General features: G+C 35.0%; 12 protein-coding genes across 20 annotated transcripts in view; 9 read left to right on the top strand and 3 right to left on the bottom strand.

Moving 5' to 3' along the window:
* Positions 1-3,498: 3,498 nt before the first annotated feature.
* On the top strand, positions 3,499-8,571 carry LOC144552834 (protein kinase STUNTED-like). The gene is made up of 11 exons (XM_078300839.1): positions 3,499-3,825; positions 4,279-4,361; positions 4,443-4,558; positions 5,004-5,128; positions 5,530-6,111; positions 6,421-6,669; positions 6,853-7,019; positions 7,105-7,184; positions 7,279-7,426; positions 7,508-7,657; positions 7,860-8,571. Exons 1-11 carry the CDS (start codon positions 3,561-3,563, stop codon positions 8,127-8,129), a joined length of 2,235 nt encoding a protein of 744 aa, XP_078156965.1. The 5' UTR covers positions 3,499-3,560; the 3' UTR covers positions 8,130-8,571.
* Positions 8,572-8,790: 219 nt separating this feature from the next.
* On the bottom strand, positions 8,791-10,883 carry LOC144552842 (DNA-directed RNA polymerase subunit 10-like protein). The gene is made up of 4 exons (XM_078300851.1): positions 10,727-10,883; positions 10,014-10,072; positions 9,174-9,268; positions 8,791-9,088 (listed from the first exon to the last, which is right to left on the bottom strand). The coding sequence occupies exons 1-4, from the start codon at positions 10,760-10,762 to the stop codon at positions 9,054-9,056; spliced, it is 225 nt and encodes a 74-aa protein (XP_078156977.1). The 5' UTR covers positions 10,763-10,883; the 3' UTR covers positions 8,791-9,053.
* Positions 10,884-18,044: 7,161 nt separating this feature from the next.
* On the top strand, positions 18,045-26,877 carry LOC144552811 (uncharacterized). 2 transcript variants are annotated; one of them, XM_078300807.1, is made up of 19 exons: positions 18,045-18,383; positions 18,539-18,581; positions 18,744-18,865; positions 19,001-19,108; positions 19,364-19,508; positions 19,604-19,695; positions 20,107-20,200; positions 20,404-20,854; positions 21,577-21,719; positions 21,841-22,088; positions 22,413-22,586; positions 23,162-23,452; positions 23,917-24,070; positions 24,988-25,172; positions 25,253-25,297; positions 25,744-25,814; positions 26,001-26,079; positions 26,458-26,649; positions 26,746-26,877. In XM_078300807.1, the coding sequence occupies exons 1-18, from the start codon at positions 18,189-18,191 to the stop codon at positions 26,542-26,544; spliced, it is 2,727 nt and encodes a 908-aa protein (XP_078156933.1). In that variant the 5' UTR covers positions 18,045-18,188; the 3' UTR covers positions 26,545-26,649; positions 26,746-26,877. The 2 variants fall into 2 exon arrangements, with proteins under 2 accessions (XP_078156933.1, XP_078156942.1); XM_078300816.1 differs by having other exon boundaries at positions 26,458-26,603.
* Positions 26,878-32,182: 5,305 nt separating this feature from the next.
* Positions 32,183-47,064, top strand: SETH5 (transducin family protein / WD-40 repeat family protein). Of its 2 annotated transcripts, none has more exons than XM_078300794.1 (19): positions 32,183-33,716; positions 34,427-34,741; positions 35,473-35,703; positions 35,904-36,024; positions 36,355-36,497; positions 36,612-36,872; positions 37,893-38,226; positions 38,312-38,376; positions 38,477-38,578; positions 39,334-39,532; positions 39,997-40,580; positions 40,911-41,107; positions 42,430-42,703; positions 43,568-43,831; positions 43,958-44,067; positions 44,535-44,760; positions 45,468-45,860; positions 46,497-46,719; positions 46,871-47,064. In XM_078300794.1, the coding sequence occupies exons 1-19, from the start codon at positions 32,223-32,225 to the stop codon at positions 46,891-46,893; spliced, it is 5,559 nt and encodes a 1,852-aa protein (XP_078156920.1). In that variant the 5' UTR covers positions 32,183-32,222; the 3' UTR covers positions 46,894-47,064. The 2 variants fall into 2 exon arrangements, 1 of the variants encoding a protein (XP_078156920.1); XR_013511243.1 differs by lacking the exon at positions 46,871-47,064 and adding an exon at positions 45,998-46,160 and having other exon boundaries at positions 32,184-33,716; positions 46,497-46,636.
* A 1,655-nt stretch (positions 47,065-48,719) lies between these two features.
* On the top strand, positions 48,720-54,910 carry NADK2 (NAD kinase 2). Its single transcript, XM_078300828.1, has 8 exons — positions 48,720-49,168; positions 49,464-51,257; positions 51,357-51,478; positions 51,732-51,873; positions 52,719-52,943; positions 53,490-53,564; positions 53,799-53,900; positions 54,526-54,910. Exons 1-8 carry the CDS (start codon positions 48,977-48,979, stop codon positions 54,727-54,729), a joined length of 2,856 nt encoding a protein of 951 aa, XP_078156954.1. The 5' UTR covers positions 48,720-48,976; the 3' UTR covers positions 54,730-54,910.
* Positions 54,911-74,195: 19,285 nt separating this feature from the next.
* LOC144552876 (2-oxoglutarate (2OG) and Fe(II)-dependent oxygenase superfamily protein) lies at positions 74,196-77,192 on the top strand. Its single transcript, XM_078300904.1, has 3 exons — positions 74,196-74,375; positions 74,590-74,825; positions 76,348-77,192. Exons 1-3 carry the CDS (start codon positions 74,274-74,276, stop codon positions 76,949-76,951), a joined length of 942 nt encoding a protein of 313 aa, XP_078157030.1. The 5' UTR covers positions 74,196-74,273; the 3' UTR covers positions 76,952-77,192.
* Positions 77,193-80,589: 3,397 nt separating this feature from the next.
* Positions 80,590-84,557, top strand: SRT2 (sirtuin 2). Of its 5 annotated transcripts, none has more exons than XM_078300863.1 (11): positions 80,590-80,725; positions 80,861-80,903; positions 80,979-81,180; positions 81,308-81,373; positions 81,472-81,517; positions 81,601-81,761; positions 82,038-82,167; positions 82,736-82,897; positions 83,763-83,890; positions 84,011-84,110; positions 84,206-84,557. In XM_078300863.1, exons 1-11 carry the CDS (start codon positions 80,687-80,689, stop codon positions 84,257-84,259), a joined length of 1,131 nt encoding a protein of 376 aa, XP_078156989.1. In that variant the 5' UTR covers positions 80,590-80,686; the 3' UTR covers positions 84,260-84,557. The 5 variants fall into 5 exon arrangements, with proteins under 5 accessions (XP_078156989.1, XP_078156995.1, XP_078157011.1 ...); XM_078300869.1 differs by having other exon boundaries at positions 80,598-80,725; positions 80,855-80,903; XM_078300885.1 differs by having other exon boundaries at positions 80,606-80,725; positions 81,331-81,373.
* A 5,191-nt stretch (positions 84,558-89,748) lies between these two features.
* On the top strand, positions 89,749-94,788 carry ARC5 (P-loop containing nucleoside triphosphate hydrolases superfamily protein). Its single transcript, XM_078300926.1, has 16 exons — positions 89,749-90,208; positions 90,497-90,661; positions 90,799-90,921; positions 91,297-91,518; positions 91,605-91,738; positions 91,829-91,985; positions 92,075-92,123; positions 92,237-92,319; positions 92,410-92,567; positions 92,676-92,736; positions 92,843-92,905; positions 93,137-93,237; positions 93,353-93,410; positions 93,501-93,806; positions 94,222-94,386; positions 94,491-94,788. The coding sequence occupies exons 1-16, from the start codon at positions 89,840-89,842 to the stop codon at positions 94,587-94,589; spliced, it is 2,313 nt and encodes a 770-aa protein (XP_078157052.1). The 5' UTR covers positions 89,749-89,839; the 3' UTR covers positions 94,590-94,788.
* Positions 94,789-97,560: 2,772 nt separating this feature from the next.
* Positions 97,561-111,100, top strand: LOC144552903 (DNA polymerase delta subunit 1). Its single transcript, XM_078300935.1, has 30 exons — positions 97,561-97,968; positions 98,041-98,151; positions 98,663-98,769; positions 98,858-99,017; positions 99,574-99,769; positions 100,153-100,288; positions 100,381-100,518; positions 100,595-100,672; positions 100,769-100,860; positions 101,149-101,215; positions 101,295-101,366; positions 106,235-106,321; positions 106,443-106,562; positions 106,638-106,736; positions 106,925-107,032; positions 107,121-107,216; positions 107,303-107,368; positions 107,461-107,517; positions 107,592-107,679; positions 107,765-107,844; positions 107,913-108,026; positions 108,308-108,422; positions 108,827-108,999; positions 109,081-109,152; positions 109,430-109,504; positions 109,609-109,698; positions 109,780-109,940; positions 110,037-110,110; positions 110,237-110,324; positions 110,761-111,100. Exons 1-30 carry the CDS (start codon positions 97,677-97,679, stop codon positions 110,846-110,848), a joined length of 3,300 nt encoding a protein of 1,099 aa, XP_078157061.1. The 5' UTR covers positions 97,561-97,676; the 3' UTR covers positions 110,849-111,100.
* A 2,469-nt stretch (positions 111,101-113,569) lies between these two features.
* Positions 113,570-115,863, bottom strand: LOC144552913 (gibberellin 20 oxidase 2-like). Its single transcript, XM_078300948.1, has 3 exons — positions 115,309-115,863; positions 114,131-114,455; positions 113,570-114,042 (listed from the first exon to the last, which is right to left on the bottom strand). The coding sequence occupies exons 1-3, from the start codon at positions 115,827-115,829 to the stop codon at positions 113,764-113,766; spliced, it is 1,125 nt and encodes a 374-aa protein (XP_078157074.1). The 5' UTR covers positions 115,830-115,863; the 3' UTR covers positions 113,570-113,763.
* A 1,714-nt stretch (positions 115,864-117,577) lies between these two features.
* Positions 117,578-118,137, top strand: LOC144552886 (histone H4). Its single transcript, XM_078300915.1, has one exon. It carries the CDS (start codon positions 117,672-117,674, stop codon positions 117,981-117,983), a length of 312 nt encoding a protein of 103 aa, XP_078157041.1. The 5' UTR covers positions 117,578-117,671; the 3' UTR covers positions 117,984-118,137.
* Positions 118,138-137,114: 18,977 nt separating this feature from the next.
* LOC144552920 (putative methyltransferase PMT24) overlaps positions 137,115-142,594 on the bottom strand; it is a 6,932-nt gene continuing 1,452 nt past the window's right edge. For all 3 annotated transcript variants that reach the window (XM_078300959.1, XM_078300967.1, XM_078300975.1), the window contains exons 2-9: positions 141,811-142,594; positions 141,327-141,476; positions 140,602-140,872; positions 139,767-139,877; positions 139,502-139,676; positions 138,886-139,158; positions 138,200-138,394; positions 137,115-137,603 (exon numbers count right to left, since the gene is read on the bottom strand). The exon at positions 141,811-142,594 is cut by the window's right edge and continues 440 nt beyond it. In XM_078300959.1, the coding sequence (XP_078157085.1) occupies positions 137,375-137,603; positions 138,200-138,394; positions 138,886-139,158; positions 139,502-139,676; positions 139,767-139,877; positions 140,602-140,872; positions 141,327-141,476; positions 141,811-142,594 (2,188 nt within the window). In that variant the 3' untranslated portion in view covers positions 137,115-137,374. The remainder of the gene's footprint in view (positions 137,604-138,199; positions 138,395-138,885; positions 139,159-139,501; positions 139,677-139,766; positions 139,878-140,601; positions 140,873-141,326; positions 141,477-141,810) is intronic.

A 142,594-nucleotide genomic window follows, 5' to 3' on the forward strand; every position in this document is an offset into this window, starting at 1 on the left:
CAAAATTGATGTTGTATTTTCTAACTGTGTTTAGTTTATTTTTCCTAAGCTTTAGGTTTAATTTATGTTCATATTAAATTGCCACAAGGTTGTGGTTGCATAGTGTTAAGGTTTAGTTTATCTTGGATATCTCATTATTATGTTCATGCTAAATTTCTTAAGGATGTGTTTGAATGAGGCAAAGAATAGTGCTAATCCGAGTTAGCTACTATTATGAACTACTATTTTATGTTTAGATGTGTTTGGGTTAACAAAAATGGACTATTCTTTGTTTGTCTTTTGTGGATTAGCATGTTATTATACTAACTCAACTAAAAATTAGATTAGCTCACTATTCTCACTAATCCAAGTCTTCATCCAAGAGTTTAGTTTGTATTGTTTAATTAACCGTTCAGGCTACTTTGTCTTGAGATTCACTGAAGTTTTTCTTACATTTTAAGTTATTATGTCCAGGTTAAATTATCGTAGGGTTGGAATTATTTTTAACTTATGGTTCAATTATCATGTCCAGGCTAAATTGTTTTAACATTCAGAATTGTGTAGTGTTTAATTAGTTTTGTTTGTCATTAGATATCATTTCATGTTTAATTAAATTTAGGGTTAAGATTATATATTTTGCATTATCGGGGATACTTTAGTAATAGAGCATCTTCGATCGAAAGTTCTTCGGAGTTTTGTAAAATCACAACTCGAAATCTTTTCGTAAAACACCACCAGAAGTTCGTCGGAGCTTTTCAGTAGAACTTCCACCACACAGATTGCAAAAAAATAAATTAGTAAGTTGTTCAAAATGTGAATAAATCAGAGAAAATTATTGCCTAATTATTTTTTAACAGTAATAAATAAATAAATACTACATGTCCAGTTGAAAAAGATGCAAGTGGTCTTCTTAAAAAAAAAAGAACTGTTATTTAATTATGGCCCTAGCTACTTTATGTCTATTCATGTTAATAAAAGCCAAAATAAAGGTAAAACCTATGAGAATGCTATAATAGTTGGAGCATCGTAATTTATTTAATTTTTTCAGTGCTTGAAGCGGCATGTTCGTTATAATATCATTATCGCTATTATTGTTGCTATATTACATCGTACTCTTAATAAAATGAAACTTAAAAGGTCAATTACATCGGTTGTCAATTTGTTATTAATTGAATTCTTCGTTTCTTATTTTTTATGACAACTCTTAATTACTCTTAAGTTACATCATAAAGCGTCCTTTCAATGGTTTACAAGGCTGAGTATGGAAATTTGACTATTGCTAAACTTATTATTTCTTCTTCTAGAAAGAGCCATTTAAAAGGTAAAATATTTTGCTCCATTGAACGAGTACTTGCAATCGACGGGCAGCAGAAATTATATATATTGGAGCTCTTCCACGCAATAATATTTTTTTTAAGAGTGAAGTTACGGTACTATACATAGCGCATATTAGTCTGTTTTATGAATTTATATTTTTATTTTCAAAATTTAAATAGTCGATCCGAACGGTTTAAAATTTTATTACTATTTTTTAGATAACTACTTTCAAATGGTTTAGAATTTGTAGATAATGTTATTTTTTATCTATCTAAAAAATATAAACAAAATAAAAAAAAAATGTAAATTTTTACATTCAAGTATGTTTTCATACAAATATCATATTAAGCGGATTAGATCAATTGTTTAAACTTTAAAAATAAAGATATAAATTTATAGTACGGACTAATGTGTGTTATGTATAGCACCGTGCCTTACTTTTTAAACTTATTTCAAGAGACTAATATTAAATCCCAATTGAGAAAAAAACTTAATCTGAAAAACGTGGGAGTAAGCATGTGTACATATGGACTTGTACTCGAAAAGATTATGTTAATTTTTTTTTAATTTCTATGCCTAATAAGTAATGACTAAGGAATTAGTTGTTAACTTGTGTACTGTGAAAATGGATTTACTCGTGAGCAATAAGTGACAAGCAATTTTTTAAAACGTGCAACTAAATTTACGATTTAACTGATTAAGCTGTTTCTTTAGACAGTGACGTTAAAATTTTCTAAAAACACCACGTTTTCAAATAGTTATTAAAGAACCATTAAATTGTTAAATAACACTCCACCATTACATGTTGCTAAATATTTATCAGAAACGTAGCCACAAGTTACAGGTTCGGATTTTCTGTGTCGCTTTCTCTGAATTTCTCCGTATACACTGAGTCATACCACATTACCACTTAATATGCAATCTTATTTTATATAAGGGGTTTTGTGTGGGCATAAATGATTCGTCAGGAATATGCATTCAAGAACGATTACAAATAAAAATGGCACAAAGGATTTGAAATTTTAGTCATGGGACTCGATAGATTGTCCAAATTTCCAATAGATGGTTTATTTGAAAAAGAGAGAGAGAGAGAGAGAGAAAAGGGAAAGGAAGAAAGCTGACTCACAACTAAAAGCACTTCGGTTCTTTTATTTGTTTTAGCATAAGACATCTATTAACCAACTATTACGGCGAAGCCATATTATCCTCTACAATAGTAAATTGCAGAATCGTGCAATTGGACGTTTGGCTCTCAAAAATGGTGGAAATAGATAAATATTTAACTCTATTGTATCATTTAATGATAAAGCGCCTAAAATTAGATTTATCAATATTTAGAACTTATTATTATTATTTTATACTAAATGAAATGAATAAATATTTCAATTAATTGACATGAAAAAAATGTAGTATTAAGCCAATCTTCGGACTATTGTACTATACTAATTTGAATATTTTTACTATGAAAATGCACATGGAAAATGTTTTTGCCCCACTAGATAAATTCAATATTATTGTATATGCTATTTGAACTACATGTATTGGCTAAAAGTTCAATTATGTTTTAATCTAATAAGATGGTATAAATTATAAAATTATATTGATTGATATATCAATTTTCTGTTGTACAATTTTGATTATAAATTTTATACGTACTTGAATTAAAAATGATATATATTACAAAGTTCAAGTTAAAAAAAATTTACCACGTGAAACAAAATTTGCTTACTCACAACATTTCTTAAATATTGAACATCTTATAGCAATTAAATAAAGTTACTATGGATTGAAATAATGATGTAAAAAAAGAAATAAGAATTAAGTGAAATATTAGTATATTGAAAAAATAAATATTATTATACAAGAGTATACAAAACACAGTCTCAATCAGCATAGTACCCTTAATATCGACATTAGTTTAGATATTTAATAATGTTTACTGTTTATTGATTGATATAAATTTTTTAATGTTTAAAGATTAATGTGTCATGTGTAATATGTAACATTTAATGTTTATCTTTATATTTAAAGTTTAATGTGTAATGCTTAATGTGTGATGTGTAATGTTTAATTTTTAATTGGATCAATAATTTCACTGGCGTGCAATTTTTCTGAAAAAAAACGGATGCTGATTCCCTCTACCCATGTGACCCACCTCCACCCTTTAATATAAAATTCCATCGCTTCCATGTGAACCTCTGTTCAATGCTCCGCTCCAAGATCCGAAGCCAAGAAACCAAAGCAAACAATTAATTCTGAAAACAATGAAGCTTAGCAAGCAAGAAGGCGGGAATAGCCAAAAAACGATGAGGAGGAATAAGCACAAGTGTAGCGCCGTTGCCGCCACCGCCACTTCTTCCTCTGACGACGAAGGAATAAGCCGACAAGGTGCATGTGAGAGGAATAACAGTCGGAATACGGTGGTAGTGGGGATAAAGCTTGATGCGCAGAGCAAGGAGCTTCTCACTTGGGCTCTTGTAAAGGTCGCGGGTCCTGGCGATCGTGTTTACGCCATCCATGTCGTACCTGGTATTGTTATTCCATAGCTATTCCACTGCTTGATCTTGTTTTGGTTTGTTTTCAAAAGTCTGGTGCTTGGATCTATAAAACTAATTAGTATTCATTCGAAACAAAGACTGAACTTTTTAGACTTGAGGTTGCAAATGCTGGTTCTTTTTTCCGAATAATTGATAGGCACTATGTTCCTGACTTTCTTTTGTAAAATTGTGCTCTTTTTGAGCCTACAACAATTTAAATTGTTTATGCACTAACATGAAGTAGAAGTTTCTGCTCTAAAATTATTGCAAGATGTTCTTCATGTTTTTTTTTCTTGGGTGCTTGTTTATGGTCGTTTATTTCTTCATGTATTTTGGATGTTTCATGACGTTGACGGTTGACCCCACTAATATTGAACACAGTTCATTTTTATTCCAAAATTTTGAAATATTTCCAATTTCTAATTGTTTGTGTTGATTCTTATAGATCCTTCAAACTTCAGTAAAAGACTGGAGGAATCCTTGGTCTCTATACTCTCTGTCTACGATGGGTTCTGTAACCTAAAGCAGGTACAATACTATCCTAATTGTCAATTGTTAATTAAAGTCACTGTTATTGAACAAACTCCTCTGATACTCTGATCTGTATAGGTTGATTTAAAGCTCAAAATTTGTCGAGGCCGTTCTGTACGTAAAGCCTTGGAACTGGAAGCAATTTCACATGGTGCAACAAACTTAATTGTAGGAGTCACCAAGAGTACTTTTGGGTATGTAATTATTAAGTTTTTCTTTTCATGGAACTACTTAATGCATTGTCCCAGTAAGGCAATAAAATACCGTGCATTCTGTTGGAAAAAGATTATATCTTATATGCCTCTTTAAAGCATTCTAAGATGGCACCTACCCCTCCTGTAATACCCAAATTACTCCTATTTGATTCATCATCAGTAGTATTCACGAATGGTTCGTCTGACATCATTTGTACTAAATCGAGTAACTGCGACATAATTAACATAGAGTAGTTCTGTATTTTGAAAATTTGATGAATAGAATAGGGGCGATTCTTTTGTATTTTTGTAGCTTCAGATATTCACAGATGTACTTTTGTAAAATTTAATATGTTTTGTAGGGTATAGATGAGATTTTGACATTATCTGAGGGTATAGATAATGGTGTGCTTTCACTAACAGTTGCCATTTGATTTTGACATAGTTCACCATCTACTTCTATGGCCAAGCATTGTGCAAAGAGATTGCCACCTACTTGCTCTGTTCTTGCAGTGAGCAATGGCAAAATTATTTTCAGGAGAGAAACAGTACCACAGACCAAATCCAAAGGTAATATATTATTCTCAATTGGAGTTAGTTTTATCCTTTGAAATGCTTTATCACAAGAATTTTAGTGTTGGTGTTCCCAAAATTGAGAATCCGCACTTCTTGACCCTTCTCTTTTTCTCTTTTTTTTTTTTCGTTTTTGTCGGATTGCAGCTTGCTTGTGGTTATTGCAAAATTGACAAACTATCAATTCTTACTTGTTTTGATTTTTGATATATATACTGGAAAAAAGGAAAAGTTAGGTTTATGAAAGTTACTTAGTACTAATTTGCAGTCTTTAGAATATTCTAGCTTGATTACTTTTATTTTAGACTACAATATCTTCTTAAGGCCATTATGAGTTCATTACAACTTGACTAAATCCTAATTGCCATAGCATATTTCTCTATTTCTTAAATTTTCAGATGATTATACAAGCAACCCTTATTGTGAGCCCTATTATGAAGCCAAAGTGGCACCCAGAAAGAGTTACTCCATTTCGACCGGTTCAAAAACCAAGGCAGCACCAGCACGCACAATTTCTTTACCATCTAGGTCTCCTACCTTACAGAAAGAACGGAATATTATACCTCCTTGTACCCCCAACAAATATGATTCATTATCTACAGAGGAATCCAATTCGAGTTTGGACCCTACATCAATTGGGGTCTCACCCGATGTCACTCCTGGTTGGCCCTTCTTAAGAAAAAAACCCATGCTAGAGAGGAAATTTGCTTCATTAGAAAAGTCGAATCTGTCAGTTGTTCAATGGGCTATGCGTCTCCCTAGCCGGTACACGGCTGTGTCTCCATCTCGCCAGAATTTTAATTTTGAGCATAAAATGGGCATGTTTGGGACCACTGTAACTGGTTTTTGTTCTGAATTGGACAAAAGTGAAGTAAAGAAATTGCCGGCGGAGTTGGTTTCGTTACAAGAGAAGTATAAATCGATATTTACATTCTTCAGTTATAGTGAACTTCAACAGATTACATCGAATTTCGCACCTTGTATGTTCTCCCTCTCTATCTCTCTTTTAACACAGACAGACACAATAAAATTGGTTATACCTTGGAAATGCAGCACATATTCGTCGCATGTAAAGACCAGTATTGTCATATTCCAATCTATACTGAGTGGAACAAGTTGAGCTCTAAACAGAATATGTTTGTCGTGATTGTTCTTAATTGATATATTTGGAATTCTTCTCTAATTTTGGTACCGATCAATCAACTAATTTGGCAAGAAACTAATTGTTTGATATGTGAATCATGTCATTTCAGAATGCAAGGTATAATTGAAAATTTTCTTTTTTGCAGGGAGAATAATAGGTAAAGGAGGCAGTAGTTGTGTATATAGAGGTTGTTCATCGGACAATCTAGAGTTGGCAGTGAAGATTTTGAAACTTTCTGAAGAGAATATGAAAGAATTTATTTCAGAAATTGAGATATTAGGCGAATTACAAAATGACAACATTATATCATTGGTGGGTCTCTGTTTTGAAAATGACAGTCTGATTTTGGTCTATGAGTACTTGCCAAGAGGTAGTCTGGAAGAAATTCTGCATGGTGAGTTTTAAATTTTGATTGATACCTCTTTCAATATATTATAATTTATAATATATGTCTTGAAACATGTAGCTATCTTTTTATGGGAAGGAATTTTTTTTATGTTGGCAGCTCCCTTTAAATAACATTTCAGCCTTTCTGGCAAGTGATTTTTATTTACTTGCTGTACTTATTGTTTGTCAGGCGGGAAAAAACATAAGGATACATTTGGTTGGAATGAGAGATATAAGGTCGCGCTAGGTGTAGCCAATGCATTGAATTATTTGCATGGTCATGGCAATCACCGCCCTGTCATCCATAGGGATGTTAAATCTTCAAATATCCTTCTCTGTATGGATTTTGAACCAAAGGTAAATCCCAACATTGATTCTATTTTGCATCCTGTTTTCTTATGATATTGTACCGGATCTTTAATTTATCTTTGATTTTGCTTAGCTGTCTGATTTCGGGCTAGCATTGTGGGCATCAGATTTGACATCGCGCACAACATGCAATGATGTTTTAGGGACCTTTGGGTTAGCTTCCTTTTTCACTCCTAATTTATTTATTTTGTAAACTTACTTTTTCTTAGCACGGGCATCAATTTTTTTACTTCAAATTTTATGACAGATATTTGGCCCCAGAATATTTCATGTATGGCAAGGTTAATGAGAAAATTGATGTATATGCTTTTGGAGTAGTGCTTCTTGAGCTTATTTCTGGAAGAAAACCTGTTAGCACCGGTTGCCCGAAAGGCCAAGAGAGCCTTGTTATGTGGGTAAGTGAACTATATTGACAAAATATCATCAAATTATGTACTCCATCCCAAAAATAATTCAACTATTCATTATGATGGTAGGCACATTTGACACTGCAAGAAGGAAAAGTGGGGCAACTTTTGGATCCTTCCCTACCAACTGAATCTTGTTCTGACCAAATTGAGAGACTAATTCTGGCTGCTTCTCTCTGCATCAGGCGGGCCCCACAATCACGTCCTCACATAACAATGGTAAAAAAAAAATTCTGTAAAGGATATTATAACATGAATAATGATGTGTGAGTGTACCAGCCGGTTTCTGATGGTATGAATCATTGTTTTGTGGAATGCTTTGGCTTCCATTCCTATTATGTGTTTAATTCAAATTATTGGAACTTCTAGGTGAATATGAAGTATGACAATATCATCTGATGCACTCTTGGTTGTTATTCAGGTTTTGAAGCTACTACAAGGAGATAAGGACATGCTCAAGTGGGCCCGGTCACAGATCAGTGGTGTGTCGACAGAGTGTGGGGTAGAAGACAATGAAGTCACTGGGATACGAGATAACAAAATCCAGTCATACATTAACCTTGCGTTCCTTGACCTAGACGATGACTCAGCCTCTGTGAGCAGCATCGAAACTCCCAACTTTATCACAGCAAATACTTCCTTGGAAGAGTACTTGAAGGGGAGGTGGAGTCGGTCGTCAAGCTTCCAGTGATTTAGCTTCTTAATTTTGTGTAAATTTTCTGTTGTTGGTCTATGAAGAGAGGTGGAATGGCATGATTATGTCCTCCTCTAAACCTCTTCGTTTGAGAAAAATTATTTGTTGTTCCAGGAGCCATGTTTTGTTTCTGTTCCGGTATTGGTTTTCCTGGAACAATCAATAATTCTCCTGGTTTCATTTTCAGCTGAGTTAAGGAATGAGTTCTCAATCAAAGGTTGAGAAGCAGTGGAGGTATAGAGAGAGCAGAGTTGCTTCTAATTTAAGATCTTCTGGAACGGAAGAACATCTGGTGTAAATATGTGATGGTGGGAAAATTAATCTTTCGTGAGGAAGCTGTCGGGCTCTTGATCTTTCGTGATTTCTGTAATATGAATGCTCAATTTTGAACTGTAAAATCGCTGCTTTGTTGCTTAATTTAGGTAGTGTACCTTCCACTATGTACATATATATCAGCACGTACTACGGTACGTGTCATTTAAATTTACAACATCTTTTTAGAAGCTATACATTACATAAACAAAATGTGCCTTTCAAACATAATTTTTGTGACCTGATAAACATAAATTTTGTGTAATTCAGCACGTCCAAATAAAAAAAATTTAAATGTCTAATGCAAGAAAAATAAAAGTTTAAAAAGCAGTAAAAGGATGAGACATCAGAATACACAACATTGTTCACGACATCAAACTTCATATCTTGTAACCGATTTAGACAATCATAATCTCACAAAACCTACAACAGTGCAGCAATCAAAACATGACTGTGTATCTCAAACTAGACAAGACACAATATCATAGCAAGAGTTACAAGACACTAGAACAGGCATCCATACTCATAGACAAAAAAATAATTGCCCCAAACCCATACCCCACATACATTAGAAAGCAAAGAGGGCTGAGTTGCACGGCTGCCCACATATCACTGCCCCAAAGCAGGGTCAGTCTTCTCAAGTGCTGTTAAAAAGTTGAAGTCCTTGGTTAGCAAAACATCAGAGGATTAACTGTAGAAAAACAAAAATAAAGAAACAAAGAAGCTTACTGTTATAGTTAAGTAACTTCTCAATGAGGTCAACATGAGTCATGAGCATGCGCCGACAACAATAGCGTACCAAGCCCAATGCATCAAGAGCATCACTGGACGCAGCAAAGGAATTATTAACAAAAGAAGTTACAAAATCAATACAAGAGAGGCAAAATACTGGGGAAATGAAATTACTAATGAATAACAAATATATGAGAGCAGTAAATTTAAATTATTGATATTAAGGATCTTGAGAGTGTTAGCATATATGAAGGATGGTATTGGAATAAGGGTCATGACCCATTGACAATGCATTAACTTTGACAAAACTAGACAACAGTCAAAAATAACTTTGAATAATATTATCCAACATTTGGTATGGGATTTACCGCTCATGAAATTTGCAATTATCTATTTCGTGATCTTCGATGAAATGTCAAAATAACTCAAAAGTTGCATGAAATGCAATGCACAAACCAACCTATAAGGCCAACAACATGTCTAAACTTTTTTTCTACTTTGAAATTTTTGTTGGCCTGATTTGAAACTAATTGTCATGTCAAATTCAAAAATTGTCAACAGATCATCCTCAAAAATAAAGGCGGCAAACATACTCAATGTAAACCAAAATAAAATATTCCAATTAGCCTATCTGCGGAAATAATTCTAATAATGTCTAATTTGGTGTATCAAAATTCTCATTGTTTTATTTCAAAGAAAAAATGAAAATGAATGAGAGAGAAGTAGAGCTTCAATAACAAGTCTAATTTGGTGTCTCAAAACTTGACCAAGATTCTCAGTGTGCAACTTCAAAAATAAAATAAATAAAATGAATGAGGGAGAGAGAGAGAGATTTACCCCTCAGTATAATCAGCCTGTAGAAGGTCGAGATATGTATCCCATTTGTTTCCAATCACCTATAGATTAGAAGAATCTTAACCATTACTCAGCAAATAAAAAAACAATTAAAAAATATAGAAAAGATAACAGATTCAAAGGTGAACAAACAACAAGGCCACTCTCACATACTGTACAAATTTAAGGGTTAAAATTCAGGACAGACTGTTTAGGCGTTCATAACTACAGTCTACGTGATCAGAAAGCCTAAATTTATATCGAGCTCTCTACAGAGTGAGGCATCGCATATGGATTATACTGTTGCCAGATATATCAGAACAAATAGAACTTCTATACAACACATTTGTAATTGAAACCTAGATAAAGGAGAAACTAATGATATGTTTCTTCACTTAACATGACAGGGAATATCATATCCTCACAAAATGTCAGGAACAAAACCCTAGTCGAATATAGAGCATTTGGAGCAAGGAAGCCAAAACAATAGCCTATTTCAGAGAAAATGAAATTAACCAGACACCTAGACGAGTTGGAAACCTTAAACCCGACAAAAAGGTAAAACTGAACAAAACGCCACGAATTAATATTAAGCGAAACCCCTTGACAGATCAATTGAATATTCGAGAAAAAAGAAAAAATTGAATTCCTCAGCAAATAAACCCTAAAAATAAGCCTTAAACGCCTTTAAAAGGGGGGCACATGTAGACGAGAACCTTTCCGCAGGTGAAACATCTAACGGGAATGATCATCTTCTATGGAACTGTCTGAGAAAAATCGCCGAGAGAACTGGAGACGAAACTCTGCACGCGCTAAACCCTGCGGCCGTCCTCGCAAGCAAGAGAGGAGCAAGTGGTGGAGACGGGAGAAGTCGTTTGCTTGCTTCTTTTGTTGCGAATGGTGTTGCGGCGCTCGTTATTGGGCTTGGGCCTAGGGGATGTAATTTGAGACCGGAAAGCCCGAAAGTTGTTTACTCTGAACCCGGTTTTATTTCAATTTGCTGGTCCATCTAATTTTACACTCTGATCCGAAATAATAGAGCATCAGAAATGAGTTCATTTCGTTAGAAAGCAGATGAATAAAAATAATTTTGATTTGAAATTTTCTGATTAGATGTCATTTACAAGTTAGAAGAATTTAGTTTCAAGAGGAGAAAAACCACCCATTATATTTATTGAATTTATAGAATTACCATTGTTAGGGTTGTATAGAAGAAGGAAAAATGAATGCTAAATTTAAAAAACTATATATATACTAAAGAATAATAGAAGTTTGGAAAAAGAAACTCAATATCTCGTTGAAGCTTCTAGTGTGAAGAAAAGAGATCAATTTTACCCCTGTACAGTTGACGAAGGGAGAGAGAAACGAAGAGGGTAGATATGTCTTCTCACCGGCAAACAATCAATTCTCACAAAATACCTTAGTTTTGGGTGGAATCTCCAGATGCAATTTGGAGGTCCAAAAGTCGCGTGGATTGAACTCTTCTTTCGCTTCCAATCAACCGTGCGACATGGAATTTTGATTCGATTTCTCATTTGACGCTCTCTTCACTCTTTCTGATAAGAGTTAACCATTAAGGGTGTGTTTGGATGCTCAGAGAATAGAGCTATTCTCAGAGCAGAGCCATCCAAACGTGAACTAAAATTAAGAATAGTGTAGGAATAGCTCTATTCCGCTATTCCGTGAAAACGTTGGGTTAGCGATTTAGCATCCATTAGGGTTAGCGATTTAGCACCTGCTGACCTTTGCTATTCCTAACATACAATCCAAACAACATTTCTACTAATCCGGAATAGCCAAAGTTAGTGCTATTCTTGAATCTCTTGGGTTAGCACTATTCTCAATCACTAACCCAAAAATCGCTATTCTTACACTAATCCTTGCACGATCCAAACGCTAGGTACAAGGGTAATTTTGAAATACGAACTAGTGTAGGTTATTACCGAATCCATTCTCTTCCTTAACGATGTGCTCCATAATGTTGTTCGTACAATAATCTTTTACGTCTATTTGACTAATTTGCAAAAACATACAATTATTGAATTTTACGATTTCTTCTATGTTGAGATTATGTAGGTCCAAGAAGAGTAAGAACTGCAGTATGATATGCTTGAACTGAAGAAATCACGAAGACTTTTATCAAGAATACAAATTGTAAAATCAGAAACTTGGTAAAGTATGTGTGAGGTTGACCAAACTGGGATAAAACGTTGGTAACGTTTTCAAAACGTTGTAACGTTTTATATTGGTCAGAAACAACAAACTGATCAAAAGAAGAAACAAGTTACAACGTTATAACGTTATACAAACGTTGTGATATTTTACAAACGTCATAACGTTATACAAACGTTGTAACATTTAATAGCTACAGAACTACTGAAGCACAGCTGTACAGTACCAACATGAAACGTTGTAACGTTTTATGGATGTCAGAATTTTAAGTACAGCTGTACCAAAGATTGAAAATTCAAATTTAAACGTTGCAACGTTTATAAAACGTTGTAACGTTTTAAGTAAACTTAAGCTTCAAAGAACTTCTATTTTGATCAAGTTTTTACAGGTTAAAACGTTACACAATGTTTTGCAAACGTTATAACGTTTTGCTGAGCTGTCAGAAAATTAAAACCCTAAAATCGCATTTGAACTTAAAACGTTGTAACGTTTGATAAAACGTTGTAACGTTTGATAAAACGTTGGTAACGTTTGATAAAACGTTGGTAACGTTTTATGTCAAATAGCTCATTTTTGAGCTGACACTATAAATAGTTGATTGAGATCTCTTTCCAAAACACCTGAGCCAACCCTAATCATTTCAAAAGCGATTTTCTGAGAGCTTAGCCTACTCCATTGTTGTGAGAGCTTAAAACTTCAAAATCCCTCAAGCAACCTCAAACCTACTTCACTAATCTTGATATAGATTAGGTTAGAGTGATCTATTGAGTGTTTATCTTGTGTTTCTAGACAATCGAGACCTTGTTCTCATCTCTTTGAGTTGGCCGTTTGACTTCCCGCTTGGTGTGTAAGGGCTCAACGGTTCACAAGTTGTAATCCTTTCGTATTGGGTAATAGAAAGGCGCACCACACAAGGTTGCGAAGCCCCGGAGAAGTAAGCCTTTGTTTTGCCGAACTCCGTTATCATCCCGCGTGTCAAATTTCTCTAAACTCATCTATTTACTTTCAATTGCAATTTAATTTCAGTTTTTGAGCAATTAGATGTGCCCATAATTGTAACACATAAACCTTCACGTAGAGGAAGAAATGGAAGAGAAAGGGAGGGATCGGCGCTTTTGTATAGCGAACTCAACTTCTCTCCCCTCTGCTCTCTTCGATTTTCCTCTTATGGAGCAAGGGAATGACTCGATCAGACCTGAGCTGCTGGGATTCCACCTCTGCTCTCTTCCCTTTTCTTTAATGAACGATATTTCACCTCCTTTGAAGCATAGCCTAAAGCTCCTCAGATGTCCCTCCTTGATGCAAATTCTTAAGGCAATCTTTCTCCCTCCTCAAGAAACAGACTCCTTTACGTCTCCTTAGAGTAAAAAATTACACATTTTTAGACAAATTTAACGGGCTCCTTTGCGTCTATCTAAAATTAATTCGGACAAATTTATCCTAAAAAAGGTACGAGAATGAACTCCGCTTCCAACAAACGAGAATGAGAATTCTCTTTCTCATTGATGATCGTCAAAAGCTACGGGAATGGACTCTGCTTCCAACAAATGAGAATAAGAATTATCTTTCTCGTTGATTTGATGATTGGAATGGAAAGATGAATGAGAAACGAGATGACTTGATGGGATTTCAAGAGCCTTAAATCCCGTTGAGATTTGGCGAAAACCTGATTTGTCAGGGTGAAAAGTCGATTGCATCCTTGCCTTCTCTGATAAAGGAAAGTGAGGAGTCCGAGATAAAGACGTTTGACGAGTTAGCATAATGCGATGAGGGAACGATGTGAGAGTCTTTCTCTTCATCACTAGATTTTCTGCCGAACGATTCCCACCACGCAACCAGAAGTCTGGGCTCTCTTGCCATAATATTTTATTGAATTTTTATTCACAACATCCTCACTTCGCATATTCAGGATGAGGATGAGATATGAGGGGGTCATTTTGACATCTTCATAAGAAACTTAATGCAGAGAATTGGAGAAAGATATTATATAACAAAATTCGTAGTTAATTTTGAGGATTTACAGAGATTACAATGTTTAATTTTTTTTTATTCAACTTATTTCAAGAATCAAATTATTCAAACAAAAACAAGTTAGATCTGACATCAATATACTCGTACTAGCATGCAATAAAAAAGAACCGTATGAGCTCCAAAAGTGCACTGTAATTAAAAAATAAAAATAAAATAATTTTCAATTTTTATATAGCTCTTGCAAGTATTAAGTTATATTTCAATTATCAATGATAAATAAATTGATGATGACAAGAATTTTACAATGGCATGCACAGTAAATAAGGTGAAAATTATAATCTTTTTCAATATATCTTCTAATCAATTCTTCTTTAAAATTTAACCATTTCGACCATCAAAATTTAATTTCAAATCATTTCTTTTCAACCCTATCATATTGAAATGAATTAAACTCTTGTTATGCTTTCATTTCGATCAGAGCCTAAGGACCTTCGTTCTTTTTCTTTTTTTTATTCTTCTTCTCTCTTGTGGGGGAGCATTTCCCAAGACAAGGGAAATAAAATAAAAACTTTTGATCGATAAAGATCGGTGATGTAGTGAGCGGCAGTGTGATCCGACAACTCTATGACGTTCGCATCGAGACACTCTCTTCATTGACATCCTATTTGTCCTTGCCCACTTCTTCTCAAGTGTTTAGAGCTTAATTTCATGTTTCTCAGTTGAAATTGGAAAATGAGGAGGTTCACGAAGGTGATGAGGCACATGGTCAACACTCTTGTCACCTTCTTCAGAGCTGGTTGACTCCTCATCGAAAAGCTTCGAATAGTTATTTAAACAACTCCCTTTGATATTTTTTTGTGTGCTGTTTGAGGTGATGAACTCATTTTTCCATGTGCTATGATTGAATGTTGTGAATCTCTTCTTTGATTGATTTGTTTTTTTACGATGGATTGATATGTGAAGCGATTTAATTGTGAAAGAGGCATATCTTAGTCCTCTAATATGGTCATGTTGTACCAGCCAATTTTATCAGGGGTAATTGATCTCACTATTTTTTGTCCATATAAAAAAATCTGCGATTGAAGAAAAATCTCAATTTATAGTTGAAATTTTCTGGTACACGTTTTTTCTTCTTGAAATGTAGATGCAAAAATTTTTTCTTCTTGAAATGTGTTGGTACAACTCATTGTCAATCTAATTAATCCATGGTAAAAAAAAACTTGGTACTGTCATTATCCGCAGATGCCTAAGGTTTCTGTTTTATGCAATTTGAATAGTTTTCCGATCTTTCAATTGCTTTTGGGCTAGCAATTCATAATGTTATAAGTATGCAATTGTCTTACTTGCACCAACACAATTGATCATATCCTATCCTACCCTAAATTAATATTCCAAAGACCCTACTTATTTATAAGTAATTCCTAATATAAATTGAATATACGATTTATGATATCCTACCAAGGGAGTTCAATAGGTTCTAACCCTAGTCTTTGAACTGTTGTCAAGCCTCGTTAGCCGAAGTGTTAGAAGTTATTATATATAATCCTACTCACACCAAGATACAAAGACTTTATACCTATTGGTATGTGGAGAAATTTAGAATATAGTAGACATAACTATGTATGCAAGGATATGATATAAAGCAATTCAAAGTATAACAAAATCTCAAATCAACATAAACAAAATATAAATTATATTAAGACATAATGAAGAATTCAATTACACCTTAGCCATAGAGATGAGAATATTAGCTTCTCAAAGCCATGGAAAAATAAAAGAAATAAAATAAGAAAGACATTAACCACAACCCTTGAAGATTGTAGAACTCTTGCTTCTTTAAATGATGCATTCTTCTCCCGTTTTTTTTTGCTCAAATTGCTGCACTCCCCTTCTCTAGATTCTACTCTCTAATCTAGGCTAATTTATGAACTTAACATCATTGAACACGTACATTAAATTCTATTACAAGAGGGGTATTGATAGTATTCATAAAGGGGTATAGATATGGTGGAGATCATGGGGGCATGGGGCCCACCCATGATGTGTAGATTCTGCCAAAAATAGCTTGCTAAACTCGGAGGTAAAGTAAGTGTGTTCTTATAGAATGATTCTACTCGAAATTCTCGTCAACAACTGAGATTTAATCCAATCAAAATAGTCCACGGATAGAATCCGTGAACTCGTGCGGCCTCTTCGCATAGCCGTATGTGGTATTGGTTTAGGCCACACGACTCCTAACTTAGCGGATTTTCTATGTTTTTCACCATTTCGCATGTTGTGCACTTCGTGTGAGGTGTTGCATGCTCCATGTGATGCTCTATTTTGACACCACCTTCAGATATAGCCTAAATATGACATTTTTGCTCTGTTTTCGGCCTAAATACACAACTTTCTCCAAAACCTACCAAAATAGCCTAAAAACACATTCGCGGTAAATAATTAGGAAAAATGGCTACTTTGTATACACTTTTTAACTATTTTTCGTATTCAAAAGTAGTGATTTTCACTATATTATTTGGCATTATCAGTGTCCTGACTAGTCTTCTAATTAAATAATTCCTAAATTTGCATTATGTTTTAATTTCTTGCAGGTTCAGTAATTCCAAAATTTGAGGATCTTATTTGAAGAACCTCTGCAATGACCCCTGTCTTCCTTTATAGACCTCCAATGAAAAAACCTAATATATTATACTTTATAAAAGTATAAGGTTAAGAACATGCTCATTCTATCAAATTAAAGAGGTTTCAAAAAATCACCAAACATATAACTAAATCAAATTCTAAATTCACCAAAACATACCAGTACGTCACTCTTTTTATAGGACCTATACACAATAGATAGAGAAATTGATTAAGCAAAAATTTATACGGGAATTGATTTGAGAAAATACTATTGAAATTATCAAGATAATCCCTTTATAAATTTCTACGGGGAATTGATTTGAGAAAATACTATGAAGAACCTCCATCAGTTAGAACTGAAATTGGTGAAAATTTGTACCTTCTCCTGTCATAGTCGAAGCAATATCGGTGCTAGCAGCTCTTCTGCTTGAGTTTTCTGTACATCGGCTTCTTTCTCCCGCCCCCACTCAACTGTCCTGCGCAACTATTCATTCTCCTGCTAAAATAGACTTTGGAAAAGTGATTGACACGCGCATGAGAGAGAGAGTGTATAAGCAACGCGCACGATTTGAGAAAATGAAAATTCAATCGGGCCAAATAATTTTTTTCCCACTATTTTTAACTTAGACGGAAAAATTTTGGAGAAAAAAAATATTTTGAGGAAAAAAGGATCAGCTGAACGGTTCAAGGAAATGTGTAGCAAACCCATTTGTTTTTCCGTAGAAATTTTTCAGCTGAACAAGGCTTTTGAGAGCATCATCTCTAATATTACGAGAGTTTCTAATCTTATGTGACAGTTTTTAATCTAGTTTTAGAGATGTGAGAGAGTTTCTTGTTTAGAAACTATGTAAGAGAGTTTCTTATTAAGAACTGTTTATAAAATCGATGCTTGCTAAATGATTGACTGAATTTTTTTTTTAATTTATTATTTATATGATTTATTAGAAACTTTAAAATTAATTTTAAAAATATTAAATTTAAAAAATTTAGAGATGCTGTTAGTGTGGCCATATAAAGTGAAACGGAGCGTGGCCATCCCGCACTACACTCTTTTCTTCGCTTCGGCAGTGAACAAAAATCGGCAGAAAAAGGTATCGATAGAAGAGAAGCCGAGGGTATCGGTGCAATGAAAATCTAAGCGGCAACCTTTTCAAATCAAACTCTCGTCAAATCCGACCGGTTTTGACGAGAATTCGCTACAGCAAAAATCTCTCCCCAAGTCTCCTCAAACGAAATCAACTCCTATTTCTTGTTTTAACGGTGAAAGATTGCTTCCGATCAGACTCAATGGTCGCTGGCTGCTTGTAATGTGTTCTCTTCCTGCCCCTTTCTCTTCCAAACCTTTCAAACCCCATAGACCACTCCAATCCAACCACAGCGAAATCGTCCGACAACGAGGTAGAGAGGAGAACTATGGCGACTAATGGACGGAAGAAACGAGGCACCTTCCAGGGGACGACAGTGTACCTGTCGCGCAACCTGGTGGCACCGGAGATATACAGTACTTTGTATGATGCTCTTCGGCTCAATGGCGCTGACATCAGATCATGTTGTGACCCCTCCAAGAACTCACCCCTCGACTTCCACGTCATCTCCTCTCCTGATCATGTAGGCCAGCCTTTATACTCCACATTTGGTTGGTCAGGGGTTTAATGAGTTGGGGAAAAAGGGGGAAATGGGTTAGCCTGAGCTTGATTTAGCAATCTCAGTTAGTTTTCAAGCTGAAATTAATGGAATCTAATGCTATGAAATTTTAATTTTAGGAGAAGTTTGCTGATCTTAGAGCAAAGGGTTGCAACCTTCTTGGTAAGTTTCCACACTGCAACTAAGAGAAAAAAATGAGTTAAACTTAGATTTTAGGCATATGTATGTTTTATTGCTCTTAAGTTACAGAGAAATGACTTTGGCTTTAGAGTTGCTTGTAGTTTTTCTTGGTCATAATTTCTAGCCTTTGCTACTATTTCACAGGCCCACAATGTGTTCTCTCTTGTGCTAAAGAACACAGAGTTTTACCCAAACAAGGTTACACATGTTGTCTAGCAATGGACGGTGTCAAAGTAATAGCATTAGGTTTTGGAAATGACGAAAAGGTACATTTTGCTGACTGAAGTACTTATTCTTGTCTAATTTTTCAGCTTACATATTAGTAAGCTTGTCCTATTTTTCAAACCAATATATTGCTCTTTAACATGATACTACCACATTGTCTCTCTTATCATCTTCAGGCCAGGATTCAGGAACGGGTTAGTGCAATGGGTGGGCTATCACTGGATAAACTTTCTCTGGACATAGATTTTGCAATTGTGAAAAATGTTTTAGCTTCTAAATACAAAGTAAGAACTGTACCGAATATCCAGTAAATCTCATCATAATTGCAAATAACACCTAAACTCCGTAGTGCACAATAATTTATGTGTAGCAGATTACTTTGTTAATCAAGGATCGTTGTTATTTGTGAATAACCCAAAAATTTTGGGTACTTCTAGTACTTGCTAATAGGTGCTATTTGCAAAATTGAAACTGCTGTACATGGTTTTTGAAATTCTTTAATCATCCCTTAACATAGTTTCTCTATTTTTATGATGCAGTGGGCATTGAATAATCTCAAGAAACCTATAATAAGTATAACCTGGCTGGACCAGTGCTGGATGGAGCACCGGATTGTACCCCATGAGCCGTACCGGGTTCTCCCTTTCACTGGACTTACTATTTGTGTAACCAAAATTCCTATTGGTAAAAATATTAAATTTCTTCAAGTAAAAAATATCATTATCAGATGATTTGAGGTTAGGATAGGGCAAACTAAAAATTTGTGTGCTTCATGTCAGATGAAAGGAGACAGATGGGGAAGATGATTGTGGAGAATGGTGGCCAATACTCTGCCGATTTAACTAAGAAGTGTACTCATTTGGTTTCAGATATATCCTTTTGAAAGATGCGTTAAAACAGCTTTATTGATAGTTTAGCGATTCCTTTTATTCTATTAGCGATTTTTTTTATTAGAATTTTTTAGAATTGGCAAAGATTTTGTTGCTACGCATTCTGTTCACATAACTATTTTTTTTGGCCTTAGAACCATTGCAAATCTTCTTGGTTGAATATATATCTGGAGGATACTTTTGTGGTCTATCATACCTAAAATTATATATACTTTTAAATGGGTTTTACTTTTATCTTCTACTGGTTGTTAGTACTCCGTAAAGAATTAAGCTGAGAACATTACTGTTGGGTTGCTGAAAAGTTGATCCACTTCTAATTGAATTGTTTTGATGCCCAATGTTGTAAGCATTAAACAAACTATTTTATTAATTGCATCCTTGACATTTTCTACGGTGTTGGAGGGGATAAGTACACAGTTGCAAAGAAATGGGGTAACATACACATTGTCAATCGAAGGTGGATTGACATGTGTATTGCTAGAAGAGGTAGCAATTCTTTTTAAACATTTTAGTTGGCTAAACCTGCTTTCTTTTATCTCTGTATTAACTTCTCTGGCTTGCAATTTATTTTGGGCTATCAGTGGGCAAATTTGGTTTACTACTAAAATTTGGGAAGACTATCAGATCACATAAGAATTAGTAAATTAAACTAACTTATCTATATTCTTTTGTTTTCTTCTTTAATATAGCTTGTCTGGATGAAGCTGCATACCCTGTTACTAACAACCCCCCTTCTCGTACCAGCAGTGCAAATTGTTCCCAAAAGGATAAACTATGCCAACATCAAGAATACAAGACGGACACAATTGCACAGCATGTCCAGACAGCTACCAAAACAGTTGAACTTTCAGAATCTGGTCCCTCACAGAACGACTGTTCTTCCGTCCCCTGCACGGTTTTTGATGAGCTTGACAAGGAGAAGAAAGCAACTGATGACATAGCTGCACATGATTTGCGGGTGGCTGAGGATTCCGAGGATGACAACGATCAGTATCTGTCAAAGTGTAGGATTTCTTTGGTTGGTTTCACTGAGAAGGAGATGGCAAGTCTGGTGGCTCTTGTTAGGAAGGGTGGTGGAACCCGCCATAAAATGTTGAGTCATAGGCTGACTCATATCATTGTTGGTGCACCTTCTGAGGTGTAAGTTAATCCTGACATCCATTTATATGTTAATTTTGGTCTTAAGTAGATAATTTTGGTTTTTTTTTTTTGCAAATCATACAGCACTTACCTTCATCGCACAGAACTACCATGATTTATGTTTCTCTGAAAGCACTAATTTTGGTGGAATGTTATAACTCTGCCATATTGTTGGCCAAAGTCATCCTATCTGTCTTTGCAGGATGTGATTTGTCTATTTCAGTTTCTTTCTCATCTTTACACAAGTAGTTAATAATCAGGATTTTGGGCCCTCAGATAAATTAAGACAGAAAAATAAAGAAACGAAGGTAATAGGTGGGCATTGATCTAGGGAAGAAATCATTTGGTGTCCCAACAGAACCACATAGGTTAAACTTATCTGTGGAGTTCGGACGTATGTATCAAGGGAAAGGTGGTCAATTTTCAATTTCTTGTTCTACTCCAAAATATGTGTGCATTTTAATTGTTGATATATTTAGCAAATGTCCAAAAATTTCTGTGTTCTTTGCCCCAGTGATAAATAATGGGGTTTTCATATGTGCAAATTCTATCAATATTGTGCTGAATAATTCATGAGCTCGTTACAATGTTGGCCTAACAAGCATGGCAAGTCTATTAGTGAAAACTAGTAATTTTAGTATTACCTAGATTATTGATTTGTGATTTGTTTCTAGTAATGTGTGTAATATTACTTATGTACTTTATTATATTTGACAAAACAGTGAAAAGAAGGAGGTAAGGCGCTTAGGTTCTTTTGGTGTTACAAAAATTGTAAGGGCAGCTTGGCTGGAAGAATGTCACAGAACAAGAAGAGAAGTTGACATTTTGCCCTTTCATGTTGCTTCTGATCTCATTGTTGCAAAAGGTTCTTTTTTTACTGTACTAGTACGAGGGATTTTTGCAGCCATGACCTAGATATCCATGTTTTTAAGTAAATAATTTCCAAATTCACGAGCTTTTTGGATACTCTTTACGTGTGATTTCAGATACAACAAATGTAATAAGCACCATGTCCGAGATTTCAACTGGGCAAACTAATAGCTCAGAAATGGAGAGCTTGATTACCAGAAAAAGAACAAGGCAGAGTGTTGTAGATTTCGGCTCTAAACCTGAAAAATCAGATCGAGTTCGCGGTGCTGAGAGTTGCAGTAGCAAGGAAGGATCTAATAGAAAGTTTTCATATATATTCAATGGAAAAAGATTTTGTTTCTCTGCTTCATTTCCTCGTGATCGGGTATGGATGAATCATAATTGTTGTTTGAATAACTAATTAAATAGAGAGGTCTCCCAAAACTGAAAAATGTCATGTAGACCCTTCAAAGTAAAGATCATTGAACACATCTTTAGAAAGTCAGGAAACATCATGAAAAAAAGAAAAGATTTTTAACTGTTATCTGAGTTAGTACAAAAGAGAGGCAGTTTGGTAACTTTTTGACGGAAATTGAGGGAAGGGACATATGTGAAAATGGCTTGTTTCAGTACATATATCAGAATTATTTTTCATTTTGTCCCAGTTTCAATTTTACTTGGAATTTCTTTTTTTTTCTAAAACAATCAGAGAGGTGAGGTGATAGACTGGGTCGAAGGAGGCGGTGGTATTATGATAGAGGACCCAAAACGAACAACTGTCAATTTTCTTGTAGAGTGCCATGGTCTTAGTACCTGCACAGCCAGTACAAGCTCTCCTCCATGTACTGTTGTAACAACTCAATGGATTCGATCCTGTCTAGATGTAAGCAATAGGTTCAAATCATGTTTATTTCTCATACAATTCCGTGCATACTGGCAGTATTATATCTAATTAGGAGTGGTATTACTGTGGTGACAATAAACCTTACTTTATACCTCTTGTAGTACCTGTAATACCTCCACTGTACTTAATCAGGGCTCAAGAGTTCTACGGTGTTGTATAGGCAAGTACCCTTCTGTGTGTACCTATTAAACCCGTGATGCTCATTTTCTATTTTTTATGCTGTGCTGTTTTTTTTTGGGCTTCTAATTTGAATTGACCTGCACACATAGTTTTGTTTTGTTCTCCCTGGATTTTCACAAAACATTGTTTCTTTTTTTGAAAAAATTTGATAACAGTAGCATTTCTTCGGCTATAATACTTCACATTATCGTTATAAAATTTGCCAAGCGTAGTATACTGATTAAAATAGAAGCCCAACTGAACTGGTAAAAAGGACATGCTAGAATTGGTTGTAAAAGTATATCTCATCAGTGGAGTATAGTATACTAGGTGAGAAAGAAGTTAAACTGTGCTTTCTATTTTTAGTTCTTACTGTTTATTTATTTATCTAAAAGGGAGGATCTTTGCAAGATGTTGGAAGCCACATACTCTTCTCCCCTTTAAAGTGTCACGTCCCACTGCCAGGTTTTGAAAAGCTTAAGTTTTGTTTTTCTCTTTATGAGGAGAAAGAGAAGGATTTGTTGAAGAACCTGTGCTTCACTTTGGGTGCCAAGTATTCTAACAAGATTACCAAGAACACGACCCATTTGGTGTGCAAGTTTGCAAGTGGGCTGAAGTATGAGTTCTCCATCAAGCATGGCATACAGGCTGTTACCGCTGAGTGGATTTTTGAGTGTGTTGCAAAGGTCCGTATTTTTTTTTTTGAAAAATTGGCAAAAGACCTATTTAACTGTGGTGTTGCAGAAAGCCCCCTGCTATTTACTATTGTGAAGAAAGGATTGGTTACACTAATAAGAGTATTTGATGCAGGTACATAAAAAGTCTGAATTAGCTTAGAATGAGCATATTTGTATTTGATGCAAATATGCTAAGGTTAAAAAACTGATGATTTTTGAAGGTCAATTTTGTCATGTCCACAAGTTAATCAAATTGTTGAGTCAGAAAAATAAGGCATCAAAGACTTGATTACTTTTTTTGGCAATGAGATGGGGATTTTTCTAAAATAAAGGGTGGAGTTCCATACAATGAGGACATGAGGTACGGACATTTGTAGTTAAAGGCTTCAGCACCAATACTAAAAGGTGAGAAAGTTAATATAATATTAAATTGGCTTATTGTTCTCTTATATTTTATTACTTTTGTTCCCTAGGATGGTATTGTACCTTTGGATAAATTTCGCCTTAGAGCAATTACATCTCAGGAAAGAGAAGAAGGTTTATGCCCTGTGACACAATATCCTTCTCAGGGTGCTAAAGAGGTAGCTAGCCAAACCCAATTAACTAGTTGCTCGAAAGATAAATTAGGTAAGTTTTTGTTACTGTTCTTTTGAAATGTTTTTGTTACTGTTAACTCTTATCCTTTGGTGTTGGTCTTGTGCTTTTTAGTGTGAGTTGATAATGGTCTTATCCTTTTCCTTATGGCCCCAGTAGCTTCTTGGAATGTTCTAAGCCAATTGCTGTTGTTTTCTATTTCCTGGAAAGTTTTTATTTTTATTTCCTCCAAAGTGCTTTTATTGATTAACGTTTTGACAAAAACATTTGGAACTTAAAATGTATTTTCCAATAGTTACAATAGCAAACATATCCTTAGCATAATTACTTTTTAACTCAGCAATAGGCTTTTCTTTTTCTGATAAAAGATACGACTTGAATGAATCCAAGAATCCTCTGGTTGTTTGAGACTAGTGCGTGACCCATGGAGATGACTGTTTCTTCAATTTTGTGCTGTTTCGGAGAAAATTCTTCTTGTTTTGCATAAGTAATAAAATCAAAGCAAAGTAGCTCAGTAACTTGTTCTTGGAATTAAACTAAATAGAATGCACCAAAATTGAGAAAAGGCCGGTTTGAAGGTCAACTATTGGTCAAACATAATGTCAATTTACCACTTATCATGTCATAGGTGCCAATACAGGATGTCAACAATCAGGTATGCCCTGCAAAGTGAGAATGGCATTAGGGGGGTGGGGGGTGTTGATGTTGTCTATGATCTTCACTCGATATTTTATATTGATTAAAGATCCCCTTTCCATTGCTTCCTAGTTCGAAGTAGATAAATAATAAGGGGAGATCGAAATCCCCTTATTTGAGAATTTTGCCGTGGCATATTGAATTGAAGTTCATTCATGTTGTTAACAAAAGAAGTGCAAGTGAAGTAATATCTATTTTACCTTTATATGTAAGAGAAATGGAACTAATGTCCATTTTATTTTTACTTTTTTTAGCGAGAAATTTAGATGAAGGTATCTGTGAAGAGACAGAAAGCCTGAGCACCTCTAAAAAGGGGAAGTTAAGTGGTCAAAATGTTGCATGTGAAGAACCTGAAGTACCACCAAAAATACAAGGTAGTTCAGCTGCTGATCCTGATGTGGCAAAGGCCATAGAGGATCTCTTGGCGCAGTCTGCTATGGTACAGTAACAAACACCCACCTAACAAGTCACCTTTAAAATAAGTGGTTTTCACTTCCACTAATTGAATTTCTTTTGTAGATTCGGGACATGGAACCACCAGAGCAGCCTGGCTGTGAGAGAGATGTATCCTTTATTTCAACTTATTTGGATATATTTTTATGGGTTGAAATTAATTGACAACGGATTATCTTCATACCTTGACAACGCTTCCTAACTCGAGTCAAAATTTTAAAAAAATAATGAAGAAATTGTAGACAGGTTTTTGGCCTTATAAATTTGTATTGTGTCAATTTGAGTTGATATTCCATCAAAGATTGTTACACAAGGACCATTGCAAATATTAAGTTATTTATGAATAGCAGTAAATCTTGCATTAAGTTTCATCATTTTTCATGCTTAATAAATAAAGCATAGATGATTATGTTCTAACTGTCCGATTCTACAATTATAAGTTATTTTTTACAGTTGTCAAATTCAAGTTAATCTGCTTTCAATGGATTTTGACCCATTATTTATGCATATTTCTAATTGTCTTTTTGCATGTAAAAGCCTCAACTCTGCAATTGCAGACATTCACAACAGATAGCTTGGTTTCGGGCCAAGATCGTGAGAATACCTGCCCCATTGTTATTTCGATGAAGTATGCTTCTTTCTCACCACATTTAAACAGGAAATTTTTTGCTATTCCTTAAAAACTAGCAAATAGATGATTTTTGTGTCTAGAACACAGCCAACTGTAAATTGATGGAACACATATCTCAATTCTCATCCAATTGGTTTGATTTTCTTAACATTTTTGGCAACTGACCTTCTGTTTTTTCTCCAGGGCCCAGAAAGAATTTATAACAAGTGAAGCTAGAAACCCTGCCTATGATGCATTTAGCGAAACACAGACAGAATCCCAGGTATGTTTAAGCACCAATAATTTAAACATACAAAATAAATAAAACAAAAGAATTACATGACTGACCAGTAATTCAGTATTGGTCTGATAATGCTCTCTGGAGATGTGAAAGTGTTTGCCAGCATGAGTGTTCTTTAGCAGCGAGATGTATGACTTGTGATTACAATTTTTTGTGTAATTAGTTTGAATGTTTGTTGTAACTGTCTTTAAGTACGTCGAGTTGTCGACTAAGAGCAACGCTCTCATATAAATACTGTACTTGTAAACTAATTGAGTGGGTGAATATAAAATCATTTTCAAACACAAACAAATGCACCTGACTAGCATGGATCTCTCTTATACCCTTTATGCTGATCATCAATGTTCACTTTTATTTCAGGTTGTTGGATATGAAGAGGATTTGTCGGGCAGACAAAAGATAATAGACAGATTGCGGTTGCAAAGTTCAACCCCATTAGCTAAATGATGTGAAAAGGTCAAGTCAGAGATTATTTTAGAAGGCTAACAGTAACACCCCCAAAAAAGGTGTCCTACTTCACCAAAAATTTGACATTGACTGTATGGTAGCTTGGTAATTCTTTATTATACCCAATACTGTTAATCTTTGTTATACTCCCTATAGTTAATAAGATCGTGCTTGAAAGGACCGTACATTTCTTGTTTGCAGATTGAATGTGTTTCACGAGTGGAGCTGCGCTGTAGTTTCCAACTTTCCATGGATACAACATCTTTTGACTAACCTAAACTTTGTACTAAATGGGACGGGAAATTTTTATAAAATGTCCTGTTTCTTGAAAAACATCAAACAAAATATCATCCCTTTAAATTTATTGACAAAATACCCTTGTAGGACCCACATCTACTCTCTTTTCCTTTCCCTCCTTGAATATGCACCGTGACTACAATGAGAGGTTACAATTTTTAATAATACAATCTTTATAATTAGTCATTTATGTAATAAAAATATTAATTATTCATTTCTTATATTTCCTAATTTGTCTTTTTTATTTTTCATGCATATTAAATTCCGAAAAGCTTTATTTCTCCACCTTGGTCATTTATGTAATAAAAATATTAATTATTCATTTCTCATATTTCCTAATTTGTCTTTTTATTTTTATTTTTCATGTATATTAAATTCCGAAGTTAATACTTAATTATAAAACTAAGAATTAAAAAATTATAAGTTCAAATTATAAAATATTAAGTTTTTGTAATTTATCATTTAATTTCATTGTTTCACCTTTTAACTTATGCATATTTATAATTAAAATATTAAAGTAGACATCATTGTTGTGGGACCCACATTAGGACGAATGCTTGTATGTATTTATTTATCTTCAACCCATTATCACGTTAGGTGTTTAATTTCGACGTTATGCGGTAAACATGTAAAATTAATCGAATTTATCATTTTACTTACAAATTCCAGTTAATTCTTTAGGAGAATGTTTCTGTCTTTCTTTTCAACTCGAATAGTCTCTTCTAAATCTAATACAACGGATATTTAGCGAGGTATTTTTACCAAATACATCAAGAACGTTTTATTAATGAGTAGAACTAGGGTGTTCTTAAGCTCCCCAGAGTGTTTGGTACATGTAAAGTTTTTAGAATTTCGAATTAATTTTGTATAAAGTCAAGCGGTCAAAAAGTGTTAAAAAATAAACATATTAAAATTAATTTATAAAACATCTAATTTTGACCACTTGACTTTATATTAAAATAATTCAAAAACTTAAAATCTTTGCATAAAAATTTATCACTAGTGAAGTAGATGAATTTTAACGGCTTAGATTTTTCGTTTGAAACTGATATAATATATTTTGAAGTTAAGATTACTAAACACCTTGGTGAACTTAAGAACACCCTAGTTTTACTCTTATCAATATATCTGCTGATGCGAACGAACTTTTGGATTTCTCTTAATCAGTAGGAGGAGACTTAATTTTATATTCTCTATATAATGTAATTTTTAGTTATGATTGTCTACTGTCTGACTGGTCTAAAGGAAGACCATAGTTTTTCCTCCAATTTGCATATTTCGTGTTTTGCGAGAGTATTTTTGCTAAAATTTAAATATCTGTAACCTGTGATATGTAGGTGAATTATAGTACATTTAAATCTAAATTGGTTGTGAGTTAAATCGGTTCTTGTGATATGTGAACCTCGACTGTTCTGTACTTTATAGGTGCCTTTGCAGTTTGTAATCACCTTGAAATTTAATTCGAATATTTTTTTTTTGAAAGTCAGATTATTAAACATGAGAACTGAATAATTATAATTTTGTATTAAATAAATGAATAAGGATTGCCATTATTATAAAGAAAAATGTAACCTCCTCGATCTATTGTAGTCATGGTGCATATTCAAGGAAGGCAATGAAAAAGAGAGTAAAAGAGAGAGTGGATGTGGATCCCACAGGGGTTTTGACAATAAATTCGGAGGGAGGGTATTTTGTTTGATGTTTTCAAAAAGTAGAGTTTTTATAAAGGATGCTGATAACTGTCCTTGCACTCTCGTCTCCGCACTGTTCCTGCACATAACTTTCATAACTAACTTGGGGGGATCGTCCTTGCACAATTTCCTTATATAATCCGTATTGTTCCAGCACAATTTCTAAAGTATTAATACCTATGAATGAAAATATTTATATCTATGCATGAAAATTTTTATACCTATGCACAAAAATATTTATATCTATGCATGAAGTTTTTATACTTATGCATGAAAGTATTTTAATGTAAATAATTGTGTCCCATCCAAATTTCTCAAACTGTCCTTGCACTATAAATACATGTGGGGAATCACTCAAACTGGGGGGGGGGGGGGACCATACATGTTTCTAAAAAATATAAATATTGCCATAAGACCACAATACTTCATATTTTTTTTTACATATGACGTTGGATGACGTCTGAAAGTATTAATATCAAGTATTTAAAATATTTATACCTATGCATTGAAGTATTTATATGTAGAGGAGGGATAAAGTTACAACAAGCATTTTCTACATTTTCAAAGTTCAAAATCGTCGATCCAAACCGTTAGATGTGATCTCTACAATAAAATGTGCTTGGAGACCAAATTTTATATTTTTTAGAATTGTTTTACTATTTATTAAGATGGGTACAAAAACTAGTCAAATTCAGTCCATTGAATTTTGTACCCATCGTAATAAATAGTAAAAAAATTCCAAAAAATATAAAATTTGGTCTCCAAACACATTTTATTGTAGAAATCACATCTAACGGTTTGGATCGATGATTTGGACTTTGAAAATGTAGAAAATACTTGTTGTAACTCAAAAATTGTTGTAACTTGATCCCTCCTCTTATATGTATATATATTATACAAAGTTTAATATTCAGATGTTTGATCACATCAAGTTACACATCAAAGTATTAATATTTTATTTTAAAAGTATTGATAACTATGTACTGAAAAGTTTGTAGTTTGTTTTGTCATTAAGCCGGCAAAAAATATTAATTTTACTTTTACACAAAAAAAAATTCAAAACACAACTATACCAAACAAATGAAATTCAATAAAATCATAATTAATAGAGAGATCAAGTGAAACAATAAGCGGATGACTATGAAAATTAGAAGTTATTATTTATTCTTTTATTCTGAGATTGACTAATATGCTTTTGGTAACACTTCGCCCGAAGGGCTACCGATCAAAATTAAAAAAAAAATCAAATTCGAAACTTCGAACTAAGTAGGTCAGTAAATTGGTTATATATTGAATTGTAGAATACCAATTTTACTATTTTTGAAAATTTTTTTACTATTTTTTATGATTTATGAAATATGACAAAAAATGGCCTAAAATTATTTTAAGGTCATTTTTTGTCATCATTCATAAATCATAAAAAATAATAATTTTTTTTTTAAAATAATAAAAATTGGTATTTTACAAGTTCAATATATAACTATTTTATTGAGCTACTTGATTCAAAGTTTTGAATTTGATTTTTTGAAATTTGGATTGGTAGCATTTCTACCGAAGTGGTACCGAAAGTATATTAATCAATCTCCTTTTATTCTATCCCATCAATAATTTTATTTTAATTATGAAATTAAAAAATTAATGGAATAAATAAATAAAATTGCGGATGCACTATTTATACATAATCGTGTTAAGTTTTAAATTGAATGCTCACGTTACCTGTCCCTCTATTTAGATCCTGAATTTGAGAAATGTCAGCATCTATTCTATTTTCATAAATAGTGCATCCTATTTCGATAAATCTTAGGTCATATTTGGTTGTGGAGTAAAGTTAATGAGAATTAACTTGCTTACTCCATCTTACTTCACATATTTTACATTTCGTTTAGTAATTTAATTCAAGACTTAAATTAATTCATCTAGAAAAATAAAGTGTTGGAAAATGAGCCTTTGTCTATGACAATAGACTCTACAGGTAAAGTAAGTGTAGAGCAAGTTCATCCATCTAAAGAGATGGAGTAACTTAATCCGAATTAACTCACTTCTATTCTACCTTACTCTTCTTTTTTTACTTCTTATTTGACTACTTAAGTGTGGAGTAAAGAGTTTACTCCACCTCTTACTCCACAATCAAACATGACCTTAAGAATTCCGAGATTTTTATTTTTATCCAAAAAATATATATTTTATTATAAATAACCACGGTTTAGCAAAATTTAAAATTCCGAACCGTATAGAATATTTGCGGTCCGGTTTTTTTTTGGATTTAAAATTCCAAACCGCATATATTATATGTGGTCCGGATTTTTTTTTTTTTTTGCTTTTTTCAAATGGCCGAGCCAATTTTTGAGTGATGATATATCACGATATGTTTAGAGATTTTGTATGAAACTTTACAGTCTTGTTCCACGATGTCAAGAATACATGTCGGTCAATTTTCATAATTTTTGAAGATGTTTTCCTATGTTAACCAGAGATGCAAAGTTGGACTCAGAAGCACTCCTTCAGCAGTTCGGGCAATTTTTGAGTGATGACATCATAGAACAAGACTGTGAAGTTTCATACAAAATCTCCAAACAGATCGTGAGATATCATCACTCAAAAATTACCCGAACTACTGAAGAAGTGCTTCTGAGTCCAACTTTGCATCTTTGGTTAACATAGGAAAGCATCTTCAAAAATCATGAAAATTGACTAACATGTAGTCTTGACATCGTAGAACAAGACTGTGAAGTTTTATTTAAAATCACGACAAAATTTTATTTCTACCCAAACCGTAAATATTATTTACGGTTCTAATAATGAAATAGCACAAGAACAAGAACAAAAGGTTGAAAGAAGGTTAGGTGCTTTTGTCGGCCAGTAAGAATATAGCTTTTGTCGGCCAGGGAAGTAAATAATTTACGGTTTGAATTCAACTGGCAGTGAGAATATAGCTTTTGTCGGCAATATAGGGGACAAGTTGGCCGATATTTTATTATTTCAATGCCACATGGTTGAAAGAAGTACTACTATCTCAATCCTATAGATCCACAAAACCAATAAAATTAGAACCGTAAATAATATTTACGGTTTGAATTCTTAATTCGAATCGTAAATATTATTTACGGTCTGAATTGTGAATTCGAACCGTAAATTTTATTTACGGTCTGAATTGTTAATTAGAACCGTAAATATTATTTACGGTTTGGGTAGAAATAACATTTTGTCGTGATTTTGGTTATTTATAATAAAATAATTTATTTTTTGGGTAAAATTAAAAATATCGGCATATAATATATGCTGTTTGAAATTTTAAATCAAAAAAAAAATCGGACCGCAAATATTCTATACGGTCCGGAATTTTAAATCCGGACCGCAAATATTCTGTGGGATTTAGACATTTTTATAAATTTTGCTAAACCGTGGTTATTTATAATAAAATATATATTTTTTTGGGTAAAAATAAAAATCTCGGTGAAGAATTAATATTGTATTTGGAACTTAAAAAGTTAGAAGAACCACCAACGTATTATTATATTCTATTAAGATGTAATTGTTTTTTATTATAAGTAACTTATCCGGAAATAGTTTAAGATGTAAGTAACCAATTTTACAGGGTCATATGTTGAAAACAGCACTTGCCAGTGCTTTTATCAAACTCAAAAAGTATAATCGGAGTCGGTCTTTAATTGATCTCCGTCTGTCTGCTCCATGGCGGTAGAGCTCGACCTCGACGCCTTTATCTCCGACGACTCCGACGATGACGTCAACCCACGCGTTGGTGACGCCACCTTCCCTCTCCGCACCGTCGATGAGATTCTCAATTCTCCCTCCTCTTCCGATTCCGATTCCGAACCCGAACTCGAACCCAAAACCGAACTTAAAAACCAAATCGCTCCCCAATCCTCCCTACCAGCTCCTGAAAAACGCGAAACCCGACAAATGACTGTTACCGCACCCGTTATTAGATCGACTTCATTGGATCTTCCTTCTTCTTCGGCTTCTTCTGACACTCTCAGTTCTCTGGTGCTTCGAGGTTTATCTGATAGACCGCTCCCACCTTTGTTTCATGGGGTGCGGGTTGCAAACCCGAGACCTGGTGCTGCATTGGCTGCAGCCGCTGCCGCCTCAAGGTCAGTGGCAACGCCTCATGCAGCTGCGATTAAGCTAAGACGGGTCGACCCGGTTTCTAGAAGCTTACAGAAGGAAAGCTCAGGAGATGTAGACGAAGACTTGAAGAAAGTTGAGGCTGAAAGAGAATCCAGTGCTTTTAGTATCACAGGTAATTTAGAAGATCTTAATGTTTCCGAGAATACAAATGAGAATCTAAATAAGAAAGAGAGTAAAGGAGATGAGTTGGAGTTGATAGTTGAGCCAAAGAGTGTAGAGCCAATTTTTAGAAGCTATGAGAGCGTTCTCAAAGGTGAGAATGTGCAAAACTTGAATGAGAATGTGATGTTGGATTATGTACAGTTGAATGCAAATTTAGGATTCCAGGAAATGAATGGAGAAAAAGGAGAAGAATTAGCGAATAATCCAGAGTCAGTGAAGAATGTACAGTTGAATGCAAATTCAGGATTCCAGGAAATGAACGAAGAGCAAGGAGAAGAGTTAGTGGCCGAATTGGGTAACGACCGTGATGAGCAAAATTTGACGGAAATTTGGAGCAAGCCACTTGAAATTGGCCACATTTCAGAAAATTTGGACAAACTCAGTCCAAATGATGACAAATCTGAAACTCCCATGTCTCCAACACTCGAGATTGCTGAAAATTCAAATGAAGTTGACAATTTGCCTGAAGACAAAACTATAGGAACTCAAGTAGACGATCTGATTGTGGAGGCAGTTGAAATTGCAAAAAAGGCTGAGAAAAAGCTGAAATCCTCAATGAAGCCCTTAGAATATTATGAAGAGATAGAGAAGAGGCAAGCTTCCTATGGCTTACACTATGAAGAGGGGGCGGTGGCACAACCGATGAGGCTGGAGGGTATAAGGCGGGGCCCGCCTGCAGTGGGATATTTGCAAATTGATTTAGACAATGCGGCCACTCGGTTGGTCTCTTCTCAAGGATTTAAAAGAGAGCATGGCTCGCCACAGGTGGTGGCTGTTCATAGAGCTTATATAGCTTTTGGGATGAGTGGAGGGAGCGTTTTTGTTGTTCCTAGCAAGTATTCCATTCATTCCTCTGATAACATGGACTCTAAGGTATGTATAAGAGTGGTAATGAACTGTAACATACTAACATATGAAGACAGTTTATTGGTACTCGTATAGTACTGAATAACTGTTACATTAAACATGAGCTTAGAGGTTATAACTAGCTTAGCTGGTACTGGTATGGAGACCATAAGTAGAAACAAGGTTTTTTTGCTTATCATTTGATGTTGCTAATGTAGCTTGAGTTTAGCACTTTTGATTAGATTTTGGCTAACTTGAGTTAGTTTGCTTTCGAGTTTTGATAGTGCATGGGTTGACTCACTTGAGCTTGGCTTGCTCAATATGTTTATGTTATTCAATCTGAAGTATCTAACCACTAAAATAACATGCATGCTCACTTTTATAGATTTACAGATTCATTTTTTTTTTTGCATGATTTGTTATTTGAGTCTGTATAGAGTTCAAATCAGTTCAAGCTTAAGAACCCAAAGTAATTCCAGCTCGAGTTTGACTCGGCTAAACTAATAGACATATCACACTAGGGCTGGGTCCGCTGACAAGAATTCAACTCATCTGCAGCACTAGGATGCAGCCGGCATATTACTAGTAAAGCTGTATATGGAGGTCTTGCTGGTTCTCTGTCAGTACCTCTCAGCAGCGGGTATCCTTGTATGCATGGGATTCACCTTATCTATACCCGCTCATGTCTTTGTGTGACACGTACAAATCATGATGCTTTTGTAAATTTGACTCTGTAGATGTTGGTATTTACAAACCAAGGTGAGAAATCTCCAGCACCAGTCACCTCCATGTGCTTCAACCAACAAGGCGATTTCCTATTGGTTGGTTATGGTGACGGCCATCTGACAATTTGGGATATGGCAAAATCATCAGCACCAGCAAAGGTGATATATGGCGAGCATACAGCACCAGTGGTACATTCGTTGTTTCTAGGTCAAGAATCCTCCTCATCTCGACAATACAAGGCCATAACTGGTGACTCTAAGGGATTTGTGTTGTTACACACTTTCTCAGTTTTACCATTGCTTAATCGCTTCACTATCAAGAGCCAGGTGCCTCTTTTACTTATTTTAAGAGTCTAATTTTTGCCTTTACAAAATGTGAACTACCTGTTATATTCATAAAAAAATATTATCTACCAGTTATATCCATCCTTTCTTTATATGTTATTTAACAAATAAATAAATTACCCTCCTTCCTTCTGCATCTATAGAGATATATTTGTGAAGTAAAGCTAGTGTGAGCTTAAGCTCATCAAGGTGGTGGTGAGCTTAACCCTAAAATTTATTGGACTGGCTTCGAATGATGAATCTAAACTTTTCAAACCAATCAACATCAAGAGTGATGTGTTTTTATATATATTCATTTTTTGGACCACTTGACTTTATACTGCAGAAACTCAAATGTTGCAAATTTGGGATGTACACTCCTGGCTTGTAAAGTAGATCAGTTTCAATGGTTTATATTTTTCTTTTTAAGCCAATTCAGTATATTTTGGGATTAAGCTCACAAACAACATTGAGCTTGCTTAAGCTCATGCTAGATTTACTCTATATTTATGTATTTGGATGAGTAGTAGTTTTTGCATCTTCTCTGACAAATTCTGAAAGGGGAATGGTGCGAAGGATTCTTTTCATATTTCGTAGTTGTACACATGATATATGCATTCTTGGAGGATTAGAAATGAAGACCTTCACTTTTAATTTTCTATTCAAATCCATGTATGGAATGTTATGAGATATGAAGACGCCTCTTATTTATTATTATTTTTTTTTCTTGATAGCGTCTGTTGGAAGGGCAGAAAAACGGGGTGGTATTATCGGCCTCCCCTTTAGTAGTAGACGAATTGTATGGGTTGATTGCTGGCTCCTCTGCACAGGGGGCATATGCATCAGCCTCAGCTGGTGGTCTAAGTAGCATGATGGGAGGCGTTCTCTTTAATGAAGGTGGTGGTAGTTCTGGCCCGGCAGAAGAGGGGGTAGTGATCTTTGTCACCCACCAAAATGCCCTTGTGGTAAGCATTGCAGCATCTTGTTTTATGTAAATGTAAGTGTTGCGGTCATGAAATGGGAAAAACACATTTTTCAAACTGTCCAAGTTTTCATAGGAGGATGTATGTAGCAAACAAAACGCTCTTCTGGTCTTACAAATTTGGCGAATGTACTAGAAATGATATACAATTCTCTCATAATTACTTCTTAATATACTTTTTAGGTAAAACTTGGTGCAAGTGTGGAGGTTTATGAGAAGTTCTCAAGACCTGAAGGAGTGCGTGAAGGATCATTGCCATACACTGCATGGAAGTGCGTTCTGGTTTCTCCTGATGCATCCTCGGGTGAGATTTAGCAATTATTGGTATGAATTGCTGCATATTTTCTCTTGAAGCTAGGCCGGGCAAAACTTCAAAAGCTTAAAATAACATCTTTTTAATAAAGGACATTGTACTAAACCCTAAACCCTAATAGAGTCCTGAATTATTTAAGAGGAATCAATTAACCCTGAGCCATGCAATTGGGCTTTAACTAAAATTCAATTGTCGAATACTAGATCTTACCCGGGTAATACCGAATTTCAAGATTACCTTAAGGCAGGCTGGAGTAGCTAACTCAGGCCTCTCACCTTGTTTCTCATGCTTTTATCTTTTGTTTATCAATGATAATTTCAGAGGAACCAGAGAGGGTTTCCTGGTTAGCCATAGCATGGGATCGCAAAGTACAAGTGTACAAGCTAGTCAAATCTGAGATGAAAAAGCACAGTGAATGGAGCATTGACTCTGCAGCTATTGGTGTGGCATGGTTGGATGATCAGGTACAACTTAAAAATCAATTTTTGTTACCAACTCAATTTGTATTTATTTACGTATCCTTTAGTGCAATTATCTTTATTATCTTTAATGATACGAGTGCATGCTTGTTTCCTTAGATGCTGGTGCTGCTAAACACAAGAGGTCAGCTATGCCTATTCACCAAAGATGCATCTGAGCTTCACCGTACCAGTATTAACCCACATGACGGATCTAGTGTAGATGACATCATCACATACCATACACATTTCTTGAATGTTTATGGGAACCCTGAGAAATCATACCATAACTCAGTATCAGTGAGAGGTGCTACAGTGTACATTTTGGGTCCCATGCATTTAATGGTATCAAGACTTCTGCCTTGGAAAGAGAGAATTCAGGTGATGTAAATAAATGCAAAGAACAAATATATTAGTCAGCAGCAATATGGTGACTGGTACCTCTCTAGTAAGGTACTGTCATGCCATATATCTATCAACTGATACATTTGGCAACAAATTGACCTTATTCTGTCCCAAAGCGCTTAGTAAAAAAAAGGCAACAGAAATGAAAGCAGTGATGAGGCTAATGATGTTCTTCCTGTTGATTTTTGTTATTGCTTTATACTTGGTCATTATATTAATATTAATGCTATGCATTGCACTATATTTAATTTAATGGAAGAGAAGAGAGTGAAACTAGTAGGAGGGTATACTGCTGCTCTCCATTAATGTTTGGCAGCATGGTAGTTGAGGGGAACTAATTATATTCATTGACAGATGTATTTTTTTATCACAATGAAGCAGAGATGTTAATATTTTAAAAAAAAGCCGAAAACTTTTGCTTGAAAAGAAAGTGAACAACTGAACAATTGTACTTAAATTATTTATCATGAATTTTGTACAACAGCTGTCAAATGCGGGTGAAAATAAACAGAACTTAAAAGAAAAAAGAAAAAAAAAAGAGGTATGCTATTAACAAAAATCCACAGTATCAAAGATAGAATATTTTTGTGGAAGGAAAGCTTAACCTCTTTCTATGTTTATATTGTTCTTAAGCCAAGCAAGACGATTTATGTTCGGCAATTTTTCTATTTCTTAAAGAGTTGGTATGCAGAAAGGTGTGGGCTTTTCAAGGGGCAAGATAGTAACAAAATAACTAAAATTATTCTTTTATTACCTTCCTCTTTTCTTGCGTACCAATGTTGTACAGACTGTCCAACTGTAGAGGCTTTCTTTTATTGCTCGAAGATGGAGAGGTTATTTACAATGTTAAGATAATATTGGCCTTTATAGGGCAAAATCACTTTACATTCCTGGTAAGGCAAGAAGAAATCTCGCTTGAAACTTCACAATGTAGGTTTTGGTATTCTATCAAAAATTTATGTGAGACTGAATTGATTCCTATATATAAAAATTTAGGTGTTACAAAGAGCAGGAGATTGGATGGGAGCACTGGACATGGCAATGCGGCTATATGACGGCCACACACAAGGTGTTGTGGATCTGCCACGTAAGATTGGGGACATACGTGATGCCATAATGCCATTCTTGGTTGAGCTCCTCCTGTCTTATGTGGATGAGGTCTTTTCATACATATTAGTGGCTTTCAGGGGCCAAAATGGAAAAGAATCTGAAATAGAGGAACAATATGTCCGTGTAGGAGGTGTTGCAGTAGAATATTGTGTGCACATTTCGCGTATCGATATCCTATTTGAGACAGTCTTCTCTAGATTCCATGCTGTTCACCAGGGAGGTAATTGACCTTTCCTCTGTTTTTTGTCGCTTTGCAAGTCAAGTTAATCAGTTTTTTCTCACATACTATTACATGGAAATAACAGGATCCTTTTTGGAGATACTGGAGCCGTATATCTTGAAAGATATGCTTGGTTGCCTCCCTCCTGAGGTATCACCTAATTGTGCTTTCTTTTTTCTTCTGTTTTGTTATTTTTGCCTTTCTTTTCATTTTAAATTGTCCTGATAATTATATTTATTGACATCTGTAGATAATGCAAGCTTTAGTAGAGTATTACAGCGAAAAAGGATGGTTACAACGGGTCGAGCAATGTATCCTCCATATGGATATCTCGTCCTTGGATTTTAATCAGGTAATCAGTATGCTTGATTTTTATGTTTATTGTTTTCTTATCTTCCAAGAAGAGGATTCTGGTGCCACGAAATGTCACACCCTGTTGCATTTGTATTTTAAACTTCAAAATCTAGACGTCGAATCCTAGCTGTTGATCTTGTTCCTTTTTATGAGGAATGCGTCCACGTAATAAGTTTTGGAGTTCAATTTATACTTGATCAAGAGGTCGAATAATAAACTTACTAAAATTTGTCTATCACAGTTAGCTAAATTCAATCATTTTGTGGACTCTTGATCTTGTTTGAAACAAATTCAAAATATTATTAAATTTTACGTCAACACTTCCCTCGTGAAAAAGAACAAGATCAATGGTTTGCATTTTTAACTTTTTAAATTTAAATGCAAAAGAGATGTCATGGTGGTACCGAAACTTAGCACTAGAATGCTCCTCCTTTAAGAAAGTCCCTATGGTTTTATAGAGTCATAACCAAGGATTAATTAACTGTGTATTGTTTTATAATTGATCATTTTTTTCCACTCCTAGCCTTTTCTCATATTTTCTTCGCTATATCTGGTGCTTGTATATTAACAGCAAATAAGAAAATTTTGTTTAGGAATAATAGCATTTAATTGAGTTTTACCCAGGGCATGCATTATGTTGAGGTTCAATTGCAAAATTGTTTGAACATTTGGGGTACTGGTAGCATGATACTGAGGCTCATTTTTGTATGGCTGAAAGATGATTTGACAATATTATGTTTTATTTTTCTTAAGGTGGTGAGATTGTGCCGGGAGCATGGACTGTATGGTGCGCTAATATATCTTTTTAACCAAGGCCTAAATGATTATAGAGCTCCATTAGAGGAGCTTTTGTTGGTGGTGCAAAACAGCCCTAGAAAGGAAGCTTCCAGAACTTGCTACCGAATGCTTGTTTATCTCAAGTATTGCTTCCAAGGCCTTGCTTTCCCTCCAGGTTTTAACATTACATGGTTTTCTTATGCTGTCACACCTTGTTGTCTGTCTTTTTTTTCTTTCCTTTTTTGTGTTTCTCAAGTATTGCTTCTTATGCGGTCACACATTTTTTGTGTTTCAAACCTCTTTTTTGGTCTGGTTGGATACAATCATATATTTGCTTTTGTCATGATACTGGCATGTTTGAAGATTGTATCAATGCTATCTTTTAATGTAACTTTGGTTTTTCATGATTATTTTGGGTTTTGTGTGCAGTATGTATATTTCAAATTGAGCAAGTATTGAGGCAGAATTGCAAATTTTGGTGTTAACCTAGGAAAAATTAATCTCAGGAGTCTTAGTTGCATAATTGAGGCTGCCTCGGGCTAGATTGTGCCCATTCAGTGTTCTTGAACTGCTTACCCGAGATTTTATTGCACCAATTGGAGTATTTTAGTGTGTTAAATTGGTTTTCTTTTGTGGCAGGTCATGGAAGAATCCCAATTGACCGTGTACAATCGGTCAGAAATGAACTGTTACAATTCTTACTAGAGGAATCCAGGTCTCAAAATTCCCAAATCTCTCAGATTTTCAGGGCTTCATGCAATATTTGCCCCAACTTATGTCACATGCTTGTAATCGATGCTGCTGCAACTTTAGAAGTTATCAGATTAGCCCTCACTAAACCTGAATACCCCGGCCTCGAAGAAGGCCTGGACCAGAAGACACTAAATGCCACAGTGCAAGATTTGACGAATGTTCTTGTACAACTTCTAGGTCTAGAAAATGAAAGCCTAAGGGAATTAGGATTGGATGATGAACCAAGAGTCTGGCCTTCACAGAAGGATCTGGGGCATTTATTGGAGTTCGTTTCTTATGTGGCTTCCCAACATGGTACAAGTTTGTCAGCACAAAGTTTAAAGCATGTGCTTGTGTACTTGACCTCGCCAGAGAAAGGCTTGGCTTTTGAGAATGAGAAGGTGGTCTTGAGGCTTTTCAGGGTGCTAGATGTCTGGTCTTGGTGCTCTGATGATGTGTTAGAACTTTGCTCCAAAGCTGGATTTCATCAAGTATGGCTTCCTTCTGTTTATCTATTTCTCTAATACTGTACATTTAGATTTTTGCATATACATTGGCCTAGGTTGGACAATTCTAAATGTGCAATTTCCCCACACAAAATTGTGGAGTATTTTACTTTTCTTTGGCTAAGTCAAAAATAACATTGCTTGTCAAAACAAATTCTCCATTCTAATTGTGGCCTCTGTATGAAAATACACCCATTCATATGTGATTGCAAATATAGAAGTTGAAAACTGGTGTTGAATTGGAACTACATGATCCACGCAGGTACTTAGATCCTCTTATTTATACACGTAAGTTCCATCACTGAAACCTTGCAGGCATGTGGGCTGATTCACGCTACAAGAGATAATAATGTTGCGGCAATGGACTGCTTTATGAAGGATACAGAAGACCCTTTCCATGCTTTTGCATTCATAGACAGCATGCTGTCTCGACTTGGGTCAAGTGATGATGGTATCGTGTCCTTCCATTCAGCTGTGATGTCACGTGTTCCTGATCTTGTCCAACTGAACAGGTTATTTTTCTTTTGTAGTGCTTCTACACAAATGCCAACCATTACAAATTGGTCTTGCATCATGCTAACATTGTAGCCTAATTAGACCCCATCTCTTCTTGCAATACTTGTATCATTTCCTTGTTATAATTTTATCAGCTTAAAACTCCAATTCAAGCTTCATTTAATTCTAAATAGAACTGTCAAATGTCAATAGGCAAGGACAATAAAATGAAAATAAAAGTTGCGTTTTTCTTTGGCTATATTTGAAGTTGGATTTATACTTCGTTTTTGCTAGATGAAAGGCTCATTTTTTTCATGTTGCTTCAACTCAACAGTCTTTTTTATGGTTGGGGAGGGGGAGAACGATGATCTGCCTTCTGTGCTTTTATAGATCTAATTTATTTTAGAGAGTGCTCTGCGTATAAAAAAAGCAACTTTCTTTTCTCTCTTTCCTGAGGGCAGCTTTTATATGAGTTTAGATAGAAGAGAGGTGATAGAGAGAGTAGTTGAAAGGGTGGTGCTGGAGATGATGGGTGGTCCATATTAGATTGAAACCTGATTAAATCTGCACCATCCATTTAGGGCCATTATGGCATTTTAAAAGTATTAGGACAGAGGATATTTTGACGATTTGATAAGGTAGTAGTGAGCTATTGGTGCTTTTGAATTTTAATGACACAAATTCAACTTATAATAAAAATTCAAGAGAAGAGGGTATGTTGAATTTATATGCGATGTATCTAATATATATGTACTGTGTATCTGTTAAATTTTATGATTTTCTTATGGATTTTTAATTAGGTTTGTATAGTATTTATAATCTGTCAAGAATTAGCCCATTTAGAAATGAAAATGTTTTGACTAGAAATGGCAAATGGACAAAAAACAAAACTTAAGTTTTATAGTGTCTGGTTCTGTTGGGAGATTCAAAGTCATCTTTGATCTGTGAGAGCAGAGAGCTAACTTGTGGTACTGGCAGGTTTTTTTTTGCAGCATGATCTCTTGTGGTGGCTACTATTGTACATCCAGAGTAAATTCACATAGAGCTACTATAAGCCCTTGAGGATAAATACTTGCAACAATATAATAAATATAACTTAAATTCTTAATAGTTGTTCTAAACTGTTATGATTAATTGACTACCATATTCCTGTGCATGACAGGATTGAGATTCTATCAAAAATCAGTTATGTCAATTACTTCTATGAAGAAGTGCAGATCATGTGTTACATTTGTATCCATTCTTCCTTTTATGATTGCACTGTGGTGCATATATCAATTCATGCATTTACATATTATGCTATTTTTATCTTTATATGTATGACATTTAATTTTATCAGGGAATGCACCTTTTTGCTGGTCTTGGATCATTTTGGTGGAGAGAGCCAAGAAATTTTGTCTAGGCTTAATGATCACCCGCAAAGCCTTTTTCTCTTTCTGAAAACAGCAATAGATGTGCATCTCTCAGGGAACTTAAGCATAGATGAATTCCGCATTCTGAAAGATGACATGGCAGTTAATGATTATTTGGAGAGGTTGACAAATAATCAAAAGGTTGGGATAGAGAGGAATTGTATTCAGGTTACTGATGAAATCATTGAGATATATCTTGAGGTATGTTATTCCTTTGTTTCATATCCTGTTTTGTTAACTGCCAGTAGGTACAGGTTTTTGTTTGGCATTAGGTTACTTCTATTCACCAACATTGGTATGGTCCAATATTCTATCGTGTATATGGCCATATCTTGATGTAACACACTCAAATTGTGCAACTGGTCCTTGGGGCAATTGTAATTTCGGCTCTAGTTTGAGTCGAAACTTTTTTGAGACATAAAATGTTTTGAAGGATTTTGCCACTCGTTTAGCTTTGGGTCGGTTCAGGTTTGGGCTGTTTCGGGTATCCAGTCCTTTTGGTTTGGGTTCAGGTTGTTTTCAATCTCAGAATGTTTTCAGGTCTTGGGTCTCAAGTTGTCAGTTCAAGCTTTGTGGCATGTAGATTGGGGCTGTCTTGATTCTGGGGCCATTTTGGGTTGCAGGTCATTCGGGTTTTGAGTCGAGCAAGCCAATCTGGTTTGAGGCTCTTCTTGGTTTGGGCTGCCACCCTGATTATTTTTTTGAAGTAGTGGTTGAGTTTTTCTTGGGTCAAACTGGTCAATTTATCACGTTGATTTGGGTTGAGGCCTGCCAGGTCTAGTTGGGCATGGATCAGATTGGGTGTGGGCCAATTTGGGTTTAGGTCTAATCAGGCGGGTCCTTTGGGTAAGGTCAAATTTTGTGATCTCTAATAATTTAAAAAAATAAGAGGATAAGACTGTCAAAGTATTGAAACAAAGTATGAATTTTCAGAATGTACTTGGTGTAAGAGCTGGTTAAATTAGCATGGGAATCATATACTGTCATCCTTGAGTTGACATCCTTTGTGTATCTTTTTCCTCAACTAAGCTAACCATCTTTCTGTATCCTTAATTCTTTTTTAAGCTATTATGTCGGTATGAGCAAGATTCAGTGCTTAAATTCTTGCAAACATTCGACAACTACCGTCTTGAGCAATGTCTGCGCTTATGCTTGGACCATGGTGCAACTGATGCTGCTGCATTTCTTCTAGAAAGAGTTGGCGATGTCAGCGGAGCACTGGTCCTAGTTATGACAGGCCTAGAAGAAAAGTTTGAGTCACTTATTTCAACCTTAGAGCATAATTTTAAAGATTCCAGTGACCTTGGCACAATATTAAAAACTAAGGAGGTATGTTTTTTAAAATTCCTTGGTCATTAGCAATCTGGTTTGTTTTTGTTATTATTTCTATTACTAATTTATTGGCATTACTGCTGTTGTTATTAACATGATATAGTTTTCTTAAATTTGATGTAGGCTATGAGTGTGCTGGATGTACTGCATTGTGCTGTCGATTTATGCCAAAGAAACATGCACCGTATAGATCAAAAGGAATCTGAATCTCTCTGGTTCAACCTTTTTGATGTGTAAGTGATAATCTTACTGTAATATGTGATTACATAGTGGATAACTATTTTTTCTAAGAGAATCTACTCTCTTTTTCTGGATTTGGGAGAAGTACAAATTGCCCCAAGGATTTAAAAAAACCCCTTGATTTAAAACTTTAACATATAACATCCCCCCCCCCCCCCCCCCCACACACACACACACGCGCGCGCACGCCACCCGACCCCCAATCCACATGCACGCGTGCATAAATAAATAATTATAGATACATAGTGTTTTTTTTTATATTACCCTTAAATATTTGAATTGTGCTTTTGGTGAAAAGTTGTCTTTGTAGTTATTAGGAGGCATATATTCTGAAGAAACTTTATGATAAAAACTAAAACCACTTCATAATGAAAGCAAGCTAGAAAAGAATGTTATTCGGCACTTGACAAGATATAAAGTTTGAAATTGATATCCTTCTTTTCTTCTTTTTGAAATCCAGATTTTCTCAGCCCTTACAGAGATTTTCTGGAGGGAAAGGAATACCTATTTTAAGGCGAGTATTTTCGCAATTTGTTGGGGAAATAATAGAGGGGATGGCAGGATGTATACCCCTTCCAGCAATAATGGCCAAGCTTCTTTCTGACAGCGGAAATCAAGAATTTGGTGATTTCAAGCTCATAATACTTAAAATGCTAAGCACCTACGGCTACGAGAAAAGAATTCTGGTAAGTTTGTTTTGCTTTTAAAGTATATAAGTCAGGTAACAAACCTGTATTAGAAAGCATTACCTGTCTTCATTGTTCTTTAGGAACTACTTCAAACAGGGAACTCTTCTAGGTTTGGTTATACTGGGAATTCTTCTAGGTTTAGCTGTAGGCAATATCGGGTAAAATCAAGGGTGAATTGTCTAAGATAGTTAGAGGGGATAAAATGAGACCTAATTGGCTATCTTTTTGGAGTAGAACTAGGGTGTTCTTAAGTTCACTAAGCCCTTTGGTGAACTCAAGTCTAAAACCCGTCAAATTGGCTATAAATGACGAATCCGAACTGTTGAAATCCGCCTACCTTACGAGTGATGCGTCTACATATGAAAATTTTAAACATTCTATTTTTGAATGCATTAAAATTAAGCTGTCAAAAAGTTCAAAAAATGAATGCATTAAAATTAATTTATTAACCTTCTATTTTTGACCGATTGACTTTATACTAAATTAATTCGAATGTTTAAAATTTTCACATGTAGATGCATCACTTGTAAGGTAGGCGGGTTGCAACGGTTCAGATTTGTCATTTAAAGTCGATTTGATGGGTTTTAGACTTGAGTTCACCAAGGAGCTTGGTGAACTTAAGAACACCCTAGTTCTACTCATCTTTTTGAAGGAATCAGGAGGGAAAGTTTGTAATGCTTTTTTTTTCTCTTCCTTTTCACTAGGACACAGCTAAATCAGTTATAGAAGATGATACCTTCTACACCTTGAGCCTCCTAAAAAGGGGGGTCTCGCATGCTTTTGCACCTCAGAGCCTCACTTGTTGCATATGCAACTCCTCCCTTCACAAAATTGATTCTAACCCGAAGATCAGGCTATACAGTTGTGGCCATGCAACTCATCTTACATGTGAAACTGAGGACCAACATTCCCAAAAGCTTAGCCAAGAGCATGTGTGCCCCGTCTGCCTCCCTAAGAAGAGTACACTACCCCATGAGGAGAATGGATTGATTGGGTTCTATGCATCAAACAGCAAACATAAAATTGGAGCAGTCGGAGTGCAGCGTGTTCATGAGGCGGATACTTTAGAGAGATCTCGCACATCTCAAGTCTCACGGGTAATATATATCTGTATAGTTATTATTATTATTATTATTATTGTTGTTGTTATTATTTTTAATTTTAAATGAGGGCCCAATAAACCTTAGAATCCTTTGGTTCCTCTTGTTTGAATTGATCCTGCATCTGTCAGTAGAGAGGTGAGGCTCATTACCATCCATGCAGGGCCTGCAGCTTCATAACTACCGAGTAATATATTATTGTGAAACTGCTTATTAGTGAAAGGCTGCTGTTTCTTATTTCTGGTACCAATTGAGATTGCATTTGTTTCTTCTGAGAAATGATTTTTGGTGGCTCAGGTTGGGATTAATCTAGAATACAATTCTTTTTTCTAATTCTTAAATCTCTGCTTAACTTAGTGTGCGTTTTCTTGTTAGAAAATATCTGACCTGATATGCGAAAACAAATTAGCTGCCTGACCTGACAAGAAGTCAAATGAGCTTGATTGTCCTGGCCTGAAATAAACTTGTTTAACCAATAACCCGACATACACTTTTTATGCAATGCAATCTGAAACCCAAACTGAGCTTGCTTGGAAATGATAACCTAAAATTGAATCATACCCGGATAACTCAAAACCCATAGCTGGATTTGAAATGAGTATTTATTTTGCTTCTTTACCCTTTCAAATACAGTTTGAAATATTGAGTCACCTTCAGAAATCAAAGAAGCCATTCCAAATGGACTCGTTGCCTCAGCTAAGACTTTCTCCACCTGTTATCTATCATGAAACTGTAAATAGGAGTGCTAATATAAGAGGACAATCAAGCAAAAATAATACGGTAAAAGGTGAGAGATCAAAACGGCTTTGGCAAATTAAAGATCTGAAATCCAAGGGCTTCAGGACCAACTTGTTTGGTGAGTTTATTTTCAAACATAGATAGTTTCATAGTATTGCTTTGCAGTATATGATGATCTGTTCTGAATAAATATGATCTTCTTTGATCAGGATAAAATCCAGAAATTGCACAATTCGCATGTATTTCACTGTTGACTTTTGTTTATGCAGGTTCTGAGAAGAGTAAAACATGATGGGTTGATATATGACTTTTTACCTTTTAACTTAATATTGTTTAATGTTGTTCTACTGATGTACGATAGGTTTTTTGTATTATCAGATAGTAATATTCCCAAGTGAAAAATGTCTATATGTAAATATACATTAGGAAATTTTGATAAATAAGCGGCTGTTTATTTTATTTAGAGAGAGAAGCATAATTTAAAATGGGAGATGCTTACATTAACATCTGACACCTAGCAGATGTGTATTAATGTGGACTTATTATTTTTGTTTTATTATGTCATTTCACATTGAAAGACAATGAACTAGGTTGTGGAGTTGCCTTCAGTACAGTTTACCACACCAAAGAGATAGGAGTACAACTGAGGTGAACTGAGGTGGTACCACACTTGATCCAATGAGCTGAGATTTGTGCCACAATTAAAGAAAGTTCTGGATTTAATAATTGGATGTGCGATACCAGGGGTGATCCGAATTTGTGGAATGATCACTTGCACAACCCATTTATAAGAATGTTGTAGGTCACGACATTAGGCTCATGCCCTTTGACAATCATGACATCTACAAAATCTATTGCCTTATCAGTTTCACCATTATTGCAAAACACTCCAGCGGTTCCACATTTGAGGTCATTGAATAAATGTAATCCAGTGCTTCACTTTTTCCCGAATTCCATGAAGGACACCTGCATATGGCGGGTGGTCATATCTTTTGTATGCCAAATTGAACAAATAACAATTAGTAGGGTTGGTATCACCGTATCATTTGGGCTAATGTTGGGTCTATTTCTAAGAGGTTATTGCATTCGGGTCTGATAAAACTAATGTTTTGTATGTGCCAAATTTTTTATAAGAGTCCAGCCCAAGAAGTAAATTATACAAGTCCTCCAATACCAAAAGGCAGCCTAGGAAAGAAAAAATCGACCATCTTTTTACTTGTAGTTTACAAAACTGCTGGTTTCTGAATGTCTAGAGATACACATGGACTCGGCCTATCAACCATTTTGTAAGTTTACGCGGATTGCGTCGGCCCATAAATGTATGTCCTAGTTACGACGGTTTCACTTCTTTTGTTGAAAGCTGGAACTTTTTGTTAAAGTAAAGATAAAGATGAAGGTTAAGTTTTTTAATTTAATCGAGAACTGAGATATGAAAGCTGGATTCTAGTTGGACTAAGGGTAAATACTCAATTAATTTTGTCATAGTAAAATAATATCAAGTATATCAGTTGAAAGTATTGTTCCGGACTTGAAAGTTTGATTCAGATCCTCTCTCCTTGTACGGACATTATTGCAAGGTCCCAAACATTATCGGGCAACCGGTTTTGCATTTTTGTTTCGGCTGGAAACTGCCTGATTTCATTCCGATTTCAAGGCATGCGCGCAATAGATTGGATATGATATGACCCTGCTGATCTTGAAATATCGGTCTGGATCAGTCCGGCACTCTCCAACGGTTTCCACAGAAATGGATGTGATCACAATATATTTTAACATAAAGTTACTATATTAAATTTTAAACCTTTGATATTTTTTTTTTCACTTATTAAAATTTTACGTATAAATAATTTAATTGTTTTATTATTTATTCAATGCTAATTCATATGTATTAAAATATTTTGTATTTTATTTGATTATTTGATTACTTCATAACTGTATCTAATTTGTTGGTTTAGAATTTAGTTCACTTGCCTTTGGAAATGTGAAGCGTTGTGTGCCTCTTTTTAGTGCTAAACCGCCTAAACTACTGCTAATAAATGATTTACGAGTCACCCAAGCTTGGAATTTTCCTTTCAGGCCCCACAGGTGGATATATATCGTGTGCCAACCGAAGGTGAAAACACAATTTTTGTGGCCACGGGTTTTCATGTCCTCCCGCCTAGCATAATTTCTTCAAAAAGAAAATTTACTTAAGAGACCATGCCCCAAATTATCCACTTCCCTGTTTAAGTGTTCTCTCTCTCTCTGAATCAGTAGATCATTACAGTTTAGAAGCAAGCGCCTCGTTATCCACGAGTCGTGGATCACGACTGATCTTTCCATTAACAGATTCCATCGATCAGGAATTATTCATTTCCGATCGGAAATCAGATGCCATGCTGGCGACCTGTGGATGCCAGGGCCCCAGCAGGCTGTCGTTGCTTCACTCGTGTGGCACTGGTGGAAGCTATGGTGGGTGGCACTTGTGGAAGGAGAAATGGAGGCGTTCTAGGCCCGTAGTACTGGCGCTCGCCAAGGCGGATCGACTCTCCAGTTTCTTTTCATCTCCTATCGGCTTAGATTCTCAGGTCACTTTACGTAGCTTCTTTTATAGTTATTTTTGGTGAATCTTTGGATCAAATGTGCAATAGGGTCGTTTTTCGTTTTAACTGGGACCTTGATTGAAGTTTTGTTAAACCTAATTTCCTCATTATCCAATTAAAAAAAAAAAAAAATGTGATCCAGGGTCAAGAATGGGTATATTTGAGCCATGTTAGTAGCTAACTGGTATGATCTTACATTACTGTAATTGTTACTGTTACAGTACAAGACCTGTTGGCTCATCTTAGTAGCCATAATTGTAACCATTTAATATCTCAACAGACATTTCAATCCCGCGAATCATCCCAGCTTCTATGGGTAGGCCCCATACCAGGGGACATTGCTGAAATCGAGGCATACTGTCGCATATTTCGCTCAGCTGAACAACTCCACACATCCATCATGGAAACACTATGCAATCCTGAAACTGGTGTATGCACAATCTCCTATGATACTCCGTCAGAAGAATTACCTATTCTTGAAGAAAAAGTTGTGACTGTACTTGGCTACATGCTCACTTTGGTAACCCATGCCAGAATGGAAGTTGTTTCAGGCAGGTCCACTTCTAGCAACTCCACTTTCAGTAATTCTGCTTCCTTTGAAGCAAACTTTCCGCAAGGAAATCTCCCTCCTCTTGCTGTCTTTCGAGGGGAGATGAAGAAATGCTGCGAGAGCCTTGAAGTAGCTCTCTTAAGGTACTTGTTGCCATACCAGGATGGAAATACTGATATATGGAGGCGGTTGCAGAGGCTGAGGAATGTGTGTTACGATGCCGGTTTCTCTCGGGTTGATGGGTCACCGTGCCCAACCTTGTTTGCAAACTGGTACCCAGTTTATGCGAATCCCGAGGATACTGAACCAGCATTTTGGAGAGGTGGTCAGGTGACTGAAGACGGTTTGAATTGGTTATTGGAAAAGGGGTTTAAAACCATAGTGGATTTGAGAGAAGAAGAAGAAGGGGCAAGGGATGGGTACTATAATTCAGCCCTAAAAGAGGCAATATCAGGTGGAAAAATCAAGGTTGTGAACTTACCCGTTGAGATTGGAACTGCACCTACTGTGGACCAGGTCCATGAGTTTGCGTTGATTGTTTCTGATGTTACTAAGAGGCCAATTTATTTGCATAGTCAAGAGGGGGTTAATAGAACTTCAGCCATGGTGTCAAGATGGAAGCAGCATGCTGCACGTGCCTCAAAGCAGAATACTTTGAACACTAAATTTCTTAAAAATGGTTTTAATGGTGGTGTTGGTCAAAATGAGAGCGTGATCTTGGAAAGTAAAAATGGCACACTATTTGAGCCTGGTAAAAGCACCTGTGAAGATGGTGAAATGGATCCGCGAAATGGGAATGGGCCCCACCTACCAGACCCAGAGATGACTGGTGATTTGAAACATGGAGATGGCAAATTTGAAGAAGCAGGTTTGGTGAATTTTCCTATGAATAGCAATCCCTTCAAGGCACAGATTCCAAAATGTGATCTTTTCTCAAGACGAGAAATGCGCAATTTTTTCAAAGAAAGAGAGATTTATCCAAAGAATTATCTTACTTCTATGAAGTATTTAAACAAATCCCCTGCTCAGAAGGAAATGCAAGATGCAAGTCCATCAAAAGAGGAAACTTGGGTTCCAGGAAGTTCTGATGAGGCTAATTTGAAGAGTGATAATCTCTTATTGAATGATGATCCTAATAATGGAAAACCTAAATCTCTTGAATTGAATATAAATGGCATCCAAGTTCAACAAGACAACACTGACAACAAAACAATAGCTGTTGAAACTACAAATTTTAATGGAAATTCAAATAACAAAAGTACACCCAGCAGAAGTTTGGATTTAGTGGAAACAAATATGTGTGCATCTGCTACTGGTGTGGTACGTCTCCAGTCGAGAAAGAAAGCTGAGATGTATCTCGTACGTACAGATGGTTTTTCATGCACCAGAGAAAAAGTTACTGAATCATCCCTGGCCTTCTCACACCCCAGCACACAACAACAAATGCTTATGTGGAAATCTCCTCCTAAAACAGTTTTGCTGCTTAAGAAATTGGGTGATGAACTCATGGAAGAAGCTAAAGAGGTACACTTGTAAAATTATAGTCAGTATCTTATATAACTTTTCAGTCTTAGAAGTCTGAAAGTTTGTTCTTTTATTTATTTATTTATTTTTTTTTTGCAGGTTTCTAAGTTCTTGTACTATCAAGAGAAAATGAATGTGCTTGTGGAACCCGACGTGCATGATATATTTGCAAGGATGCCTGGTTATGGCTTTGTACAGACATTTTACACTCAAGATACCAGGTAATAAAAGTAATAATTTTGTACATGACCAAATTACCAAAATATCAGTACACTCTTGACAAGATCTATGCATCTCTAAGTACCCCCTGGAACATGGAAACTATCGCAAACGTTTTTCTCTCTATAGGGGTTATGTGTGATTAGCTGGCATTTTGTCTGTACATATATATAAACAAGAATACCCTTACAAATAAACTGATTACATCTTTATGCATGTTCTTTTGTTGATCATGTTTATACGACTTAAACATAGCGATCTTCACGAGAGAGTTGATTTTGTGGCATGCTTGGGGGGTGATGGTGTAATTTTACATGCATCAAATCTGTTCAGAAGCGCGGTCCCACCTGTCGTCTCCTTCAATCTTGGATCTCTCGGCTTCCTTACATCACACACTGTAAGTAATCTACACATTTTTGGGGGTTAGTTGGCATATTTATATTTATGAAGTAAAATCAGCTCCAACCAGACCGGATTATACATGGTGACATTTCAGATCAGGTCAGCATGCAGAATTGTGAAGTATGGAGCTTGATTTGATTACATGTTAGTTTATGATCTATCTCTATGTTGCATTTGGCAGAAAATAGTTGGGCCAATTGAACCTTGGCCTAAGTTAAAGGAAGAATCAGAAACTAAGAATATATGAAATTTCTTTTTTGCATGTCCCTTTTTCAAATGTTTAACATCAATATCCCTATTTTCAAGTGTTTGGCAAGACTATGCCTACTTTCAGATTACATACACTCAAAAGTCATAATGGACTCATGCATTCGACCAGCTGAGAAAACACTGAAAAATAACTTTCCAAGTACAAGAATTCAGTCTGTTTCATTTTGTCCTGTAGTTGGAGCTTTTTTTTAGCATTTTCTCAATAGTCTAAACATATTAATTCATTCACTTGCCACATGCATTCAGAAACTTATCAAACCTTTAAAAACTGGGATAATCATGCCAAACATTTGAAAAAATCGGATAGATAAAAAATTGTCGACTAAATGTGTATGGTCAAGTCTTCAATATCTGCCAAATCTGACCTCAATTTACTTGTTAGTCAAGGAATCCTGACCAATAAGTTAAATTGGTCAGTCTAAAATGGGTCCGGTCTGATTGACCTGTGAAATACAGGTCAATGCTGAACCTATATAGACAAAACATCTTCCTTTATGCTGAAGTTTTATGTTAATAAGTAATGAAAGCCATCAATTATGAATTTAAAAGTAAGTTTACTATTTGTCACAGTTTGATGGTTTTAAGCAAGACTTGAGAGCAGTAATTCATGGGAACAACACATTGGATGGGGTGTACATAACTCTTAGAATGCGCCTCAGGTGCGAGATTTTCCGTAATGGAAAAGCAATTCCAGGAAAAGTATTTGATGTTTTGAATGAAGTTGTGGTTGATAGGGGTTCCAACCCATATCTTTCCAAAATTGAGTGTTACGAGCATAATCGCCTTATTACCAAAGTAAGTTGCTAAATTTTGTTCATTTTCTGCTTGGTTCCTTTGGGCTTTGCAAATTCATATTCTGAGGATATCTACAATAATACTCAACAGTCATGTTTGCTACCGGCATCTACCACGAGTTACTTTAGTACAGTATGCAACCTGTAACAACCAGCTTTCATAAGCAAAACATGGTTATTACTTTTTTTCTTTCTGTATTGTATCAACAATTGTGCTTTCTGATTGGTTCATGGAAACGCAGAAAAGAACATCCACGTGGATCCATTATTGTTTCAGTTTGTTCCTGGAAAAAAAAAATGCTTCATACATATTTTTTTGTATGCTCTGATATGAGAATTAGGTGTAAATGCAACTATCCAAAGAATGTTGGATTTTGATAAATGGGAGGCTTATGGGTTAATGTTTGCTAGTAGTACAAAAGATTTTGGGATTTTGCAAACAGGAGGTTTATGGATCCATTATTGATCATATATTTTTTTCTTGTATGTTACGTAAAATATGCTCAGACTTCTGTTGTTTTAATGTATCTGGCATATAAAATTATAGGTTCAAGGGGATGGAGTTATAGTTGCTACTCCTACTGGCAGCACTGCTTATTCCACAGCTGCAGGAGGCTCAATGGTAACTATTTTTTTTTTTTTTTTGCTATTTGCACTTAATACATCAATCCATTATTGGTTGAGTGGTCACAAGAGTTTGTTTGATAATTTCACCCTGCTTTGTTCTTCTTGGTTTCAACAATTGCTTAATTTATTTCTCCAAAGCTGGATAACAGTTATCAGGGCTTGAGCTGTAGTATCTTATTCAACTTTATAATTTGCTCTAATTCAACATCTAATGGTTAATTTGTATCAGGTTCATCCAAATGTGCCATGCATGTTGTTTACACCAATTTGCCCACACTCTCTCTCATTTAGGCCAGTAATACTTCCCGACTCTTCCCAGCTTGAGTTGAAGGTGATCTTTTGTTCCCACATTTGTAAGCAAGGTCAAGTTGACCTTGAGTTGCCAAGTTATAGTGATATTGTCCTTCATTCTCTTTGCAAATTGCCCCTGTAGTATTACCACCATTTGCATCTAGCACCTGACTTTTGGAACAGGTTTGCTGAAACTAAGGTTAAAGCAAAGATGAAAATGACCAAATTGCACTTGAGTTTCCCTGAAAATTGTACTTACCTCTACCATCTTATGCAAACTTGATGCACAGCATGCAAATATGTCTGGTTTGCTTATATTTAAATTTGCGAAGATAAAATACTAGATTTGAGATAAAGATTGGTGATATACAAATTGTCTTTCGCAACATAAATAAGGGAGATAAAAGAGAGAGAAAGAATATGCCTTAATATTGCAGCAATTACAATTTAAATGGCGGTGCTATCTGCAGCAAGAAAAATAAAATGAGAAACTTTTGGGAGACATGCAAAATGGAGTGCAAATTACACAAATGGTCCCTGAACAATAGGTGTTACCAATTTCCAATTTGGACCCCAAAAATGTTTCAATTTTAGTTTTAAAAAGACCAATTTGGGCAATTTTGGCTCTTACAGATCTGTAAATAAACATATATTATCTTTACCAGATACCAGGGGATACAAGAAGTAATGCATGGGTGTCTTTCGATGGAAAGAGAAGGCAACAACTCTCAAGAGGTGACTCTGTTCGAATTTGCATGAGTCAGCACCCGCTCCCGACTGTTAATAAATCTGATCAAACTGGCGATTGGTTTCGCAGCCTTATCCGGTGTTTGAACTGGAATGAACGGCTTGACCAGAAGGCACTATAGCGGCTATAGTAGAGCCTTTAGATTTTGCATTTTATTAATAATTTATTTTCTTTTGGAGCCTGTATATAGATGTAAATAATAAATCCACATCAACCAATACATGAACTCGTTAGAAGGTTCATTGTTCATATTAATGACATTTTTTTGGAGTAAAATAAAAAGCGTACAGTGCAGTTGTTTATGTCGTTATTATTCTTTAATGTTTTAATCCCTTAAGTATTGTGATGTGCATATAATATACCTCTGCTATCGTTCTCATCATCGATTCTCTCATCACCCAAATACAGGTGTCTCATGATCTCATCTACCGCATCATCTACAGTTATAATCTAACATTAAAAATAAGTTCATCTTGGTTGTCTTTGGAGGTTGGAACTTATTATACTTCAATTCCTTCTGACTTTTACACATTAAAGTTTGTGATGTGGAATTCGTTTAGTTGTTTCTTTAAAATAGTCCAACAATCCCGGAGTGTGACCACCAGAAAAGTATATTTTGCAATAGGTCTTTGAGCGTAATGCGATGGGTCAGAGAGAGATAATATAAAATTATAAATCATATCCAATCTGACCCTGGCTTAGTAAAATAACTCAAGAAGGAAAGCAACAAAACTTGAAGAAAATTTCTACTTTCCGACCACGAGCTCAAGTCAACTAATCTTTTACAACATCATCCAGGCTCTGAATAGATAGCTGAATTTCAATTATAAGTATATGCTGTATTAGGTAGGGGATATATTATGTATGTTTGACTTTGTTTTGGATTCAACCAACTATAATACTTTACGTTTAGCATGTAATTCATGCCTATTTTTATTAATCCGTGATATATCTGTATACCTTAGTCCTATTCTACTGTCAATTTAAGTGCTAATTTATTAGTAAAATTGTTTCAACCCGAACTTTGGCGAATCTTTTTTTCGTTCCGGTGATGAAATAGGTCACAAACTACTCTTCAGATTGTGTATATTGAAATTTGGATGTTACTTTTTAAAAGCCATTCTCCTATATCACCTTTTTAAGGGTAAATTTATGAGTAAAAGCTCACCAATTTAATGAGCTTAATTCAAAAATCAATCGAACTAACTTCAAACAACAAATCTAAATCGTTAAAACCGATCTATTTCATGAGTGATGTGTTTATCAAATGTACACATTTTGAACTAATTTAGTTTAAATTCAAGTGATCGAAAAAGCAGATTTATAAGTTAATTTTAATGCATTTTTTTTTTACCGCTTGACTTTATACTAAGTTAATTCAAAATTTATAATTAATGTATATGCATTACTCGTGAAAAATTGAAATAGAATGGTTTCAACTGTTTTGATTCGTTGGTTAAAGCGAATCCAATAGATTCTTCAGTAGACTCACCAAATTTCTTGGTAAGTTTAAGAACATCTTAGTTCTACTTTTTTAAAGCTTTTAGCTCACTATGGTAAATCATAATTATATATATATATGAGTAAAGCTAATATACACTTAAGTGTACCGTACTCTTAAGTTTAGGCCGTTCGATTTCTTTAAAAGTTGTGTAGATTCTTTAAAAGTCGTGATAGCACGACTTTTAAAGAAATCGAACGGCCTAAACTTAAGAGTACGGTACACTTAAGTGTATATTAGCTTTACTCTATATATATATAGAGGAAGGTTCAAATGCCTCCATTTTTAAAAACTTAAATAACTCAACATTTAAATTATAAATGTCAAAATAAAACCGTTAGATGTAATCTATGTTATTTTCTCTATATGCTCATAAAATATTATCACATTTTAATTTTGTTTTTATGTGAATTAATAAGTTGAAAAATCAACGTCTAAAAATTATCCACATTAGTACATTTTTATACAATCTCTTGATGACAATTAAAACAAAGTTGAAATATCGTAATATTTTACATGTGCATAGATAAAATGATGTAGATCATATCCAACGGTTTTGTTTTGACTTTTAAGTTCCAAATTTTTAGTTATTAAAGTTTTTAAAAATGAAGACACCAAAAATAGAGGCATTTGAACCCTCCTCATATATATATTTATTTTAAGCATGAAACGAAGATTATTTTTTATTTTTTTATATTACTTGCAATAACATACGCCGAATTTGGACTTGCGACTATCTTAATAAACTATATTATGCGTGATTATCTGTCCTTCTAAGATATATATATATATATTTGGTATATAAAGATTTATTAATTAATAGAAGATAGCCTATTGTGTACACAATTGTCGGAACAATGAATAATGCCTCCTTCGAACATCATTCCAAAGGGGATGGATGCATGATGCATCTATAGTTTTCACACAATAGCCATGACTAACTAGTATGTGTGCCTAAATTTTGTCTATTCAGATCGTTTACACGTATATTCAGGGGAAAAAAAATTTGAGACTGGAGAACTAAATAAATGTCATGTAATTTCAGAGAACTTCTGATAATAATTTTTGTAAAAATTGAAAAATTAAATACAAAATTTCAATTTATAAGAGGTGCTTAGCATCTTATTTCTCCATATATTCTTTTGCCCTGCATACATTACACCTACTTGGATCTCAAACTCTCTATGATGGAAATCGAAAAACAGGATTTGCTTAAGATTTCTCGTAAATGAACTTATTACATGATTACATCAGTACTGGTATCAACAGTTTTTTTTATTAGGGTAAAAATAAAAAATAAATTAAATGTATAGACAACTCTTGAGTAGTCAGTTTTTTTTATTAAATTATTAAGGATTTGGATCTAATGAATTAACTTAATAATTTTGACAATCATAAAAAATAACTTGGTAGTTTTGAAATTTAATTTTTAAAATTGAACTTTTACTATAGTTATATTGCACGTGAATAATAATGAAACTTCACTAAGTTTTACCGTTTATCAAATATCAAAAGTTATAACGGTTTATCTATGACTTTCTCTGATAGAACATCAGATAACGATATGAAATTTGATTCATAATCAATCTATTAGACCAATAACATCTCGACACATCTTTTTCTATTTTTTGAAAATATTTAAATTAATTTATGAAAATATTGTCAAAATTATCATGATAAGATGATGATCCCAACCAATTTATGAGAGAATTTTAACAGCAGAAATTATGGCAAAAAGAGAATGAAATTTACCAAACATATGTACATGCAAAAATGCGCAGAAGGGATACTGAGAGCATCAAACACCTATTCTACGAGCTCTATGCGCTGCCTTTATAATGGATAAAGAAGGCAATCAACAAACTAAAGAGATATCGCTTTAATGATGTTCAAAGGAATGATGTGCAATAATTTTTAGAGATTAAATAAAAAACATTACAGATCCAGAATCCGGGCAATGAAGTTTACACACAATGGAAGTTCCTCCATTGATCGCAAACGGATCATAGCCGAAGAGTTTTGTTTTGTGATTTTTGTGTTTTATTTCTAAAAAAAATATTTTTTCTTTTTAAGATATAATTGTATTGAATCTATTTCTTTAACCATCTTATGAAACTTTGAAACCTAAACCTTTGTATCGGTCAATATATCAAATAATTAAGGAATCCTCATTTTCTCTAGAAAAAAGAGAAAAAAAAAAACGAAGCTATTATAGTGGAGCATTTTACAAAGCTTACAGAGAGGATACAATGGGCGAAGGTTTAATTACTTCTCCTGGTTTGTCTCCTTCTTGCTCCAGTGACAAGTAAACGGCCACCAAGCAAAACCTCATTGATTGGAATATTTTTTTTTCTTTTTTGAACAAAACAGGAATAAATAAGATCCGACCCAATGGTGAGTGCGTTTCCTCTGAGATATCTCAACTTTTGTGACGTGTCCGGTGCCCATTCGGGGGTGATGTAGGGGTCAGTATTATGTGTGCTTTAAGATTCGTGCAGAACGTATTTAAACGGTTGGGATTTTCCATAAAGTCACGCAAAGTTTGAGATATCTCAGAGGATACGAATTCCCCATGGTGTTGTGCTCAAGACAAAAAAAAAAACGAAAAAAAACAAAACAGCCTCTCCTCCATTGGTTGGCTTCTCAGGGATGGGCCCATGATGCTCGGATGAGATCAAGGGCATTTGCTTTCTTTCGCCAAACAAATGGCATGTTACATTCGTAACATTCCATGTGCAACAAGTCGGAGCTGGATAAAGAAATATTGTCCACAGAAATGCTTGGTTCACCCCAGTGCGTACCTAGCATGTACTACGTGCAGTGGCGGAACTAGGAATGATCGGTAGGGGGGCTAACTAGAGACAGATCGCTTAATTGCGTGCCCTCGTCACCTCGTTGCGAAGCCCAGTGGTCAGAGTGCCATCGAGGGGGTCGGGGGGCCAGAGTGTCATCGCGGAGCCCAATCGTCCAGTGCCATCCGTATATTTTTCTGGGCCAAGGGGGGCCAGGGCCCAGACCTTGGTTCCACCCCTGACTACATGCACAAACGTTAACGTTCTTGGATAATTGAAACAAAAGATGACAAAATTAACACTTATGAACTTAAATTAAAGAATTTTACAAAATCCAAAAAAAATGACATTTTAAGTTTTTTTTTTTTTGAATAAAGGTTGGAGGTCAAGTCACCCAACTATTTAATATTCTTATTATTATAACAAAATATTTTCCCCATCCGGATTAATATGTATTTTTCTTGGTATGCCTGTATCTGAAATATCACTGACATTTTAAGGCTACCATATGACATTTGATAAATTAAAATCTCTATGAATTATCTGTATAAATTTCCTTTTGAATGCGTGAATAAAAGGGTACAGGAAGAGTACAATTTGTGAGTCTTTTAAATAAGTCAAAATAGTTTTGAAAGAAGTCGGCAAACGATATATGTAAATTATATTGTCTACCTTAATTAATACTCAAAAAAGTAATAAGAATAACAAACTATCTATTTTAATTAAGGATTTTAATACTCAAAAAACTATTTAACAAACTATCCTTAATTAATACTCAAAAAAGTAATATTTTACAAGGCAAACGATATATGTAAATTATATTGTCTACCTCTCATGTCTCCTGCTCATTGTTTTTGAACGAACCAGTAACCTGCCTGTGGATTCAAGGCATTATTTCCATTACAGGGAAAGAGAAGGAGACGGAGATGTTAAAAATACATGAGGAGGGTTCAAATGCCTCCATTTTTAGTGCCTCCATTATGCCTCTATTTTTAAAAACTTTAATAACTCAAAATTTAAATCTTAAAATTCAAAATAAAACCGTTGGATATGAACTATACCATTTTATCTATGCACGTGTAAAAAATTATGGCATTTCAACTTTGTTTTGGTTGTCATCTTGAGCTTGTAAAAATGTATACTAATGTGGACAATTTATAGACGTTGATTTTTTAACTTATTGATTCACATAAAAGCAAAATCAAAATGTGATAATTTTTTATGGGCACATAGAGAAAATAACATAGATCACATCTAACGGTTTTATTTTGATGTTTAAGTTTTAAATTTTGAGTTATTTAAATTTTTAAAAATGGAGGCATTTGAACCCTCCTCAAAAAAAAAAAAAAATATATATATATATATACAGTCCAACAAACATAGATTTAATTATTAACCAAAAGTACTTGAGCATAACCATCTGACCCAATAAAACAACGGTCCTGAGTTTGAAATTTGAAGTTTCAAATGGTAACATGTTATATATAAAACAAAACCCAATAATCAAGGTATTTAATGTAGGGAACATAAAGGAATTTGTTCACATGCTTATTAAAATTAAATATCTCTTATATTTTACTTAAATTTTTCTCAATTATATATGAAAAAAGGCAGAGTAATAGCACCCTCGTAAATGGATATAAACGATGCATAAAATTTTACTTGACTACCGCATAACAAAGTGAAATAATGTTCAACTATTGAATTATAAAATATAATTTAACTGAACATTTATAGAACAATGTTCAAACGGACTGTATTTTTTGCGATTTGAACTTTTTAACACAGGTCTTAAAAGTTAAGTATCAAACTTGACAATTATAATCATTGAATGATTAAATTTATAACATAACTGGACTCTTTAAGGAAGGTTTAATTGAACTTTTCTCAAATCAATAAATTGTGTTGATGACACCAGCAATCAGTGGCGGAACCAGGAATGATCGGTAGGGGGGGCCTAACTAGTTTCTCTCAGAATATCAGTTTTAGTTTCATATTATACGATTAAATGAAAAGAAACAATGGAAAGAGTGAAAAGAAACAGAGGTGCCAAGCAGGGGCGAATGGGCACTAATCGGGTTTAAACCCATTAACTAATCGAATACTAGATAAAATACAATCAATATGAAAAACACAACAAACAATCTTTCATGAGTTTAAATAAAATTGAAAATTAATCAAAGTTTGAGACGTAATAATTTATGTGAAATATATTTTTTGTCGGAAGTTAGAACAAATAAATAGAGTATTATATCCAATCAATCATTTGGCAGTAATAACATAAAAAAGTTAAGTTACCTGTTGAAGAAACTTAGTTATCAGTCATTATTGGTCACGGGAGCAGCCCAAAAAGGTAGCCCAATTAGTCCCTTATCAACACAGCATCTGGATTGTTATATACAAGTATCGCTGGCTTAATCCCACAACAAAATTAAAAAGCGCTGGAACATATGCAAAGGCTATAAAATAGGTGGGAGGTGCAGTCTTTAAAAGCACTTACCCGTTCAGGTCTGAGAATTATCAAAAAGGTTCATGGGCTGAATCAGGGGTAGGCATTATGTTAAATCAGGTAGGCACAAATACTAAATTGTAATGGGCCTACTAAATATTTCAAATTCAGGGGCCTCAGTAGATCCACCCCTGATACCAAGGGCTCATAAATAATGTAGGGGGTGCCAGTTTTTTTTTTTTTTTAAAGGGCTCTTTATATTTTTATGGGCCAAGGGGGGGCCAGGGCCCAGGCCTTGGTTCCGCCCCTGCCAGCAATGACGCTAACATGTAAAAATTCATCAGACTCTGTAAACACTTATTTTAAACTTAGTTGGAGATGGGATGCAAATGGGAAATTTACAGTCAAGTCCTTGTATAAATTCTTGAATTATAGAGGGGTCAAACTCAAACATACGATGCTTTGGTGGATAGTACCAATATCTCTCAAGATTAGAGTCTTTATGTGGTTAACTCATAAAAATAGAATTTTGACCATGGATAATTTGTTGAAAAAAGGTTGGCAGGGCAATATGTCAATTTTGTAATCAGCCGGAATCCATTAACCATTTGTTTGTTACATGTGCATTTACTAAACAAATATGGTTTTTCATGGGATCATGTCAATCTGCTAGTATATTGTGGACTAAATTTTCTGATATTGTACATTTTGCTAAGCAGCTACCTAAACATCAAAGAGCTGCCTTGTTGCTTGTTTGTAGTGCAGTTTGTTGGACACTTTGGAAACATCGCAACGAACTTTGCTTTGAAACAGGTAAGAAAAAATCACCACGACATATCATTCTTCTAATTATCTCCCTTGTGCATTATTGGACAGGTCGGGTCAAACCTCCAGTATAGGACTGTCTGTCTCTCTGGCTGCCGGTGGACACGGAGGCTATTCCAATCTCTAGTTGGCATCCAGATGATCACTCCATGGAGCAGCAGACGACATCATCACCTGAGCAATATGGAACACCATCCCCTGTTGAGATTGAGCTCCCGATGGTTCTTTATGAAGAAGCTGCGCAATAGATGGCAGACTCTGGTTCTAATGGCCAATTTTGATTTAGCTAAAATTTACCCCAGCCCTTTGTGGCTTGTTGTCAGGCCCTTCTTGTGGCTTAGAGTTATAAAGTTAGATTTTATATTGCTGGTTTTATATGCAGTTTATCTTGTGGATTGCATTTATCGCTGTTATTGGGCTCTCTTTTGTTGCGAATATTAGATAATGAACACATGATGCTGTAAATTAACTTTTTCTTGAATGAAAAGGGCTTTGGCCTCTCTTATAAAAAAAAAGTAAACACTTATTTTGACCCCTCTAAATTACATTGTAATCTTCTATATTTTATAAAATTTTGCAAATACGTTTACCTTTTGTGTCTCTCATAAAAAATAAATCACACCACACGCACTTAATTCGACCTTCTGATTTTTATTTTGTACACCTAATCGACACAAATATATATACATTATTTTATCATGAATGCCCAATTAGGAGTGAAAACGGAGCATAATTCATATTCCTTTTTTTTTTTCTGGATACATATACAGAGTGGATATCAGATGGATATGGACAGATCGGATCAGATATTTATTAAATAATATTAAAAAAATATTAAAAGATATTAAAGTTCATAATATTTATCTAATTTAATGTTAAATAACATATTTTTTTTATAATATATATTAAAATATATGTTATATATATCTACTATTAGATACAAATAATTGAAACATAAAATTATATAGTATTCATATCCACATCTATTTTTCAAAAACATATATCGAATATTATCCATATTGTTTCCCCCCTAATGCCCATTCAATACATGAAATGTCACCACTGTTTTTGTAGACACATGCATGACCATAAATTTACACTCTTAAAACTTAAAAGCGCTGTGAACATTGAGCTATTACTAGTGCCAAACAAGACCTTGAGTTATAATTTAATTGTTGGGTTTCGGGGTATTCAAAATCTCTTTAGGCTTAAGCTGCGGAAAGACCGTAAAACAAAAATTTTAATTCTAACTCAAGTCGTGGATTAAAAGGATATACCGGAAAGACCACCGAGATTGTCTATCTCCAGTCTTTCATTGCAATGACCTTTTAATCTTTTACAGATCTACTTACTAATTAAACAGATTAATATAATATTTATACCCAGTGTTGCAAAATGCGGTTCTATGCGGCGCATATGCGTATGTGGTTGGAAACCGCATAGGAAAAAACATATGCGGTCTAATATGCGGTTCTGCATATGCGGCCGCATAGAACCGCATTATGTTTGTATGCTATGAAATTTATGTATTATGCTGTGATAACTGAGTTATGTGATAACTGACTTGTGAGTTGTGGCCTGTGATAACTGATATGTTGACTACAGCTATTCACTATTTCACATTTATGTTTGTATTTTTATTTTTGTTGTGAGATTATGCATATAATGATACAAATTATATATGAATTCTTATTTTAAAATCCGCATATATTAGTCCGCATAAAAATCCGCATATGCGGCCGCATACCGTATATGCGGTATGCGGTGTCCTTCCACATACCGCATTTTGCAACACTGTTTATACCTTGTTTCCAAATTCGGATTGGAATGAAGACCGAGCGAGAAGAGCGACTCCGGGATGTTGGGAATCATAAAGGCCAAACAATTACGCATTATCTAGAGATCAAACAATTACATCTCATCTAGGGGTCAAACACTTACACCCCGGGGAAGGAGAAACAGTTTTCCACCTTAACCTAATGATCGTCCTATGCCAAAGATGAAGGATTTCATGATGCTGCAAGGCGATAAATTCAAAATTTTGACCCTCTTACAAGCATCTATGGATCTACTTTATTATGCTAATTCTATTAAAGCAATTCAAATGTATGCAAATGGATATCTACTCATTCATTCATCACAAATCTATCTACTAAAGGTGATTTGGATATACCTCTACCAAATGTCAATTTGGTAAATAGAGAGAAGTCGAATTCTCTTCTAGATCTCTTGGATACCTTCGTTTGTCGAAACGGCCTCCTAGTGTTCACCTTGAACTAAACAAGGATTAGAAAGACCTTGCTAGAGGTCTTAATCTAATATAAGCTTAGAACCTAGTTAATAACCCTTCTTGTTCTTCTACTAATTCTTCATTAGAGAAATCAATAATATGAGAGAAAGAGGGATGGCGGCTAGGAGGGAGAGGAAGAGAAGGAAATAAATTTTCAGAAAATTTCTTGCTTGCTTACTTGAATACCTTCTCTACCTCTCCTTATATACAAATATACTAGGATTTCCGTTGTGTAACCTTCATAGTATAATTTTCTTTATTAAAAGAGACAACCCTAGCCGCTGCTACAGTGCGCGCTACAGTAACTGCCTCAACTCATATTCATTTTGGGTTTTAATAAACTTATGTTATAATAATGTTTTGCACATTATTAATTATGTGTCATGTATATTATACTATATAATACGTACCATATTATACCAAATAATATACATGCACACTTCTCATAAATTTATTTTTGTTCTAAGCAGTCATGATATTTATTTATCACATATATATTATTTCATGTCATATGAAACAATATACATCATATAAATAAAATATCCTTCTTGTTTCTCGTTCAGTTGGTGTGACCTATATGGAGGATCTGTGTTATGTTGGCAATGGCATAAAACATTTTATTACCATAAACTATAAGCGGTATTCTAGCTATACATTATAGTTACCCAAATAACATAGATGTAAAGTATCATTTTTACAATACATGATCCTTTAAAGTAACGTTACAAATAACATTACTTGTGTCCATTCCTTGCCACATGATATTATGAATAATATACAAAGTCGGACCGTGTCATCTTTGTATTATATTCGTTTCTTGGTCTCTTAAGTAAATTATAAATATATAACTGCACTTCAGTTATATTGCATGCATTATAATTCTACTTTACCAAGGGGCCCATAAAATATCATCACTCATTATAAATGAGGGGCAATGATACTATTGACATATAACTTTCTCCCGCACAAGTTATATACAAGGAACTAATATTTTTATCACCACTTATGATAAGCAGCTTTTAATACTAATTACATTATATATTTCTCATGTGAAAAAGAAATACATCTCATATCTTAGAATTCTGAGACACAATGAAAATATTAATGACACTAACATAACCCATATAATATTTTCATTCGTTAGGTCTGTTCAAAATATGAAACCTTTCATATACTCATGTTATTAAACGATAAGCCTTTATCAACATTTATAGAACTACAATGTACTTTAATCAACATGACAAACTTATCATGGTATATTAGTGTTCCATGCTAATAACCAAGTTTGTGAACATTTTAGAAATTTATGTTTGTCATCATATAGAGTTCTATGGTTCAAGACCAAGAGCATCTTCTTGAACACTTCTAAAGATAAACATAAATTTCATGGAACAAAATGCATGTAGCATCAAATTCATAAACATAACATATAAAAGTGATCAACATAAGATAACTTTTAGAACACATATCTAACAAAAGAGACCCAAAACATAAATCTTAAGTGCGGAACATAATACCTGATTCCATGCCGTTTGTCATGGAATATCCAAAGCCATGGCAGAGCAAACCGTCTCCGTGAGCACGAGACAAGTCTTCAATGGCAAGAAGTCCTTCTCGCCTTTTGTCGTCGAGTCGAGAAATAAGTCTTCCAAGACAGCAAGGTGTGGCCCTTGAGAAATCATTTCCAAATTTTCCTAATGGATTTCTCTTCTCTATTTTTTTATGGTGGAAGAAGAAGAGAAGGCACATAGAACTGTATTTTTCTTAAGAGAAAAACATATGTTCAGTTTCTGTGCTTTTCTTGGTGGTATAGAGTCGACATATTGCCAAACCCTAACCCCAAACCATTTTATGGCCACATGCATCAAAAAGCGTGCAACTGCATCAAAATCCGTGCAGCTGCTGGAGAATCAGTATCCTTAATTGCAAATTTCAGAATCAGTCCATCAATGATTTGATCTTTGCCTAAATTGTTCTACACATTTATGGACCACATCTTAATGAATATATTAATTGTCTATTACCTTATTTGATCACTTTAATTGAAAATCATATATGACAGTAAACAATCCATAATTAGATTACATATATGCTCAATGTTGGCATTAAATCCAACGAGGTTGGCAATAAATCCAACACGGGAATGACTCGTCTCGGAGCATCAGACGTCTGATGCCTCTATCGGTTATCCACCAGAACTAACCGGAGAGCGATTTATTTCTTTTGCCAGAAATACTATAAACCGTGAGATTCTGCAAAAACACTATTCATCGAGAAAAGATGAAAACACGTAAACACCAATTTGCAGTTATTCAGATTCACTAATAAGCAAAACTGAAATATCGCAAAATTTGAGAAAACACTATTCACCAATCCCACAAATATACTTCTCAATAGCACGCAAGATTATACGTCAATTACGTATAACTTTCTTTTCTCAACCGAAACACTATTTGGGAGAGAAACCAAGAAAGAGAGAAAATAGAAACTCGAATCGATCTGACACGATCCGATATGAAGTGAATCAGTAACTTTTCTCTCTACGCCTCCACCCCTATTTATAGGGTTATATGGCGGTTGCCAAATGACCGAAATACCCTCGGGTGGATAAGGATGATGACATGTCATGTGGATAAGAACAATGATGTGTCATGTGGATAAAAACGATGACGTGTCATGCGGATAAGGATGACATGTGAAAAGACCAAAATACCCTCGGCCCAAATTTAATTAGTATCCATATAATTATTCTGAACAATTATATTTTTTGCGGTTGTTGTTTCGGTAACTTTTATATAACGTATCGTGCACGTTTATAAATTAACCGTTGTTTTTGCTTGTCATCTTATATGACATTTATAATTTAATTATATCATGTATAATTAATTATAACCATCTTATTATTAATCATAATCAATTTATAATTAATCAATAAGATTCTCCGAGTAGCTCCTATATGGTGTGACCCAATAGGATCTGTGTTATGTTGGTAAATAGAATTAAAACTGTTTTAACTTCTATAATTATAGGAGGCATCTGACATATGCACTATGACCATCCAATTACACAGATGATGCTATACTGTACAATACCATGATTCAGTAAACTATTTTACTCGTGTTAATTCTTTGTCTCGTAGTTATCAGATCAGTTTCAAGGTAGGTGTGTGTCATCCTTGCAAACTTAATCTTTTATTGATCTTGAACATATTATCAAATATAATTACTCTTGTAATTATACTTATGCTGATAATCTTATTCTATCAAGGGGCCCAGTGATACTATAACTCGTATAGAGATACGAGGGACAATAGTACTTTTGGTAAACCATCACTTCCTCAGCTAAGTTATGTATACCGAAGAGCTACCGTTATAACTGCTTTTTACAGACAGCGTTAGATAACAATCACACATACACATCTCTTAGTAGGAAAGATGAATACCTCATATTTTAAAACTTAACACTGAATGAAAACATTAATGACACGAACACAATTCTATTTAATGTTTTATTCGGAGTCTGTCAAATACCATGTTCCTAAAATATGTATCTATATGATTAAAATGATATCTGTTGTCAAATGGTTTGTAAAACTTAACCATCTTTTAATCCACATACTAACATTGTAATGGTTAATTAGTGTTCCTGCTAATTACCTCGGTTAGAGACTTTTAAGAATATATATCATCTATATTATGAAGTTTCACAATTTCAATTATTGACTCGAAATGATTCATAAATGCAATAATACTTAAGGCAACAAAATGTCAGTTTATTAATCATTCAATTCATGAACAAAGCTTCATATGATAATTTATTGTATTATTGACTTCTAGATTATTACAAACTAACATTAATATGATTAACTAGGTCAAAGAATTATGTCATGTCAGCGATTAGTCAATAATGACTTACTAAAAATATTCTATCTAAATTAATGTTAATATTTTATTCCAAAATTAGTAGTCCTCTTCTTTATGTTTGTGTTATCTGGTGTAGGAGAGCTGATTTTTTTTTTTAAAAAACAAAATGAGGTTGATCAAGCTACTCAACTATTTATTATCTATAAAAAAAAATTATCTTAATTTCAAACTTGCAACTTCTCATACGGATAACATTGTCTTTAATTTAACCACTACACCAAAACTAGTTCTCTAAGATTAGAGTTAAATGATTTTTTGAAGGTAAAAAAATAAGATATATGCAATAATATTCTATAAAAGTACTTAACTGTTTTTGTACAAAAGATAAATTATAAAGAGTACATAATTTAGTGACTAATTGATAATACTAGGACTTGCACTTCGCTGGATAAAGATGAAATTTATTGATGAGACATTGTGATTTAATCTTGTAAATACATATTACATATCGATATCATACATTATTTTTTTTAGAACATAAAAATTAAAATTATATAAAAAAATTGTACTAGCATTAATTAGTTTCTCTTTGACCGTCTGGTCAATACTAAATGAAATAACTTCCTAGTAACGTCATTACGTCAAACTGAAAAAAGTACAAATTTCTTTCAACGAAATCTGAAAGATCAATGCAAAACTTTTGGTCCATTGACACGTTGATACATAACAACTTTACTTGACTATTTAAAATTCTCAAGTCCAAAGATTAATCAAGTATATATGTAGAAAATTCAAGCATGAAAAATTGCTGCAACAATCAGGCAAAAGAAAAATATGTTTGAAACAAACAAATAGAGAAAACATGAGGTATGACCTCCGTTTTTACTGTCAAAAGAGAAATCACCTGACCGCGGGGTTAGATCCGAACCGTTCGTTATACCTCAGCACGATCTTAAAATGGTTCATTCCGCATGATCAAATGCGGCCTTGATACTGGCAACTGCGGAGATGGCGTAATTTCACCAATAACCCACTTCATGTTTTTGTTTTTCTATCCGCCATTCTTTGGACATCACGTGCAGAAAAACGGAAACAAATCTGCTGGGATTTCAGCAACCTGAATTTCTCATTTCAACGGTCTATATATTTCAATATATATTTTGAGATTTGTTCATAAAAACTTTTTTCTTTGAAATTTGTGTATACAAAATTTAGACGGCTAAATTTAGTATTTCAGGGTCCTGAAATCCTTTTGGATTTCAGCAGATTTGATTCCCAGAAAAACAGCAAAAGTCCGGAATTAGTATCCTCTGAGATATCTCAAACTTTGCGTGACTTTATGGAAAATCCCAACCGTTTAAATACGTACTACACGAATCTCAAAGCACACATAATACTGACCCCTACATCACCCCCGAATAGGCACCGGACACGTTGGTCACGCAAAAGTTGAGATATCTCAGAGGATACGCACTCAAAAGTCCGGGGGAAAAGTTCGACGCATCTGACATGCAGATCAAATAGCTATGAACGAATCTTGACAAAAAAAAAAAACTAATGCATCAACCAAGTTTTATCATGCTATTTTACAATGTATCCGTTATCTTTGTTTTGACAACTTTAGTGGTAATTTTTAAATTATATCAAAAAAAATTATAAAACATATATATAACTTTTTTTTTTTTTTTTTAAATTGCTTGGTAGTGGCTACCAAGTTTACAATAAATAAATTTGTTTACAACATCATTGTTCAACCTCTCAAAACTAAGAACTCACTAAATAAAAAGAAACTCAATACTGCAACCTATTCTTTCTTTCAAGGCATCGAATCCACAGTTCTGTTTCCGCATGAATTGTTCTCGCTAGCAACCAAGGGGGCATTCTTTTGCTTCTGAAAATGAATTCATTTCGCTGCTTCCAAATTGCCCATAATACCCCCATAAATCTCGTGGCCCATACTCTTTTCTTTTCATGCATGCCTGATTTGTAGCGGCTCCATGATTTTTTCCATGTCATATGTATTGTGTCTGCTCTAACTAGCAACCCTCCCATGCAACTCCACACTTGAGCAGCATAGTGACAATGGAAAAAAAAATATGCAAAACAGATTCTAATGGGCATGTAGAGCACATAGCGCAATCCCCCACACACCTTATTCCTCTTATCAACATATTACCATGAGTTAATAACCTGTTGTTCAACAAGAGGAATGTAAAAATCTGAACCTTTGTTGGTGCATACCTCCGCCAAATTTCCATACACTGCCATTTCACCTTTGTTGGTGCATAGCTCCGCCATATATAACTTGTTATTTTATTTGTATATTAGATGTGTATATTCATGTAATTAAAGTATTATCCAATTGTTCCATCAAATGTAGCTAAATTTGAACTGTTACAGATTTCATGTCATTTGATGAAAGATAAAACTTGACTAAAGTTTATCATTTTTTCATTTATATTATATAAATAAAGTATAAAACTTGACTAAAGTTTATCATTTTTTCATTTATATTATATAAATAAAGTATAAAACTTGACTAAAGTATATCATTTTTCCATGCCATTTGATGAAAGATAAAACTAGACTAAAGTTTATCATTTTTTCATTTATATAAAACTTGACAAAATACATTTTACTTGTTGAATTTGAAAAGTATAAATTATTTTTGAGAATTGTTAATGCTATTAAACTAATTCGTTGTAAATGCATCTCCGCTATTTATTAATTAGTTGCGGTCATTTCATACGAGGTGGAATGAGGATAAATGATATTTTAAGATTTTCCGAGATAAAAGTATACATGAAAAGGAAAATCAATAAAGACAAGTTCAATTTTAAAAATATGATAATTATTAGTAAAAAAAAGTTGCACGCAAATTTGGTAATATATAAAGAGTAAAGCTAGCGTGTGACATGCTCACCAAGAAAGTTTGGTGAGCATAACTCCAAAAGTATATCGGATCGACGTTAAATGCCAAATCCAAACCGTTGAAATCCATGTACTTCATGAGTGATGCATATATATGCAAAATTTTGAAAGTTTCGAGTTTATTTGCTACACGGTCAAGTGGTCAAAGAAATGAACATTTTATTATAAGTTATTTTATATATTCAATTTTTATTATTTCTTTGACCACTTGACCGTGTAGCAAATAAACTCGAAACTTTCAAAATTTTGCATGTATATGCATCACTCATGAAGTACATGGATTTCAACGGTTTGGATTTGGCATTTAACGTCGATCCGATATACTTTTGGAGTTATGCTCACCAAACTTTCTTGGTGAGCATGTCACACGCTAGCTTTACTCATATATAAATACTTTTAAAATGTTAAAACTCTGTAAAATAGAGAACACTGTAATTGATTGTACGGAAATTTCTTTCCAACAGTACAAAAGAGTTCTAAACTTTGTAGCATTTTAAAAATTGTATGACACTTTAGACACATCAAACACATTTTTATATGAGAGAGAAACAATAATATATGAATCTTGATCGTTTCGATCAATAAATAAGATAATAAGAGAATATAAAATAGTTAATAGTGGGTTAACGTGGCATGACTAATATATTTGAAGCCCAATCATTTTATGGGTTGAAAATTTCTGAACTATCTATCTAGAAGACTATCTGTAATTGATACTCCATAAATAGTGTTAAGCCTCCAAAATTAATTTATAGTGATGTCACATCATCCATATTTTCAACCACCCAATTCAATTATCTCACTTCATTTTTTAATTAAATGACTCTTGTATCAAAATTTTCTCTCCTTAATTTTAACCGGATGACTCTTGGATCATATTTATCTCTCCTCGTTTTAAATGTATATGTTTGATGTACATAATGTGCAACATATGTTTTTGTATATCTTAGTTAAATTATTACGTGGTTAATCATGTTGTTTATCAATAAATATATTTTTAATATTTTAAAAAATATTTATTTGTGCTTAACTGAGTGAAATTTTTTTTATTAAAATTATTTATTTTTAAAATCTATATCTTAGTTAAACCGGCGTACCATAAACATCTCTCATTGATCGGAAGAAATTATGAACATGACAAAAATTTAAGTTAAATTTTTTTTTTATATATTTGTGTATATGATTTCTTATATAATATAGAGTAAAATGTCACAGATACTGTAAATCAGCCTCTATTTTTAAGATAGAATTTTACATGATTAACTCTAATATATATTTAACTCTCATAATTTGAAAGTCGTACTCCGATTATGAAACTTTTTTTTTTTTGCGTTTGATTATGTACAAATTTTTCTGTGCATATATAGTTCAGACGATATATCTCCCAGGTTATATATGTTTGTTGTGAGATATGTAGCTTACCCTCCCCTCCACTTACTAATTGAAGTATATATTCCAATTATGGGTTAGCAAGATGGGAGAACATGAAACCAGACTAGATTTTTTGATTGGTAAATGGCCCATAAGTGAAGCAAAATCTAAGAAGATATGCACAGACGACGAAAATTAACTAATTAATGTCAATTGTCAACCATCCCTCGCCGGGCTTCAGGTGTCCCTATATGCACCGGCAAGGCGGCAACAAAGACTAATCTCTCCTACTCTAATCTTAGTCAAATAACCACTTTAGTTATAATATATATATAATATGTGCGCCGTTAGGTACATATTATTGTGAAAATGCTACGAGGCAATAGTTTTTGACCCACTTCATGAATTTCATGTAAATGTTTTGAACTATCGCAAAGTATTATCAAAATTAGGGGTTTTCATCTGATTCTGTTTATTTGATTTTTAACTGAATTTACCAATAACGGTTGGAGTAAATGATTGCAGTTGGAGCAAATGATTCGGTTTTTCAGTTTAAAGGGCTGGAACACATTTTTCAATTACTTTGGTTTTTTATATTTTGTTCGATTTAGTCTTTCTTATTTCGGTTCAACTAAACAAATTGAAATTTACTTTTGTTTTTGGTTCAATTGTTATTCGGTTGACAACTTCAAATTTGGTTGATTTGATTAGATTTTTTTTAGACCGAATATAATTTTGGTTTGACTTTTGTAATTTGGTATCAACCGAACTGACCATTTAAACATATTAGCTAAAAATAGAGAATATTTATTACTTATTATTATTATTATTATTATTATTATTATTATTATTATTATTATTATTATTATAATGATGATGATGATGATGATGATGAGGCATGTTACGGTGTTTTGTGAAGAAAAACCTATGTTTTACTTTTTGTCTATATATATTTTGCGATTTCAAAGTTTAAGCAGTCGATCCAAATCGTGCAACATGTTCTCCATATTAAAATGTGCTTGGAGACCAATTTTTACAATTTTTTGAAAATATTTTACTATTTTTTGAGAATTTTTGAAAAATCACTGTTTTTTTTTTTAAATTGTGAACCATAAAAACAGTGATTTTAAAAAAAAAATGATCTCCAAACACATTTTAATATAAAGATAATGCTGAACAATTAGAATTTTAAAATCTCAAAATACGGACATCAAGTAAAACATGGACACATTTTGATAGTTTCATTTGACATTTGCAATATGCTGAGAAGAATTTGGCGCGTAACAATTTACCTCTTATACTTGAACCCCGCGCATTAATTAAACCTCTCCCGCATTCCTACATTGACCTGGAAAATAAAAATAAAATAAAAAAGCTGCTTCTCTCTTATTTAAAAATCTACGATGCACCGTCCATAATAGTGATTGTCTGATATATACTCTGATGAACAGTTTCGTATTGTTGAGTTAATTCCCTCTGAATAAAATATATTTGGTGCCAATCTTGTGCATTATAAAAAGGGTGCCTTCCTCAACTCCATCATTCATTCATTGAAGAGAGAATTATTTACTTGAAAAAGAAAATTGAGCTTACTCTCTCTCCCCTCCTCTCTGTCTCTTTGTTTCAAATTCCTTGTGCAATTAATGGCGATTCCAGTTATAGATTTTTCAAAATTAGAAGGCAAAGAGAGGTCAGATGCCTTGGCTCAGATTGCAAACAGTTGTGAAGACTGGGGATTCTTTCAGGTATACCAAATATACCATATGTTGTTTTTCATAGCATCATAAAATCAATGTAAATTACTAAATTATCATTCTATTGAGTGCATCGATCAATCGTCATAGTAGTATCTTTTTCATTCACTACATATGCTAGACAACAGTACCGATTATATAGTCTGGTTATCAGCCAATCAATAATAATCTGCTATATTTCTAATTTAAAAAAAAATGTCTGTAGTTGGTGAATCATGGGATTCCAGTGGAGCTGCTCGAGCGGGTGAAGAAGGTAACATCGGAGTGCTACAAGCTGAGAGAAGAAGGCTTCAAGAACTCTGAGCCTGTTAAGAGGATGAACAAGCTCCTTGAGGAAGAAGGTGTGGGGTCCACTGCTCAGCGACTGAATGACGTCGATTGGGAGGATGTATTTGCTCTGCAAGACGACAGTCGCTGGCCTTCCAACCCTCCTGAGTTCAAGTAAGACACCCTCTTACACTTTTTTTTGTTAATTTCAAAATAAAGAGACTCTGTTAATCTGGATCCATTTCATTTTAAATGCTTCTTGTAAAATTCAAATTAACATGCTTCTCTCTGTTATGAATACATTGTGTTAGATTGGGTTGGAGGTATTTTATATATTGGGAGCTATGATATCCATAGCAAAATATCTAATATCTCTGTCTTCCTTCCCTATTAAAATGTTCTTCGAGAAAATCGAAGTATATAGTTTGCTTGTGTATGGACACACCTCGACTTGATAACCAAAATCTTGGTCAAGGTCGACCTCTAATTACGTATTTTAATTTATAGCACAGTTGGATAATCCACACTAGGAGACTTGTATTTGTTTCATACCATTTATTGGAAGTCAAAGAAATATTGTTTTTTATGAATTAAAATAGGAGCAAGCAAGGGTCTTGCGTCTTGTATTATATTGATATGATATAATTCTGTTGGAGCTTCTACTACGTGATGATATCATGGTTTTTATGCTTTCCAAGAATATTTGGGAAATTATTGAGATGTTATAGAAATGAATTATTATCTTCAGAGGTCAGAAATGAGCAAAGATGAAAGCGAAAGTTCCGTTTCAATAATTAGAGTACCATTTCTTTTTCCAGACGGTAGATATAAATATAATATTATCTCCGGTATATTTGTTAGTTCCGATTACCTTTTTTTTTTTATTTGAGGTAAAAGTAAGAGTCTAGGCCCTTATTTTATTTATTAAATTATCAAATGAAGTTCTTACAATAGTGTAAATTAAATTAAAAATAAAAGTTTTTTATATGAAGAAAAAAATTTCATTTTTAAGAGGTTTGGAAAGCATGTAAAAAACAAATTCACTCAGCCAAATACAGCTGCGTTTTTAGATTTCTTTGAAAATTCTTCTCTACCGCTCCCTCCAAATTACAAAAGCATGAAAAGAGCACAATTTGCTGAGCCTTCCTTATCTTCCATTAATTTATCCTGCAAATTTTCGTGTACGGTTCCGATTATCTTTTGATCTTGCTTCAATTTTTCTTCAGAAATAATTAAAGTTATTTTCTTTTTACTTTGGCATTCAGGAATTGATGGAACGAAATGAAAATGAGAAACTTTGCTTTAAAGTATGTATATATTTAGTGGACTGAGTCAAAGATATGCTAATTAGCTTGCATTCATTAAAGTATGCAGCGCATTGATCTTGTGTTAGTATTATATATCTCATTCAATACAATTCTGTAGTATATCATCTCAAATGAAGATTTTAAATATGCCTTCCACAAAGTTTTTGTGAGTAATTAAGATGACGCAAAAAAGAAATAATACATCAGAACCTGTCAAATTACCGTTGAACCTTCATTTCAAACAGAGATTTTGACTGTGTTTTCAAACAATTTCTCTCCCAAAATAACAAAAATATATTTCCAACGAGCTACTTAATTTGAGAATTTTCTATTGAACAAAAGTGCTTAGTTCAATTCTGATGCATCAATTTACCCACAAATTAATGTAGGGAGACAATGATGGAGTTCCGGAGAGAAATCAAGAAACTCGCTGAAAAGATGCTTGAAATTATGGAAGAAAACCTCGGCTTTGAAAAGGGCCACATAAAAAAAGCATTCACTTGTGATGGCGAAAACGAACCCTTCTTCGGCACCAAAGTGAGCCACTACCCACCATGCCCCCGTCCTGATCTCGTGCCTGGTTTGCGGGCCCACACCGATGCTGGGGGTGTCATCCTCCTTTTCCAAGATGACAAGGTTGATGGTTTACAGGTACTCAAAGATGACGTCTGGATCGATGTTCAACCTCTAGCCAATGCTATAGTGATAAACACTGGTGATCAGATAGAGGTCGTGAGTAATGGAAAGTATAAGAGTGCCTGGCACCGAATTCTGGCGAAACACGATGGTAACCGCCGTTCAATTGCTTCATTTTACAATCCATGTTTCAGGGCCGTCATAGGTCCCGGGCCAACTTTAGAAACCGAAGGTGAGATGTACCCAAAATTTGTCTTTGGAGATTACATGAGTGTGTACCAGAAGGAGAAGTTTGAAGCCAAGGAACCGAGATTCGCGAAAGCAGTTAAAGTGGTTAAAGCAGTTAAAGCGGAGTGAAGCATGGTTACGGTGATTTACATGTATAATAATGCATTCGTCGATATTGATTATGCTTGCGGTGAGTATACACGCGCAGGCCATATATACGTATAGCATGTTAGTTTGGTTTTGTTAAGTTTATTTGTGTTTTTGTTAAGTTTGAAAGTTTGGTTTTAGTTTCTGACTTGATGTCTGTCATGCTCTCATACATAGTTTTGGGGAAGAAGCATTCGGCAATTACGCTTTAATTTCCATAAAATTGTTGGAAATTAGAAGGTCTTTTAGTGTCCTTGTAATTGACTGTATCCTTGTATAATAGTTGGGATTGTGTAATATGAAAAGCTTGGTGTGAATTTTATTTGGATTCAGCGTGCTTAAATATTGTACATTTTTTTTTCCACAGCTTCTCTCATTATTGTAACATTTCATGCATGAAGAATTGGTTAATTTTGTTTATCTAACAATTTTGAAATACAGTGCTTGCGTTCTGCTATTATTTATTCACACCATATTAATATTGTAAAATACTTATGTCACCAAAGTAATTTACAAGGTTTTTGAAAAGTAAATCAACTCCTCAATTAGATGGTCATAGAAAGTCAAAATTATTTTAAAAAATATATATATTTAGAAATTAATCAATTTCTTACTTGTATAAGTTTTTTAATCCAGTTAATGTAACCAAAACAATCTAATAAAATTTGGAAGCGTCTCTGGAGAGGATTATATTATCCACCACTGCATTTTTTTTTTCTTTTGAAGGAAGTAAAATTTTATTTTATTCATTCATTTCACCATACAACACGTCCAGAATTTTGTCCGCCTAAACTTCAGACTACGAGAAATCCAAAATTGGAAACAGTTGCCAGAGTTCAGGCCTAGAAAACTTTTAACCCCAAATGTAAGCCTTATAAACCCAATATTACCTCTGACTCTTTTTCTTCGGGGAGTGCTATATTGAGAGCAACAATTCAGATTTTGAGAGCTAAGAAAATATTTTGTTTTTAAATACCTGTTTTACCCCTGCTTTCTAAATGGATCCCTTGATTAATGAATTGCTGGATGAAACTCAAATTAAACTCACTTGTTACTTCTCTCTATCTTCGTCAATTTTTCTCTCCCACTCCGGTACAGTACCAATGGAGAAGGTTGAAAGCTCCATACCATTGCCCTCCTGGAACCTGCAGATTGTGCTCTCTTCGTGCTTCTCCATTTTTATCCCTACTTCTGTAATCGCAACCATTAACGTATTTGCATCTGTACCGCCGACCGCCCTTGCGCCCTCTTCCATCGCTCTATACGAATCGATTTGAGTTTTCAATTATTGTTGGTCTAAGCTCTATTACATTATGCCAATTTCTTTCAATTAGAATTCTGGTACATACTGGCTTGTGTTGATTTTTTTATCTTTTGTTTTTACAAATTTTTATCTAATTTTCTGATTTTTTTATATATATCCAAAAAATAAATAAATTTTAAAAAAATAACCAACTAGCTGTTGAAATTGCAAAACTACCCAAACCGGTTAACCAGTAACCGGACTCAAATCAAATTTCCGGTCCTCCATTTCCCGGACTCGTTGAAATAGTCTGGTTAACCATTAACCGGAAATTTGATTTGAGTCCGGTTATTGGTTAACCGGATTTGTGCATTTTTTGTTTGTTTGTTTTGAAAATAGAATTTTTTTTTTATTTTTTGTATTAAAATATTAGAAATGTTGAATATATTTCTTTGAAAATAGATGAAATACAATATAATTTGATTTATTAGAAAGACTGCAACAAATAACCCAGATCAATATTTTTCAGGCCGGATTTTTCGCGGTTGTAAGAAAAATTAATATATTTCTTTATGTGCTATTGGAAAAAAATTAAAATGCTTAGATTCTGAGTTATTGATCCCGGTTCAAAAGTCACTTCTAGGTAATCTAGAAAATATTGTGATCCATCTAGTACATTTAATTAATAAAAAGTTGTTTCTATTTTGAGAATTCTTTTTGAAAAATAATTATTAAATAAATTAAAGTTTTTGTTTTTTTTCAAAAATAGATACAACTTTTTATTAATTAAATGTACTAGATGGATCACAATATTTTCTAGATTACCTAGAAGTGACTTTTGAACCGGGATCAATAACTCAAAATCTAAACATTTTTATTTTTTTTTTCAATAACACATAAAGAAATATATTAATTTTTCTTACAGCCGTGAAAAATCCGGCTTGAAAAATATTGATCCGGGTTATTTGTTGCAGTCTTTCTAATAAATCAAATTATATTGTATTCCATCTATTTTCAAAGAAATATATTCATCATTTCTAATATTTTAATACAAAAAAAATTCGAAATTTCTGTTTAAAAAAAAAAAACTTTCCGTTTAGTGATTAACCGGTTTAAAATAAATAAATAACTTTCCAGTTAGTGATTAACCTGTTATATTTCTTGAGTTCGGTTATTGGATAACCGAACATTTATCCCAAATCCGGTTATTAGATAACTGGTTTGGGTAAATTTCGAATTTCAGTCGGGATCTAGATATTTTTTAAAATTTTATTTATTTTTTGGATATAAATAAAAAATCGGCTAATTTTAGATTATTTTAGATGTGCCGTATTTTGTTATTCTTTTTTAATTGTCAATTTTTCTCCATGAATACCATCCTTTCATCTTGATTGATATATTGAATTGATAATTTTGATATGTGTCTTGTATAATTTTTGTATGGTTAATGTTCTCATTTTGCGGGTATGATGTCAGATCGATGATGAAATCTTGATACTGGCTCAATGATGGGTCAGCTAGCAGGTTTCCAGTATTTGATTAGAATCCATACTTAAAGTTTATTGAATAAGTAATTTTGGATTTAGATTGTTAGTTGATGGAAAGTTACTGTGTAATTGGTCAATGGCTTATGCTGAATAAAAAAAAAAAAATACAACACTGTAGCTTACCTTCTAACCTTTTGCTTGAGAATTCATGGATAATAATCGAGTTTTTTTTTTTAATCAGCTTCTCTTGATTGAGCTTGCTCGAGTATAAAACTTCGACGGATATGAGAATCGCACAATTTAATTTCATACTAAGTATCCCACTGATTGATTCTATGATCTGATTTATCTTCATTTTTGGGTACAAAATGATTTCATATTAAAAGAAATTTGGACAAAAAAGATACAAGAATCGAATAGAATTTTTGAAACATCACAGAAGGAAAGATTTGATGTTTTAGAATCACGGAATGGAAGGAAGGATTTTTATTTTTTTGAACGAAGAAACTTTCCTTCATTGGTGCTATTATTAATCGGTTGAGGAGAGAATAGATCCATTAATCAAACGATCCGTTTAAAGAGCAGGGGTAAAATAAATATTTAGAAATAAAATATTCTCTTAGCTCTCAAAATCTAAATTGTTGCCCTCAGTATAGCGCTCCCCTTTTTTCTCTTTAATTTTCTTGTTTGCGCGAAAATAAAATGCATCTCCCCCAGAATCCTGATCCATATTCTCTTAACAGAATGTCTCTTATTATATCTACACCGTCCGATCAGAATCTGGGCCAATCCGGCCTGAGGTGTAAATGTGTAATGCCCGGCTTCCCTTTAATATCGTGTGGGTTATGATCGAAACAGAAATATGCTGTTACCTGAGGTGATATGAATTCGAGAATCCTGCGGTTGATAAACCCGCAACGACTGTCTCCGTTAATTGAGCTTAATCGAGTCCTCGCTGCCGCTCTCCGCCTCATCTCCTCTCCTCCCATGGCGTCTTTCATGCACGCCTCTCGCCCTTCTTCCACTGTAAGATCTCGAATAATTTATTTTTCTCTACTTTTCGGGGCCTCATTCCAATTTATTTTTCGCTTTAAATTGCTCGAAAATAAGTTGTTAAGTTTTGCTTCTTATTTCGAGAACATAATTTTGTTCAAGCTTTAGATCATGAGAAGAGTGAAGGAAGCTATTCAAGCGGCGCCCAAAGGTAAGTTTAATATACATATTTTTACTAAAAACTCTTCTTGCAGTTGTGTTAATTTAATTATTATAACCGCCTCAGGTGTTCTGCCAGAGATACATGCTAGAAGAATGAGCTTAATAGATGGATTAACTTGCAATAGTAGAGTAATTAGTGTGCCTTTTAGATACTCTTTTCGGCATGCTTTGGTGAAATGCAACCATTCTGTGGCCCGGACCGTGCCTTATTCAGATCCCCCTTCTTCCAAGGATGTAAACCAACTGCATGAATTTATTGGTCGAAGGTGAGAATTTTGAATTAAAACTGAAGTATGATTACAAGTTTACTCGCATTTTCTCTATATATATGTTTTACTGTTAAGGATCTTATGCTCAGTTATTTCACATCTCATTATTGATTAATTACCTCAGTCACAAGCTCATGGTCTTGACAGGAGCTGGAATTAGCACAGAGTCTGGCATCCCCGACTACAGAAGGTACTATAAATTACATAGATATATAATCAAAAGCATTTTGAAATCTTCTGAATCTTTTGTTGGTGGAATTAACTCGGGCTTCCCTTTCATGATGGCAGTCCGAATGGTGCTTACAGTACTGGATTTAAACCGATCACTCACCAGGTATTACTGCAAAATCTCCCTCTTCATGATGTTTGTAAAAAAAATCTATATACAGAAGTTAATATTCGTTCCTAAATGAACAGCAATTTGAAAGGTCAAGTCATTTTCGCCGGAGATATTGGGCCAGGAGCTATGCCGGGTGGAAAAAGTTTATTCGATCACAGCCCAATACTGCCCACTATGCCTTGGCATCTTTAGAAAGAGTTGGCCGCATAAATTTTATGGTTACTCAAAATGTTGATAGGTGATTGATCCTCACTCTTATGTTATTATGTGATTACTTTAGTACATTAGTTATTTGCAAAATTTGCAATCGAAAAGAATAGGAATCAGAATAGTACATTGTTGCAATGCTGCTTGTATTATGATATTATAATAATGGAAAATGGTACAGTTCTCATTGATCAAAATAAATGAATAAGGTTTGTTGAAATTGCCTGGAGTTTTAGGATTTTTTTTTCCCTCTTGTTTTGGTGGTGCTACGCATAAATTTTAACATTGCATATTTGTTTGCTTCAAGGCTGCATCATCGTGCAGGGAGCAATCCACTTGAGTTGCATGGTACTGTATATACAGTTATTTGTTTAGATTGTGGCGCTTCCATTAGCAGGGAGTTATTTCAAGAACAAATCAAGGCTGCCAATCCAAAGGTACTCTTAAGTATTGGTGTTATTATTATGCTAGAGGATGTTTTTGCCACATATGTTATTGGTGCTGACAAATACAAAGTATGCGCTGTTATGGTGATAGCCTGTGCCAGTCTTATATTAACAGCAAAAGCTCCCAGATTAATATCCTTATTTTTATTATTATTCTTTCTTGCACAAAATAATAATTCCTAAACAATAAAATAAAACTAATAAAACATGAGATATCAGAAAATAGCTTTGGTCCCAAAAATTATCACCAAAAAAATATGGTACACAATTTCGACAGACCTCCTTTACGCCATACTTTAGAGATTTATCTAAACACTTTTAACTTGTTAATACATTTTGCTTAGTAGCTGAACTATTTGTATACAGAGGCTAAATTGTCCCTTGTTTTTGAGAAATGTATGATTTCAATATCTGGGCAATGTGCACCACATATCTAGTCTATGGAAACATAGTAAGTAAGACAAAACTGTTACCAGTGTTCCTTTAATGAGCTATATGAAAGAGCTGATTCTGTGATACACTATTTCACATCTGACTGTATCTTGCAAGAAATATATAGTGGGCTACAGACATAGAGAAACTGGAAAGTAGGCCCACAGGATCAGATGAAAACCTTGGCGTACAGAGGCCAGATGCTGATGTGGAGATCGATAAGAAGTTCTGGGAGGAGGAATTTGACATTCCTGATTGCCAAGATTGTGGTGGAATCCTCAAACCTGATGTAAATATTAAATTAGTCATTTGAATGTTTTTTTATAAGAAAAAACATAAAGAGTAAATTACACAAGAGAAGGGATATTTTGACAATCAAATTAATTTAAAACCATGACAATTGCTGTCATAATTCATCCTAATTGAAAGCCAAAATGAGAGACGGGTTCTTTATCATTTAGATAGACCATGCGTCATTTTGTGTTATTTGAGATCATTTTGGTCACCAATCAAGTGCTGATAAAACATAATTATTAGTTTTTCAATTCTCTCATTGGATGACCAATCAGTTTTTAAATTGCACCAAACTTGATACATGTCCTTTCTAAATCATAGAGAACATATCTACAATCTGAATATTTTTAATTTGGTAATGTTTGGATGGTTTGGTTCCCAATCAACTATTCCAATATTCATATGGTCGGTTGTGTTCCTGAATTCTGTCTTCTAGTCATGAAATTTAAGTTCCTAATTTTGATCCAAGAACTTTCCAGTTTTTGCCATTTTGGTCACAATGCCACCATTGTTCTTCATTGAAAAATTGGACAATCAGTGGAAATGCAGAATGGGTTCTTATGCTGAGATGCCTTTTCATACCCACTCTGACTACAATTTTAATCCATTATTTGACTGAAAATTTAAAAATGGTGACAGGGACTAACTGGTGAAGATTTAAATGTCTAAGGACCCGATAGTTTAGAATGCTCACCAAACCAGGCCATTGGGCTAAGTTTTCTTGATGGATTGATGTAACATCCTTCACCAGCATAAAAATAATAATGGAATCCTGTTTACCAGCACCAAATTGCAAAAATTGAGTTCATATCATCATATGCATTGCACAATATAATTTTGTTTTGTTTTATCTGGTAAAGGTGGTTTTCTTTGGTGACAATGTACCGAAAGAAAGAGCTGACAAGGTCATGAAAGGTGCAAGGGAATGTGATGCTTTTTTGGTACTTGGTTCATCTCTCATGACGATGTCTGCTTTCAGGCTTGCCAGGTAGGCATCACATTTTCTGTATGTAACATGCGGGTGGTTTGAAATTTGGATGTTTTTTTCCAGCCAGCTTATAATTTCATTTATTTAATTCTTTATGATGTTTAAACTTATAATTGGTAGAGCTGCACATGAAGCCAACACTCCTATAGCTATTGTTAGCATCGGTGATACACGAGCTGATGATTTGGCCTCACTTAAAATAAATGCACGATGTGGAGAGGTTTGTTATTGTTCTTTGTTTCTTTTTCTATGAATTCGTTCTTTGCAGTTAAAATTATATTTAGGCCTATTTGGCTCTCTGTTCCTTCAATTCAGATATTGCCCAGATTGCTGGATGTAGGAAGTCTTGCAGTTCCCAGTATCAATTGAAAAGTAATCTACATTTTTTTTTCCTTTCTCTTTTTATATTTTGGTTGTTGAGGGTTCTTCAGAAAAGAGGAATAATAAACAGTTGGAAGTTTGTTTCTCGATCATGAGAAGCCATTATGGGTTCAAAGTTCCAGCTTATGTGGATAATTACACATGCTAGTTATTTAGAATTAAATACAAGTCGACTGTAAATTACTATTTGGGGACTAATTTATTAATTTGTTTGAATTAAATTTGAAAATGTTCCTGGAACTTTATTTCTAGCAAGTCATTAATATATTTTGTTCCATCTTCCTAATCTTTGGCCCTGTATGAATTGGAATCTCTTATTAGTTATTTCAGTGCTCTACTGCTCTGTAATTAGATATAGAAACAACGAAATTTGATAATTCCAGGTTCCACCAGTTGTGTGATGTCAAGGCTGAAGAGTGGTTATTTTCCTTTCAATTGTACCTGCATGGGTGCTCATTTCAACAATGATCATATCAATCATGACACAAGAATAGAGACTATTCTAAAATAGTAGCTATTCGGAATAGCAATGTGCATTTAAACAACATTTTTGGTTTTCGGAATAGCTAGAATACTTGTTATTCTCTATTCCTTGAGGGAGAGGTGTATTAAACAGACGAAAAAGTTTGAAGCTGTACCAACGACCAAGCGAATTCATATCTTCTGCATTAACTCAAATTTCGAGTTAAAATGTGGACCGTCCGATTGAGATCTGTACTAATATTAAAGGGCCCCGTGCGTTATAGGCTTGGGTCGGATTGGTCAGAATTCTGATCGTACGGTTCAGAAATTAACTCAAACGGTACGTTAATGCAGAGGATACGTGTCCCGACCAAGCCGTATGCCTTGGTTTGCTGTTATTGTTTCTTAACAGCGGTCTATTCTAGGAAACAGAGATCGTTGTTATCCATTTCTACTTTTTGAATTTTTTGAATTCCTTGTATTTTTTTCCCCCAAATTTTATTGCAAGTACCAATCAATCAGCAATAGGAATCAATTTGAATCAACATTGAAGTTCATGATTATGAAGATATACATCAAAATTTACCAAAATGGATTATATGTTACTTGCAGACTTTTTCTGAAAATTTTATCCGTTTAAGTTCAGTTATATCGGTAAAATCAATCCATCATTACCGCATATCATTTCATTCAAAAAATATTTGATTGATCAATATTCTTTTCTTTTTTTTGAGTCAAGACTATCAGTAACTAGCCTTCCGCTTCTGCAACTTCCAACGAAGATATTTACTGCAAAATAACAAAGTAAATAATGTGAATAATAATGTTTGAAATAGCATTTTTTTTATGTGGTCCAAATAATTAGAAAAAAGTAACTAATAAGTCCGAACTGAAAAATTAATAGTGTTTTTTTAGCTGCAGTTGCGAAAGAAATTTCTTTTGTTGCCTTATTTACAAAGCTACTTGTAATAAAGAGGTACCAGTTCGGCTGTGACATCTCCTTCATCCAATTTATCGACCATCTGCCTGAAAAGAAAAGAAAATCTCCTCATAACAATTGGCACTATCTTTTCCATGCTGAACTTCCGAAGAAATGTTGATTCAACATGCTAAAAAAGCTAATTTGAAAAGTTTTAGAAAGAGACTTGACCTTCAAATTTTTTCTTAAAGAATAAACAGTAGTCGAAAGATTGCATAAATCCTCCATATTATGATTATGTTACAAAAAACTTAACAACATGAATAATAAAGAAAAGCAATAATAAAACATTTAACGTAAATGATGAAACAACATGAATAATAAATGTCATGATTCATTAATTATTACATTGTTTTATTATTTATTTCGATTTTTATTATCCATTTTGATTGTTTTGTTGTATTATTCATGTCAATTACTTTATACTTAAAATGCATGCTTTATTATTCATATTAAATGCCTCTGTCAAAAGTTCATTTGAGCTTTGTTAGGAAATTATTATTTATTATTGGGTAAATTTCGATGGAGGTCACTAAACTTTGTCCTTTGTCACTCAAGTTTAATTTGTCTCTTCATAACTACTGAATTTTTTATTTGTCCCAATCACGTCACCATATAGTAGATTGGGAGAAAGAAAAATTGGAGGAGACAAAGAGATGGAAATAACTAAGCGGGTCTAAGAGGGAGATTAGGGAAGGAATCCATTAATCAAGTGACGAACTCGAGCATCGGACACCCCATCTTCCCGGAGTTCAGCCTCTTCCCGAGTGGGAGAGGGTTCGAAAGCGGAAGAACCCTGACAGAGAGATTAACGGAGAATAACTATGCCAATTATACCCTTCAAAAATCAATGACTGACAAAATTTTAGCTGAAATTCGGTATCCACAGAAGCATCACTCTCATAATAATTCTTCAACATTCGTAAACCGTGAAAATTTTGCACTAATCAATTGGATTTTGCATCAAGCTGCACTAAAGCACCATGAAATCAATTTAATTAACATGAAATTTATTAATAATCTCAAAATACAGCTCATTAGTGTGATATGAAGGAACCACCAGGTCTTACAAAATATTCTAAACTAAATTTTCATATTTCCCTAACAATTCAATAATTTCGAACTTTTTGATTAAATTAATGTTGATAAAGATAGTACAAAACTGCAACAAGTATCATCAAGGATGGTAGAAACAACTAAACAATTTAAATACAACATTAATCCTTTGACTTAATTTGATTTTAGGATGTATTAAGCGATTAACAGACACATTTCGTACCATCAAAATATGAAAACTCTCAAGAAAAGATGGAACTTATGAGAGTTAGAGAGAGTGAAAATATAATCAGAGATTGACATACTTTTGGAAGAATGCCCATCTTAACAAGGTTGTGGGCAATTAACAACCAACATAAGGAAATTTACTAACTGTGGGTTCTGATATTCATACAACATAAATTGTTATCGAAAATCAGTTTTTGATCAAGTGATAAAGACAATATCTCTATATGGAAGATCATAAGTTTGAAACTCAGATATTATGTCCTATATAGATTTATGTCATCTTCGTGATCAATTTAGAAAACAATACTGTAAGAACACTTGCATTACAAAAACAAAAACAAAACGAAAACTCAAAATTGTGCTAAAGCTAGCACAAACTCGGCAGTAACCATAGGGCGTCAGGTGATTTCAGGACCAGCACTTCTATAATTCCATGTTCCATGTTTAATACCAAGCTGCGCTGGAGGTGAGTAAAATCCGGAGACCAAAAAACATTCTTCACTTTAGTATAAAACATGAGAAATATTTGTAAAAATTAAAATATTTCTGAACTAATTAATTATGATAGATTAGTTTTAATGTATTTATTTTTCGTTCACTTTATCTAGTATTAATTAATATTTTATATTGTTAATATATTAAATAATTATTTTAATAAGATTATATAATTAGTATCTTTTTATTAATAATTATTATTAATTTATAATTATATAATTAGTATTTTATTATTAATATATAATTAAAATTTTATATTATTAATATATTAAATAAATTTTATAATAATATATAATATATTACAGTTATTATTAATATATTAATATTATGAGGAGGGTTCAAATGCACCCAAATTTCTGTGCACTCAAATGTACCCTATCTTTCACATCTTTTTTTCCGTTTTCAAAGTCCAAATAGTCAATCTCAACCGTTAGATGCGATCTATATATTAAGATGTACTTGGAGACCAAATTTTACATTTTTTGGAATTTTTTTACTATTTATTAAACCACTTTGAAAATCGCTGATCCAATGGTCCAGAAAATGTAAAATCAGCGATTTTCAAAGTGGCTTAATAAATAGTAAAAAAATGTAAAATTTGGTCTCCAAGCACATCTTAATATATAGATCGCATCTAATATTTCGGATTGACTATTCGGACTTTGAAAACGGAGAACAAGGATTTGAAAGATAGGGTGCATTTGGGTGCACAAAAATTTGGGTGCATTTGAACCCTCCTCTAATATTATATAATTAGTATCTTATTATAAATAATTAACCAATTTAGACTTTCAAAACTTTAGTCCTCCACCAACTCTAACCAAACAAAAAATAGTTTAAACTATGATTTAACTTTAGACCTCAACCAAACACATGAATAATTTAGACCAACATAAATTGGAATAATCAATTTAGGCCTTCTTAACTTTAGGCCACAACCAAACATGGGGAGAGAGAAAACTCGATTTGGATCACCCCAGGTACCTGACTCAAGCAAATTACAAACGTAAGATCCAGTTTAGTTCTTTTAACTTGGTATGAATCTCTAAACGGACCTCATATAATTGGTATAGGCACTGGATTGATTTGGCCCGGCTAGAATTAATGTAGACCGTCCGTTTTTAATTAGCTTGAGTCAGGTACCTGCTGACTGAGTGCGTATCCTCTGAGATATCTCATATTTTGCGTGACCGACGTGTGCGGTGACGGTGACGTAGAGAGCCAGTATTATTGAATTTTTTTTTATAAACCATAAATAATTAAATCAAATTTACGAAACTAATATGATTTTTTTTTTTTTTTTTTTGAAAAATCATGAGGACCGAACGGTCCATTCAGTTTCTAAAATTATCTTTTTCCCAGACCGAATAAGCCACAGACAATCTATTTTTACTTCAGATCGAACGGTGAATTCGGTCTCCATAATTTTTTAGCCCAAAAGTCTCCATAGTAGCCAGGCCTTAAATAGAAAGAAGGTACTAGTTTATATGTTCTTGCTATGACACCAACTGGTGTTGCCATTCTTGATGCAATTTATACTTTTGAAATTAAATGAATGATCGGAAGTTTAAACAATATATATCATGTAGTTGCACTAGTATTTTACTATGTTATTTGTCCATATTTTATTATTTATCATTAATATTTGTATATGTTATTATATATTGTTAAGTAAGAATTAATCCCTGCTTCAACTATAAAAATTAGGTCATTGATATTTTCCAATTATAAACATATGAGCCCTCAAAGTAGAAGAACAACAGAAAACCCGGATTAGGTGACAGATGGAGTGATGGTGAGTAAAGTTTAATATAATATTATAAAATGATAAAAAAAAGGGAAGAGCATGAACATGGGAGCGAAACGTGGCAGCAAACCATAGTGTGGGGACTATCGACGTTCGAATATTTATAAAATTCCATTACACCGTCGGCCAGAACTTGAAAAAAACTGAAAAAAAAATGAGGTCTGAAAAAAAGACAATTCTGAAAATCGAATGGGCGTTCAGTTCTTATGATTTAAAAAAAAAACAATTATATTAATTTCGTAAATTTGATTTAATTATTTATGGTTTACAAAAAAAATTCAGTATTATTTGAGCTTTGACATTTGCGCAGAACGTATTGCAACGGTTGAGATTTTCCAAAAAATCACGCAAATATGAGATATATCAGAGGATGCGAATTCCTACTCAGTCAGTAGTACTGACTATAGTTTTGCCTTATTGGGGTTTGGCCGTTTGCCCGTTTGGGACCACTAAGCTGACAAGTGACAAGTGACGGACAAAACCCTTGCAGTAGGAGATAACACTTGGGCAAATCCCAAGCATTTCAATTTTCAAAGTCCAAATGGTTATTAAGAATTTGGACGAAGAACAGCAACTGGACTCATCCAGTACTTCTCGCGTCCTTGGATGGGAAACAGGTTGGCGACTGTACGAGGCGTACAACGAGCTGGCCGCTGCCGCTGGAGGATTCGAAGGGAAGGTGGAGGCGCCGGCGGTTGTGGTAGTGGGGCAACAAACAGATGGTAAAAGCGCACTTGTCGAGGCGCTCATGGGGTTTCAGTTTAACCATGTGGGAGGTGGGACCAAGACACGTCGACCAGTAGAGCTTCGTCTAAGGTACAATCCAGACTGTACGGAGACGCCGTATTGTCGGCTTGTGTCCGATTCTGAGCCGGGGATATCGATACCAATGCCTCTAGCTGATATTCAGGTGAGGTTTGGTTTAGTTCTGTGTTGTTTGATCTTTGAAGAGCTGTGCGACAGTGAGAACGTGAGATGGTTTTGTGTGCTTGATAAATGCCTGATGGGTAGTGCAGTATTGCTTCCTACAGTTGGTGGTGGTGCGTGACAGATGCTTGATGGAATGCCAGCTTTGTCAGTGCTGGTTATGCTGATGCATGAATTCTATGAATCATGTGGAATTGGAGTTTCTTGTTTAATAAATGCAATTTGATTTTCTTGTTTAATAGTTGCAATTGAAGTTTCAAATTGTATGCAGGCTTACATAGAAGCTGAGAATATGAGGCTGGAGAGTGACCCTTGTCAATTCTCTGACAAAGAAATTGTAATAAGCATAGAATACAAGTACTGTCCCAATCTTACCATTATCGACACGCCTGGCCTTATCATCCCTGCTCCTGGCCGTAGAAACCAGGTTTTACAGGTACATACTGTTTATTCTTATGCTGCAAATGCAAAAACTTGTGTGTGCAGTTGTCCAATTGCAATATTTTTTTTTATCTATGTTTTAACTATGCCACAAATTTCCTAGTAAAACCTGAAAGTAAGACTATTTCTCAGAGTCAAGCCCGAGCTGTAGAGGCCCTTGTGCGGACTAAGATGCAACACAGAGAATTCATTATATTATGTCTAGAAGATTGTAGTGATTGGATTAATGCCACTACAAGGAGAGTAGTGATGCAGGTGTGTGACCATATTTTTTCATGTTAGCATACTTATTTTGCAGTAGATTGAACAGTACAAACCTGTTGTGGTTTTGCAGAATGTACTTTTACATGAACTTTTCACTGAAGCAGCAACTCCTGAGAAAAGATATTGGTGATTGCTACCACTTACTATGTTGTAAGGGGTTTGGTTGGCCTGTCTGACTAGTGTTTGTTATTATTTGATATCTACTGGATTATTTTGTGTTTGATTACTAAGCTGAGGGTGAGAGGATGAATTGGATCAAAATAGAGGCCAGTAAGATGAGTTTTAGTAGTTATGATTGGTAAAGAGAAAAATGGTGTTGACATTGTAATATTGTCCGGAGCTAATTCTTTTTAACATTTTGTGCAGATTGACCCGGAGCTCTCTAGAACTGTGCTAGTCTCCACAAAGCTTGACACGAAAATTCCCCAATTTGCTCGAGCGTCAGATGTGGAAGTGTTTCTAAGGCCTCCAGCTTCTGTTCTCGATGGATGTCTCTTGGGTGATTCACCTTTCTTTACTTCTGTACCATCTGGGCGAGTTGGTTCAGGCCATGAAGCCATCTTCAGATCAAATGAAGAATTTAAAAAGGTACACAACTACTTTCAGTGAAATTCATTGTCTGTTATAAAGTATTTTTTGTTTTCACGATTTCTTACGATTTTCACATGGTACAGGCTGTCTCATTGAGAGAGATTGAAGATGTTGCACTGTTAGAGGACAAATTAGGAAGGTCATTGTCAAAGGAAGAAAGGAGTAGAATAGGAGTTAGTAGACTTAGGTTATTTTTGGAGGAGCTGCTCCAGAAAAGGTGTCAATGAACTACTTTTGTTAAATGCTCCTTTTCATTGTCTTTTTTTTCATAGCTAAGAATACATTTTATTCTACTTAATTAATGCAGGTACATAGAGAGTGTTCCTTTGATTGTCCCTCTCCTTGATAAGGAACATCGTAGCGTAATAAGGAAGCTACGGGACATCAATCAAGAAATTAGCAGTTTAAATGAAGTGAAGTTAAAGGAGAAAGCTCGTGCTTTTCATGATTCCTTTCTTACAAAGGTAACTAATTTCCTCTTGGCAATGTTTTCTGTTACATGTCCTTTTCGTAAATAAAAACATAATAATGCATTTTTTATAAAAATTTGCAGATGTCTTTGCTACTGAAAGGCACAGTTGTAGCTCCTCCTGATAAATTTGGTCAGAGATATTGTTCTTTCTTTCTTACAATATATTTATATCGTACACTATGACATTGGTTAAAAATAGTTTTAATTTCAGTTATGTAGTATTAAACACTTCTCACATAGCAGGGGAAACATTACAAGATGAGAGGATCAATGGAGGAACATTTACTGGATCTGACAGCTTCCAGCTTCCAAACAAGATGATGCCTGTAAGTTGGCCCATAGGGAAGTAAACATCAACATAAGCTTACTCCTAGTAGATAAACTCACATGCCATTTGGTGATTGTATTGGGTTCAGAATGCTGGAATGCGACTCTATGGTGGTGCGCAATATCACCGTGCAATGGCTGAGTTTCGTCTTGTAGTGGGAGGGATGAAATGCCCTCCAATTACCAGGGAGGAAATTGTAAATGCATCTGGGGTTGAAGATATCCATGACGGCACCAACTATTCTAGGTGCTACCCCCCTCCCTCTAAAAAGATAAGAAGAAAAAATATATAAAAAAATATATTTATCTCAAAATGCTGTGACTATATGTATCCTTTTGTCGTCCTCTGTCATAGGAGTGCCTGTGTAATTGCTGTCTCCAAAGCACGTGAAACATTTGAGCCGTTTCTTGATCAGGTTAGAATATCATATTGCAAATAAACAGTAATTGATGGATCAAATATCTCATATAAGTTGGTATTCCCTTTAAACTAACCAAAAAGCTCTGATTTGCTTGCTATAGTTGGGCTTTAGGCTCTTGTACATATTAAAGAGGCTGCTCCCTATATCAGTTTATTTACTTCAGGTAAATCTGCTGATTTCTTCTTTTTCTTTGACTCTAATTATTCAACTGTCCTGTAGAGTTTATGTACCAGAATGCACCTATCCCGTTGAGATTTTCCAAAAGAGTGGAAGTCCATAGCATGCCAACAGATTTATACTGGTTATCAAATTTAATGGTGTGGTGGTGTGGTGTACCTGACTGCCTTTACACGGATCTAGATTTTTGTGTAGTAATATAGTGACGTTATGACAGAAAGATGGTGAGCATCTAAGCGGGCATGACGTGTTTCTAAAGAGGATGGAGGTGGCCTTCACCAATTTTGCTGAATCTACTGAGCATGCATGCCGTGCAAAGTAATTGTCATTTCTAATTCATATAACTAGTCAACAACTATTCCTTGATGTAATTACTGCTGCATTTTTTTTTTTAATTTGTATATCTTAGTATAAAGTTGCTTTTAAATAACAGATGCATGGAAGATTTGGAAAGCACCACACGATATGTCACATGGTCCCTTCATAACAAGGTTCAAACATTTTAGATTTCTATTCTCATGACATTTAGGTTTAAAATTCTGTTCTTCTAAAAATTTCGTCCTTCAATAATGTCTGTTCAGAATCGTGCTGGGTTAAGGCATTTCCTTGATTCATTTGCTGGAGCCGATCACTCCACTCCTGCCCCTGTAACCCGTAATACCCAAACAACCACTTTGCCTGATTCAAAATGCAACAATACAACAATAGTTGACTCGTCTTCTTCAGGCCAAAATCAAACTGTAACAGAGATGAGACTAGTTGATCTATTAGATAGCACGCTGTGGAACAGAAAGCTGGCCCCCTCATCAGAACGGCTTGTCTGTGCCTTGGTGCATCAGATTTTTCACGGGATCAAAGAACATTTTCTTGTTTCTACTGAACTAAAGGTGGATTTTCCTTATCAATTTTTTTACCTAATTATTTTATGGACTAATAAATGTGGCAAAATTGACAAAAATGAATGTTCTTGTTACAAAGAGAATAGAACTTTCTTTTTATGAATGCCTACATCCACTGGCATGCAACTTGGGTTTTAGTGCCTTCTTTTTGGAAATTAGGATTATTTTAATAAAAAGTAAAATTGAGCTCATTAGGCAAATCCTCCCTGAAAGGCCCCAACCACGCATTAATCAACAAAGCAAAACAGGAAAAAAAAAATCTATTCTATAGTACGGAACAGAAACCTTCATCCTATTTCCTTTTTTGTTTAATTATTTTTTTTCTGGTGAACTAAAACTGATATGGTTCTTAACTTCTTATAAAGTAAAAAATAATTTGTACTTATTTTTTTAATTTTTGCAGTTCAATTGTTTCCTGCTAATGCCAGTAGTTGATAAACTCCCAGCACTTCTGAAAGAAGATCTCGAGTCAGTCTTTTTAGATGATTTGGATAACATATTTAATATCAGTCAACTTAAGCACTCACTTGGCCAAAGAAAGAGAGACATGGAAATTGAGTTGAAGCGGGTATGCTCTATATTAATAATTATATAGTCTTTAATTGGCGCCCTGTTGTACTGATCTTTGCTATAAACAAACATCAGTTTCTAAAGTTTGTATTCTATCTTCAGGTTCAGCGTCTAAAGGAGAAATTTAGAGAGATAAATGAGAAATTGAATTCTTACAACATCCAACCAAAATGGGCCTCTGCTGTGCCTGTGAGTACCTGAGAAGGGGAGAGCATCTTGCTTTACCTGCTATTGTAGCTTTAGACTCATCAGTTATCATATTTTGAGTGCACTTCCAGTAGTTCTGTTTATTTTCTCTTTCAGGATTTTATTTGTTGCTATGGAGATCATTGGTAGATTAGTTTTTCTTATTTCTCTTTACTGTTCATATTAAGTTCCTTGATGTTGCCCAGTTTACCCATAATTTTTTATATTTCCTTTTATTTCAGAGATGGATCCCTTGTCTCTTTGGTTTGGGTATCATATATTATCAATTGTTCTCTTCTCCTTTTTCCAACGTTAAATAAAAAGGAAGGAATAAAGAACGAAGTCACGTAGTCATATTCTTTGCTGAAAAGTGATTTATTAGTTTCCTCGTATTATGTTCCAGAAGTATTTATTGGAAGATGCATCGAGCTAATTTATCTTACCTGTGTGGCAGGACTTACAGTGAGATAGTGGCAGACCGGCAATTGCTCGTTTTCACCAGACTAGAAGAGTGCAAAAAAACTTTAACCAATCTTCGAACAATTTTACTACCTATTTTGAAAATATAGTAATAATGTGCCCACTCTTTAATTTATAATGTTTATAAATTATTAAAAATTTACGCATTCAAACAGTTTATAAGATATTGGAATTATTTTTTAAGCACCAAAATAGTTGATCAAATGTAGGCATTTTGAACAGGGACGTAGTAAAAAAAAAAATATTAGGGATAAACATTTTTTTTTTACTAATACAACTAGCGAGTTGCGATTATAAATTAATCAATTTATATTGTAGGCTACCCAAGGGCAGGCATAGTTTAAAGTGGCTCCGCCGGTGTCTGTGTCAGAATGGATTGTGAATGTATATCTTCCGTTTGGTACTTGGAAATATTTTTGCATCGTTTTTTTTATCTATCTGAAGTCTGAACACCCGAGTTCAGAATGGAAAATCAACGTATGTGTTTAGATAGTAGATATAAATGTTGTCATTTTTTTAAAACAAAAATATTATTGTCAATTTAAAAAAAAAAAAAAATCAAGATAGACAAAATAAATTCTAATGCGGCTACGTCGCATTTTTTCTTCTTCTTCTGAAAATCTACATCATCCTTTAATTATTAACTAAGTGCACCATATAAGACCGTTCTACTTTCAAAATTATTATATGGCTAATTACAGTTTGGATTCTCTACATAGCACATATAAGATTGATCTACTTCCAAAGCCTAAATGCAACGTATGTGTTCATGGATTAGTAGAGAATACATACTGGATTTTATCCTTTCAGGTTTCCGACCATTACTGTGAAGTGTAACCATCAAATAATTAATCAGTATGTTCAGTTGATTCTTCAGAACTTTGAGAATATTTTTATATTTTCATTGAAGTTACATATATATATTTATAATTTATTAAAAATAATTAATTTTAATTATTAAACTTATCAAATAAATTTATTTTAACGAATTAATAAGGTTTCGTGAAAAAGATCCATATAGGAGAAGACAAAACATATTTAATTAGAACTACAATTGTACCGAAGGAGTGGCATACACAAAAATATCGTTTAAACGGAAAACGAACTGTTTGAATGGGAAGCAAACAATTAACTGGACAAATTAGCTGATTAGTCAGTCTCATTTGCAAACAAATATGTTTGTGATAATTTGATCGTCGCCCACAACTACAGTTAATTAGTTCGTTTAGTTCATTGAAGAAGTGAGGAGAGTCGGTAGTCAGAATTTGGATCCCCAAAGTAACTCAATTTTTAAATTTTGGATCGGATTGGCCAATCTACTTTATTTATCAGAACCAAACTGAACTAGCGGTTAAATCGAAAAAAACCCAGACCCAGCTTCTTTTACGGTTTGGTTTATTTAGAGTATCGTTTAAGATGTTAAACCGCTAAAAACCAGATAAATGGCCGGTTCTTGATAAAAATCCTCCAGCTCGTTTGTGAAGAAAACCGGATATTAAACTTATTGATTCAATTTTCTATAAAGTGCACTTTTTTGTGCATTAAATGAAAGAGAGATCGACAGAATGTGTAGCTACTAATTAGGTTCTCTATCTTGTCCCCGTCATGGCAAAGACAAATATATAGAGCAAATTAACAGTTTCTGGTGTCTTATGAAGTTTGCATATAACACCTTAAATATTTTAGATATTCTAAAGAGTTTAATTATACATAATATAAAAATTTATATTTACTTATATTTATTTTGTTATCAGAAGTTAAACTTCTATTATTATTATTTTTTTCTATTTTCACTATTGTATTAAAAATGTTAAATTTGTCTTAAATATTTTAGATATTCTAAAGAATTTAATTATACATAATATAAAAATTTATATTTACTTATATTTATTTTGTTATCAGAAGTTAAACTTCTATTATTATTTTTTTTTCTATTTTCACTATTATATTAAAAATGTTAAATTTGTCTTAAATATTTTAGATATTCTAAAGAATTTAATTATACATAATATAAAAATTTATATTTACTTATATTTATTTTGTTATCAGAAGTTAAACTTCTATTACTATTATTTTTTCTATTTTCACTATTGTATTAAAAATGTTACTCTTTGTTGTCTATATGTTTTATTCAACCAAATAAATACTTAGACATAAAAGCAAATAATTATTTTAGTTTTCGGGTAAAGTTATAGAGATATATGTGTTTTAAATAAACTGTGGTTGAACCGATTAACTCATTAGTGTAACCACTGAACCATTAATTCAAAACTTTACTGAGTCAGCGTCCGGTCCGATTCTGAGAACTTCGCTATAAAGGAACCACAATTTCAAACCAAATTGATCTGAATTCTTATCAGATGGTCCGGATCTAAACTCAAAATTTGGGTTATTTTGGGATCCGGACCATAGTAGTTAACCAGTTGGAAAACAAACTTGATTGGATCCGTCGGCCCATGTGCTGGAAAGACAATTTTTATGACTGGAGATCTCCTTTTATCTCTACGAAGGCAATCACCAAAACACGGGAGATCTCCTTTAAATCCCTACCTTCCCAACTGGCGGGAAGCCCCAATTCCCCCTCCTTAATTCCCTCCCGATTCTGAACGCTCTCTCTCAACCATGAGCTCGGGGAAGAAACGCGGTGGCGCGCCGCCACCCAAGCCCAACTCTACCAAGCGATTCCAAACCTCCACCTCTACCGCTGCTGCTACACCACCAACTCCGGCATCGCCGGTGACCATGGAGGAGGAGATGATGGATGAGGATGTCTTTCTCGAAGAAACTCTACTGAAGTACGAGGAGGATGAGGAGGCACTTCTATTGCTTCGAGATGAGACGCACTCTTCCCGGCTCTCCAAGTGGAGACGACCTACTCTTTCTTCCGGCTATCTGTCATCGTCTCAAAGCATCGGTATTTGTGCCTTTAGCTTGAGTATTATTGATTTATTGAATTTTTCAGGTCTAATTTGTTGTGGATATTCAGTGTTTCAGCAGCTAGAGATTGATTATATTATTGGCGCGAGTCACAAGGAGCTGTTGCCTAATTGGTCAGGTCCTGCGGCAATCCTTCGAATTTTTGGTGTTACCAGAGAAGGTGATCATTTCACAACCTTTTCCTTTTACCCCTGTTACTTTGGGAACATTTTGACCTTTCAATCACGTACTTCAGCATATATTCGTATTCAACTGTAACTCTGTAAGTCCTAAGTGTGATAAATTTAACTAGAAACTAACTGTTTCACTAGGGTTTTTGTTTCTATAGCAAATGGAGGGTCTGTGGCACTAAAATTTGGAAGGTTTTTACTCCTTAATTTTCAACTAAAATCACCTTACTTTGAACCCTTTGGACTAGCATATCTGAGGTTGTCTCACCTCATTGGTACAACCGAGATTGAACTTTCACTAGTAACATGTCAATGATGTGGCACTCTTACTAAGACGCTGACAACTGCAGGAATGAATTCAAAATATCTTTAACAAAGCTTATTAGCATTTATGTTCAGGCTCAATTGTTGATCTGACTGCTGGGTGTAGGTGGAGAGAATAATCTATTACCCTTAGCTGATCAATATTTCTCTGGAAGTAAGAATCTTTTGGTTTTACAGGTCACAGTGTGTGCTGTCATGTGCATGGTTTTGAGCCATACTTCTACATATGCTGTCCTTCAGGTATGGGACCTGATGACATATCACGCTTCCACCAAGCCTTGGAGGTACTTCATACTAAAGACACTGTGTTTGTTTCATACGTGATGCCTGTACATTACATTTTGATTTTGTTTTGATATTTTTAATTTACAGGGGAGAATGAAGGAATCAAACAGAAATAGTAATGTACCGCGATTTGTAAAGAGGGTTGAATTAGTGCAAAGGAAGAGCATCATGTATTACCAGCCTCAAAATTTGCAACCTTTTCTGAAGATAGTGGTCGCATTGCCAACCATGGTTGCTAGCTGCCGTGGTAAGTATAGAAATAAAAGATAGTAGAAAGTCCAAGTTGGCCTTTAATATTTAGGTCATGTTTCATGTGGCTCCTATATTATTATTCTCTTTTTTGTTAAATGAGGCCTTTGAAATACCAAATTTCGTTCATTTAGGCTTCATTTGGGCTTCTCTACTACCATGGGCGGATTGAAGCATTGCTTGGGGATGGCTTAGTAGCGACCCCTATAAATTAAAATTTTGCATTTTTGTCCTTCAAATTTGTAATTATTACAAGTACTTATACCTTTTAGTCCCCCTTATAAAATAAAAGTACACTACATTAACTTATTTAGACCCCCCACCCCAATCTCAATTTTCTAGTTCCGCCCGTCTACTACGCACTGATGGGACATTATATACACCCTATTAAAGACTTAGAAAGTTACATTACCCACGTCACAGAAACACCACGTGACCAAAAGAAAAGCAAAGTGTCCGTATAATAAAAGACGTGGTTTTAGATGCTATGCTGTAAAAGAAAATTGTTTCAATATTAAATGACAGAAATTGATTGATTTTATTAACGTTTGCAGGTATACTTGAGAGGGGAATAACTATAGATGGCCTCGGTTCAAAAAGCTTTGTTACATATGAAAGCAACATTCTTTTTGCACTCCGTTTCATGGTAGATTGTAACATAGTAGGTGGTAACTGGATTGAGGTCCCTTCTGGCAAGTACAAGAAAAGTGCTAAGATTATGTCCTACTGCCAACTCGAAGTTGATGCTTTGTATCCTTCTTCTGTGATTAAAAGTTTGGAAGTGTTCACTAAAGGGGCAAACTTTGGAAGTATTTCCTTGCTTAGCAAACCCAAACAGCAAGAGTGAATAATTCCTAGTACATCGGTACATAGCTGTACTTGTACTTGCTAGTATTCCCATATAGGGTACAGAACCAACTGCCAAGAAAAGAACTGGTCCAGGTACTGGTCGTGACTGAAACTGCAAGCAGTACATCTCAGTACTGGTTTGGAAGCCACTTCTTATAAAAGTTGGCCCATTCTTTACATAGTGCCCAAATTGAACTGAAAAGCATAACAATTAGTCAAAATATGCCCTGAAGAATGTTGTTAATAACTTGTTTAAGCATTTTGTTCCTTAAATGCATTTAAAGATACTCAGATTTGATAAGCCATGCACCGGAAGGAGAATATTCTAAGATGGCACCATTTCGTATTCTAAGTTTCGATATAGAGTGTGCGGGCCGAAAGGGTCTATTTCCAGAACCTACTCATGATCCCGTTATTCAGGTTATTTACTAATTAGATTTGTAAAGTTACCTTCTAAAATGCATAGCTTTTGTTTCTTACTAAATTTCATTGATTTGTCTATGTTTGAGTAGATTGCAAACTTGGTGACACTACAAGGTAGTGATGGGCCCTTAATCCAAAATGTCATGACATTGAAATCATGCTCACCGATAGTTGGAGTTGATGTGATGTCATTTAATACTGAGAGAGATGTTTTACTTGCTTGGAGGGTTAGTTATTTACTTAGTGAATTCTTTCATCTTTAAAATGATCTTTTATAATTTATTCATTCACGGAATTATGTAGGAGTTCATCCGTGAAATTGACCCAGATATCATAATAGGATACAACATCTGCAAGTTTGACCTCCCATATCTTATTGAGGTACATTTTTCGAGCTTGATTAACTTATTATGCATATGGGTACAATATAGCCGTGTACATATTTCTCTATTTATTTTATGTATGTCGGTTTTGTAGAGAGCTGAAGTTCTTAAGATAGCAGAGTTTCCAATCCTTGGTCGCATTCGAAATAGTCGAGTTCGGGTTCGTGATGCGACATTCTCTTCAAGGTAACCTATAGATAGAATTTCCCACTTAGCCTTGGGAGAAGTTTGGATGAACTACCCAAAATATCTGAATAATAGTATTACAAGTTGTAGTTCTTATCTGTGAGCTGAGGTCGTTATATTGAAGGATTGTTGCAGATATTTTTGAGGTCTCTCTTGGCTATTCATATAAAAAGGGTAAACCTGTCCAATTTAGTTATGAGTTTTGTGTAGATGGTCCTGATAACACTACAATTATTATTATTCTTATTGATTCTGAATTCTCACAACAAAGTTATTGAACAAATCCAGGCAATATGGTATGCGTGAAAGCAAAGATATAACCATCGAAGGAAGAGTTCAGTTTGATCTTCTTCAGGTTAATATCTTGAAGGTCTCATCAGTATCATTAGCAACCTATCTTTGGCTTAAACCTTTGTTTTTTGCATATAATACAGGCTATGAATAGGGATTACAAACTTAGTTCCTACTCACTAAATTCTGTGTCAGCGCATTTTCTAGGAGAACAAGTAAGTTTCCAATATATCAATCTTTTTTACTTCTAATCATGTCTGTTGTTCCTCTATCTGTTATTGAATAAGTATGTTAAAGGAGATAAGTCAACCACTGCTGACCAAGACTTAGTTAGTTAGACAGTTAGGCTGTTAGTGATTTAGAACTGTCACTGTTAGACAGTTAGAAGTTAGATGAGCTGTAATATACAGATAGCAGTTGAGATGTAAAGAGTTCTATATATACTCAAGCATTGTACAATTCAAAGATAAGAAAATGAACAGAGATTCAATTCTTCAATTCTTTCTCTCTCACGTTTCATGGTATCAGAGCCATGTCTCTTTCTTCCTCTCCCACTAATACTCCTCAACCTGAATTCAATTCAATAATGTCTACTGAAGTATCTCTTGATCCGATTGTAGTACTGAATGTTCCTATCTCTACAAAACTCAATCGCACCAATTTCTTGGCCTGGAAATCTCAGATTACTCCTGCTCTTCACGGTCATGGTCTGTACCGGTTTCTCACTGATGATCCTCCACCTAAGAAGGTAACGATTAATGGATCGGTGCAAGACAACCCTCGCTTTTCCCATTGGCATCGGCAAGATCAGCTTATTCTCAGCTGGTTACGTTCTTCCCTATCTGACACGCTTCTAGGTCAGGCTGTTTCATGCGATTCTTCTGCCGCACTCTGGAAATCATTTGAACAGTCGTTTTCTGCTACCTCTCGCGCTCGACTGTCTGAGCTCCGTCGATCTCTTCAGACAACCACCAAAGAAGGATTGAGTTGCTCCGATTACTGTCAGAAATTGCGATCTATTGCCGATGAGCTTGCTTTCGTTGGTCATCCAGTCTCTGACGAAGATCTAGTTCTCCAGGTGCTTGGCGGACTTGGATCGGACTTCAACTCGTTCGTTGTTGCTGTCAACACGAAAGATCACCTCTCTTTTAATGAAGTCCAGGCGATGCTTCAGAGCCATGAGAATCTTCTTCAAGCTCAATCGGGTGCTAATTCTACCTCTCTTCCTTCTTCTCACAATCCCGCCGCCTTCTACTCTTCCTATTCGGGTCCGCCGAATTACAGATCCAAACCCGGCAGAGGGAGATTTCGCCCGAAGGGTGCCTATCATCCAAACCAGAACAGGGGGCCTCTTTTACCCAATCCGCAGCCCAAACCAAACTATGTTTCCAGGCCCAATTCTCCTACTGCACGGCCCACTGGAGCTGGATTTCAGGGCCAAGACAGAAACACCATCTGTCAGATTTGTTTTAAAAGAGGCCATCCAGCCCGAATCTGTTGGTATAGAACTGACTTGGTGAATTATCCAGAACAGTCCACACCAGGTTTTCAAGCTCATTTAGCTCAGCATGCTCCGTTTCAAGCTAACAATGTCCAGACAGCACCACCTGCAGCTGGTTCGGAGTGGTATTTGGACTCGGGAGCTACTCATCACGTGACGAATGATCTAAGCAACCTCTCCTCATTTTTGCCGTATGAAGGATGTGACAAGCTCCATGTGGGTAATGGTGCGGGTATGAATATTACTCATATCGGTTCTACCTCTTTACGTTTTTCCGAGTACACCATCTATTTACATGATGTTTTGTTTGTTCCAAACTTTACCAAAAACCTTGTGAGCTTGTCTCAACTTTTACATGACAACTCCTTACTCATTGAATTTTCTTCTACCATTTGTGTCATAAAGGACCGCCACACCTTGAGGACGCTACTTCAAGCCAACCTTGTTAATGGACTCTACCCTCTCTCTCTACCTTTGGCGATTCATCCTCAAGTTTACTTTGGTGAACGAGTCTCAATTGACACATGGCATGCTAGACTCGGGCATCCTTCATCTACTACTACACATAAAATTTTACATTCTCATTCCTTGCCTTGTAATACAAATAAAATGTCTTTATGCCATCATTGTGTTTTGGCTAAAGCACATAGATTACCTTTCCCTTCTAGTTCTTCTTCTTCTACTTTACCATTAGAGATAGTGTACTCGGACGTTTGGGGTCCCGCACCTTTACTTTCAACTAATGGATTTCGTTACTATATTGTTTTTGTGGATGATTTTTCTAAATATTCTTGGATCTACTTTTTAAGGTCTAAAGATGAAGTCTTTCATGTTTTTGCTTCCTTCAAGGCACAAGTTGAAAACATGTTACAACGATCTATTAAGGTGTTGCGTACGGATGGCGGTACCGAATACAAACCTATCGCACGTGCCTTCCCTTCTCTCATCCATCAAACCACGTGTCCCTACACCCCTCAACAAAACGGTGTGTCGGAACGAAAACACCGCCACATTGTTGAGCTTGCCTTAGCCGTTATGACTCATGCTTCTATTCCTACCCGATTTTGGGATGACATCTTTGCTAGCGTGGTATATTTAATTAATCGGCAACCTCCCTCAAATGCCGATTCTTCACCATTCTTTAAAATTTTTCATAAGTCTCCTGATTACTCCTTTTTGCGAGTACTAGGGTGTTCTTGTTTTCCATACACTCGGCCGTATAACAAACACAAGCTCCAAGCCCGTTCTATGTCGTGTGTTTTTCTTGGCTATGCCTTGTCACAAAAAGGTTATAAGTGTTATCACATTGCTTCTAATAAAATGATTATCTCACGGCATGTTATTTTTGATGAGCAGCACTTTCCTTTCACTCAGCAACTCTCTGCACCTTCCTTTTGTTTGGATTCGGTTCCTTCAGAAAATTGGTTGGGGTTCCTACCTGTGTCTCCCACGGATTCGGCCACAGAGCATCCTGCACATTCATTATTACCACTTCCCCAATCCGCTCCAATCTTACCTGGTGCGGCTCCCTCACCCGTTGCAGCAGATCCACGTCCTCTCTTGACTTATTCTCGCCGCCCCAAGGTATCCACGGGTCCTTCTGCTTCTGCAGCGGATCCGATCCCCTTTAAACCAACTCCCATGCGCGCCACTTCTTCCAGAGAGCCCCCAATTCCTATTTCTTCTACCCGGCTTACCTCTAATCACTCCATGATTACCCGTAGCCGTGCCAAAATTGATTCCTCTGCCCCTACAGCTTTAACAGCCGACACCTCTCTACTGGTTGAGCCCAGGACCTATAACCAAGCCAAATTAAATTCCCATTGGGTTGCAGCCATGAATAACGAGTTTGATGCTCTTCGTGCAAACAAAACTTGGATCCTTGTTCCACCTAATCCTGATCAAAATGTCGTCGGTTGCAAATGGGTTTATAAAATTAAGCGCTGTGCGGATGGTTCGTTAGAAAGGTACAAAGCTCGTTTAGTAGCAAAAGGGTTCCACCAAGAAGAGGGCATTGATTTCTTCGAAACTTATAGCCCGGTCATTCGGCCTACTACTATTCGGGTCATTCTTACGCTCGCTCTTTCCTACGGCTGGCCACTCCGCCAACTTGATGTTTCGAATGCCTTCTTGCACGGCGATCTCCAAGAGACCGTGCACATGCAGCAACCACCGGGATTTGTCGACAGCTCTAAACCGGATCATGTATGCTTGCTGACCAAAGCCATTTACGGTCTCAAACAGAGCCCAAGAGCGTGGTTTCATGCCCTTAGCTCCGCTCTTATCACCCAAGGCTTCAAGGCTTCCACCTATGATCCTTCTCTCTTCATCCTTTCTTCTCAAACCGGCACTCTCATTGTTCTTGTGTACGTTGATGATATCATCGTCACGGGCTCTAGCCTCTCTCTCATTCAAGCCTTTATTAGCTCTCTCCAACAGAAATTTGCACTCAAAGATCTCGGGCCTCTTCATTTCTTTCTTGGTATTGAGGTCCATTCCATGGCTAATGAGCTTCATCTATCTCAAACCAAGTACATCAAGGATATCCTTAGTCGGGCTAACATGCTCAATTCTAATTCCTACCCTTCTCCTATGGTTCCCAAGATTGCACTCTCCCGATTTGATGGAGATCCGGTTCAAGACCCTCATCTTTACCGCTCTATTGTTGGCGCCCTCCAATATGCAACCCTCACTCGCCCGGATATTGCCTTTGCGGTCAATAAAGTGTCACAATTCATGCAATCTCCCACGACTTCCCACTGGGCAGCGGTTAAGCGGATTCTTCGCTACCTCAAAGGTACAATGTCTCATGGCATAACCCTTAAGCCGGTCTCCTCCTTTGCTCTTCATGCATATAGTGACGCCGATTGGGCGGGCTCACTAGACGATCGCAAGTCCACTTCGGGGTTTTGTATCTACCTTGGTGCTAACATCATCTCATGGGGAGCCAAGAAGCAACCTACGGTTGCCCGCTCTAGCACCGAAGCCGAGTACAAAGCATTGGCTGTCACTTGCTCTGAGCTCATTTGGCTTCAGTTTTTACTAGCCGAACTTCATGTGCACTTGGCCACTCCACCTACTTTGTGGTGTGACAACATCGGCGCCACATATCTAGCCTCGAACCCTATGTTTCACGCACGCACCAAACATGTTGAAATCGATTTTCACTTTGTTCGTGAGCGGGTTGCTAACAAGTCTCTTCTAATCCGCTTCATCTCCTCAAAGGATCAACTTGCGGATATTTTCACAAAGCCACTTGGTTCACCTCGGTTCCTTCATCTCACATCCAAGCTGACCGTAGGTCCAGCTTGCGGGGGGGCTAAAGGAGATAAGTCAACCACTGCTGACCAAGACTTAGTTAGTTAGACAGTTAGGCTGTTAGTGATTTAGAACTGTCACTGTTAGACAGTTAGAAGTTAGATGAGCTGTAATATACAGATAGCAGTTGAGATGTAAAGAGTTCTATATATACTCAAGCATTGTACAATTCAAAGATAAGAAAATGAACAGAGATTCAATTCTTCAATTCTTTCTCTCTCACGTTTCATATGTTCTATGCTTTGTTTTCCTTGTATTATGCAGAAAGAGGATGTTCATCATTCGATAATATCAGATCTTCAAAATGGTAATGCCGAAACAAGAAGGCGGCTTGCTGTCTATTGCTTGAAGGTAAGGTGCTTCACCCTGATTATCAAATTATACCTGTTCTACAAATATCATCATTACACTTTTGGTATGTCTTCATGGCAGTGTATTTTTTTTTAATAGTTTGTTCATATTACAATACCAGGATGCATATCTGCCACAGCGTCTCTTAGACAAGTTGATGTATATATACAACTATGTTGAAATGGCAAGAGTCACTGGTGTGCCGATCTCATTTCTTCTATCAAGGGGTCAGAGCATCAAGGTAAAGCTTTTTTCTAAACATAATCTGAAGAGTAGTTCATTGTAATAATCTAATACAGAAAGATGATCTCTGTAGGTTCTCTCACAACTCCTGAGAAAGGCAAAGCAAAAAAATCTTGTTATACCAAATATCAAAGGTCAGGGCTCTGCTTCAGACACTTTTGAGGGGGCAACAGTAAGTTCTTTTATTTGTTCTTTTCTATTTATCAACCAACAACCGAGTTTCACAATGTGCTGGATGTTGTAATTCCATCTAAGTAACGTATACTTTTATTCTATGAACTTGAGTTCTTGGAAGAATATTAGGATACCTCTATTATTGTAGCTCTTTGTAACGACAACAATAACACTTGATTTTGGTAGGTTTTGGAGGCAAAGGCTGGATTTTATGAGAAGCCTATCGCTACTCTTGATTTTGCTTCGTTGTACCCTTCCATTATGATGGCATATAATCTATGTTATTGTACACTTGTAAGTACTACTACCTTCTTGAATATTCTTATTCTGTTGAGCATAACAGCATTATTAACTGACCCTGCCTTTCCTGCTTTATGTTAAGGTCACCCCAGAGGATGCTCGAAGGCTAAACTTACCGCCAGAAAGTGTTAATAAAACCCCTTCTAATGAAATATTTGTCAAACCTGATGTCCAAAAGGTAATAGTACGCATAGTATCATTATTTTTTGCAATTAATTTCTGGAAGCATCTCATATGAAAATATTATGTGCCATTACCTTATAGGGTATACTCCCAGAAATCTTGGAAGAACTAATTGCTGCCCGTAAAAGGGCCAAAGCAGATTTGAAGGTATGTAATATTAAATTAACGTTGTGGTTAACATGTAATTTTGGAACTCTGGAATTATGATTCTTATTTTTATACTTCCAATTTCTGTCTAGGAAGCAAAAGATCCTTTTGAGAGAGCTGTTCTTGATGGTCGCCAGCTGGCACTGAAAGTAATTGTGTTCATTTTACTTATAGAATGTGTACTTCTTTAAGAGGCAGCAATACTAACTTTTCTTATGTATAGATAAGTGCAAACTCAGTTTATGGTTTCACTGGAGCAACAGTTGGTCAACTGCCTTGCCTGGAGATTTCTTCTAGTGTGACAAGCTATGGTAATAAAATCTAAAATAAATAACAGGTACCAAAGAAAAATGATATATAGTTGCTTTGGTTAATATTTTAATCTCTTTGTTTCAGGTAGACAGATGATTGAGCATACAAAGAAAATTGTGGAAGAGAAGTTCACCACTATGGCAGGCTACGAGCACAATGCAGAGGTATGGATAATGGATTACAAGAACTCCCTAAGTTTCTTATAAGAGGGTTATTGATCATGAATTGTTAGGTTGTTTATGGAGACACGGATTCTGTGATGGTACAATTTGGCGTTCCAACTGTAGATGCTGCCATGAAATTGGGAAGAGAAGCTGCAGACTTCATCAGTGGTACATTTACTAAGGTATCTCCTTCAAATAAAAGCATCTAATTCATTATTGTTACAAACTTTTTTTTTGTGACAATACAGCAATAGCAAGCTTCAGGTATTCCAGGCAGTAGTTAAATATTTATTTAATGTAACACTCTTTACAATGTATATACTGTTAAAATAATCCATATGTGCAGATTACATAGTAAAGTGAAACCTGTTCTACATGAATTCTATAGTCATATTTTTTCAAAAATATTTATAACTAACTAATATTTTATTGTAATTCTGAAATTTATTTAACTTCTTTGAAGCCCATTAAACTGGAGTTTGAGAAGGTATATTTTCCCTATCTACTAATTAGCAAGAAGAGATACGCCGGCTTGTACTGGACAAATCCAGAGAAATTTGATAAGATGGACACCAAGGGTAAGAACTAAGCCATTAGTGTCGATTTTGGGTTTTGCAACTAATACTATGTTTTTCCTTTATTTTCAAATGACACTCAACATTGCTTACAGTTGTAATTTGCTGCCAACATTTAAGAATTTTATTACCCAAACAAGAAAACCAGAATAGTCCTTCCCAAAAAAAAAAAGGACCAGCAGATTAATTGTTGGTCAAGCTGCAGTTAACTTGAGTTCAAATCAATTTGGCTGGCTTTGCCGGAAAAATTAAAAGGTGTAAAATAGTTTATTTGACTGTTAATTTTAACAAGTACAATGGTTGTGAATTTCTTCACTAGCCTTTTCCATCTGCAAATACCGACTTGCACAGAGCCTTTCTACATACCAAATAAATGACACAAGTCTTTTTCAATTTTTGGTACTCAGGCATAGAAACCGTCAGAAGAGACAACTGTTTATTGGTAAAAAATTTAGTTACTGAGTGTCTTCACAAGATATTAATTGACCGAGACGTACCAGGTGCAGTACAGTATGTTAAGAACACCATTTCCGATCTTTTGATGAACCGGATAGACTTGTCGCTTTTGGTCATAACAAAGGTGAGCCTTTTGTTTTGAGGTACGAAAAAGAAAATCAATATTCCTGGTTTTGGTGTAATGTAGTTAATTATTATAATGCAGGGTTTAACTAAAACAGGAGACGATTATGCGGTCAAGGCTGCACATGTTGAACTTGCTGAACGCATGCGAAAAGTATGAACGTGATTCTGTTTCCTCTTAAATTTTTAGTGGCATAATTACTTATACAAAGACCTGAGATTTTACTCAGAAAGATAATGACAGGATCAAACAGTTATTCAAATATAAAACAGGATGATTAGGTCTGCGAAACAAACAGAACCTTAGTATGCCATGTGGTATACTAATGAGAATGCTCACAAATATTATAAATTGTTGAAGCATCTCTTTGTATTTTTTGAACTGAGAATCAACAGGATGAATTGGTAGAAATGTTTCTTTTGTCAAACAGAGAGATGCAGCAACTGCACCGAATGTCGGAGATCGTGTCCCTTATGTAATTATCAAAGCTGCTAAAGGGGCCAAGGTGTGCTCAAACTCCTTTTTTTTTTGGAGTTTCTCCAAAAGTGATCTTTTGTAAACCCATAATATAGTTCATACATAAATTAAAATTTTGTTTTTTGTACCCAGGCGTATGAAAGGTCAGAAGATCCAATCTATGTGCTGGAGAATAGCATCCCAATAGATCCGCAGTATTACCTTGAAAATCAAATCAGTAAAGTATGTTCCTTCTATAATATTTGTTTGTTTCTTAAAATATATAAAGCATGCCTAAATAATGACACTGTAAACAACTTGTAGCCGCTTTTAAGAATATTCGAGCCAATCCTAAAAAATGCAAGCAGGGAGCTTTTACATGGAAGCCACACTAGAGCTGTTTCAATATCAACTCCTTCGAATAGTGGGATTATGAAATTTGCAAAAAAACAACTCACCTGCCTTGGATGCAAAGCTGTTATCAGGTAATATCTTTAATATCATTCTATCTTAGCAACTTATTTTTATGCTTTTCCCTACTTGATTTCCGTCATAATTTTTGGGGCGTTTTGTCATGTCAGTGGTGCCAATCAGACGCTCTGTTCACATTGCAAAGGAAGAGAAGCTGAGTTATATTGCAAAACAGTGGCAAATGGTAACTTTGCTTTCCTTTTCCAATGGAAAACAAATTTTAAGCAACAAGACCTTTGTGCTTTCTTGGTTTTCTCCTCATAGAAATGGTTTGTAACATTAACCAAATTCTTAAAACTTTGCAAAACAGTGTCTGAATTAGAGTCACTATTTGGAAGGCTCTGGACTCAGTGCCAAGACTGCCAAGGTTCTCTACACCAGGATGTTCTCTGCACAAGGTTTGTGTTTCTTCTTTCACCATATAGTCATGTTTTCATTTAAAATAAACCCAATCTGTTAACTCAGCAAACATCAGTTTTTTTTTTCATATTTGCAATGAGAAACTGACATTATTTGAGACATTTGCATATAGACTGACATGTAGTTCTTTAATGTGATGAAAACCCTTCTAAAAATTTAAATTTTACCCCCAACTCCAATGAACGCTATGAACCCTTGCATTTTATAAACCCAAATTGAACTACAATCAAGTGAAAGTTATGTGATCTTGACTTTGGTTTGCTCTTAACAGCTGGTTCTTATTTTCATGTAAACTGTCAAAAAAGCATGCTATTCTTAAACATGCTAAAATATATTGTCACTTGCAAAAAGGCAAAAAAAAGAAAAAGGCCCTGCTCGAATCACTAATGTTTAATTGTTTATTGTCTGATCTAGTCGTGATTGCCCAATATTTTACCGAAGGAGAAAAGCACAAAAGGACATGGCTGAGGCTAAGTTGCAACTTGACCGATGGAACTTCTAGTTTTCCGAGTATTGGTTTTCATTGGATCGACCACTCTGTCGGCTACTCGGCCGAATGACAAAGCGAGTTGAGCTTGGCAGGACAAGTTACAACTAGATGCATATGCTTAGATTTGCGAGTATGTGATAGATTAGATAGCAGCACGTGTCCGTGTGTGTATTTTTCTCTTTAATTTAACACACTGTAGATTCAGTTTAAGAACATTAGTGTAAATACTTGCCTTGTAGTTTGGAATTAAGTTCTGAGTAGAAATCCTATGGTTCTTGAATAACCCTGTGTAAGGCCTACAACCCCGACACGTTTTTTTGTCAAAAAAGCTCATGTTATTGATTTAATTAGCAACTATATAGCATGAACATAATTACCTAAATATGGATGTCCGATGCGGACACGAAACGTATAACACAGTTTTTTTCCTTCTAAAAAATCGTAAACATGATACGGTTAGGGATATGGCTTTATTTTAATATAAAATATAGTGAACTAAAATAATAGTATTTGGATTGGAATTTTTAAACATTAAAACAGTTACATTCAGTGTTGTGTGTTGTCAGCTGGATTTCGCATGAAAATCTGTATGCAATCCATTTCGGTTCTGCATATGCGCTCATGTTCCCACATTATACCGCGTGTTATTATCGCTTTATACCGCATTATACCGCATTATACCGCATATGCGCTTAGCATACAAATTATTTATAAATTCTTATTTTATAATCTGCATATACAAGTCCGTATGAAAATCCTCATACACATTTAAAAACATTGTTACATTATTTATTTAAAAAAAATCAGTGTTCTTATAATCTTATGTATTCTTTAATTGCGAGAATAATTTTCTTTTATAATCTGTGTTGTCAAATTTAACTTGTAATGCGTATGGCAGGGATTAAATACAATATACGTATATAAGTACAATGTTTTATCCATTTTTGACCTATGGTAATTAGATGTTTGAATTTTATTAAATAATAAATTACTTATTGAAATGATTAGAGCAGCTACTATTTAAGTTATTTGATTAACAAGAAACAAAGTTTGTTTTCAGAATATTGCTATTCCTTCTAGTTCTTCTTTAGATCTTCATATTATTGCTGTAACTTCTTTTTAGTGCAAGATTAAATTAAATGATATATTTTTTTAAATTAACAATAATTTTACCTAGCTCTTTGCATCATGCATGCCCCTTGATAATCAGCTCTAATACAGATACCAGAGTAACCCATTGAATTCGGAGGAAACAGACCCTGATCAATGATCATAGTTTAGAAGGGTCTGATTTGTCAGAATATCTTTGTGTCCAAGTTGAAATTGATGATATTGATGTTGTTTTTCTAACTATAGACAATCAGGGTGTTCTTGTCCCTCTCTCTTCTTCTACTGAGTCACCTAATATTGTCACTAGTTCTTTCTCTATTGATAGTTCTGTTTCTCCTGTTTAGTCTATTGCTTACTACTTTTCTTAATTTTTGTAGTTAGGCATATTTTGTATTAGTTGTGCCTTCTATTATGTTTTTAGCTTTCTTTTATAATTTATATGGACTTGTATCTCTCTCTGTGTATGAACAACTATGTTTACAATGAAACAAGTGGACCCACATTCTCAAAAAAAAAAAAAAAAGTACAATGTTTTATATCATTACGATTAGTATAGATATAAACCAAGTATGACGCAAACTAAGTCTTGGTTCAGTGAATTAGTTGGAGTGCTTATCCCCTACGGTATCACAGGGGATAGAATGAGTCCCAGCAGAGCCAAATTTTATACAGGTCTGTCGATTCACGAGGTCCCTTCAAGTTTGTGCCATATTAAAACGGACGGTTCAAATCTCACTTTAAGCCCTACGATATCTCACTGGATCCGAATTCGTGAAAGCTTCCCATCTAAATGCTCTGTCGTGAGTTTTGACTCCAACACTCACTATTTTCCATGCCAATCACCTAGTCACCTAGGCAATGTGGCGCGCCAGGGGGGTCATAGATGTGAAATCTCGAGTTACGGTGTCACAATGTTGACCATGTTAGAGTTGTGTTGTTCATATGTCAGTGTCAGATACGAGTGCGTTATGTCCGTAGTCCGTAATGTATAGTGCAGCTGTTTAATATAGTACAGTAAGGGTGTGTGTTTGTAAGATATGTCATGTGTGTGCGTGTGAGAGAGAAGAGTTTAATTCATGGTTGGATAGCGGCGTTTAATTATGGTGAGCTGTTGCTTTTAGTATTGTTGCGTTAAAATGAGAACGCATATATAATAGGAATATGAACAATTTAAATAACATCTCATCGATCGTTTTGAACTTTTCAATTCAATACATGCTATTAAGTATTAGTGAAGAATACATCAAAAAGATATTTATTTTGTAAAAAAAGAAAAGAAAAGAAAAGAAAGAGGGTGACTTCGACTAGCTTGACTGCTTAAGCGAAGGGGCAACAGTGGTGTCTATGGCAGCTAGGCTGCTAGGGTTCAGCCATGGCCCTAGGATTTGTCCAGGCACCTGTGTATTAAGGAATTCAGATCCAGTGAAGTAACCCAATCTTTGGGTTTTAAATTGAGACCGTCCGATTCGAATCCGAGATGATTTATCCGAAGTGGAATGCACATATCCCGAGACGTGAATTCGAATTCCGAAGCAATATCGATCGACGGATTCGAATCGAACGGTCTCGATCAAAAACCCAAAGATTAGGTTACTTTAGGGGATCCGGACCCTGTATTAAGAGCATCTCCAACGCTGAAATTGGTTTGCAATTTCAAGACAGCTGTCAATTTGAAGTCAGCAATTAATTGCAAAACAGCTCCATTGGTGAAATAATACTAATTGCAAAAGTCTCCGGTACACAGTAATATTTGTATTTTATTAAGTTTACTAGTTCAATGTATGCATTATATCACTCTCAATTTTTTGACCAAAATATCACTTCTCATTATTCAGAGGAAGACGACCGAGAAGACGCTGTGCGAAACATTGAAGTGTATTCTCATCAGCCCTGTGATACTTCTGAGTGAACTCCTCCAGTTCTGACCAGGTAAAGTCCGGGTAAAGCCGTTTTCCATTTGGCCCTATAAGTGAATCGTGGGCTCGGACCACCTTGTTACCTCGAGGGATGACGAAGAAGGCGATAGATCGGCGGCTAGAGTGCCAGTTCACTACCGCCCTGTGCACACAGCTCTTGTACATCCCATTTGTCATTGCCTATAAGAAGATGTACTTAATTCAATATCAAACAGTAAAGAAAAGAAAAGAATACACAATTATTAAATTAAAAAATTAGCAATAGTACCATAAAAGTGTCTCCAATATTGATGATGAGTGAGCCGGGAACAGGAAGGATAGACTGCCACGCGCCACCCGTAAAAACCTCGAGCCCTTCCAGTACCTCCTCCTGTTGTAATATGGTCAATGCCACGGTGTCAGAATGTGGGCCAGTGCCTAGTGTCAGCTCCGGTTCGGGGCAGCGAGGATAGTAGTTGCACCTCATTATGGACCCACAATCCTGGAAGAATTCTCTGTAGTAATCTTTGCCCACATCCAAACTCAACCCCAGCAGTTCCATGATAGACAATGAGAGTTTCTTCATGGCCTCAGAGTATTTTTGGTACACCAGCCTGAAAAAAAAAAAATTAGGTTGTACTTCTAAGCTATTATGTGCATTGAGTTGATATCTTTCAATGGTAAATTAAGCAAAGATATGATAGGGCGGAGTGGGGGCCGGTCTAATGTTCCATCAGAACCGTTCGATCCGTATTAAGATTTGTGAGCACTTGAATCACAGAATTTTGAAGTTGTCCGTGCAAAACTGTGAATCTTAATCCAGATCGAACGACTCCGATCTGACGTTGGGCCGTCCCCGATTCCATGATGGGGCTCTACTATAAAATTGTATAAAAACATTTTATCACCTTTTACATACACCCGACAAAATTGATTGAACCTGAAGCATCTGCAGATACCCAATTACCTCTTTTTCAAAAAAAAAAAAAAATGAAAATCAAATAGGACTCAAATCATATAACACCTTAATTGAGTTTGGTATTAATTGACTTATGAGCTGATTGATGGCCTGTTATATATATTTCTGAACTTGACCTGATCCGATTTAACTCGCAAAATTTCAGCTTGTTTGAATTTTGGATACAGAAAAAATGCTATGTTTGAGTGACAAAGAAAATTAACTAGGAGAAAAAAATATTACCGATAGAATACCATATTTTTATGATCCAATTTCTTTAAGATATTGTTGTAATTAAATCTGCTCCAAATAGACTCTTATAAAATGGCCGTGTAATTAATTAAATTTCTTGTTTCTTTCTAAACTTGACTCTTATTATAGCTATGTTATTTTAATCTATTCAGGCAAGAGAAACAAAATAATATAAGAAATGAATTTATCAAGACATCATAATAAAACAAGTTCGCAATAATCAGAAGTTTATTCTATATATTATTATATACACTTACCCCATGGGCTCAAACTCCTTGCCAAGAGAAGACCCCATGAACTCCTCAATGCCACCACCAGATTTAAAAGACAAGCTCTCCTTCCATGGCAACTTATCTGAGAAACGCTCCGAATGCGCCCCCGAATAGCCTGACATGCTACCTTTCTTCTTCACCATATTCAACTTTGTTTCCAATGGCATAGTGAAGAACTCCGTGGTACGATCCATTGCCCCATTCAATATACTTGTGTCAATGCCATGGTTCACCACAAGGAAGAATCCATGGGTTTCACATGCAGCACGTAGTGAATCGATCTGCTTCTTGATTGATGATGCGTCCCCTGTCAGGACAGCTTGTAGGTCAATTATTGGTGCATCGAGGATTCCTGTGGCAGGAGCCGTCTCGGATTTTGGCCAAAAGAACTGCTTGGGGATGGTTGGTTTGTTGGCTAGCATGGTAGGGATGAACATGGTGCTGCCATCAAGAGCATTTTCAGAGATGTTTTGGACATTTCTAGAGGACAAAATCGAGGTGGCCATGGCAGAGAATTAAAAAAGAGAGATTTTGTATTTTTTTTTTTTCCGTCGTTTAATTCCTTTTGAAAAAAGGATGAAAAGTTTTGGCACAGGGAAGCCGTTATATAGGACTCAGTATTATAATATTATTATCCGCCTATATAATTTAAATATTTCCACTTTTGTAATGTGAGCATATCTTTTTTTTTTTCTCCCATATCCGTATCATGTTTCCACTAATCTAATCTTATGTTTTAAGTATATCTCCAAATATAACTTTTTATAAGATATGCTCACGAGATTTTCATTATAGTTTTGTTTTTATTACAACTTGCTAAAACTGTTCACTCGTTACCTTTGGTTCGTGAATTTGATTGAGACACAATCTAAAACATTAAATCCAATATTTATTATATGTGTACAACACATGTAAAGACTATAATTTTCGTTTAATTTAAAGTAATATTAATAAAACATTCACCTTTTCTGCAGGTACACAATATTGAACCATCGAACAATACCAACAAAACCTCTAACCCTAGATACACATGAACACATATATGTATATGGATATGGATATTGATTGTGATGTAAGAATTTCGTTAGATCAATTCTGACATACGGATTATTGATTAATTATGATGTAAGAATTTCGTGACGCACTGTCATTGTCAGATTTTCTCGGTATCATTTGCGCAATGTAATCAAGAGATGCATATATGCATATGCATTATTTCACAACTAAAGCAATGTGCCCTTGGTTCAATGCAAGAAATGATGGAACATGTGGCTGATTCAAGATTTTAAATAGGGGCGGACAAAAGCCATATCGATTGTAATGAACATATACATGATGGCTTTTGTCCTCTCGAGCAAAACAAGTTCTTTCTCTCGTTTACCCGGAACTATATCATTTTTCATGTGTTAGTCCCTTCTCTCGTTTGCAAAACAAGTCCCTTCTCTCGTTTATTAAAGGATACTAGAATTTTATTTTAAAGTTAGTGCCCAAGTTAAACATCAGTTATTAAAAAGAACGGAATTGAGAAAAGACCAATAGAGAAGAAAAATATTTTTTTTCTGAAGCAGTAAACTTAGCATCTCCAACAGTGATTGCTTATGCTGATGTATCAATTGTTTTTGTAATTGCTGGATTGTATGGCTATTGCTTATTTAGCAATTGTTGGAAAGAATTGCTTAATAAGAAATTATTTTCTAAATGAGTTGGCCAAATGTTTAATTCTTATTGGTCAAATGTTTAATTCTCAATTGTTTGGTTGATTGCACCAATGTAGAGTGAATTGCTTAATTTTTAAAATTTTCATAATTGCTAATTTAGTAATTAATTTCAATTGCTGGATTGGAGATACTATTTATAATTATTATATAGATTATAGATTGTTTACAGTTGAATTCAATTTGCACAGGATAATAGCTCAGCGGGCCCAATAATTCCAAAAACTTTTTCTAGAATATTTATTATGGGCCACAATGGTACGACATAAAAGAGGCTGATATAGGCCCAGTTACCCAGTTACCAACACTACATATCCACCCTCAACAGTTCTCAGTTCTCACTAGTCACTTCCCAGTTCCCACCTAGAAAAAAACTATCCACGTCACCGATCCGGCCATCCGACGGTAGATCAATCTTTGTCGTCCATTTTTTAATCGAACGGTTATCTGTCTAGAGTCCACGGATCGACTTCCCATCTAAATCTCTCTCTCTGTTTTTTTTTTTAATCATCTAAATCTCCTATAAATACAAACCTTTCCATCTCTACTTCCCAGTCCCATTTGCTGAAAAATATCCCTCTTTTAATTTATAGTCGAATCAAACCCTAGTTCTCCGATACAAGATCGACGACGATGTCGGGCCGAGGCAAGGGAGGTAAAGGGCTTGGTAAGGGAGGAGCCAAGCGCCACAGGAAGGTGCTCAGAGACAACATCCAGGGCATCACCAAGCCGGCCATCCGACGGCTGGCGAGGCGTGGCGGCGTCAAGCGTATCAGCGGCCTGATCTACGAGGAGACACGTGGTGTCCTCAAGATCTTCCTCGAGAATGTGATCAGAGATGCCGTGACATATACCGAACACGCGAGGAGGAAAACTGTCACTGCCATGGACGTGGTGTACGCGCTCAAGCGCCAGGGGAGGACCTTGTATGGGTTCGGTGGTTAGGTTCTGTAATTTTTTCTGTTTGGGTAAGATAGATTTTTGGGTTGTATGGGTGTGTATCTTGAGTTCTTAATTGGATGTCTAGAGTTTAGTGGATGTTAAAAAGTTAATGTAAAGACGGCTGTTTGATTAGTGAAGAATTTCAAGCTGTGATCTTGACTCCTTAAGCGCTTCTTGTTAATTTGTATTAATCTTGAGATGACCCCATCAGATCATGCTAAGAAAACCTTTGTTCTCAAGAAAAAAAGAAAAAAAGATTTCTATACAAAAATAAGATAAACAAAATACTTTTTCTATATAGTTCTTCCAGCTGAAAAATTGGTTCTGTACTACCCCAATTGTCCCACCCATACAATCTTTCCTGCTTAGCCAACAAGGATTGTCGGAGTAAGACCGCTCAAGGATGTTACTGTTTCTTTTGAATCTGAAAACACTCCCTTCCCCATCAGCTGATATTAAAGCACGTCTTATTTTCAAGAACTTAATGTTACTGCTGCATACCAGGTCAGGCTTGATCTAGTTTGACAAAATTGAATCCTCTCCTTCTCTTCAATTAATTACATGAAAGTTCCCAGTTAAGGATCAAATATCAATTGGGTATTGTGATCAGTGAGTTTTAATTGAAACATAATTTAATGGAATTAAATGATTCTGAATCTGAACCATACCAATGTGTTGATAGATGTAATGACTTGTATTATCATCGCGAAGACAATTTAATGCTCTGGTTATGTATGACAAGATTCTGCCAGCATAAATTGCAATTCTAAATTTCAGATATTGTTGGCGAATGGCGATACCTGACAAGGTAGGAACTCAGATGAATATCAAAAAAAGGTTTTGAGTTAGAAGCGGACCCGTTTTAGAGGAAGTTATTGTGTAGTGCCTCCCAAATCCAGATCCCATAGGATCTGCCAGGAGTCGCTCTGGACCAGGCCGACGCAACTCAGTCTCTAATTTGAGATTTTCTAAACTGATAACCGTTATTGGGCCTGAAAGATGAAAGCCCATTTTAAAATAAATGACAAATTTTTTGGACTGTACAGTAATATTAATAATAAATTCCAGTTTACATTCAACTTTTTGTGTACATCGGAGGTTAACGTGCCTCCATAATAATTGTCGATTTACAAAGGATGGAAAAGTTCATTTTAACAAATAGTATTAATTTGAATACATTTTTATTTGAAAATTATATCACAAATTCACAATTACTAATCTGCAATTTTGTAATCATTTATCGTTAGGTAGCAAATGGTGTTGAAAATTGAACAAATTAGAAAAAGAACTTGGTTTTTAATAAATTGGTCGCTGATTTAGTCGAAGTAACCAATCTCCGCACTAATTGAGCCAATAATTTATTCAGTGGACATAAAAAAGTTACATAAAATTAAATTAGCATGCAAAGCAAAAACGTGTCACGTGTATGATCTCCAGCATCTGAAAAAAAAAAAAATCACACCCTTTAGATAAAAGTCCAATAACCATCTATCAAGGTTTCCCAGTACGTAGTTTTCATCTCCTCTGAACTGTGGTCAAAATCAGCATCCAATATCGTCTGAAAAAAAAGTGAGGCTTTGCTAATATACATATTACGGATTGATATGCGTTATAAATTTTTTTTTTCTATTTTTAAAATTCAAGCATTCGATTTGATCCGTTAAATATGGTCTTTACATAAAAATGTAATTGGAGATCAAAGTTTACTAATTTTAAACCAAGTGATTTTCTATATATCTAAATAATAAATAGTAAAATTTTTACAAAATATAAATTTGATCTCCAATTATATTTTCACATAAAAAAAAGTATTTAATGGTCGGATCAACTGTTTAGACTTTAAAAATTGAAAATAGAGGTATAGATCCAAAGAAAAAAAAATCCATCCGTTATACATATATTACCATAGCCTCACTCCAAAAAGAAATGTAGACAGCTTTTCTTTTTTTATTTAATATTTATCAGACGAGAGATGCAACCGCATACGCATTGCGGTAGCCCCACAATTGAGGCGAAAAGAGACCTGAAGATTTGTCGCTTGATGATCCCCCTTTTTGGAGGCAACACTGCCCTCTCTGGATCCTCTCTCTTCTCGCCGCTAATCGAGCTAGTCATGAACGCAATAGTCTCCACCTCACTAAGTAGAAAAATTAAGGAAGAGAAAACAAACAGAACAAGGAAATGGAGTGGGGAATTAATTGAAGAGACGAGAAGAGAATGTAGAAGTCTTAGAGGAGAACGACTTGAATGGAATAAGAAAGCAAGTGGTCACTCGTTGATTTATATAAAATGGAGACGCGCTTTTCTGCTGCTTATGTGGGAGTGTCTTTTTCCTTTTTTCTTTAACAACAGTGCCAAAAGAGGCCCCATTGCCACCATCAGAAACTTGTTTGAATAAATGATTGTTTTAATATTCCTTTTTTTTAACTCTTTCCAATTTGTCCTTGCTAAAATTGATATTTCAAAGTAGCCGTCAAAATAATGCATGAATTTGTAGCCCCTAAAAATCTTGTAAAATCATCATTGATCGAGGAGGAAGAAAGAGATGGGGAACACATCATCGTTTTCTTAATTTCTTTAGAGAATTTCTTATGTAAAAGTGAATTTGATTTGGGGATGGAACATAATGGACTGTTTATGTATTTCGTGCAGGAAATTCAGGTAGGTTATTGCGTAAGAATTCGATTTGGTTCATTATTTGTTCAGAATATTATAATCTATGTGTAAATTAAATTCCAAAATATACATATTTTATTACTAGATGCGCAACGGATAATTTAAATCTCGCAACAATTTTTTCTTCTATTTGATCTCGTGTTGAATCAACAACACAATAATCATATTTTTGTTCTTTTCCTCCATGTCAGATGAATGCACCAGCAACATCAGTTGCATATCTGCTAGTATCCACACAACAAGTTCAAAAATAACCGTCAATCAGTATGTTATAACCGAATTGATACCCCCCCCCTCCCCACACCCGCCTTTTCCCTTTCTTTCTCTCTCAGTTTCAAAAGTGGTGTGAAAGACAAATCAGATTTTCACTTTTATCCAAAACCAAAAATATTGTTTCTCTGTTTTCTATCTAATTTGAAACTTAAATGTTATTAATTAATTTCAAAAATGAACATTTAATGCATATATAATACATTACACCTATTCATATTGCACCCATTCAGTTCGCACCATTTCAATGAAATCTATCTAAATGATCAGATCATATCATATCAAAGAGTAGATATTTCAGCAATAACCAATGCAACCCAAAAAATTTAACTAATATTTAATTCTGTAAATTAACTATTAATTTAGGTCAAAAAATATCATAGTCTATTAGTACATTTCTAACATTTCGTATATATGAGATCACGATATTTAGGTTTGTGATTAATTAATAACTGTTTAACTTCAAAAAAATTGACATCATAATATAAATTTTAAATTAAATATTTTTAAAATAATCCAGATAGTATGAATGTTCAAAATAAGGTTAGTTTTGGCTTAAGTACACTTTATCAACTTTGAGAACTAATATTTGATCTAGTGGTAAAGATACTTCGTGTGGAAGGTTGCAGATTCGAAATTCAAAAATAACAATCGTTTATAAAAATTAAATAATTGGGTGGCTTGATCTCAACCTTTACTCAAAATTAAAAGATCATCAACTTTAAATTACAAATTTGAACAGTAGAGTTTAATCTGCAGAATGAGTCAAACATTTACTTTCCAAATTTTTCATCTTTGGAATTCCTTCTATACAAAATCAAACTATATATTCATTTTCTTGATAATTTTCAACTATTTAAATAAGTTGTTGAAGACGATTCAATGATTTTAAAGTTTGTACTGACTTTCCTCCAAATATTTATATCAGCAATTATTTTATATTATTTCAAATAATTTCTATAATAAAAAATTTAGCCTCCTCTACTGCAACTGTTTTTGCTGCTTGTAAAATCCTCGAACTTATTGGTCCAAAAAGAAAAGAATCATATTTGGGTAGGCGGTCTCGTTGGATTCCACGTAGACAAATTTGCAGAAAAGGACATTACCAAAATTTCCACAGAAGTCCTGCTTTTTTTGAGAAAACTGCCCGTAGGTTCAGAAAGTTTTATTTGTTTTGGCATTCCACAGGCTAGAGAGGGGCATTTGACTTGGCGCGTTCATGACGATGGATAAGTCTCCGCCGATGGGACCCACACGGTAGTTGACATCTATCTCCCAAAGTCAACCTAAAATATCAGATGGACCCAGTATAACTACGTATTGAAATGAGAATTATTTTTTGAAAGCTGATAATTGTACCCCAAACAAAGTATCCGCACGCGTCTCCCAACTTTCTAGAATGTCGGCGACAAAACAAGCAGGTTTTACTTCATACAACGCAATAACAGTATGAATCTTTCTTTATTGTATAACATTTCGCTGCATGAAGCGAAAAATACTCTGTTAAAAAAGTTAACAAAAGCAGCACCAAATGCAGTGAAATAATCGTATAATTTAAACATGTAAAAGAAAACGTTTAATCAACTACGTTATAGTGTTTAACTTTCATTGTAAATGAGTTAAATTAATTTTTTTTTTTAAAGACGAATCCCCCAATGCGTCCCCGAGCACAAATTTGCATCTCTAAATTTGAACCAATACCCGAATGCGTCCCCAAGCATAAAATTTAAAGCTCTAAATTTGTACCAATACCCGAGCGCGTCCCCCACCAAAATGGTTACAGCTCTGAATTTTATGTTAGTCAAAACTACTAGTTCTAAGCATGCAAATCTCTATTAAATAACAATAAAATTACTAGTTCGAAACAACCATTGTTAGCAGCCTCATCAATTATTTTATGTTAGTCAAAACCCCAACAATGACAATTTCTAAGCATGTAGACCTCTGTTAAATAACAATGAAACTACCATTTCGAAACAATCATAAAATTAGAACTCGTCCCAACAATGCCAATTTCTAAGCATGTAAAACTCTATTAAATAACAATGAAACTACTACTTCGAAATAACAATTGTTAGTAGACTTATCAATTATTTTATGTTGTCAAAATTACAACTTTTTCCAATAATAACAATTTATAAGCATGCAAACATCTATTAAATAACAATTAAACTACTACTTCCAAATAATCTACCAGTAACATCTATTAAATAAAAACATGAAACGACAGGTTCTTCTAGTTTAACTGCATGAGCCATATTCACAAATTGTGAGATTTGACACTCCAGTTAAAACTTAAAAGCATATTTGAAGGTCATAAAAATAAATACATTGCATTTTCCTCAAAATTTTGGCTTTTCACCACCTTCAAAAGTTGAAAAGCATGTTACTGGTAGATTATTTGGAAGAAAAGGAACTTTAAATTCAATGCAATAGGTATACTGGTTTGTCATGCTATCTATCTCATACAAAGATACACATTATTGATATACATTATCTCATACAAAGGAAAATGTTAGTCAAAACTCCAACAATGACAATTTCTAAGCATGCATACCTCTGTTAAATAACAATGAAACTACTACTTCGAAACAATCATAAAATTAGAACTTGTCCCAACAATGCCAATTTCTAAGCATGTAAAACTCTATTAAATAACAATGAAACTACTACTTCGAAATAACAATTATTAGCAGATTTTACAACTTTTCCCAACAATAACAATTTATAAGCATGCAAACATCTATTAAATAACAATTAAACTACTACTTCGAAACAATCATTCTTAGCAGACTTATCAATTATTTTATGTTGTCAAAATTATAACTTTACCAATAATAACAATTTAAAAGCATGCAAACATCTATTAAATAACAATTAAACTACTACTTCGAAACAATCATTCTTAGCAGACTTATCAATTATTTTATGTTGTCAAAATTATAACTTTTTCCAACAATAACAATTTATAAGCATGCAAACATCTATTAAATAACAATTAAACTACTACTTCGAAATAATCATTCTTCACACATCTTTCAATTCCCACTTAAACTCATTTTTTTTCAGAAGTCAAAATTTTGTATAAAATAACATCGCTCAACAATGGAAAGCACGAAGAGGAAGAAAATAAAGAGAGAAGAAATGAAGCAAAACAGAAACAAAATGGAGCTTCAAAATGGAGACTCTTTTTTTAGTTATTAAATATCCCCGAGCTAATCATTATAACTTGTACTTTAAAATACTTATAACTAGTTTAACTAGTTAAAGTACTTAATTAGTTAGAAAATGATTAGAGGACTGTTAACAATCTGGGGGACTAATTCGGGGATTGGTGATTACAACTGTTTCTAACAAACTGTCCACCAAATTAAAACACAGTACAAAAGCATGCAAAGCTAATGTTAAAACAATCAAATTAAAACTGCAATGCGTTAAAACAACAATTTGTTAATTAATGGTAAATTAATAAATTACTGTTATTAGCGGACGGTTAAACCCAGTTAAACCAGTTCGGGGACGGGCTTGGGTTTGATGGCTCGGGGTACAGGAACATTTTTGTTATTTTTTATAGAAATTATTATAAATATAAATGAAACAGAATGAGTGTTGGGTTTTTCAATAGCAAATAAATTTGAAAATTAAAATTTTGAAGCCGAAAGTTTTTTCTTATCCAAATTATTTTTCTTTTAGATTCCAAACGAGATTATTTGTGGCTGTTGGATTGTGAAGCTGTGAGCATAAAAAATACTTTGCATTCAAAAAAAAGATTTTCGGCTCCAAAGTTTGAATCTGAAAAGGTTTTTCGGTTCGAAAGTTTGAATCCAAAACTTTTTTCAGATCTATTTATGTCATAAAAATATCATTTTTTTATAGTACTCTTTCAATTTTCCTATTATTTGATAAAAAAAAAATTAGAAATAAAAAAAATCTCTCTTGAATTGATGAGGGATCATAGCATGATTATTTTGTTAATTCTGTTATTTAAAAAAAATTATAGAGTAAATCTATAAGTGTGTTATTGAACCTATAGATAATCTAATAATCGGATTTTATTATTACTTGATAAAATATTAAAAATCGTTACTTCGAACTTTGAAAAATTAAGAACAAAAATAATCAACATATGTCATCAATATTATAGATGTTATTTACTAAAAGTCTTAAAAGTATTGTAAAACCCATCACAACTCACAAGCAAAGTATCAAGTTTGATACGGGCTATCTCGGGACAGCGGGCCGTATGCTAAAATGGGCTTGGATTGAGCTCATTTTGCTTGAGGTAGCAAGCCGAGAAAGGGAGCACGGCCTGAGGCATGGAAACGGAGAAAGACACAGACTTCAAATCCTCCTACTGGAGGAGGAGAAGAGATTGTAAAGGCTTCAAATCCTCCTATTGGAGGAAGAGAAGCGATATCAGTCACTATTGATCCCCGTATACTGGACTGCTTTGTTTGCTACGAACCGCTGTGTAATCCAGCTTATCAAGTTTGTTTCTTTTTTCAATATTATTCTCTACAAATTAATATATTATTTTTTTCTTTAAATACGATCTACACCTTGGGTTTAGAGTTTAAGGCATCGAACTGCACAAACAAACCAAATGGGCCTCGTTTTTTTATGGATCCAAGTACAATTTTTTTTACCTTAGTTTATTTCATAATAATGTTGGTAATAACTGACCAAATTCACATACTTTTCAGTGTCGTATTGGTCATGTGGCGTGTTTAACCTGCTGGGAAAAACTACGCAACAAGTGTCCCCTCTGCGGTGAATTTGTACGGGCCCGCAACCACGCATTCAAAAAAGTTTTGGATGCTTGTTGATTGAGACTTTTTTTTTTATGGTAGGTTGGCAATTGCTAGCTTACTGTTTTGCATAGATCAAAAATGAATTACAAACGTTCAAACACCCTTACATTAGTACATTACAATACTCATTTAAATGACATATTATGCTCTTGAAATAAAAATAAGAAAACGAAACAGAGGGTTCAAAGCCCATCATCCATTATCTATTCATAGTCTAAGTTCTCTTATTGTTTCTTCTACGAGCATCCTAACTGTCTTTGTCTTTTGATTGAAAATTATATTATTTCGTTCTCGCCATAACGGCCATAATCCCACTGCCTAAGCTGTTATCCACACCAACCTCAGTTCTTCTGTTTGCATTGCTCCTGCTCCTGCCCATAGTCTAACATGATTGCTAACACTATTATGAATTGTACCCAAACCCAAGTTGTGAAGCAACTGAATCTAATATGCTCTAGATACCGAACAGTCCCAAAAAAGGTGTTTACTCGTTTACACCATCTGACCAGTACATGATCCGCATTCATCGGTAGCTTGGCATCCTTTTCTCCGTAGCATATCTCTAGTTAACAATTTATTCTGTAACAATACCCATATGAATACCCTTACTAAAATCATTTATCTTATTGATTGAGACTTAAACAACATATAGTTAAGCTAACTAAAATCATTTATCTTATTGCGAGCCTTGATAGGCAAAATATGGATTTCCCCAATTTTCTGACAAGAAAGTTTGTTTGCAAAATCAAGCCTTATTATTTTGGTTCCTTGATTTATTTGTTTATGCACAATATTGTAGGAAAATGGCAGCCACATTTTGTGCAAGACCACTGGAACAAGGATTATGAATAATACAGTGCTAAGAGTCACCAAAAGTATGGTCAATTCTTCACTATGAGTTTTGGTTACTTTGATCTTGAAGAGGACCGTTATGATACCTTGCTTGGACCTGGTGAGGAGTGGAAGAGAGGCTCTGTGCATAGTTCTTCCCTTTTGATACCATCACAGTTTTTGATGGAGGGACATATGAAGGTCAATGTTTCATTAGATAAAGAAGTGGTTTAAGTGAAGTTGTTGTCAGACTCCTCCTTTGTTGATTCCTCTGTAGCACCATAATCAGCTTTTAAGACTTACTATTGCTGTAATCTCTATGTGCTTGTTGTTTTGTACAAGGCAAACTTTATAGACCTACTCTCCTTTAAGCTGTTTAGATATCATTTGAATGCTTCTCATCTAATGTGATCCATTTTGAATGTATATCAATAATGATCCAACAGAGCTAATTGTTCTGCCACAGGAGGCACCACAGCGGTCTCTCCGCGAAAAGAAGAAAGCAGACAAATATAACATTTTTGTTTTGTTTTGAAAATAGTTATCAACTGAAATTAGGCCTTGAATTTTTTGATAGGGATCTCCTGCTGGCTTGTGTGGTGCCTGTGTGCACAATGAACTGTCTGTGGTTGCTTTTAGATGCTTCATTTTGGTACTGTGTATCATGCCGTGTAGGCTTCAGTGTCAGGGTATTGGCCTATGCTGTCAAGTAGAGAAAATTCTTTTAATAGGTTTTAGTTCTGCTTGAGCTTCTTGGTTGATTAGTTCCTTGGCTGATTCCTCTGTAGCACTATAATCAGCTTTTAAGACTTACTATTGCTGTAATCTCTATGTGATAGTTGTTTTGTACAAGGCAAACTTGTCTGAGCCCTTTTGGAAAGACAAAATGAAGTTCTACTCTGAAGTGTGAAGTCACATTTTTGTTTTGTTTTACAAATAGCTATCAACTGAAATTAGGCATTGAATATTTTGACGGGGATCTCCTGCTGGCTTGTGTGGTGCCTGTGTGCACCATGAACTGTTTGTGGTTGCTTTTAGATGCTTCATTTTGATACTGTGTAGTAAGCCATCTAGGCTTCAGTGTCAGAGTATTGACCTATGCTGCCGAGTAGACAAAATCATTTAACATGTTTTAGTTTAATGAAATGGACCTAGGTCTTTTATTCCAAAAAAATGCATTTTTAAGTTTAAATTTGGTCAAATGCTGTTTTTTTTATCAAATCGCTCTGACTTACACTGGTCATACTTGAGAACCGTTTTAAGAAATGTTACTAATGCAAATAAGCAAACAATTATATTCATGACATACTGTGATTGAACAAAAAGTACTTCTTGGTAAACGATAGTTCTTGTAAATCAAAATTCAAGATTGTTTTTTTTAGCAAGATTTTATTCACCCGCTACCATTTCGTTAGCAGATAATTTTTCGTTAGCCGATAATTTTAACAAGATAATTTTTCGTTAGCCGATAATTTTTATTCACCCTAGTTCTACTCTTTACCCAATATAACTTTATATCAAATATACCCAAAACTCAGATTAATTATGTTTAATTTTCTTAAAACTATGATTAATCAATAATTAACTTAACTAGTGGGGTCAATGGGTATGATACGGGTAGGGTAGAAGTATTTTCATGCCCATACCCACTAAGAACGACCTTACCCATTAAGATTTGACCTTACCCTACCCTTACCCGTTAAAATTATCGGCTAATGAAATGGTAGCGGGTGAATAAAAATCTTGCTAAAAAAAAACAATCCTAAATTTTGATTTACAAAAACTATCGTTTACCAAGAAGTTTTGTTCAATCATAGTATATCATGAACATAATTGTTTGCTTATTTTACCCGTTAAAAATTATCGGCTAATGAAATGGTAGCAGGTGAATAAAAATCTTGCTAAAAAAAAAACAATCTTGAATTTTGATTTACAAGAACTATCGTTTACCAAGAAGTTTTATTCAATCACAGTGTATCATGAACATAATTGTTTGCTTATTTGCATTAGTAACATTTCTTAAAACGGTTGTCAAGTATGACCAGTGTAAGTCAGCGCGATATGATAAAAAAACAGCATTTGATCAAATTTAAACTTAAAATTGCATTTTTTTGGAATAAAAGGCCTAGTTTTGTTTCATTAAACTAAAACCTTTCAAAGGATTTTTGTCTACTCGGCAGCATAGGTCAATACCCTGACACTAAAGCCTACACGGCTTGATACACAGTACCAAAATGAAGCATCTAAAAGCAACAACAAACAGTTCATTGTGCACACAAGCACCACACAAGCCAGCATGAAGCACATAGAGATTACAGCAATAGTAAGTCTTAAAAGCTGATTATGGTGCTACAGAGGAATCAGCAAAGGAACTAATCAACGAAGAAGCTCAAGCAGTCTTGGAATCAATCAAATATCGAATCAATTTTTCCCAACTCCTTCCTCTTTTGGGTCTCGGAATCCTAATTTAGAAGAAAACATGAACTTTAGAAAACAGATAGAAAAGAGTGAAAGCTTACCTTTTCGAATAGCGATCAGGCTTACCCCAGAAGAGTCAAAGAAGTCGTTAATATTGAACATGTTATCAAAATTGTGACTAGTTGATTCTCGAAATGGATAATCCACCTTGGGGCATTTAAAGAATTAACTGCGTCATCCAACTGGGAAATGGAAAAGAAGAAAATTAGTATGGAAAGGTAGAAAATTAGTATGATAAATATCTTATTGAAAAATGGTAAATTAGAGTAGCATATCCATAGTATAATTCCAAAAGAACCTCATCAACAGAGAGTTTTTTTTGTACAAAAGAACCTTATCTAACCCAAACCCTAAGGTTCTTTGTCCATTAGTATAATTTCAACTTTTGCATGATAAGTAAAGTATCAACTTAACCCAAAACCTAAAGTATCAACTTTCTCCTGAGACCGCATCGTCAGCAACTATCTCTCGGAGAGGCTCTGAGTTCCCCTTCCCAGATCCCTCACATCCAACAAATGGCACAAATTACTTTGGTGGACAACCAGGATCTTTTGAAGTGGAGATGGATGGCGCATGGGATGTACACAGCTGCATCAGTGGACATGGTCATGATGTCAGGAGGTAAGCTGCGGTGGGGGTACAATGAAATATGGGAAGGAAGGGCGCCATCAAAGATAAAAATATTCACTTACTTATTGATGCAAGAAAGGATACTGACGAGAGATGTTTTACAAAGAAAAGAAATACACTACCAACTAGAGTGTGTAATGTGCAATTTGGGGTAAAAGGCCGCCTGAGATGATCATTGCAGACATGATAGTGAACTGTGGCTGAAGTTTTGTGGGTCGCAACAATATGGCTGACAATTGTAATTTAGAAGTAATCTAGAGTAAAAGGAGACACTGTGTATTGAGATGTGGATGTTGGCATGAGATGTAAATTTTATCTTAATATATGCAATTCCTTGGTAGCTTCTACTAAGTCTTTTAAAATAAAAAATAAATAAGTTTATTTAATTCAAGCCATACCACAAAAGAAACAAAGAAAATAAGGGGACATATAGAAGACCTTTCTTGTTGGACCACAGACGGAGGCGGCAGTAGATACGCTATGATTCCTGAATAAGAAAGAAACTATATTTAGCATAACCAAAGAATGAAGTGAAGACAGTGTCAAATGTCAGTGGTAATCATCCCAGAGAAGCTTTGCTAGCAGTAGCACTAGTACATTATGCTAATTTGAACTATCAATAAGAAAGAATTTCACAGATTCGTGACAACTTACATTTTGCGTTCAAAATCAGAGAAATAAGAACATGATGATATTCCTCCAGTATAATTCTTTTCACCGGATAACTTTGCACCATCCGTCCGTAGAAAAACACCCTCAACTCTGGAAAACAAAAATAAGAATGACTGGCTCAGTATGTCTTTTGGCACCAAGAATTTTTAATTATTAAATTAGATAATGCATCAAACTGTACTTTATGTGATCATCGTCTCTCAAAATTGTGACTAAACTCTCATGGGAAATGGAAGTTCCCTTCACCTACAGGATTGATTCCAGGTGAGATCAGAACATAACAGATGCACAGATAAGCACATCAATATTAAGGTTGACCAACCTTGAGAATAGTGCCACTTTTGGAAATACACTTAAGACTAAATCGCTCACAAGTGTCCTTGAAAAATTGGCCGACAGTACTCGAATTGGGGGGGATTTCCACTGTTAGCCCACGACACCCCTTCGACTTCTGTTTCTCGCTCACAAAATAACGGGACAATAATGTAACCCTTTTGTCACTTCCCTCCATTATAGAGAGCTTCGCCGAGTGCTTCACCAAGAGTAAAGGTTGTTAGAGAGAGGGTGTTAAGTCACCTGATGCAAGAGTAGAGTTTCGTCGAGAGTAGATGTTGTCAGAGAGGGGGTTGAGATTTTCTATGGTTTTAGGAAAATAGAGAAGGGAGGAGAAAAATAAAGAGGATTGGTATCATCGCTTTGTATTATCTGCGGAGAAGAGTTTTAAACTTTTAAGAGAGGTTCTGCATTAACGTACCGATTGAGTTTAGATCAGATCCGTTCATTACATATTACCATGAATTTTAAGGTTCGAATTCTGATCGAACTGTATGGAGCTACACTCAAATGGTGTGTTAATGTAGAGCATATGGACTGGTTTTTTGGGGACTGCAGCTTGTCGTCTCTTCGCCTACCCGCTTTTAAGTCAAATTTATTATGTCACCCTGAGTTAACTCAAATTTTGAGGCTAGATCTGGACCGTCTAATTTGAATTGACCCGAATATTCAAGGGCCCAATTGATCGATTTCTATTCTGACGGTCTGGATCTAAACTTAAAATATGAGTTACTGTGGATGATTGGACTATTTTTAAGTCTCCCGCTTATTCCGTAGAAATTAGAAGTTTAATTGTATGATAATTGAATTGTAGGAGAATGATAAGCATTTGAGTCTTTGAGATTTAAAAATGGGACCTCAACCTCTCAAATCCGCCTTCGTCTTCCTCTGCCCTAATATACCCTTCTGCGAAGGCTACGAATTCTCCTGGAAGCTGTACAAAATTATGGAGATCTTGCGTATCCCCACTACCTCGGAAGTTGGGCAATGTGGTTGGGTACTTGAAGTCTACCATCGACGTCTGGTAGATACGTTTGGAGAGCGGTCCTTCATCAACACTGATGGGCTGATTGCGTGTTTTACCTTTTCTAACATCCATCCCGGCTAATTCCCGGACTACTCCCTTCCTGACCATGTCTCAGATTGCTGCCATGTCGACCGTCACCCGCGTCTCTCAAATCGAGGTAAGCTGGTGACGATTCATGTGAGCGGAGACAGAGGGCTCGCTGTCAGTACGCCGGGTACGGGCCGAACCTTCGTCGGGTGCCGTGCTACCAGTATCCGAGGTATCTACTTCAGTGGTGTAACTTTCATCTTCGCTCTCTTCAGAACTATCTCCACTCCAATCTTCATCCCCATCACCATCTCCTCCCCCATCTCCTCCTCCAGCCTGAACCTCGTTTCCTTCTGCATTTTCGGATCCCGCTTGTTCGAAGTCAGACAGGAGATTGTGCTCCGTCCTTTCCTCCCTAGATTGGGCAGGCCTATTGTTCTCAGGGTTTTCCCGCGGGGTTTCTGCTGCGTGGGAGCAAAAGTGAGTTAGTAGTTTTGAGGCGGAGGGATGGGAGATCGCTCGTGGATCCGCCTGCGAGGTGTAATGAGCGGGAGGGGTTTAATAAGGATACTGGTTAGGAGGTGGGTACCAAAGCGGGTAGAAGTGAGGTGGATACCAGGTGGTATGCTCTCCGATGGTGGAGATCCTATTGTAAAATCGTGAGCGACCAACCTGGGTATTTTGGGCTTCGCCTTAACCCTTCTCGGGCGACACATTATTGTCTTACCTAGGTCTGTCCCCTTTGGATTGATTGCAGGGTCAATTGTGCCATCCACTACGGATTTGCCTATGATCGGGTTGGGAGTGACGACTCCCAGCCCGGTTTGACCTGTTAGCGGAACGGTATTGCTGGTGCCGTCTGTTGGCTTGTTGGCACCTCCAGAGGGCGAAGTGGTATCGCCCTTGTTGGACCCGAGTATTTTCGAGATTACCTCAGAAATACGGGCTAAATCCTCGGCGTTGGTGTCAGACTTGGAGGGATTCGTCTTTATTTGGCTCTTTGGTAAGTAGTAGTGGCCTCACAGTAGTTGACACTGTTATCTCGGGACAGCGGACCGTATGCTAAAATGGGCTTGGATTGGGCTCGTCTTTCTTGAGGTAGCAAGCCGAGAAAGGGAGGTGGTGAGATCGGGAGTTAACCTCGGGTCTCCGAAGTCGGAAGATAACTTAAGAGACTTGGGATGATCTCAGGAATATTAAACTCTAACATATTTTATTTCCGAGATGTGTATGTGTGAGTAAGCATGTATTACTTGTGGTTCGCCCTTTTTCTGTCAAAGGGAGGGCTTTATATAGTATGACCTAAGTATCGCCTTACCCCTGCCAGAGGTAAGCCAGTTCATGGATTGATTATGAGATCATGTAGTCGTGGCCATGATATAACTAACGACCATGCGATGTCGTGAACAGTTACACTGTAACCGACGTCGTGAGTAGTTATGAGCGGTTATCACCCAAGAGGCGACTTCAGAGTTTTAAGCCGCGAGATACGGGCTATCTCGATCCATTTAAGTTGGTTAGTTTTGAGTTCTCGCCATGACGGGCTTCAATTTGGGCTTTGCATTGTATCCCGGGTTGGCCTCACAAATGTGAGGTCCTAATCCCGGCCTTATTCGTGGCCCAAATTGAAGTTAAAAGGGCCTTGGGAACATGACCCTATCAAAGTCCAAATAGCAAGTCTGAGTAACAGGCCCACTCGAGTTGATAGTACGCGGCTCAAACCGACTTGACAGCCCGCTACTCAAGCCTATCTGAGTTACCCGCATGCGGCTTTAATTCGATCCGCCAGCCCCCGAGTTAGGCCCGTTCGAGTTACTCAAACAGAACTCGAACCAACTGACCTGACTTGCGAAAAAAGCCCAGTCGAAGGGCCGTACAAGATCAAAACCGATGTATTGACATATAAATACCTCAAGTTTCACTGAGAGTATTAAACATCACCCCAAAAAAGAGGGGTCATGAATTCAGCACTGAAACAAAACATAGAGGATAGAGTAAAGTACCTACCGGATCGGCATTTAGTTTAACCCGGACACGTGAATTAATATGATTCAAAAATTAATATGGTTAAAAAATTAATATGATTCAATAATATTGTTATGCATTAGAATTAGAATTGATACTAACATTGTTCAAAAATAACAAAAATAAATGATTTCTACCTTTGTTTATGCATTAGAAATTAGAATTAAAATGGTACAAAAATAACAAAAATAAATGTTTTCTGCCTCTATTTCGGGTCTGGCCGAACTATAGACTTTTCTTCACATTTCTGAACATTGGTTTTGGTCAGGAATAGACTCTGTTTTGGCAGGAACTGACAGTGTTTTTGTCAGGAACTATTTCTATTTTGCCCAAAAACAGTGGTAAAAATTCAGAACTCTTAAATAACAAACTCTGAAAAATTCAACAAAATTATATAACAAACTAAATAATCTCCAAATAACAAACTCTTAAAATGAGAAATTCAGAACTAAATAACAAAAATAAACTACTTAGAATGAGTCTTGAATGTACATGGAACAAAATCATCGTCCAATGTTAACGGATCTGGATCAGTCACCGCAGACGACATGCTAGCCTTAGTCTTAGCCTTAGGCGTTCAAGATGAACCTTTCATTTTTTCAAACCATAGCCATAAGGGTTTTCGACAAAATCATCATTAGAAATTTCATACCGAAAGAATTCATCTATCTTCACACATCTCGGACAGTCATTTTTATTTCTTAAGCATATTTGGCATATTTTTCTTTTCATCGTTCTTTCCTTGATTATTATTGTCCATCCTTCTAGTCTACAATTTAATTTAACAACAATAAAATACTACAACTTAAAATAATACATAAATTAGTACAATGCAGTCTACTACATAAATTACTACAATTTAAAAGATCCTAAACGCATCACTACAATCTTAGATCCTAAACCCAAAGGGGCTGTTCGGCTCAACAGGATTAAGCCTCCTTAAGGCTAAAGGAGCCTCATTTAGCTTCCTTAGCCGCTTAATCCTACCGAACACCGGTTCCTTAGCATGGATTAAGCCTACCTCCTTTAGCCTCCTTTTGCCTGGATCTTAATCCGCTGCCCATTCCTTAAGGCACCTTCCCCCCTCCTTTAGCTTCCTTTAGCTTACCGAACACCGGTTCCTTAAGCTTCCTTAGGACTTAATCCTAACTAGGATTAAGGGGTGTTGCCGAACAGCCCCAAAAACTACAATCTAAAAAAAATCAACTCTGGCGACTTAAAATACCCTACTATTGAAGAGGATAATATAATGATTATATGCTAAGTTTGACAACAAAAATTAGAATTAAACTTGTGGTTATATTATAAATTTATAACTAGAAGCGAAACCGCCCGTTGCTTCAGTATGCTTAATTAGTTAAATTTATAACAAGTAATAGTTTTTTACGTTAAAATATGATATTCATATATATTTTAATTCTGAAATTTACCAAATAATAAATATTCTATACATGTAGTTTCTAATGAAATCTGATTTAATCAAACAATAAACATTACAATCGTAATATTAAAAACGTAGCAAATTTTAATAAACTTATATTTCGAAATTTTCAATAATTAGAGTAGGACAACAAGAGTAATCAAACTATGCGCAAAATTAAATTCTACTCATTATAGAAAATATTGTTATTTTGTGTCTATTACGAAAAGCTTTAAATACATTCAATATTAGGCTATATTTGCTCGTAACAATTAAACTAGTATTCTAAAAAGTTATTCAAATTCAGTTATTCGTAGTAGAAGATATGAATTCTAAAAATTGTAAATGCACTTAATAGGTGTACTGAGATATATGATGAAAATTGCAAATGCACTCATCACGAATAGCCACATAAGACTCTTACTCTATAGGATCCAGAGGACACGTGTCGAGTTCTATGGACACTGATGAGGCGGAGATGCGTGCTGGCTCATGCCGTCGAAAGCGGGCCCTAGGCGGTTTCTCTCTCTGGGACCATTTGGTTCACTGTTGTTTTTCAATGAATTCGTACAGTCGAGTAAATTTCAACTCGTTTCAGTCGTTTGAGTTAAGAATTTTACCCGCTACATAATTGATCGTATAGTCAGCGCCACTATACATAAAAAAAGTTAGCAGAAAAATTGGACAAAATTCGGCGAGAGAAATCCAAAAAGAGATTATATACAGGATTAGCACAACGATATGCTGCTACTACACTAAGTCAGGATCGCCAAAAATCTATAGCAATTTGCATTTGCACGTGTTTTAGATAAGTAAACGGTGAATATATATTGGGTTAGAAAAGCGTAAATGACTAACGCTTTTAAGGGGCCCCCAACTGCCCTTTTCTGTACAGAAAGGGTGAGTGCTAAAGTAAACCTAAGATAATATACTAAACTGGCACATGATAATTTGTCGTTTGCAGGAGACTTTATTTGTCTTGCATTGTTTTTTTTTTTTTTTTTTTTAAATATTGGCTGCAGCTGCCATAATATTGTCTTGCATTGTTAAAAGTGTTTTGTTCTTGTTCACCAATTCAATACTCCCCCTATTTAAAAGAATGTCTTAGATAGTAAATCAGTTATTCATATTCAAACTCCACAAAAGGCACCCGTGATTGTGATATGAATTTCATTTTGCATTGGTGCCATAGTTATGCTTATGCATGCGATAGCAGCTGACAGCTGTCCAATTTAAATATGGTTGAAATTTCAATTTCTTTCTCTTAACCACCACAACAGATTTTTTGCATTTGATTGAATTGAACAGATAAAATGACAGGCTACAGTTGCAATGTTATCCCAACTATAACAGCAGAATGGTACTCCATTTACCACATCTTATATCACTGAAAGTCTGAAACTGCTATTTCATTGCATCACTTTCAAGTTTCCACTGAGAAATTGTCCTTTCAGTTATGACCAAGCTAGAGGTGCTCTCTAGTCTAGTGACAAAAAACATGTGCAAGATTATAATTTTGAAATTCAGATGGGAGTTCTTTATAGAATATTAAACAAATTTTAGAATGTTAGACCTCCATAATTTTATTTCAAAAAAATAAAACATTATTTATTTTGCTTTCGAATGTTTCTTATAGAGTAGACTGGCATCAAATGTAACATATAATCCAACAAAGCAAGTGTCTTGCGTCCGTAAAACATGCATTTTTTTCATGTTTACCCACAGGAAATATGAAATCTATATATTACGTCTTATCCACTGCATGGTTCTCATGTTCTTATAGCTGCCCAATATACAAAAGGAAACAGGAGCTTGTATTTGATTATGAATACAACTTTGTTCCTTAGAACCCCAAATGATTTCCTGCGATAACTGAATTAAGCCAGGAGTATACACGGAATGTAAAGAACAGTTCAAAAATACTATCCCATCTCAAAATCACGTAATCAAATTTTTTTTCCCCATAATGCACCAAAAATAATTCAATAAAGGCAATACAAAATGTACACCACCGCAACCACCTTAGGTCCTTAACCAACAACAAACAATTAATAGTGCAATACCTATACTATGAACCAAACAATTCTGAACGGCAGACGCTGCCTTGCACAAAATTTCAAGAGATAACTATACCAAAAAAGGATATGTAGAGACTTCATTTATGTAAAAGAATATCTATACTATAGCTACGGTTCTAAGACAAGGGCGCTGTGCTAGTCTCAACCTCAGTGGGGCGCCACATTGTCTTTTGAACACAAAGCAAACCTTCTTTCTCTTTTGTGTATGTCATTCTGACCTCGTATTTTAGTGATTTTGCTATGCTCTCAATCTCGTTTATGGTTTCGCTAGTGTCTCGCACAATCAACTTCCCTTCAGGTCTAAGCATCCGATCCACCTCAGCCATCAGCGGCAAAATATTGCATCTACAAGAAGCAAAAGAAAGGAAAAGGAAAGAGTGGCTTAAATCTAGCAAACTCAGTACAGTAATGTAGATGGTAAATGTCAGATTTCTTTATATTTTTTCCCCTTTTTCCTGGGCAATTTGGTGTTTATTTCAGGTTGTAGAAGAAATATGACTTAATTAGTAATCCTCTGCTGATATTGCATTTTTCACTTTAAAAAATAATAAGGAATAATCTGTATCCCTGCAAAACCAGAATATAAATAATTGCCCGTGTAACACAAATGTTGTAGATACTGTCCAAACCTCATGAAAAAGACTCCAAATAATGAAAAGGAACTTCTGCATTGCTTTTTTTCTTATTTCTTTCAGAAGGTACCAAAATTAAACTCCATTGTTTTCCTTTGAACTATCTAGCATAAGAGTAGAATGGATGGCACATCTAATATAATGAATGCCTAGGCATGTCATTTCTAGTTTTCAGGAGGGTACATGATCCCTGGAGGGCTTGTAGAGGTACATGCATAATTGTCAGTATAATAAGAACTCCGGCTTTATACCCTAAGAGGAAAAAATAACAAGAATAAATTAGAAATAAATAAGGAGCAGATCACTAACTTCTTCTTGATGCGAGAGAAGAGGTGGTCAGCATGAAGTAGGTCATAAGATCTAGGATATGTGTTGAAAGACTCACACCAGTTGTGGTACATACCAAACAAACCACGCTCATAAATTACTGGAAGTGTATCTGGTGAGTCAATAGGCACCACATTCATCACCCACACCTTCATGTCCTTCAAAACGGCTGCAAATCTGCAGAAATTTAACAAAGAGAGGAGTAAGCAAGCATTCTGAATTTTAAGGATTAGATTACTGCACCAGCAATTGGTCTTGCCACCCAGCTTGAAGGGCTGCATGCACCGCATAAAGCTTTGCATAAAGTTACTGTCAGAAATGATTTTACAGGTAAAATGTAGTTAACATTATGAAACATTGTTTTTAGAACATAAGTAACAAATGCTTTCAAGGTTACTTACTACCAAGGAATGGTAAACACTAACCACATGTATACACTTCATAAGATAAGTTAATTAAATAAGTAATAACAAATTCAAAAATTACAGAAATAGATAATAGTTCACAAATATATAAGAAAAGATGTTTCAACTTTATATCACAAATTTCCAAATGCTCATTGGTAGCATTGTTGACCTTTCAGATGTAACATACAAGAGAAAAGTAAAGGAGCAAATTAAAATAAAAATAAATAAAAACTTGAACAAATATTGATCTTAAAATCTTACCCGCCATAAACAGCTCTCATGTCCATGACGTTCCTGATGTGGGACCAATCAATTCCCATGCCATTGATGTATGAATTGCTGACAACATGCTTCCAATGCACATAATCAGCCTCAAAATCTTTAGGGGCAGGTTTGCCATACACACCAGTTTGCGATTCATTTAACCAGTATGGTGCCTTCACTGCTCTCTTAGGCCATTGTTCTGGCCACTTGGACCCACGCACATTAGGATCAACCGGTAGCTTATGCATGCATGCTTTCAAAGATATGTTCCTACAAGAAATATATCCATTAAATAGGGCCAGTATTAACATTGCTTGCTTCCAATCAGTACATATGAAATCTTCTTAATTTCTATATTTTTGTTATTGATGAGTATGTTATGCAATTCTTGTCCTAAAAAAGGTTGAAAACTGTATCTTCAATAACAGGTCGCATTCTAAAAAAAAAGAATAGCAAAGTTTTGGGCTACTCTACAGAATTTGGTCAAAAAGTTTGAACAGTATTTGTTTTTAGGGTAAATTATCGTCAGTGATGTAATTCAATGTTTGTGAAAATTTCAAGAAATCGCATACATAAGAACAACTAATGTAATTTTATTTGTAAAAATAATTACCAAGCTGCATTGGGATCATCAGATCCTTGGCACATCGGAGGACTGTTCTCTTTTCTTTGCTCATAGCATTTATTATCCGATGGTTTTTGATAGATGGCCAGACCGACCATATTTAGAGTGTCCTTTTTTTTCGTCACCATTTTCCAGCACATGGCTTTCATCAATTCAGACATTGCTGGATTATTCAAAGAAAGGTCTAATTATACCAACATTCTGTACCAATAAGTTCACAGTTATACCAGAGAGAACCTATGAGGGTACTAACCTTCCCAGATCTCAACATCTTCAGGTAGCTTTTGGTAAACAGGAGTAGCTGACCAGACAAAGTAACCACCAGGCCGTAACAATCGGTTCAACTCTAACAAAAGCATACCACCTGTAGAAGATTAAGATTTAAGTCAGCGCTTAATTTTATTCTGTGGTAATTCCTAACATAACAATCTGCATAACACAAACTTGTGCTTTCTGTGTAAATACTATTTGGAGTCCGTGGAGGAAGTTTCAATTTACACATGAACTACAAATTTCAAGGACCCCAATCTTTCAGTGGTTGAACCCATTCAAGTTCCAGTATGAACCAACTCAAGAGTTTGCACTTCTAATGCAACAAGAATGCAAGTTCCTTTCCAAACTAAAGCAACATCCCTTTAAAAAACAAAATTTTGTTGGTTTAAACAGCCACAGGCATAATTTATGCACCAACAAAATGCTGGACAATTTTCATATTGTATATCCTTATGAACATGAAAATACAGCTACTTCACTTCCGTCTCACTACTTTGAACATGTTCAGAAAATCTCAGATTTCCCATTTCCTCGCCTCCCAACTCCCTACTTCGGAATGAAAGTTTAGAAGTACAGAGAGCAGAGGAGTACATTGGACATTTCCTAAGTTTATAGAAGTGTTCATTTTTATTACTACTTTATTACTACTTATCTTTATTTTATGATTGTGATTGAGTTTCATTTCTAACCTACCCCAACTTGTTTGGGACTAAAGGCTAGGTTGTCGTTGTTGTTGTATAGAAGTGTTCAAGATGCTTTTTCTTTCGCAGGACTATACGTAGAAAAAACAAAGATAAAAGGGAAAAATATCTTACCATCTACATGCCATGGAACCCGGCAGCGGGCACAGTGAATGACATCAAAGGACAAGCTGGGGTAAGGGAGCCTCTTAGTTCCCATCACAGCTGAAATTGCAGGAATGCCCCTTTCTAGTGCAAATTGCACTTGAGCCTCATGTTCATCTTTAGGTGCAAAAGACATTGTCAAAACATCTCTGTCGAACAGAAAACCACCGAAACTCGCCACCCCGCACCCAACATCTAGTACAACCCTAGCTTTCTTTCCCCATGCGATGTCTGGAAATGACTGTAACAGCAATGGAAGAGAAATTAGCACAACGAAAGAGAAAAATAATAATAATAAAAAAAAAGAGAATGCTAGTTCTAATGAAATGAGAAGGCCAGAAATTCAACTGGGTTAGTAGTACCTACGTTACCTTGAACTGGGCCAATGGACATTTGTGCAATTCCTTGTGTGAAAAGATGTAGAGAAAATCAAGAACACAACAACAAAGGAACACAGATATCCATTTAATAGCCCAACAAATATCTCAACTATGAACATGATTGCCTCACCTAGTCGGGCCAAGTGAATTGCAATAACAACAGAAAGGCCAACAATGAGGATTGACTAAAATCCATCATGCGTGAATTGTATAATATGCAGTAATCAAACTATACTTGGATTTGGTCATTATACTATTATTCACATAAGACATCAGGATGTATATACAATAAAAAAAAGAGAAGTAAAAGCAAACCTCTTCGATGTTATCAATGTAGTGGAGTGCACCATTTTTAAATTGGGTCCCACCACCAGGAAAAGAAAGGTACTCGCCAGAAACCTTGACCCAGTTCTGGTGTCCCTTTACATCTGCGAGCAGGGTATGAGGTACGTTGTGGTACCAAATCTGTATACAAATCAAATAATCACAAGTCAGGAAAAGAAACTCATCTTTACTAGATAGTTGCCTTTTACGGAGTTCCTAATTTGTGCAGTACAATAAAGCCCCCAGATGGCCTCTGAGTGATGTTTTAGGTCAAACCACATACATCATGATTTAATTAAATAATAACAACAATGACGACGACAACAATAATGTTGGAAATAGCTCAGTATGGTGGATGGCTTTGGTCTAGTGCAATATGCTCCATATTGGTACCGCAACAGCACCATACAAGACCAGTACCTGACCTGTAATTTCTTTTTTTTTAAGGAGAAGTGACATGTAAATTTTAAACTACCTTATCCCTGCTGTGGGGCCATTCAATAGACCTCTTATATCCCTCAGGAAGGGGTACAAGGCATGTTGGCGCCTCATCAGGGCAATGCCTCTCTCTATGCTCATAATGCCCAGTCGTACGGAGCTTCTTTATAGCCACCTCGTTGTCCAAGCAAGGAATATAATCTGTCCCAGCAGTTGTATTGCATAATTTCCAAGTAACTGCAATTGCATCGTTCTTGTTTCCTTTCTTATTTCCTGAGGTTGATTGCATCTCCTTTTGATTCTTTGATTCGGCCGCTTGGGTAGAGAAGGTTCCATTTTGCGTGCTCGTCTCATTTAGAAGCTCTGATTGGGCCCCATTAGGGAAAGACTCCTTAGTAGGGGTATCAGTGTTATTTTGTTCTAAGGTAAGTTCTTTTTCTACTGTCTCTATGCCGCTGTTGGGTTCAAGTTGGTTTTCACTGGTCGTAGTCTCCGTGCTGAAGCCTTTATCATTCTTTGAGTTATTGTTTTCATCATTGCTAGTATTTTGTTCAGGGCCCCTCTCAACAATCCTCTTGGTGGAACTTTCAGAACCACTTTCGGTTTCTGAAGTTTTGTTTTGGCTAATTAATTCTTGAGTGCCTTCCCCTGGTGTAACCAACTCCCCACCCTCAGTCTTACCATTTTCATCATCAAATTTCGGCGTGCCATTTTCCCCCTTTGTATCTTCACTAGGCTTATTTTCAGTATCATCCTTGCTTTCATTTCCACCCTTGGTATCCTCGCTTGGCTTAGAGGAATTTTCTTCTTCAATCTTCTCA

Source organism: Carex rostrata, chromosome 1 (genome assembly GCF_964058835.1).
Source record: "Carex rostrata chromosome 1, lpCarRost1.2, whole genome shotgun sequence".
NCBI lineage: Eukaryota > Viridiplantae > Streptophyta > Magnoliopsida > Poales > Cyperaceae > Carex > Carex rostrata.

Bases quoted from the DNA above. Each gene is read 5' to 3' on its own strand.
- LOC144552834 (XM_078300839.1), top strand. From the start codon at position 3,561: ATGAAGCTTAGCAAGCAAGAAGGCGGGAATAGCCAAAAAACGATGAGG. The intron at 4,362-4,442 runs GTACAATACTAT...TGATCTGTATAG, and splicing joins GGTTCTGTAACCTAAAGCAG to GTTGATTTAAAGCTCAAAAT. The intron at 7,020-7,104 runs GTAAATCCCAAC...GATTTTGCTTAG, and splicing joins GTATGGATTTTGAACCAAAG to CTGTCTGATTTCGGGCTAGC.
- ARC5 (XM_078300926.1), top strand. From the start codon at position 89,840: ATGGTTATTAAGAATTTGGACGAAGAACAGCAACTGGACTCATCCAGT. The intron at 90,922-91,296 runs GTGTGTGACCAT...CATTTTGTGCAG, and splicing joins CAAGGAGAGTAGTGATGCAG to ATTGACCCGGAGCTCTCTAG. The intron at 92,906-93,136 runs GTAAATCTGCTG...ACGTTATGACAG, and splicing joins TATCAGTTTATTTACTTCAG to AAAGATGGTGAGCATCTAAG.
- LOC144552903 (XM_078300935.1), top strand. From the start codon at position 97,677: ATGAGCTCGGGGAAGAAACGCGGTGGCGCGCCGCCACCCAAGCCCAAC. The intron at 107,369-107,460 runs GTATGTAATATT...ATTTCTGTCTAG, and splicing joins GGGCCAAAGCAGATTTGAAG to GAAGCAAAAGATCCTTTTGA. The intron at 109,699-109,779 runs GTATGTTCCTTC...AACAACTTGTAG, and splicing joins TTGAAAATCAAATCAGTAAA to CCGCTTTTAAGAATATTCGA.
- LOC144552811 (XM_078300807.1), top strand. From the start codon at position 18,189: ATGGCGACTAATGGACGGAAGAAACGAGGCACCTTCCAGGGGACGACA. The intron at 19,696-20,106 runs ATATCCTTTTGA...GACATTTTCTAC, and splicing joins GTACTCATTTGGTTTCAGAT to GGTGTTGGAGGGGATAAGTA. The intron at 25,298-25,743 runs GTATCCTTTATT...CTGCAATTGCAG, and splicing joins AGCCTGGCTGTGAGAGAGAT to ACATTCACAACAGATAGCTT.
- LOC144552842 (XM_078300851.1), bottom strand. From the start codon at position 10,762: ATGATCATTCCCGTTAGATGTTTCACCTGCGGAAAG. The intron at 10,073-10,726 runs GTTCTCGTCTAC...TCTAATCTATAG, and splicing joins GATGTTTCACCTGCGGAAAG to GTGATTGGAAACAAATGGGA. The intron at 9,269-10,013 runs GTAAATCTCTCT...TGCTGCGTCCAG, and splicing joins CAGGCTGATTATACTGAGGG to TGATGCTCTTGATGCATTGG.
- SETH5 (XM_078300794.1), top strand. From the start codon at position 32,223: ATGGCGGTAGAGCTCGACCTCGACGCCTTTATCTCCGACGACTCCGAC. The intron at 38,579-39,333 runs GTAATCAGTATG...ATTTTTCTTAAG, and splicing joins CGTCCTTGGATTTTAATCAG to GTGGTGAGATTGTGCCGGGA. The intron at 40,581-40,910 runs GTATGGCTTCCT...GAAACCTTGCAG, and splicing joins CCAAAGCTGGATTTCATCAA to GCATGTGGGCTGATTCACGC.
- NADK2 (XM_078300828.1), top strand. From the start codon at position 48,977: ATGCTGGCGACCTGTGGATGCCAGGGCCCCAGCAGGCTGTCGTTGCTT. The intron at 51,258-51,356 runs GTACACTTGTAA...TTTTTTTTGCAG, and splicing joins TCATGGAAGAAGCTAAAGAG to GTTTCTAAGTTCTTGTACTA. The intron at 51,874-52,718 runs GTAAGTAATCTA...TATTTGTCACAG, and splicing joins GCTTCCTTACATCACACACT to TTTGATGGTTTTAAGCAAGA.
- SRT2 (XM_078300863.1), top strand. From the start codon at position 80,687: ATGGCGTCTTTCATGCACGCCTCTCGCCCTTCTTCCACT. The intron at 82,168-82,735 runs GTACTCTTAAGT...AGAAATATATAG, and splicing joins TCAAGGCTGCCAATCCAAAG to TGGGCTACAGACATAGAGAA. The intron at 84,111-84,205 runs GTTTGTTATTGT...CCTTCAATTCAG, and splicing joins TAAATGCACGATGTGGAGAG to ATATTGCCCAGATTGCTGGA.
- LOC144552886 (XM_078300915.1), top strand. From the start codon at position 117,672: ATGTCGGGCCGAGGCAAGGGAGGTAAAGGGCTTGGTAAGGGAGGAGCC.
- LOC144552913 (XM_078300948.1), bottom strand. From the start codon at position 115,829: ATGGCCACCTCGATTTTGTCCTCTAGAAATGTCCAAAACATCTCTGAA. The intron at 114,456-115,308 runs GTAAGTGTATAT...TTTTTTTTTCAG, and splicing joins AAGGAGTTTGAGCCCATGGG to GCTGGTGTACCAAAAATACT. The intron at 114,043-114,130 runs GTACTATTGCTA...ATCTTCTTATAG, and splicing joins ATATTGGAGACACTTTTATG to GCAATGACAAATGGGATGTA.
- LOC144552876 (XM_078300904.1), top strand. From the start codon at position 74,274: ATGGCGATTCCAGTTATAGATTTTTCAAAATTAGAAGGCAAAGAGAGG. The intron at 74,376-74,589 runs GTATACCAAATA...AAATGTCTGTAG, and splicing joins AAGACTGGGGATTCTTTCAG to TTGGTGAATCATGGGATTCC. The intron at 74,826-76,347 runs GTAAGACACCCT...AAATTAATGTAG, and splicing joins TCCAACCCTCCTGAGTTCAA to GGAGACAATGATGGAGTTCC.